The sequence below is a fragment of the Hyperoodon ampullatus genome, assembly GCF_949752795.1.
Source record: "Hyperoodon ampullatus genome assembly, chromosome: X".
Lineage (NCBI taxonomy): Eukaryota > Metazoa > Chordata > Mammalia > Artiodactyla > Ziphiidae > Hyperoodon > Hyperoodon ampullatus.
This window is the reverse complement of record NC_136913.1, coordinates 149,711,061-149,855,239: the sequence shown is the minus strand read 5'-3', so window position 1 is coordinate 149,855,239 and position 144,179 is coordinate 149,711,061.

Below are 144,179 nucleotides of genomic sequence, written 5' to 3'. Positions count from 1 at the left end.
TCAATGACCTCTGTCATCACAATGCACCAAACACTTCTGATCACAATGTTCCATAACACTTGTCATCACAAGGCCCCATGACGCTGCTCATCACAATTATCCATGGTATTCTCATCACAATGCTCCATGATCTTTGTCATCACAATGCTCAATACACTTATCATCACAATGCACCCTGACAGTTGTCATCAGTATGCTCCTTGAACCCTGTCATGACAAGGCCCCATGCATTTTTCATCAGAATGATCCATTCCCTTTTCATCACAATGCTACAAGTCCCCTGTAATCACAGTGCTCCATGTCCTTGTCATCACAAAGCTCCATGATGCATGTCATCAGAATGCTCCATTGCCTTCTCATCACAATGCTCCATGCCCTTGTAATCACATTGCTTCAAAACCCCTGTAATCTCAATGCTCCATGCACCTTTTCATCAGAATGCTCCATGACCCATTTCGTCCAAATGCTCCATGACCCCTGACATCAAAACGTTCCATAACCCCTGTCATCAAAATGTTCCATGACACTTTTCATCAATTTGCTCCATGACCCTGTCATCACAATGCTCCCTGCCCTTCTCATCACAATGCACCACGACCTTGTCATCAAAATGCTCCATGACCTTTGTCATCTCAAAGCTCCATGACACTTGGCATCACAATGCTCCATGCCATTTCATCACAATGCTACATGAAACCTCTCATCACATTGCTCCATGCCCTTGTCACCACAATGCTCCATGACGCTTGTTATCACAATGCTCGATACTCTTCTCATCACAATGTTCCATGCCCTTGTCATTACAATCCCCCATGACACATGTATCACAGTGTTCCGTGCCCTAGTCCTCACAATGCTCCATGCCGAATCTCATCACAATAATCCATGAAATTTTCAGAGCAATGTTCCATGCCCTTGTCATCACAATGCTCCTTTACCCCTGTCATAGAAATGCTCCATGACCCCTGCCATCACAATGTTCCACGGCCTTGTCATCCAAGGCTCCATTACCCTTGTCATCACAGTGCTGCAATACCCAGGTAATCACAATGCTCCATGCCTTGTTGTCAGAAAGATTCATGATGCATGTCATCAGAATGCTCCGTGACCTTCTCATCACAATGATCCATTCCCTTGTCATCACAATGCTCCAAGACCCCTGTAATCACAATGCTCCATGCCCCTTGTCATTATAGTGCTCCAAGACGCTCGTCATCACAATTATCCGTGATCTACACATCACAATGTTCCACGGTCTTGCCATTACAATGCTCCATGCCACGGGCATCACAATGCTCCATGTCCCATGTCATCACAATTCTCCACGTCCTTGTCATCACAATGCTCCTTGACACTTATTATCACAATGTTACATGATCTTTTCATTACAATTCTCCAGGCACTTGTCATCGCAATGCTCTATGACCCCTGTCATAGCAAGCTCCTTGCACTTGTCATCACAATGCTTCACGACGTTGTCATCAAAATTCTCAATGGCACTTGTCATCGCAATGCTCCATGACCCTTGTCATCACAACGTCCCAAGCCCTTGTCATCAAAATGCTCCATTACCTTTGTCATCACAATCCTCCATGACACTTGGTATCACAATGCTCCATGCCATTGTCATCACAATGCTCCGTGACTCCAGTCATCACAATGCTTCATGACCTTTGTCACCACAATGCTCCATGCCCTTGTCATCACAATGCTCCATGCCCACTGTCATTACAATATTCCATGAAACTTGTCAGACCAATGATCCATGCCCTCTTCACACAAGGCTCTGTAATCTTTGTGAACACAATGCTCCATGAATTTTTCATCACTATGCTCTTTGTCCCTAGTCATCACAATGCTCCATGCCTTTGTCAGCACAATGCTCCATGACACTTGTCATCAAAATGCTCCATGCGCTTGTCAGCACAATGCTCCTTGACCTATGTCATCACAATGTGCCATGCGCTTGTCATCACAATGCTCCACATTCTTTTAATCGCTATGCTCCATAAATCTTGTCATCACAATGCTCCATGCCCTTGTCATCACAATGCTCCATGACGCTTGTCATCACAATGTCCCAAGCCCTTGTCATCAAAATGCTCCATTACCTTTGTCATCACAATCCTCCATGATACTTGGTATTACAATGCTCCATGCCATTTTCATCACAATGGACAATGACATATGTCATCACAATGATCCCTGACACCTCTCTTCACAATACTCCATGACCTTGTCATCACAATGTTCCATGCCCTTGTCAGCACAATGCGCCATGCCCAATGTCATCGCAAGAATCCATGAAACTTGTCAGACCAATGTTCCATTCCCCTGTCATCGCAATGCTCCATGTCCTTGTCATCACCATGCTCCATGACCCATGTCATCACAATGCTCCGTGACACCAGTCTTCACAATGCTTCATGACCTTTGTCATCACAATGGTCCATGCCCTCGTCACCCAAGGCTCTGTGACCTTTGTCGCCACAATGCTCCATGTCCTTGTCATCACAAAGCTCCATGACGCATGTCATCAGAATGCTCCTTTGCCATCTCATCAAAATGCTCCTTGCCCTTGTCATCACAATTTTTCAAAACCCCTTTAATCACAATGCTCCATGAACCTTTTCATCAGAATGTTCCATGACCCTTTTCATCAAAATGCTCCATGTCCCATGACATCACAATGTTACATAACCCCTGTCATCAATATGTTCCATGACACTTTTCATCAATTTGTTCCATGACCCTGTCATCACAATGCTCCCTGCCCTTCTCATCAAAATGCACCACGACCTTGTCATCAAAATGCTCCATGACCTTTGTCATCACAAAGCTCCATGACCCTTGGCATCACAATGCTCCATGCCATTTCATCAAAAAGCTACATGAAACCTCTCATCACATTGCTCCATGCCCTTGTCAGCAGAATGCTCCATGACGCTTGTCATCACAATGCTCGATACTCTTCTCATCACAATGCCCCATGCCCTTGTCATTACAATCCCACTGACACATGTATCACAGTGTTCCGTGCCCTAGTCATCACAATGCTCCATGCCGAATTTCATCACAATAATCCATGAAATTTTCAGACTAATGTTCCATACCCTTGTCATCACAATGCTCCATTACCCCTGTCATGACAATGCTCCATGACCCCTGCCATCACAATATTCCATGGTCTTGCCATCACAATGCTCCATGCCCTGGTCATCACAATGCTCCATGTCCCATGTCATCACAATTCTCCACGTCCTTGTCATCACAATGCTCCTTGACACTTATTATCACAATGTTACATGATCTTTTCATTACAATTCTCGAGGCACTTGTCATCGCAATGCTCTATGACCCCTGTCATAGCAGGCTCCATGCGCTTGTCATGACAATGCTTCACGACGTTGTCATCAAAATTCTCAATGACCCTTGTCATCACAATGCTCCATGACCCTTGTCATCACAATGTCCCAAGCCCTTGTCATCAAAATGCTCCATTACCTTTGTCATCACAATCCTCCATTACACTTGGTATCACAATGCTCCATGCCATTGTCATCACAATGGACAATGACATATGTCATCACAATGCTCCCTGACACCTGTCTTCACAGTACACCATGACCTTGTCATCACAAAGTTCCATGCCCTTGTCATCACAATGTGCAATGCCCACTGTCAGCACAATAATCCATGTAACTATTCAGACCAGTGTTCCATGCCCCTGTCATCAAAATGCTATAAGCCCCTGTCATCACAATGCTCCATGCCCCTGTCATCACAAAGATCCATGACACATGTCATCAGAATGCTCCATGGCCTTCTCATCACTATGCTCCATGACCTTGTCATCACAATGCTCCAAGACCCCTGTAATCACAATGCTCCATGCCCCTGTTCATCAGAATGCTCCATTAGACTTGTCATCACAAGGATCCATGGTCTTCTCATCACACTGCTCCAGGACCTTGTCATCAAAATGCTCCATTCCCTTGTCATCACAATGCTCCTTGACCACTGTAATCACAATACTCCATGAACATTTTCAGGCCAATGCTCCATGACCATCTCATCACAATGCTCAATTACCCTTGTCATCATAATGCTCCATGACGCTTGTCATCACAATGTCCCAAGACCTTGTCATCAAAATGCTCCGTTACCTTTGTCATCACAATCCTCCATGACACTTGGTATCACAATGCTCCATTCCATTGTCATCACAATGGACAATGACATATGTCATCACAATGATCACTGACACCTGTCTTCACAGTACTCCATGACCTTGTCATCACAATGTTCCATGCCCTTGTCATCACTATGTAACATGCCCACTGTTATCACAATAATCCATGTAACTAGGCAGACCAATGTTCCATTCCCCTGTCATCAAAATGCTCCATGCCCCTGTCATCACAATGCTCCATGCCCCTGTCATCACAAAGATCCATGACACATGTCATCAGAATGCTCCATGGCCTTCTCATCACAGTGCTCCGTGACACCTGTCATCACAATGCTACATGCCCCTTGTCATTACAGTGATCCATGACGCTCTTCATCATAATTATCCATTGTCTTTTCATCACAATGCTCCACGGTCTTGCCATCACAATTCTCCATGCCCTGGTCATCACAGTGCTCCATGTCCCAAGTCATTACAATTCACCACGTCCTTGTCATCACTATTCTTCGTGACACTTCTCATCACAATGTTATATGATCTTGTCATCACAATTCTCCATGCACTTGTCATCGCAATGCTCTATGACCACTGTCATAGCAAGCTCCATGCGCTTGTCATCACAATGCTTCACGACCTTGTCATCAAAATTCTCAATGGCCCTTGTCATCACAATTCTCCATGCCCTTGTCATCACAATGCTCCATGACCCTTGTCATCACAATGTTCCAAGCCCTTGTCATCACAATGCTCCATGACGCTTCTCATCACAATGTCCCAAGCCCTTGTCATCAAAATGCTCCATTACCTTGGTCATCAAAATCCTCCATGACACTTGGTATCACGATGCTCCATGCCATTGTCATCACAATGGACAATGACATGTCATCACAGTGCTCCCTGACACCTGTCTTCACAATACTCCATGACCTTGTCATCACAATGCTCCATGCCCTTGTCATCACAATGGTCCAAGACACCTGTAATCACATTGCTCCATGCCCCTTTTCATCTCAATGCTCCATGAACCGTGTCATCACAATGCACCATGCCCATCATCATAATGCTTCATGTTATTGTCATCAAAATCAAATCAATATGCTCCATGACCTCTGTCATCACAATGCTCTAAACACTTGTGATCACAATGTTCCATAACACTTGTCATCACAACGCCCAATGATGCTCATCATCACAGTTATCCTTGGGCTTCTATTCACAGTACTCCATTACCTTTGTCATCACAATGCCTAATACACTTGTCATCACAATGCTCCATGAAGCCTCTCATCATATTGCTCCATGCCCTTGTCATCAAAAAGCTCCAAGACGCTTGTCATCACAATGCTCGATGCCCTTCTCATCACAATGCTCCATGCCCTTGTCATTACAAATCTCAATGACCCATGTATCTAAGTGTCCCTGCCCGTGTCATCATAATGCTCCATGCACACTCTCATCACAATAATCCATGAAACTTTTCAGACCAATGCTCCATGCCCTTGTCATCACAATGCTCCATTACTCCTGTCATAACAATGCTCCATGACCCCTGGCATCACAAGGTTCCACGGCCTTGTCATCACAAGACTCCATGACACTTGTCATCACAATGCTCCAAGACACTGTAATCACAATGCTCCATGCCCTTGTCATCACAAAGCTCCATGACACATGTCATCAGAATGCTTCATGGTCCTCTCATTCACAATGAACCATGCCCTTGTCATCACAATGCTCCATGACCCCTGTGATCACAATGCTCCATGACCACAGTCATCACAACGATCCATCACCCCTGACAACACAATGATCTGGGACCCTTGTCATCAAAATGCTCCATGACACTTGTCATCACAATGATCCATGCCCTTGTTATCCCAATGCTCCATGACCCCTGTAATCACAATGTTCAGTGACGCTTGTCATCACAGTGCTCCATAACCCTTGTCATCAAAATGTTCCATGCAATTGTCAGCAAAATGCTTCATGAACTTGTCATCACAATGCTCCATTCCCATTGTCATCAAAATCCTCGATGAATCTTGAGTTCACATTGCTTGATGCCCTTGTCATCACAATGCGCCATGGTCCTTGAAATGAAAATGATCCATGACCTCTGTCATCACAAAGCTCCATGCCCACTGTCATAGCAATAATCCATGAAACTTGTCAGACCAATGCTCCATGCCCCTGTCATCACAATGCTCCATGCCCTTGTAATCACAATGCTCCATTGCCCCTCACATCATAATGTTCCTTGACTCCAGTCATCACAATGCTTTATTACCTTTGTCAACACCATGGTCCATCCCCTCGTCATCACAATGCTCTGTAACACTTGTCATCACAATGCTCCATGCCTTTGTCAGCACAATGCTCCATGACCCTTGTCATCACAATGCTCCATGTGCTTCTCAACACAACACTCCGAGACACATGTCATCACAATGTGCCATGCACTTGTCATCACAATGCTCCACAACCTTGTCATCAAAATGCCCCATAAACATTTTTATCACAATGCTCCATGCACTTTTCATCTAAATGCTCTCTCACCACTGATATCACAATGTTCCATCACTAGACATCACAATACTCCCTCACCCCTCTCATAACAATGTTCCATGACCCCTGTCATCAAAAAGCTACATGACCACTGACATCACAATGTTCCATGACCCCTGTCATCAAAATGTTCCCTGACCCTTTTCATCAAATTGCTCCATGACCCTATCATCACACTGCTCCCTGCCCTTCTCATCACAATGCACCACGCACTTGTCATCAAAATGCTCCATGAGCTTTGTCATCACAAAGCTCCATGACCCTTTGCATCACAATACTCCATGCCATTGTCATCACAATGCTCCATGAACACTCTCATCAAATTGCTCCTTGCCCTTGTCATCACAATGCTCAATGGCCTTTTCATCAAAATGCTCCATGCAATTGTCATCATAATACTCCACAAGCTTGTCGTCCGAATGCTCCATGAACCTTGTCATCACAATGCTCCATGACCCCTCTCATCACAATGATCCATGACACCAGTTATCACAATGTTCCATGCCCCTTGTCACTACAGTGCTCCATGATGCCCGTCATCACAATTATCCATGGTCTACACATCACAATGCTCCCCAGTCTTGCCATCACAATGCTCCATGCCCTGGTCATCAGTATTCTCCACGTCCTTGTCATCACAATGCTCTTTGACACATCTCATCACAATTTTACATGCTCTTTTCATCAAAATTCTCCATGCCCTTGTCATCGCAATGCTCCATGACCCCTGTCATAGCAAGCTTCATGCGCTTGTCATCACAATGCTTCACGAATATGTCATCAAAATTGTCAATGGCCCTTATCATCACAAAGCTCCAAGCCCTTGTCATCACAATGCTCCATTACCTTTGTCATCACAATCCTCCATGACACTTGGCATCACAATGCTCCATGCCATTGTCATCACAATTGTCCATGACATAGGTCATCACAATGCTCCCTGACACAGGTCATCACAATGCTCCCTGACACCTGTCTTCACAATTCTGCATGATGTTGTCATCACCATGCTCCATGCCCTTGTCATCACAAGGAGCCATGCCCATTGCCATCACAATAATCCATGAAACATGTCAGACAAAAGCTCCATGCCCCTGTCATCACAATGCTCCATGCCATTGTCATCACAATGATCCATGACTTCAGTCATCAAAATGCTTCATGACCTTGGTCATCACAATGGTCCATGCCATAGTCATCACAAGGCTCTATGACATTTGTCACCACAATGCTCCATGAACTTTTCATCAAAATGCTTTGTGACACTTGTCATCACAATGCTCCATGCCTTTCTCAGCACAATGCTCCATGAACCTTGTCATCACAATGCTCCATGCCCTTGTCAGCACAGTGCTCCATGACCTTTGTCATCACAATGCTCCAAGCCCTTGTCATCACAATGCTCCATTACCTTTGTCATCACAATCCTCCATGACACTTGGAATCACAATGCTCCATGCCATTGTCATCACAATGGGCCATGACTTAGGTCTTCACAATGCTCCCTGACACCTGTCTTCATAATACTGCATAACATTTTCATCAAAATGCTCCGTGCCATTGTCATCACAATGCGCCATTCCCACTGTCATCACAATAATCCATGAAACTTGTAAGACCAGTGTTCCATGCACCTGTCATCACAATGCTCCATGCCCTTGTCATCACAATGCTCCATGACCCCTGTCATCACAATGCTCTGTGACTCCAGTCATCACAATGCTTCATGACCTTTCTCATCAAACTGCTCCATGCCCTCGTCATCACAAGTCTCTGTGACCTTTGTCACCACAATGCTCCATGAAATTTTCATCACAATGCTCTGTGACCCTTGTCATCACAATTCTCTATGCCTTTCTCAGCACAATGCTCCATGACCCTTGTCATCACAATGCTCCATGCGCTTCTCAGCACAATACTCCATTACCCACGTCATCACAACGCGCCATGTGCCTGTCATCACAGTGCTCCACATCCTTTTCATCACAATGCTGCTTAATCCTTGTCATTACAGCACTCCATGCACTTCTCATCAAAATGCTCTCTCACCACTGATATCACAATGTTCCATCACTATTCATTCCAATACTCCATCACCCCTGTCATCACAATGTTCCATGACCCCTGTCATTAAAATGCTACATGCACTTATCATCACAATGTTCGATGACCCCTGACATCACAATATTCCATAACCCCTGTCATCAAAATGCTCCATGACACTTTTCATCACAAAGCTCCATGACCCCTGAATTCACAATATTCCATAACCACTGTAATCAAAATGTTCCATGACCCTTTTCAGCAAATTATTCAATGACCCTGTCATCGCATTGCTCCCTGCCCTTCTCATCACAATGCACGTCACCCTTGTCATCAGAATGCTCCATGACATTTGTCATCACAAAGCTCCATAACTCTGGGCATCACAATGCTCCATGCCATTGTCATCACAATGCTCCATGAACCCTCTCATCACATTGCTCCATGCCGTTGTCATCACAAAGCTCCATGACGCTTTTCATCACAATGCTCCATGCCCACTCTCATCACAATAATCCATGAAACATTTCAGACCAATGCTCCATGCCCTTGTCATCACAATGCTCCATTCCCCCTGTCATAACAATGCTCCATGAAACCTGCCATCACAAGGATCCACAGCCTTGTCATCAAAAGACTCCATGACCCTTTTCATCACAATGCTCCAAGACCCTGTAATGACAATGCTCCATGCAATTGTCATCAGAAAGCTCCGTGACGCATGTCATCAGAATGCTCCGTGGACTTCTCATTCACTATGCTCCATGCCCTTGTCATCACAATGATCCAAGACCCATGTAATCACAATGCTCCATGCCCCTTTTAATCTCAATGCTCCAAGAACCCTGTCATCCCATGCACCATGTCCATCATCATAATGATTCATGCTATTGTCATCACAATGAAATCAATATGCTCCATGACTTCTCTCATCACAATGCTCCAAACACTTGTGATCACAATGTTCCATAACACTTGTCATCACAATGCCCCATGACGCTCCTCATCAGAGTTAACCATGGTCTTCTCATCACAATGCTCCATGAAATTTGTCATCAGAATGCTCAATACAATTGTCATCACAATGCTCCCTGACATTTGTCGAGAGTATGCTCCTTTAAACCTGCCCTGACAAGGCTCCATGCCTTTTTCATCACAATGATCCATGCCCTTTTCATCACAATGCTCAAAGACCCCTGTAATCACAATGCTCCATTCCCCTTTTCATCACAAACATCCATGACACATGTCATCAGAATGCTCCATGGCCTTCTCATCACAATGCTCCATGCCCTTGTTATCACAGTGCTCCAAGACCCCTGTCATCACAATACTCCATGAATATTTTCATCCCAATGCTCCATGATCTTCTCATCACAATGCTCCATGATCCCTGTCATCACAACGTTCCGTGCTCCTTGAAATCAAAATGATCCATGACCTCTGTCATCACAATGCTCCAAACCCTTGTGATCACATTGTTCCACAACACTTGTCATCACAACGCTCCATGATGCCTGTCATCACAATACTCCATGCCCGTGTCATCACAATGCTCCATGACCATTGTTATCACAATGCTCAATACACTTGTCATCACAATGCTCCCTGACACTTGGCTGCACAATGCTCCATGCCATTGTCATCACAATGCACCAAGACATATGTCATCACAATGCTCCCTGACACCTGTCTGCACAGTACTACATGACCTTCTCATAACAATGCTGCATGCCCTTGTCATCACAATGCGCCATATCCACTGTCATCTCAATAATCCATGAAACTTGTCAGACCAATGCTCCATGCCCCTGTCATCACAATGCTCCATGCCCTTGTCATCACAATGTTCCGTGATTCCAGTCATCACAATGCTTCATGACCTTTGGCATCAAAATTGTCCATGCCCTCGTCATCACAGGGCTCTGTGAAATTTGTTACCATAATGCTCCATGAACTTTTCATTCACAATGCTCTGTGACCCTTGCCATCACAATGCTCCATGCCTTTGTCAGCAGAGTGCTCCATGACCCTTGTTATCACAATGCTCCATGTGCTTGTTATCAAAATTTTCCACAAACTTGTCATCAGAATGCTCCATAAAACTTGTCATCACAATGCTCCATGTACTTCTCATCAAAATGCTCTCTCACCACTGATATCAAAATGTTCCATCACTAGTCATCACAATACTCCCTCACCCCTGTCATGACAATGTTCCACGGCCTTGTCATCACAAGGCTCCATGACCCTTGTCATCACAATGCTCCAAGACCCCTGTAATCACTATGCTCCGTGCTATTGTCATCACAAATCTCCATGACGCATGTCATCAATCTGCTCCACGGCCTTCTCATCACAATGCTCCATGCCCTTGTCATCACAATGCTCCAAGACAACTGTAATCAAAATGCTCCATGCCACTTTTCATTCAATGCTCCATGAACTCTGTAATCACAATGAACCATGCCCATCATCATGCAGACTTATCAATACATAGGTTTTAAGATTCCTACTAGTCAGATATATTCCTCTGCCAGAAATATGGGGTTTTGAGTCCATTTCACTGAGGAAAGTGTAGGTCTTGTCTATTCAGTATTTGGTTTTTGGAACGGTAACTGTACTAATATCAAACTCTGGTTTTATGCATCACCCCACCTCTCCTTCCCCGTTAAGCAGGCATAAGAGTGTTTTCTAAATGTGAGACTCTGTTCTCTTTCCTAACTCAGTTCATGTGTAGCCATGTTTACAGGACCTTCATAAGTGATATCTTATGATAAGTTTCTTTTTCTGTGTGACTTATTTCACTTAGAATCATCGTACCTGAATCCACTCATTTTGCTGCTACTGGCCTTATAACATTGATTTCATGGCTGAGGGATATTCCATCGTACGTAAGTAACACAATTTCTTGAACCATTTTTGTCTTTCCTAGGATATTAAAGGTGTACCCAATTTGAGGTTCTTGTAAGCAGTGCAGCACTAAATTTTGAGGTGGCTCTGTCTTATTGATTTTCAGTAATCCCAAGGTATATTCCCTAGACTGGAAGTGCCCTTGGTTCTGTTGTTCTGTTGTTTCCTTGTTTTAGGGAGCACAATGCACTCCTCCAGAGAGGCAGTTGGCAATTTACATCCTGCCCATCAGCATAACTAGGCTCCCTGTTCTCCAGGACCTGTCTTGCCTTTCTGGTTTTTACACATTTTGCGGATGTCCCTTTTGACTGGTGGGAAGTGATCCTTCATTGTAGTTCAGATTTGCGTTGCCCGCTTGCTTGCTTGGCCAAAAAGGACGTATGCGTTTTCTCCTTAATATATTCAGGAGAAAACACATACGCCCTTTCTGGCCAAGTGCATCATTGTCGAAGTTGTGCCCCTCTTCCTGTGCTTTAAAGGTGATTGCAATGTACCTCCTGATATATGTTTCCTGCTATTCTGGATCGCTTTCAAGTCCGCCTCGTTGCATTCCCTCCACAGATTTTTGGACGATTGTTGTCCTTTACTTCTCTGACAGTTTGTGCATTGCTGTGCCCCTAAGCTCCATTTTTCAACTCGTTTTTTGTGAATTGACCGCAAGTCCAAATTTTGGTTCAAGACCTATACTGGTTCCAGTCGGGTGGCTGAGACTTTGGTTAATTCTTCTTCCTTCCAGGAAATTAGAGTGACATGTGCCCGTCCAAATGCCTAACAGCTACTCTCTCATTGGTTCTCCCTCTTCCCTTTCATCCTCTGCCAAATTGGCAACGTGTGCGAACAAGGAGGTTAAAAGGGCTGTCTTTCCAAGTTGGGAGATTGGTAGTAAATCTGTTGGAAAGTCAAACCGGAGCACCAGGAGAGGGATTATTAGTTGAGTTTTAGAAATCTTTCATATTCAGAGTGGGTCCATTCTCTAGGGTTCCCGTACATGTAATTGCTGTAATAATATTCCCTTCAAGCTGGAGAATTGGGACCCTTGGAATGTGGGCCACTCGGTATTGCTTTAAAGGGTCTGCCTTTGCTCACCGAATATCACCAATCCTCTCATTCCCAAGTGTCCAGACTTTTGCCACATCCAGCTGTCGTTGTAGATATAGTCATTCCAGGTTGCATCAGAGTCCCTGAAGGAATTGTAAAGAATTTCCCTGTTTTTTTGTTTTGTTTTTGAAATTACTTTTTATAGTGGGTTTGAACTGATTCTCACTGCTATGTTTATGCCAGTCTAGACAAACTTCATTCCCTTACGGAGACATATCTAATACATAGGTTTTAAGATTCTTACCAGTCAGATATATTGCTCTGCGGGAAATATGGCGTTTTGAGTCCCTTTCACTGAGGAAAGTGCAGGTATTTTCTATTCCGTAGTTGGTTTTTGGAACGGTACGTGTACTAATATCAAACTCTGGTTTTATGCATCACCCTACCCCTCTTTCCCCGTTAAGCAGGCATAAGAGTGTTTTCTAAATGTGAGACTCTGTTCTCTTTCCTAACTCAGTTCATGTGTAGCCATGTTTACAGGACCTTCATAAGTGATATCTTATGATAAGTTTCTTTTAGTCTGTAACTTATTTCATTTAGAATCATCGTAACTGAATCCACTCATTTGGAAACTACTGGCCTTATGACATTGATTTCATGGCTGACTGATATTCCATCGTACATAAGTAACACAATTTCTTGAACCATTTTTGTCTTTCCTGGGATATTTAAGGTGTACCCAAGTTGAGGTTCCTGTAAGCAGTGCAGCCCTAAATTTTGGGGTAGCTCTGTCTTATTGATTTTCAGTTTTCCCAAGGTATATTCCCTAGACTATAATGGCGCTTGGCTCTGTAGCTCTGTTGTTTCCTTGTTTTAGGGAACACAATGCACTCCTCCAGAGAGGCAGTTGGCAATTTACATCCTTTCAGTCAGCATAACTAGGCTCCCTGTTCTCCAGGGCCTATATTGCCTTTCTGGTTTTCACACATTTTGCGGATGTCCCTTTTGACCGGTGGGATGTGATACTTCATTGTAGTGCAGATTTGCATTGCCCGCATTCTTGCTTGGCCAAAAAGGGCGTATGCATTTTCTCCTGAATATATTCAGGAGAAAACGCATACGTCCTTTTTAGCCAAGTGCATCATTGTCGAAGTTGTGCCCCTATTCCTGTGCTTTAAAGGCGATTCCAATGTACCTCTTGAAATCTCTCTCCTGCTATTCTGGCTCGCTTTCAAGTCTCCCTCCTTGCCTTCCCTCAACAGATTTTCAAAAGATTGTTGTCGTTTATTACTCTGCCAGTTTGTGCAATGCTGTGCCCCTGAGCTCCATTTTTCAACTCGTTTCTTGTGAGCTGAGCGCAAGTCCAAAATTTTGGTTAAGGACCTATACTGGTTCCCGGCGGGTGTCTGAGACTTTGGTTAACTCTACTTCCTGCCGGGAAATTAAATTGACATGTGCCGTCCAAATGTCTAACAGCTATTCTCTCATTGGTTTTCCCTCTTCCCTTTCATTATCTACCAAATTGGCCACCTGTGAGAACCAGGAGCTTAAAGGGGCTGTCTCTCCAAGTTGGGAGATTGATAGTAAAGCAGGTGCAAATTCAAACCGGAGCACCAGGAGAGGGATTATTAGTTGAGTTTTAGAAACCTTTCATATTCACAGTGTGTCCATTCTCTATGTCTCCCGTACCTGTTATAGCTGTAGTAATATTCCCTTCATTCTGGAGAGTTGGGACCCTTGGAATGTGTGCCTCGCATTGTTGCTTTAAAGGGTCTGCATTTGCTCACCGAATCTCACCAATCCTCTCAGTCCCAAGTGTCCAAACTTATGCCACATCCAGCTGTCGTAGTAGATAGGGTCATTCCAGGTTTCATCAGAGCCCCTGAAGGAAGTGTAAAGAATTTCACTGTTTTTTAGTTTTGTTTTTTAAATTCCTTTTTATAGTGGGTTTGAACTGATACTCACTGCCATGTTTATGCCAGTCTTGACAAACTTGATTCCCTTACGGAGACATATCAATACATAGATTTTAAGATTCTTACCAGTCAGATATATTCCTCTGCGGGAAAAATGGCGTTTTGAGTCCCTTTCACTGAGGAAAGTGTAGGTCATGTTTATTCCGTATTTGGTTTTTGGAACGGTACCTGTACTAATATCAAACTCTGGTTCTATGCATCAACCCACCTCTCCTTCCCCCTTAAACAGGCACAAGAGTGTTTTCTAAATGTGAGGCTCTGTTCTCTTCCCTAACTCAGTTCATGTGTAGCCTTGTTTAGAGAACCTTCATAAGTGATATCTTATGATAAATTTATTTTTCTCTGTGACTTATTTCACTTAGAATCATCGTACCTGAATACACTCATTTTGAAGCTACTGGTCTTATGACATTGATTTCATGATTAGGGATATTACATCGTATGTAAATACCACAATTTTTTGAACCATTTTTGTCTTTCCTGCATATTTATGGTGTACCCAAGTTGAGGTTCTTGTAACAAGTGCAGCCCTAAATTTTGAGGTGGCTCTATCTTATTGCTTTTCAGTTTTCCCAAGTTATATTCCCTAGACTGGAAGAGCCGTTGGCTCTGTAGCTCTGTTGTTTACTTGTTTTAGGGAACACAATGCACCCCTCCAGAGAGGCAGTTAGCAATTTATATCCTGCCCATCAGCATAACTAGGCTCCCTGTTCTCCATTGCCTGTCTTGCCTTTCTGGCTTTTACACATTTTGCGGATGTCCCATTGGACCGGTGGGAAATGATACTTCTTTGTAGTGCAGATTTGCATTGCCCGCCTGCTTGCTTGGCCAAAAAGGGCATAAGCGTTTTCTCCTGAATATATTCAGGTGAAAACGCATACACCCTTTTTGGCCAAGTGCATCATTGTAGAAGTTGTGCCCCTCTTCCTGTGCTTTAAATGTGATTCCAGTGTACCTCTTGAAATCTGTTTCCTGCTATTCTGCCTTGCTTTCAAGTCCGCCTCGTTGCCTTCCTTCAACAGATATGTGGACGATTGCAGTCCTTTATTACTCTGCCAGTTTGTGAATTGCTGTGTCCCTGAGCTCCATTTTTTAACTCGTTTTTTGTGAGCTGACCGCAAGTCCAAAATTTTGGTTCAGGACCTATACTGGTTCCCGGCGGGTGACTGAGACTTTGGTTAATTCTTCCTCCTTCTGGGAAATTAGAGTGGCATGTGCCCGTCCAAATGCCTAACAGCTACTCTCTCATTGGTTCTCCCTCTTACCTTTCATCCTCTGCCAAATTGGCAACTTCTGTGATCGAGAAGGTTAAAGGGGCTGTCTCTCCAATTTGGGAGATTGATAGTAAAGCAGTTGGAAAGTCAAACTGTTGCACCAGGAGAGGGACTATTATTTGAGATTTAGAAAGATTTCGTATTCACAGTGTGTCCTTTCTCTAGGTTTCCCGTACATGTTATAGATGTAGTAATATTCCCTTCAACCTGGAGAGTTGGGACCCTTGGAATGTGTGCCACACATTATTGCTTTAAATGGTCTGCATTTGCTCACCGAATCTCACCAATTCTCTCAGTCCCAAGTGTCCAGCATTATGCCAGAACCAGCTCACATTGTAGATAGGGTCATTCCAGGTTTCATCAGAGCCCCTGAAGGAATTATATAGAATTTCCCTATTTTTTTGTTTTGTTTTTGAAATTCCTTTTTATAGAGGGTTTGAGCTGATTCTCACTGCCATGTTTATGGCAGTCAAGACACACTTTATTCCCTTACGGAAACATATCAATACATAGGTTTTAAGTTTCTTTCTAGTCAGATATATACCTCTTCGGGAAATATGGAGTTTTGAGTCCTTTTCACTGAGGAACGTATAGGTATTTTCTATTCCATAGTTGGTTTTTGGAATGGAACATGTACTAATATCAAACTCTGGTTTTATGCATCACCCCACCTCTCCTTCCCCCTTAAGCAGGCATAAGATTGTTTTCTAAATGTGAGACTCTGTTCTCTTTCCTAAATCAGTTCATGTGTAGCCATGTTTACAGTACCTTCATAAGTGATATCTTATGATAAGTTTCTTTTTCTCTGTGACTTATTTCACTCAGAATCGTCATATCTGAATCCACTCATTTTGCTTCTACTGGCCTTATGACATTGATGTCATGGCTGACTGATATTCCATCGTACGTAAGTAACACAATTTCTTGAACCAGTTTTGTCTTTCCTGGGATATTTAATGTGTACCCAAGTTGAGATTCTTGTAAGCAGTGCAGCACTAAATTTTGCGGTGGCTCTGTCTTATTGATTTTCAGTTTTACCAAGGTATATTCCCTAGACTGGAAGTGTCCTTGGCTCTGTAGCTCTGTTGTTTACTTGTTTTAGGGAACACAATGCAGTCCTCCAGAGAGGCAGTTGGCAATTTACATCCTGCCCACCAGCATATCTAGGCTTCCTTTTCTCCAGGGCCTGTCTTGCCTTTCTGGTTTTTACACATTTTGCGGATGTCCCTTTTGACCGGTGGGAAGTGGTACTTCATTGTAGTGTAGATTTGCATTGCCCGCTTGCTTGCTTGGAAAAAAGGGCGTATGCGTTTTCTCCTGAATATATTCAGCAGAAAACACATACGCCCTTTCTGGCCAAGTACATCATTGTTAAAATTGTGCCCCTCTTCCTGTGCTTTAAAGGCGATTCCAATGTACCTCTTGAAATCTGTTTCCTGCTATTCGGGCTCGCTTTGACGTCTTCCTCGTTGCCTTCCCTCAACAGATTTTTGGACGATTTTTGTCCTTTATTCCTCTGACAGTTTGTGCTTTGCTGTGCCCCTAAGCTCCATTATTCAACTCGTTTTTTTGTGAGCTGACCGCAAGTCCAAAATTTTGGTTCAGGACCTATAATATTCCCGGCGGGTAGCTGAGGCTTTGGTTAATTATTCTTCCTGCCTGGAAATTAGAGTGACATGTGCCCGTCCAAATGCCTAACAGCTACTCTCTCATTGGTTCTACCTCTTCCCTTTCAGCCTCTGCTAAATTGGCAACATGTGCGTACCAGGAGGTTAAAGGGCCTATCTAAACAAGTTGGGAGATTGATAGTAAAGCAGTTGGAAAGTCACAACAGAGCACCAGGTGAGGGATTATTAGTTGAATTATAGAAACCTTTCGTATTCACAGTGTGTCCATTCTCTAGGTTTCCCATACATGTTATAGCTGTAGTAATATTCCCTTCAATCTGTAGAGTTGGGACCCTTTGAATGTGTGCAACACGTTATTGCTTTAAATGGTATGCATTTGCTCACCGAATCTCACCAATCCTCTCAGTCCCAAGTGTCCAGCCTTATGCAACATCCAGCTGTCGTTGTAGATAGGGTCATTCCAGTTTTCATCACAGCCCCTGAAGGAATTGTAGAGAATTTCCCAGTTTTTTTTTTTGTTTGTTTTTGAAATTCTTTTTATAGTGGTTTTGAGTTGATTCTCACTGCCATGTTTAAGCCAATCTAGACACACTTGATTCCCTTTCAGAGACATATCGATACATAGGTTTTAAGATTCTTACTACTTTGATATATTCCTCTGCGGGGAATATGGGTGTTCAGTCCCGTTCACTGAGGAAGGAGTAGGTCTTGTCTATTCTGTTTTTGGATTATGGAACGGTACCTGTGCTAATATCAAACTCTGGTTTTGTACATCTTCCCACCTCTCTTTCCCCTGAAGCAGGCATAAGTATGTTTTCTCCATGTGAGACACTGTTCTCTTTCCTAATTCAGTTCATATGTAGCCATGTTTACATTTCCTTCATAAGTGATATCTTATGTCAGAATGCTCCATGGCTCTTGTCATCATGATGATCTATGATGCTCTTCATCAGAATTATCCATGGTCTTCTCATCACAATGATCCACAGTCTTGCCATCACATTGCTCCATGCCCTGATCATCACAATGCTCCTTTACCTTTGTCATCACAATCGTCCATGACACGTGTCATCACAATGCTCCATGTTATTGGCATCACAATGGAACATGACATATGTCATCACAATGATCCCTGACACCTGTCTTCACTATAGTCCATGACGTTGTCATCACAATGTTCCATGCTCTTTTCATCACAATGCACCATGCCCACTCTCATCACAATAATCCATGAAATTTGTGAGACCAATGCTCCATGCCCCTGTCATCACAATGCTCCGTGACTCCATTCATCACAATGCTTCATGATATTTGTCATCACAATGGTCAATGCCCTCGTCATCACAAGGCTCTGTGACCTGTGTAACCACAATGCACCATGAACTTTTCATCACAATGCTCCATGCCTTTCTCAGCACAACACTCAATGACACTTGTCATCACAATGCTCCATGCGCTTGTCAGCAAAATGCTCCACCAGCTTGTCATCACAATGCTCCATGCACTTCTCATCAAAATGCTCTGTCACCACTGATATCACAATGTTCCATCACTGGTCATCACAATACGCCCTCATCCTTGTCATCACAATGTTCCATGACCGCTATCATCACAATACTACATGCCCTTATCATCACAGTGCTCCATGACCCATGACATCACAATTCTCCATAACCCATGTCATCAAAATGCTCCATGACCTTTTTCGTCACAATGCTCCAATACCCCTTACCTCACCATGCTCCATAATCCATATTATCAAAATGCTCCATGACCTTTGTCATCACAAATCTCCATGACGCTTGTCATCACAATGCTCGATTACCTTCTCATAACAATGCTCCATGCCCTTGTCATTACAGTCCTCCATGAACCCTGTACCACAGTGTTCTGGGCCCTTGTCATCACAAGGCGCCAGGCCCACTCTCATCACAATAATCCATGAAACATTTCAGACCAGTGCCCCATGGCCTTGTCATCACAATGCTCCATTACCCCTGTCATAACAATGCTCCATGACCCCTGTCATCACAATGCACCGTGCCCATCACCATAATATTTCATGCTATTGTCATCACAATGAAATCAAAATGCTCAATGACCTCTGTCATCAAAATGCTCCAAACCTTTCTGATCACAGTGTTCCATAACACTTGTCATCACAATGCCCCATGACGCTGGTCATCACAATTATCCATGGTCTTCTCATCACAATGCTCCCTGATCTTTGTCATCACAATGCTCAATACACTTATCATCTCAATGCTCCCTGACAGTTGTCATCAGTATGCTCCTTGAACCCTGTCATGACAAGGCTCCATGCATTTTTCATCACAATGATCCATTCCTTTTTCATCTCAATGCTCCAAGACCCCTGTAATCAAAATGAACCATGTCCTTGTGATCACAAAGCTCCATGACGCATGTCATCAAAATGCTCCATTGCTTCTCATCACAATGCTCCATGCCCTTGTCATCACAATTCTTCCAAACCCCTGTAATCACAATGCTCCATGCACCTTTTCCTCAGAATGCTCCATGACCCTTTTCATCAAAATGCTCCATTAACCCTGATATCACAATGTTCCATAACCCCTGTCATCAAAATGTTCCATTACACTTTTCATCAATTTGCTCCATGACCCTGTCATCACAATGCTCCCTGCCCTTCTCATCACAATGCACCACGACCTTGTCATCAAAATGCTCCATGACTTTTGTCATCACAAAGCTCCATGACCCTTGGCATCACAATGCTCCATGCCATTTCATCACAATGCTCCATGAAACCTCCCATCTCATTGCTCCATGCCCTTGTCACCACAATGCTCCATGACGCTTGTCATCACAATGCTCGATACTCTTCTCATCACAATGCTCCATAACCTTGTCATTATAATCCTCTAGGACACATGTATCACAGTGTTCCGTTCCCTAGTCATCACAATGCTCCATTACCCCTGTCATAATAATGCTCCATGACGCCTGCCATCACAATGTTCCACGGCCTTGTCATCCAAGTCTCCATGACCCCTGTCATCAAAATACTCAATGAATATTTTCAGCCCAATGCTCCATGACCTTCTCATCACAATGCTCATTGACCCTTGTCATCACAATGCTCCATGACCCCTCTCATCACAATGATCCATGACACCTGTCATCACAATGCTCCATGCCCTTTTTCATTACAGTGATCCATGACGCTCTTCATCATAATTATCCATGGTCTTTTCATCTCAATGCTCCACGGTCTTGCCATCACAATTCTCCATGCCCTGTTCATCACAATGCTCCATGTCCCATGTCATTACAATTCTCCAAATCCTTGTCATCACAATGCACCAGGACACTTCTCATCACAATATTATATGATATTTTCATCACAAATCTCCATGCATTTGTCATCGCAATGCTCTATGACCCCTGTCATAGCAAGCTCCATGCGTTTTTCATCACAATGCTTCATTACATTGTCATCAAAATTCTCAATGGCCCTTGTCATCACAATGCTCCATGCCCTGTCATCACAATGCCCCTTGACCCTTGACATCACAATGTTCCAAGCCCTTGTCTTCAAAATGCTCCATTACCTTTGTCATCACAATCCTCCATGACACTTGGTATCACAATGCTCGATGCCATTGTCATCACAATGGACAATGACATATGTCATCACAATGCTCCCTGACACCTGTCTTCACAATACTCCATGAGCTTGTTATCACAATGTTCCATGCAATTGTCATCACAATGCGCCATGCCCACTGTCATCAAAATAATCCATGAAAGTTGTCAGCCAAATGTTCCATGACCGTGTCATCACAAACTTCCATGCCCTTATCATCACAATGCTCTATGACCCCTGTCATCACAATGCTCCATGACTCCAGTCATCACAATGCTTCATGACCCTTGTCATCACAGTGGTCCATGCCCTCGTCACACAAGGCTCTGTGACCTTTGTCACCACAATGCTCCATGCCCTTGTCCTCACAATGCTCCATGCCCACTGTCATCACAATAATCCATGAAAGTTTTCAGCCCAATGTTCCATGCCCCTGTCATCACATTGCTCCATGCCCCTGTCATCACAATGCTCCCCAACCTTGTCATCACAATGCTCCGTGACTCCAGTCATCACAATGCTTCATGACCTTTGTCATCACAATGGTCCATGCCCTCATCATCACAAGGCTCTGTGATCTTTTTCACCACTATGCTCCATGAACATTTAATCCCAATGCTCTGTGAGCCATGTCATCACAATTCTCCATGCCTTTGTCAGGACAATGCTCCATGACAATTGTCATCACAATGCTACATGCCCTTGTCAGCACAATGCTCCATGACCCATGTCATCACAGTGTGCCATGCGCTTGTCATCACAGGGCTCCCCAACCTTGTCATCACAATGCCCCGTAAAACTTGTCATCACACAGCTCCATGCACTTCACATCAAAATGCTGTCTAACCACTAATATCATAATTTTCCAAAACTAGTCATCACAATATTCCCTCTCTCCTGTCATCACAATGTTTCACGGCATTGTCATCACAAGGCTCCATGACCCAAGTAATCACAATGCTCCATGCCAATTTTCATCTCAATGCTCCATGAACCTTGTCATCACAACGAACCATGCCCATCAGCATAATGCTTCACGCTATTGTCATCACAATGAAATCAAAATGCTACATGACATCTGTCATCAAAATGCTCCAAACCCTTGTGATCACAATGCTCCATAACACTTGTCATTACAACGCCCCATGACGATCGTTATCACAATTATCCACGCACTTCTCATCACAATGTTCCATGACCTTTTTCATCACAATGTTCAATACATTTGTCATCACAATGCTCCCTGACACTTGTCGTCAGTATGCTACTTGAACCCTGTCATGACAAGGCTCCATGCCTTTTTCATCTCAATGATCCATGTCCTTTTCTTCACAATGCTCTAAGACCCCTGTGATCACAATGCTGCATGCACCTTTTCATCAGAATGCTCCATGAGACTTCTCATCACAAGGCTCAGTGGGCTTCTCATCACAATGCTCCAGGACCTTCTCATCACAATGCTCCAGGACCTTGTCATCACAATGTTCCATTCCCTTGTCAACACAATGCTCCATGACCCCTGCCATCACAAAACTCCATGAACATTTTCAGCCCAATGATCTATGACCTTCTCATCACAATGTTCCATGACCACTGTCATCACAACGCTCCATGGCCACTGACAACACAATGAATCTGGACTCTTTTCATCAAACTGCTCCATGACCCTTGTCATCACAATGATCTATTCCCTTGCCATCCCAATGCTCCATGACACCTGTAATCACAATGCTCCGTGACGCTTTTCATCACAGTGCTCCATTACCCTTGTCATCAAAATGCTCCATGCATTTGTCAGCAAAATGCTACATGACCTTGTCATCACAATGCTCCATGCGCTTGTCATCAAAATACTCTATTCCCATTGTCATCAAAATCCTCCATGAACCTTGGGTTTACATTGCTTCATGCCATGTCATGACAATGCTCCATGCTACTTGAAATGAAAATGATCCATGACCTCTGTCATCACAATGCTCCAAACCCTTGTGATCACAATGTTCCATAACACTTGTCATCACAACGCTCCATGATGCCTGTCATCACAATGCTCCATGACCGTTGTCATCACAATGCTCAATACACTTGTCATGACAATGCTCCCTGACACTTGACGTCACAATGCTCATTGAAAGCTGTCATGAAAAGTTTCCATGACATTTTCATCACAATGCACCATGCCTTTTTCATCACAATGCTCCATGCTATTGTCATCACAATACTCCAGAAACTTGTCATCAGAATGCTCCATGACCCTTGTTATCACAATGATCCATGACACTTGTCATCACTATTCTCCATGCCCCGTGTCATTACAGTGCTCGATGACACTCGTCATCAAAATGCTCCATGGTCTTGCCATCACAATGCTCCACGGACATGCCATCACAATGTTCCATGCCCTGGACATCACAATGCTCCATGTCCCTTGTCATCACAATGTTCCATGACACTTCTGATCACCATGATACATGCTCTTGTCATCACAATCCTCCATGACACTTGGCATCACAATGCTCCATGCCATTGTCATCACAATGGACCATGACATATGCCATCACAATGCTCCCTGACACCTGTCTTCACAATAAGCAATGAATATGTCATAACAATGCTCCATGCCCTTGTCATCACAATGCTCCATGCCGTTGTCGTCACAATGCACCATGAACTGTGTCATCACGATGCTCCGTGACTCCAGTCATCACAATGCTTCATGACCTTTGTCATCACAATGGTCCATGCTCTCGTCATCACAAGTCTCTGTGACCTTTGTCACCACAATGCTCCATGAACTTTTCATCACAATGCTCCGTGACCCTTGTCATCGCAATGCTCCATGCCTTTGTCAGAACAGTGCTCCATGACCCTTGTCATCACAATGCTCCATGCGCTTCTCAGCACAATGCTCCATGACCCATGTCATCATAATGGGCCATGCGCTTGTCATCACAATGCTCCACAACTTTGTCATCACAATGCTCCATAAACCTTGTTATCACAATGCTCCTTGCACTTCTCATCAAAATGCTCTCTCACCACTAATATCACAATGTTCCATCACTAGTCATCACAATACTCCATCACCACTGTCATCACAATGTTCCATGACCCCAGTAATCACAGTGCTCCATGCCCTTGTCATCACAAAGCTCCATGATGCATGTCATCAGAATGCTCCATGGCCTTCTCATCACAATGCTCCATGACCTTGCCATTACAATGCTCCATTACCACTGTCATCACAATGCTCCATGACCACTGACGTCACAGCGCTCCATGACCCCTGACAACACAATGATCCGGGACTCTTGTCATCAAAATGCTCCATGATACTTGAAATCACAGTGATCCATGCGCTTGTCATCCCAATGCTCCATGACCCCTGTAATCAGAATGCTCCGTCACGCTTTACATCTCAGTGCTCCATGACCCTTGGCATCACAATGCTCCATGCCATTGTCATCACAATGCTCCATGAAACCTATCATTACATTGCTCCATGCCCTTGTCATCACAAAGCTCCATAACACTTGTCATCACAATGCTCGATGCCCTTCTCATCACAATGCTCCATTACCATTGTCATCACAATGCTCAATAAACTTGTCATCACAATGCTCACTGACACTTGTCGTCAGAATGCTCCTTGAACACTGTCATGAAAAGGCTCCATGCCTTTTTCATCACAATGCTCGATGCCCATTTCATCACAATGCTCCATGCCATTGTCATCACATTAATCCTCAAGCTTGTCATCAGAATGGTCCATAACCCTTGTCATCACAATGATCCATGACACCTGTAATCACAATTCTGCATGCCCCTTGTCATTACAGTGCTCCATGATGCTCATCATCACAATTATCCATGGTCTTCTTATCACAATGCTCCACATCCTAGTCATCACAATGCTCCATAAAAATTGTAATCACAATGCTCAATGCGCTTCTCATCAAAATGCTCTCTCACCATTGATTTCACAATGTTCCATCACTATTCATCACAATACTCCCTCAACCCTGTCATCACAATGTTCCATAACCCCAGTCATCACAATGCTTCATGCCCTTATCGTCACAATGTACCAATCCCTTGTAATCAAAATGCTCCATGACCACTGTCATCACAACGCTCCATGACCCGTGACAACACAATGATCCGGGACACTTGTCATCTGAATGCTCCATTACCCTTGTCATCAAAATGATCCATGACCTTGCCATCCCAATGCTCCATGACCCCTGTAATCACCATGCTCCATGACGCTTGTCATCACAGTGCTCCATGACCCTTGTCATCAAAATGTTCCGTGCATTTTTCAGCAAAATGCTACATGACCTTGTCATCACAATGCTCCATGTGCTTGTCATCACAGTACTCCATTCCGATTGTCATCAAAATCCTCGATGAAACTTGGGTTCACATTGCTTCATGCCCTTGTCATCACAATGCTCCATGGTCGTTGAAATGAAAATGTTCCATGCCCTCTCTCATCACAATGCTCCAAACCCTTGTGATCACAATGTTCCATAACCCTTGTCATCACAACGCTCCATGATGCCTGTCATCACAATGCTGCATGAACTTTGTCATCACAATGCTCAATGCACTTGTCATCACAAAGCTCCCTGACACTTGTCGTCAGAATGCTCCTTGAAACCTGTCATGAAAAGACTCCATGCCTTTTTCATCACAATGCTCCATGCCCTTTTCATTACAATGCTCCATGCCAGTGTCATCACAATACTCCACAAGCTGGTCATAAGAAGGCTCCATGACCCCTCTCATCAAAATGATCCATGACACCTGTCATCACAATGCTCCATTCCCCTTGTCATTACAGTGCTCCATGACGCTCGTCATCACAATTACCCATGATCTTCTCATCATAATGTTCCACGGTCTTGCCATCACAACGCTGAATGCCCTGGTCATCACAATTCTCCACAGCCCTCTCATCACAATGCGCCGTGACACTTCTCATCACAATGTTACATGCTCTTGTCATCACAATTATCCATGCATTGTCATCGCAATGCTCCATGACCCCTGCCATAGCAATCTCCATGTGTTTGTCATCGCAATGCTTCACGACGTTGTCATCAAAATTCTCAATGGCCGTTGTCATCACAATGCTCCATGCCCTTGTCATCACAATGTTCCATTACCTTTGTCATCACAATCCTCCATGACACTTGGCATCACAATGCTCCATGCCATTGTCATCACAATGCACCTTGACATATGTCATCACAATGCTCCCTGACACCTGTCTTCACAATAATCCATGACCTTGTCATCACAATGCTCCATTCCCTTGTTATCACAAGGCGCCATGCCCACTGTCATCACAGTAATCCATGAAACTTGTCAGACCAATGTTCCATGCCCCTGTCATCACAATGCTCCATGACCCTTGACAACACAATGATCCGGGACTCTTGTCATGAAAATGCTCCATGACCATTGCCATCACAATACTCCATGCCCTTGCCATCCCAATGCTACAAGACACCTGTAATCAAAATGCTCCATGCCCCTTTTCATCTCAATGCTCCTTGAACCCTCTCATCACAATGCACCATGCCCATCATCATAATGCTTCATGCTATTGTCATCACAATGAAATCAAAATGCTACATGACCTCTGTCATCACAATGCTCCAAACCCTTGTGATCACAATTTTCCATAACACTTGTCATCACAATGCCCCATAACGCTCGTCATCACAATTATCCATGGTCTTCTCATCACAATGCTCCATGAACTTCGTCATCACAATGCTCAATACACTTGTCATCACAATGCTCCCTGGCTCTTTCCATAAGTATGCTCCTTGAACCCTGTCATGACAAGGCTCCTTGCCTTTTTCATCACAATGATCCAGAGCCTTTTCATCATACTGCTCCAAGACCCCTGTAATCACAATGCTCTTTGCCCTGGTCATCACAAAGCTCCATGACGCATGTCATCAGAATGCTCCTTGGCCTTCTCTCACAATTCTCCATGCCGTTGTAATCACAATGCTCCAAGACCACTGTAATCACAATGCTCCATGCCCCTTTTCATCAGAATGCTCCATGAGAGTTGTCATCATAAGGCTCCATGGTCTTCTCATCACAATGCTCCATGAAGCCTCTCATCACATTGCTCCATGCCCTTGTCATAACAAAGGTCCATGATGCTTGTTACAATGCTAGATGCCCTTCTCATCACAATGCTCCATGCCCTTGTCATTACAATCCTCAATGACCCATGTATCACAGTGTTCCGTGCCCTTGTCATCACAATGCTCCATCACACTTCTCATCAAAATGTTACATGCTTTTGTCATCACAATTCTCCATACATCTGTCATCGCAATGCCCCATGACACCTGTCATAGCAAGCTCCATGCCTTTGTCATCAAAATGATTCATACCTTGTCATCAAAATTCCCGATGTCCGTTGTCATCACAATGCTCCATGACACTTCTCATCACAATGCTCCAAGCCCTTGTCATCACAATGCTCCATTAGCTTTGTCATCACAATCCTCCATGACACTTGGCATCACAATGCTCCATGCCATTGTCATCTCAATGGACCGTGACATATGTGATCACAACGCTCCCTGTAACCTGTCTTCACAATAATCCATGACCTTGTAATCACAATGCTCCATGCCCTTGTCATCTCAGTGCGCCATGCCCACTGTCATCACAATAATCCATGAAACTTCTTAGACAAATTTTCCATGCCACTGTCATCACAATGCTCCATGTCCTTGTCATCACAAAGCTCCATGATGCATGTCATCAGAATGCTCCATTGCCTTCTCATCACAATGCTCCATGCCATTGTCATGACAATGCTCCAAGACCACTTTAATCACAATGCTCCATGCCCCTTTTCATCTCAATGCTCCATGAACCCTGTCATCACAATGCACCATGCCCATCATCATAATGCTTCTTGCTATTGTCATCACAATGAAATCAAAATGCTCCATGACCTCTGTCATTACAATGCTCCAAACCGTTGTTATCACAATGTTCCATAACACTTGTCATCACAACGCCCCATGACGCTCGTCATCACAATTTTACAGGTGTTTCTCATCACAATGCTCCATGACCTTTGTCATCACAATGCTCAATACACTTGTCATCACAATGCTCCCTGACTCTTGTCGTCAGTATGCTACTTGAACCCTGTCATGACAAGGCTCCATGCCTTTTCCATCACAATGATTCATGCCCTTTTCATCACAATGCTCCAAGACCCCTGTAATCACAATGCTCCATGCCCTTTTCATCACAAAGCTCCATGATGCATGTCATCAGAACCCTCTATGGTCTTCTCATCCAAATGCTCCATGCACTTGTCATCCCAATACTCCAAGACCCTTGTAATCACAATGCTCCTTGCCCCTTTTCATCAGAATGCTCCATGAGACTTGTCATCACAAGACTCCATGGTCTTCTCATCACAGTGCTCCTGGACCCTGTCATCACAGTGCTCCATGACCCCTGTCTTCACAATACTCCATGAACATTTTCAGCCCAAAGATCCATGACCTTCTCATCTCACTTCTCCATGACCCTTGTCATCACAATGCTCCATGACCTCTGTCATCACAACCCTCCATGACCCCTGACAACACAGGGATCCGGGACTCTTGTCATCAAAATGCTCCATAACCCTTGTCATCACAATGATCCATGCCATTTCATCCCAATGCTCCATGATCCATGTAATCACAATGCTCCATGAGGATTGTCATCACAGTGCTCCGTGACCCTTTTTATCAAAATGCTCCATGCCTTTGTCAGCACAATGCTACATGGCCTTGTCATCACAATCCTCCATGACCCCTGGGATCACATTGCATCATGCTCTTGTCATCTCTGTCTTTATTTTCTGGATTTTACTGATTTTCGGATGTCCCTTTTGACCGGTGGGAAGTGACAATTCTTTGTAGTGTGGATTTGTATTGCGGGGTTGCTTGATTAGCCAGAAAGGGCGTATGCCTTTTCTCCTGAATATATTCAGCAGAAAATGCATACGCCCTTTTTGGCCAAGTGCATCATTGTCGAAGTTGTTACGCTTTTCCTGTGCTTTAAAGGCGATTCCAGTTTAACTCTTGAAATATGTTTTCTGCAATTCGGCCTCATTTTCAAGTCTGCTTCGTTGCCTTCCCTCAACAGATTTTTGGAAGAGAGTTGTCCTTTATAACTCTGCAGGTTTGTGAATTGCTGTGCCCCTGAGCTCCAATTTTCAACTCGTGTTTTTGTGAGCTGACCGCAAATCTACAACTTTGCTACATGACCTATACTGGTTCCGGGGGTGCAGGCTGATGCTTTGGTTAATTCTTCCTTCCGGACGGGAAATTAGAGTGACATGTGTCCGTCCAAATGCCTACAGCTACTCTCTGATTTGTTCTCCCTCTTTCCTTTCATCCACTGCACAATTTGCAATCTGTGCGAACCAGTAGCTTATAGGGGCTGACTCTCCAAGTTGGCAGATTGATAGTAAAGCAGTTGGAATGCCAAACTGGAGCACAAGGAGAGGAAAAATTAGGAGCCTTTTAGAAATCATTTGCCATCACAGGGTGTCCTTTCTCTAGGATTCCCATACATGTTATAACTGTATTGATATTCCCTTCTACCTGGAGAGTTGGGACCCATGGAATGGGTGGCATGCATTACTGCTTTAAAGGATCTGCATTTTCTCACCAAATCTCACAAGTCCTCTCAGCCCCAAGTGTCCAGCCTTATGTCTCATCTAGCTGTCTTTGCAGATAGGGTTGTTCCAGGTTTCATCAGAACCCCTGAAGGAATTGTGTAAAATTTCGCTGTTTTTATTTGTTTTGTTTTTGAAATTCATTTTTATAAGGGAGTTGAGCTGATTTTCACCAACGTGTTTATGCCTGTCTAGACACACTTGATTCCCTTATGGAGACATATGAATATATAGGTTTTAAGATTCTTACTAGTAAGATATATTCCTCTGTGTGGAATAGGGGTGTTGAGTCCCGTTCACAGAGGAAGGTGTAGGATTTGTCTATTCTGTATTTGCTTCATGGAATGGTTCCAGTGCTAATATCAAAGTCTGGTTTTATGCATCACCCCACCTCTCCTTTCCCCTTATCAGGCATAAGAGTGTTTTCTCAATGTGAGACTCTGTTCTCTTTCCTAACTCAGTTCATGTGTAGCCATGTTTACAGGACCTTCATAAGTGATACCTTATGATAAGTTTCTTTTTCTGTGTGACTTATTTCACTTAGAATCATCGTACCTAAATCCACTCATTATGCTGTTACTGGCTTTATGACATTGATTTCATGTCTGAGTGATATTCCGTTCTACAAAATTACCACAAGTTCTTTACGCACTTTTCTCTTTCCTGGAATACTTAAGTTGTACTGAAGTTGAGGTTCTTGTATGCAGAGCAGCCTTAAATTTTGGGGTGCCTGTGTCTTGTTGATATTTAGTCTTCCCAAGTTATATGCCCATGAGTGGAAGTGCCCTATGCTCGGTAGCTTTGTATTTTAGATGTTTTAGGAAACAGCATACACTTCTTCAGAGTGGGTCTTGGATATTTATACCACACCCATCAGCGTGACTAGCTCCCTGTTCTCCATGGCCTCTCCTGCATTTCTGGTTTGTACACATTTTTTTGGATGGCCTTTCTGAGCAGTGGAAATTGAGATTTCTTTGTTGTGCGGATTTGCATTTCCCGCTTGCTTGGTTGGCCAAAAACTCTGTATGTGTTTTTTTCCTGAAGATATTCATGAAAAAAACGCATACACCCTTTGCCCAACTGCATCATGTTAGAAATTCTGCTGCTTTTCATATGCTTTAAATGTGAGTCCAATCTACGTTTTGAAATCTGTTTCCTGCAATTCTGCCTCTCATTCAGATCCTCTTCGTTGCCTTACCTGAATATATTTTTGGACGTTGGTTATCATTTTTATCTTTGCAGGTCTTTGAATTGTTTGCTCCTGAGCCCCATTTTGCAACTCGCATTTTTTGTGAGCTGGTCGCCAAACCATTGTATTGCTTCCGGCCCTATTCTTGTTCTGGGGAGGCAGGCTGAGCCTTTGTTTAATTCTTCTTCCTAATGGGAAATTAGAGTGGCATGTGCCTGTCAAAACTCCTACAGCTAGTCTCTCATTGGTTCCCCCTCTTCCCGTTTATCCTCTGCACAAATTGCAAACTGTGTGAAACAGGAGGTTAAAGGTGCTGATTCTCCAAGTGGGGAGATTGTTAGTAATTTGGCTGGAATGGCGAACCCCAGCACCAGGAGATCAAAAATGAGGTGTATTTTAGACACCTTTCCTGGTCACACGGTGTACATTCGTCTCGGTTTCCCAGGCATGTTTTCGCTGTCGGAAGATTCCCTTGAACCTGCAGATTTGGGACCCAAGGAATGGGAATCAGGCAGTATTACTTTAAAAGGTCTGCCTTTACTCACCCAGCCTCTCTAACATCTCTTAGCGTGCATAGCTTCCTGCCTTATATATCATCCTGCTGTGGGTCTACATGTGTTCAATCCATGTTACATCGTAGCCCTTTAACAAAAGTTGTAAGAAGTTTTGTCTGTCTCACTGTTTTTATAAATAGTTTTAAATTTATTTTTATATTGGTTACAGCTGATTTTCAAAGCTCAGTTTTTTGCTGCTGTACATCCACTTGATTCATGTACTGTGAGACAACAATAAATTTTTTTCAGATGCTTACCAGTCATTTATATTATTTTCCAGTGACTTGAGTTCGCTGAGTGCAGTTCCTTGAGGTACCATGTAGGCCTTGTCAGTTATTCAATTTGGTACTTGGAATGGTGTCTTTGCTAATTTCAACATCCCGGATAATACCTCACCCTTCCCCACCTTTTCCATTTAGCAGCCTTATGTTTATTTTCTACATATTTGACTATGTTTCTATTTTGTAATTTATTTCATGTGTAGCCATTTTTGATTCCACCTTTAAGTGACATCTTATGATATGTGTCTTTTTCTTTCTGTCAAACGTCACTTAGAATGATTGTATGTAACTCCTCCAGAGTTGTTACAACTGGCCTTATTTCATTGATTTCTGGATGAGTAATATTCCACTCTACATAAGTACCCCAAGTCTTTTATCCATTTTATCCTTCCAGGGACATTTAGGTTATATCCAAGTTGAGGCCCTTTTTAACAGAGAGGTGGTAAACGTTGGGGTGCCTGTTTTCTGTCGATTTTTGTTTTTCCCAAGGTATACGCCCATGAGTGCAAGTGCCCTATGCTCTGTAGCTCATTTTTTCGATGTTTTAGCAAACACAATACACTTCTCTAGAGTGGACGTTGGCAAATTACATTTGCTCTATCAGCCTCACAGTGCTCCCTTTTCTCCTCACCCTGTCCTACATTTCTGGTGTTTACACTTTATGTGGATGGCCCTTCTGACTGATGTGAAGTGATACATTTTGTATTATAGATTTCCAGTGCCCACCTGTTTTGTTGGATAAAATGTGTGTATGGCCTTTACTTGAATATATTCAGAAAAAAATGCATACGCACTTTTTGGCCAACTGCATCATTGGCGATGTTCTGCTCCTTTTCTTTTGCTTTAATGGGGAGTCCTTTCCACCTCTTCAAATCTGTTTCCTGACAATCTCCCTTGCTTACAAGTCCTTTTCTGTGACTTACCTCAAGACATTTTTTGATGATAGATATTTTCAACTCTGCAGTTTCATGAATTTTAGTGCCCCTGAGTTCCATTTTTCAACTTCTGTTTTTGGAAACTGGACACAAAACAGCGGGATTTCCTCTAGCCCTATTCTGTTTCCGTGGGCAATTCTAGCCTTTGATGAATTTGTCTTCCGGATTGGAAATTAGATTGGCATGTGCCTGTCTGAACACCTAGGACTTGTCTCTAAATATTTCTCATCCTTCCGCTTCATCCTCCGGAGAAATTCCAAACTGTGTGCAACAGGATGTTGACGGTGCTGATATCCCCAAGTGAGGAAATTGTTAGGAAAGATGCTGGAGGGGTGAACCCGAGCACCAGGCGATGAGGAGATGAGCTGCCTTTTCCAAACTGTTTCTGATCAAACGGTGTACCATCCTCTAGGTGTGACAGGCATGTTTTAGCCGTAGGAATGGTCCCGTGCATGTACGGAGAACACCAGGAATTTTTCCAAATCAGTGCCTCCCCGAACCCCAAACTGGGGAATTTTTAAGCTACGGCTACACATATGTCCATTAAGGGCATTGGGAAATAGGCAGAGTCCAAACTTTAGATGATTGAAATCTTCAGGATCAGAAGTGCTCACCATCGGCCTTGCTTAGTTTACATTTTATCTGTCATTGATAGATGATGTCAATAAAAATATCTATTCTTTTTCAGATTATTTCCCCTTATAGGTTATTGCAAAATATTCAGTGTAGTTCCCTGTGCTATACAGTAGTTCCTTGTTGATGATCTGTTTTATACATAGCAGTGTGTATGTGTTAATCCCAAACTGTTAATTTATCCCTTCTCCTACCTTTCCCCTTTGGTAATAATAAATTATAAGATTTTATACTTCTCAGAAATGGGGAAGCTGAAAGAGAGGTATCATTTTCAATGGAAAAGCATTCAAAACAAGATTGAAGCTTCAGCCAAGAGTATTCGATGTACATCCTTGGGAATAAATCACTTCATTTCTCTAATGTTGACCTGACAAATAAGACAGACGTCTTCACTGAACTTGCTTATAATAAAGTGATGGAAATATCAAATGTAAGTCTTAGAAACATCTTATTTTACCCGAGCCTTATACACTGCTCTATGTTAACTACTGTTTGGCTCACACATCTGTTCATTGAAGTTACAATGTTCTCAATTTCTGTTACTGATCCTCCAGAGTGGACCCCAACAGGAGTCCCTGTGCCCAGTGTCATTGGAGCTAACAGATCAAGACTGAGTTTGGTTCAGAAGCAAAGGAAACTTTATATGTTGAAAACAGAATGGAGAGGTGAGAGCGTGCACTACCCCGCGGGCTGTGGGCTGGGCTGCTGTGAAGGGATCCCATCAGCGTCAGCAGGAGGGAGGGGATGGAGATCTCGAGGGCTGGGTTGCCTGCAGCTCAGGCTCTATGTCGCAGATTCTGCATGGGACCCCACTAGCTGAGGTGTCAGCCCAGCAATTCTGAACTAGGAAATCGGGTGTGAAGTGCCGGGTGTGGGACCTCTGCATGTGGAACCCTAGGAGCACATGAAATTAGACAAAGCACAAAGGAAAAACAGGTTAGACTTTATTTTATTGCCCAGATTCTCTTTTTATCTCCCAGGAATTTTTAATGAACGTTGCCGGTGATGAACACCTCCTCTGCTTTTTGTCCCGTTCCTCATTCTTGGGGTGCTGAGGGTGCAGACACCTCTTTTGTAACTGCTTCATGCTGAGGTGGGAGACCGCATACACAGGGGGAGGGGCAAAACTTCTCCCCAGCAGCCTCCAGGTGAGGTTGATTGTCCCAAGGCTTCCTGCATCACTGCTCGTCCACCTGAGCACCAGCATTGGAAGTGTTATAGATTCTAATGACCTTTAAGGGTCCAGGAAAGACATGCACAGAGATGCTGCGGTGGCAGGTTTCACCCCACCCCACATTTGTTCAGCGACCTTAGGCTGACGGTTTTTGCCAGCCTAGATGCTCTGACCAGTAGTCTGTGCTTTCTTTAATTAGGTCCCTGAATTAATGTATAAACAGCACCATGTGTCAGAGCCCTGCCCACATAACTCCCAGACAGTCCATGGTCAGTGGTGATCCAGGACCATAACGTCCACTGAGTCAACGGCCTTTTGAAGTAGCAAGCAGTCCAGCTGGTCATAATGGACACCATCACCGTGGTTTCTGTAGGGTTTTCTATGGTGAAAGCGTGATATACGTTTCCCCCGCCAAGCTTATTAGCTCCCGTCTGGGTGCAGTAAGTCCTGCAAGCAGTAGTCTGCTCTTTCGGGGCACAGACTTGTTTTCTGAGAGAAACTCCAGGTCAAGTGATGGTCACACGAGTCATCTTGGGGGCCCATTGCCCCCGTTTGTCTCTCTGGAGGTTGGAGTTGGAGGGCCTCCTCAGTCGAGGTCAGTGTGTCCACAGAGCAACCCCTGCAACTTCAGGGCATGATGGGTGGTTAGGATCACCACGTGGGGTCCTTTTCCCTTAGGAGGGAGCTGGCCTTGCAGGCTGCTGATTTCCAGCTTTTTAGATACCCCAGTATCCTGGCCTGATGGGGCGGTGGGCAAAGCCCTTGGTGACCATAGTTTATCATACATGAAGGGCATTCTTGTGTTGCTCCATTTCAAGTGGTCCCAGTTTTTGCACTAAGGCTCCAAGGGTGATTAATCTTTGACCGGGTATGTAAAGGTCAAAGGGTTTAGCTAAATTAGGGAGTTCCTGGGTAAGGGCCTGAATTGACTGCTCTTTCCATTCTTGAAAGGCTGCTTCTGGATTCTATTAAAAAGGATCATCATCTTTTCGTGTCAGTGTTTCATGTAGAGGCCCAGCTATTAGACTCTAGTTAGGGATCCAGATGCAGAAAACCTTGGCCTCCCCAGGAACCCCTAAGCTGTCTTCTAGTTTTAGAAGAAGTAAGGCTGCAAATGGCTTCTTCCCTATCCTGGGATGCGTTTCTCCGAATATCTGTGAGAATGATGCCCAGGCATGTCACCTTAGCCTGGGATATTTGAGCCTTTTTCTTGGACACCTTCTATCCTTTCTTGGCTAGGTAGTTCAGAGGCGTCTTTAGTAGGCCTGGCGATCAGAATGTCATCTGCATATTGAAGGAGGGTTCCCTTTTACAGAGGTAGAACTTTTAGGTCTTTAGAGGACACTTCCCCAATGATGGTGTGGGGATTTTTGAACCATTGGGGCAGGACGGCCCAGCATTATTGCTTTTGTTGCATGTTGTGTCCTGCCACTCACAAGCCATAAATTCTTGTGACTCTGAGATGAGTGGAATACAGAAGAAGGCATCATTGAAGTCTCATACAGAATGTCATGGCCTAGTGGATGGTAGACTGACCAGCAGGGTGTAGGAAATAGGAGCTACTTAATGTATATCCTCGGTGGCTTCACTGACTGTCCTGATATACTTTACCAGGTCTGCAGCAGCCCATGGGGCTCTCGTGGTCAGGCCAATCCCAGGATATGGAGCTCACCTGGGCTGCACCTCCACCCCCACAGCCCACGGGGCTCTCGTGTTCAAGTCCCTCCCAGGGTATGGAGCTCACCTGTGCAGCTACCCAGCAGCCCATGGGACTCTCATAGTCAGGCCCTTCCCAGGATATGGAGCTCCCTTTGGGCAGGTACCCCAAAACGGCTGGAAACACAGGTACCGTGCACATAGCCCACCTTGCAGAGAACCCCCAGCTCACCTGTCGCTCACAGCTGACACAGAACACCTCAGAGCAGGACTTGAACTAACAAACAGCAGCTCTGACAGGTCTGTGACCCCAGGTATCACTCTGTGCGGCCTCTCTCTGCCTGGTCTTCCAGACACTTCCACTGCAGCCAGGGCACCAGGCCTCTATCCCCACCCACCATCACTCCCCTCCCTGACTCCTGGGTTCCTCTCATTAGGATAGGGTCTTCTTGAAGTTGTTTTCCACTCATGGACAAGATAAAATGATAAGAAAACAAGCCGCAGCTGCAGCCCCTTGTCTAGCCTGACTCTCAAGAGCCCACACCTGTTCCTTGGGCCTGGCCCGTTTAGCAAGGCTCATTTTTTGCAACTGTGAGCCCCTGAGGAGTGAGGATTGGCTGATTTGGGCAGCCTGACACTGCCTGCCAGCCCTCCCCAGGTGTGCCTGGGTTGAGATCAATATAAGCACCTCTCCAGTCAGCAAGAGCTCCTGTAGCTGTGCCTGACGCCATATTCTCTGCCCCGTCAGCAGTGTCGGGGCTGGAGTGGTGGGAGGGAGTGAGGGGCCGTGGCTTTGTGGGTGGCCCATTGTGAGTGGGGCTCTGCTGGACTTTCTGCAGGAGTTGCCAGGCTGCCACCTGCTAAAGAAGAGGAGGTGTCACCCATACCTGCCACAGGAATTTCTCCCCAGGCAGAGGTGAGGAAGTAAAAAAGCAGTGGGGGCCGTGGCAGGAGGGGTATCTCAGGCAGGGAAATGGAAAGCTTCCAGAAGAGCATCTGGGGCCAGGACCATCCTGGCTGGCCTGCTGGCATCAAGTCGGCCTGCATGCTGTCGCTGGTGTGGCTCCACAGCCCTTCCTCTAGGCTTGCAAGTTCTTGTACATATTCAGGTGTTTTACCTGGAAAGGGTGGGAAGATTTCAGCTGCAGCAGGACTGGGGTACAGCTCACATTTACTCACAGAGGCCTCAACATAGTCCCCCAGCTTTGCAATGAGGATGTTCCTTGTGGGGGGGAGCGCTGCTGACTGCATGGGAGATGATTTCTCACTTCTGACCAACTTAAGAATTTGTTACCACTGGAACAAGTGCCCTGATACGATTTTCCTCTGTATAAATGGTGGGTTCTGTTTTTTTTTTTTTTTTTTTCCTTTTTTCTTTTTGGTTCAAGGTAGGTTTTATTTATTCCTCTTTTTTTTAATTTAGAGATATAAACATGGAAATAATGCATTTATATAAAGACGTCTATATGAAGGGAAAAACTTTTTTTCTGTTTTATTTTATTAAATGTTATTTATTTTTTAAAAAAAAATATTTATTTCTTTTATACAGCAGGTCCTTATTGGATATCTATGTTATACATATAAGTGTGCACATGTGAATCCCAGTCTCCCAATTCATCCCACCACCACCCTCCCATGGTGTTCCCCCCTTGGTGTCCATATGTTTGTTCTCTACATCTGTGTCTCTATCTCTGCCCTGCAAACCGGTTCATCTGTACCATTTTTCTAGGTTCCACATATATGCATTAATATACAATATTTGTTTTTCTCTTTCTGACTTACTTCACTCTGTATGACAGTCTCTAGATCCATCAAGGTCTCTACAAATGACCCAATTTCATTCCTATGTATGGCTGAGTAATATTCCATTGTATGTATGTACCACATCTTTATCCATTCGTCTGTCTGTGGGCACTTAGGTTGCTTTCATTACCTGGCTATTGTAAATAGTGCTGCAATGAACATTGTGGTGAATGTGTCTTTTTGATTTATGGTTTTCTCTGGGTATATGTCCAGTAGTGGGATTGCTGGAATATATGGTAATTCTATTTTTAGTTTTTTAAGGAACCTCCATTCTGTTCTCCATAGAGAGTGTATCGATTTACATTCCCAACAATAGTGGAAGAAGGTTCCTTTTCTCCACACCCTCTCCAGCATTTGTTGTTTGTAGATTTTCTGATGATGCCCATTCTAACAGGTGTGACGTGATACCTCATTGTAGTTTCGATTTCCATTTCTCTAATAATTATTGATGTTGAGCAGATTTTCATGTGCGTCTTGGCCATCTCTATGTCTTCTTGGAAGAAATGTCTATTTAGATATGCTTCCATTTTTGTATTGGGTTTTTTGTCTTATTAACGTTGAGCTGCATGAGCTGTTTATATATGTTGGAGATTAATCATTTGTCCATTGATTCGTTTGCAAATATATTCTGCCATTCTGAGTGTTGTCTTTTCATCTTGTTTGTAGTTTCCTTTGCTTTGCAAAAGCTTTTACATTTCATTACGTCCCATCTGTTTAGCTTCTTTTTTTATTTCATTACTATAGGAGATGGATCAAAAAAATATCTTGCTGTGATTTAAGTCAGAGTATTCATCGTAAGTTTTCCTCTCAGAGTTTTATACTGTCCGGTCTTACATTAAGGTCTCTAATCGATTTTGAATATATTTTTATGTATGGTGTTGGGGAGTGTTCTAATTTCATTCTTTTACATATAGCTGTCCATAATTCCCAGCACAACTGACTGAAGAAACTCTGTTTTCTCCATTGTAAAGTCTTGCCTCCTTTGTCATAGATTAGTTGATCATAGGTGTGTAGGTTTATCCCTGGGCTTTCTTTTTTTTTTTTTTCCTTTTCCACCTTTATTGGAGTATAATTGCTTTACAATGGAGTGTTAGTTTCTGCTGTATAACAAAGTGAATCAGCTATACATATACAAATATCAGCAGATCCCCTCCCTCTTGCATCTCCCTCCCACACTCCATATCCCACCCCTTTAGGTGGTCACAAAGCACCGAGCTGATATCCCTGTTCTATGTGGCTGCTTCCCAGTAGCTATCAGTATTACATGTGGTAATGTATTTATGTCCATGCCACTCTCTCACTTCGTCCCATCTTACCCATCCCCCTTCCGGTGTCCTCAAGTCCTTTCCCTATGCCTGTGTCCTTAATCCTGTCCTGCCACTAGGGTCTTCAAAATCTTTTTTGTTTCCTCATTAGATTCCGTATATCTCTGTTAACATACATTATTTGTTTTTCCCTTTCTGACTTACTTCACTGTGTAGGACAGATTCTAAGTCCATCCACCTCAGTGCAAATAACTCAGTTTTGCTTCCTTTTATGGCTGAGTAATATTCCATTGTATACATGTGCCATATCATGTTTATCCATTCATCTGTCGATGGACACTTAGGTTGCTTCCATGTCCTGGCTATTGTAAATAGAGTTGCAATGAACATTTTTGTACATAACTCTTTTTGAATTATGGTTTTCACAAGGTAAATGACCAGTAGTTGGATTGTTGTGTCGTATGGTACTTCTATTGTTAGTTATTTAAAGGAACCTCCTTACTGTTCTCCCTAGTGCCCATATCAATTTACATTCCCACCCACAGTGCAAGTGTGTTCCCTTTTCTCCAATAAAGGCCTTTCCAGCATTTATTGTTTTGTAGAATTTTTTGATGATTGCCACTCTGACTGCTGTGAGGTGATACCTCACGGTAGTTTTGATTTGCATTTCTCTAATGATTAGTGATGTTCAGCATCCTTTCATGTGTTTCTTGGTAATCTGTATATCTTCTTTGGAGAAATGTCTATTTAGGTCTTCTGCCCGTTTTTGGATTGGGTTGTTTGTTTTTGTGATATTGAGCTACATGAGGTGCTTGTAAAGTTTGGAGATTAATCCTTTGTCAATTGCTTCATTTGAAAATATTTTCTCCCATTCTGAGTGTTGTTTTTGCATCTTGTTTATGTTTTCCTGTACTGTGTAAAAGCTTTTAAGTTTCATTAGGTCCCATTTGTTGATTTCTGTTTTTATTTCCATTTCTCTAGGAGGTGGGTCAAAAAGGATCTTGCTGTGCTTTATGTCATAGAGTGTTCTGCCTATGGTTTCCTCTAAGTGTTTTATAGTGTCTGGTCTTATATTTAGATCTCTGATCAATTTAGAGTTTATTTTTGTGTATGGTGTTATGGAGTGTTCTAATTTCATTCTTTTATGTGTAGGGGTCCAGTTTTCCCAGCACCAATTACTGAAGAGACTGTCTTTTGTCCATTGTTTATCCTTAGCTCCTTTGTCATAGGTGAGATAGGCATAGGTATGTAGGTTTATCTCTGCACTTTCTGTCCTGTTCCATTGATCTGTGTTTATGCCAATCTGCATACACTTGATTCCATTATGGAGACATATAAATACATAGGTTTCAAGATTATTACCAGTCAGATATATTCCTCCTCAGTGAATAGGGTGTTTTGTGTCCAGTTCATTGAGAAAGGTGTAGGTCTTGTCTATTACATATTTGGTATATGGAATGGTATCTGTGCTAATTTCAAACTCTGCTTTTACACATCACCCCACATCACCTTTCCCCTTAAGGAGGCATAAGTGAGTTTTCTAAATGTGTAACTCTCTTCTCTTTTGAAATTCAGTTCATGTGTAGCCATGTTTACATTCCCTCTATAAGTGATATATTACAATAAGTTTCTTTTTCTTTGTGGCTCATTTCAATTAGCATCATCGTACCTAAAGCCACTCGTTATGCTGCTATTGGCCTTATGACATTGATTTTATGTCTGAGTTACATTCCTTTGTATATAAGTACCACAACAGATTTATCCATTTTTTTTCCCCTTTCCTGGGATATTTAAAGTGTACCGAAGTCGAGGTTCTTGTAAACAGAGCAGCCCTAAACTTTGGGCTGGCTGTGTGTTGTGGATTTTTAGTTTTCCCAAAATACACGCCCATGAGTGGAAGGGTGCTATGCTCTGTAGCTCTGTTTTAGAAAACAACATACAGTTCTCCAGAGAGGCTGTTGGCAATTTACATCCTGTCCATTGGCATAACCAGGCTCCCTTTTCTCCATGGCCTGTCCTGTATTTGTGGTTTTTACACAATTTGCGGATGGCCCTTTTGACCGGAGGTAAGTGACACTTCTATGTAGTGTGGATTTGCAATGCCTGATGGCTTGCTTGGCCAGAAAGGGCGTATGAGTTTTCTCCTGAATATATTCAGGAGAAAACGCATACGCCCTTTTAGGACAAGTGCATCATGGTCGAAGTTGTGCCCCTCTTCCTGTGCTTTAAAGGAGATTCCAATGTACCTCTTGAAATCTGTTTCCTGCTATTCTGTCTCGATTTCAAGTCCACCTCTTTGCCTTCCCTCAACAGATTTTTGGACGATAGTTGTCTTTTATGACTCTGCCAGTTTTTGAACTATTGTGCCCCTGAGCTCGATTTATCAACTCGTTTTTTGTGAGTTGACCCCAAGTCCAAAATTTTGGTTCAGGACCTATACTGTTTCCCGGCGGGTGGCTGAGACTTTGGGTAATTCTTATACCTGCTGGGAAATTAGAGAGACATGTGCCCTTCTAAATGCCTAACAGCTACTCTCTCATTGGTTCTCCCTCTTCCCTTTCATCCTCTGCCAAATTGGCAAGCTGGGCGAACCAGGAGGTTAAAGGGGATGTCTCTCCAAGTTGGGAGATTGAGAGTAAAGCAGTTGGAAAGTCAAACAGGAGCACCAGGAGAGGGACTGTTTGTTGAGTTTTAGAAACTTTTTGTATTCAGAATGTGTCCATTGTCTTGGTTTCCCATACATGTTATAGCTGTAGTAATATTCCCTTCAACCTGGAGAGTTGGGACCCTTGGAATGTGTGCCACGCATTATTGCTTTAAATGGTCTGCATTTGCTCACTGAATGTCACCAATACTCTCAGTCCCAAGTGTCCAGCCTTATGCCACATCCAGCTGTCGTTGTAGATAGGGTCATTCCAGGTTTCATCAGAGCCCCTAAAGGAATTATAAAGAATTTCCCTGTTTTTTTGTTTTGTTTTAGAAATTCCTTTTTATAGTGGGTTTGAGCTGATTCTCACTGCCATGTTTATGTCAGTCAAGTCACACATGATTCCCTTATGGAGACTTATCAATACATAGGTTTTAAGATTCTTACTAATCAGATATATTCCTGTGCCGGAAATATGGGGTTTTGAGTCCCTTTCCCTGAGGAAGGTGCAGGTCTTGACTATTCCATAGTTGGTTTTTGGAACGGTAACTGTACTTATATCAAACTCTGGTTTTATGCATCACCCCACCTCTCTTTCTACCTTGAGCGGGCATAAGAGTTTTTTCTACATGTGAGACTCTGCTCTCTTTCCTAACTCAGTTCATGTGTAGCCATGTTAACAGGACCTTCATAAGTGATATCTTATGATAAGTTTCTTTTTCTCTGTCACTTATTTCACTTAGGATCATCGTAAATGAATCCACTCATTTTGCCGCTACTGGCCTTATGACATTGATTTCATGGCTGAGGGCTATTCCATTGTACGTAATTAACACAATTTCTTGAACCATTTTTGTCTTTCCTGGGATATTTAAGGTGTACCCAAGTTAAGATTCTTGTAAACAGTGCAGCCATAAATTTTGGGTAGCTCTGTCTTATTGATTTTCATTTTTACCAAGGTATATTCCCTAGACTGGAAGTGCCCTTGCCTCTGTAGCTCTGCTGTTTACTTGTTTTAGGGAACACAATGCACTCCTCCAGAGAGGCAGTTGCCAATTTACATCCTGCCCATCAGCATAACTAGGCTCCCTGTTCTCCAGGGCCTGTCTTGCCTTTCTGGTTTTTACACATTTTGCGGATGTTCTTTTTGACAAGTGGGAAGTGATACTTCTTTGTAGTGCTGATTTGCATTGACCGCTTGCTTGCTTGGCCAAAAAGGGCGTATGCCTTTTCTCCTGAATATATTCAGGAGAAAACGCATACGCCCTTTTTGGCCAAGTGCATCATTGTCGAAGTTGTGCCACTCTTCCTGGGCTTTAAAGGTGATTCCAATGTACCTCTTGAAATCTGTTTCTTGCTATTCTGGCTCGCTTTTAAGTCTGCCTCGTTGCCTTTCCTCAACAGACTTTTGGACGATAGTTGTCCTTTATTACTCTGCCAGTTTGTGAATTGCTGAGCCCCTGAGCTCCATTTTTCAACTCATTTTTTTGTGAGCTGACCCCAAGTCCAAAATTTTGGTTCAGGAACTATACTGGTTCCCGGCGGGTGGCTGAGACTTTGGTTAATACTTCTTCCTGCTGGGAAATTATAGTGACATTTGCCCGTCCAAATGCCTAACAGCTACTCTCTCATTGGTTCTCCCTCTTCCCTTTCATCCTCTGCCAAATTGGCAACCTGTGCAAACCAGGAGGTTAAAGAGGCTGTCTCTCCAAGTTGGGAGATTGATAGTAAAGCAGTTGGAAATTCTAGCTGGAGAACCAGGAGTGGGACTATTAGTTGAGTTCTAGAAACCTTTCGTATTCACAGTGTGTCCATTCTCTAGGTTTCCCATACATGTTAGAGCTGTAGTAATATTCCCTTCAACCTGGAGAGTTGGGACCCTTGGAATGTGTGCCACGCATTATTGCTTTAAAAGTTCTGCATTTGCTTACCCAATCTCACCAATCCTCTCAGTCCCAAGTGTCCAGCCTTATGCCACATCCAGCTCTCATTGTAGATAGCGTCATTCCAGGTTTCATCAGAGACCCTGAAGGAATTGTAAAGAGTTTCCCGTTTTTTTTTTTTTTTTGGTTGTTTTTGAAATTCCTTTTTATAGTGGGTTTGAGCTGATTCTCACTTCCATGTTAATGCGAGTCTAGACACACTTGTTTCCCTTATGGAGACATATAAATATATAGTTTTTAAGATTATTACTAGTCAGATATATTCCTCTGCGGGAAATATGGGGTTTTGAGTCCCTTTCACTGAGGAAGGCGTAGGTCTTGTCTATTCCATATTTGGTTTTTGGAATGGTACCTGTACTAATATCAAACTCTGGTTTTATGCATCACCCCTCGTTTCCTTTCCCCTTAAGCAGGCATAAGAGTGTTTTCTACATGAGAGGCTCTTTTCTCTTTCTTAACTCTGTTCATGTGTAGCCATGTTTACAGGACCTTCATAAGTGATATCTTATGATATGTTTCTTTTTCTCTGTGACTGATTTCACTTAGAATCATCGTACATGAATCGACTCATTTTGCTGATACTGTCCTTATGACATTGATTTCATGGCTGAGGGACAATCAATCGTACGTAAGTATCAAAATTTCTTGAACCAATTTTGTCTTTCCTTGGATATTTAAGGTGTACCCAAGTTGAGGTTCTTGTAAAGAGTGCAGCCCTACATTTTGGGGTGGCTGTGTCTTATTGATTTTCAGTTTTCCCAAGGTATATTCCCTAGACTGGAAGTGCCCTTCGCTCTGTAGCTCTGTTGTTTAATTTTTTTAGGGAGCACATTTCACTCCTCCAGAGAGGCGGTTTGCAATTTACATCCTGACAATCAACATAACTAGGCTCCCTGTTCTCCAAGGCCTGTCTTGCCTTTCTGATTTTTACACATTTTGCAGATGTCCCTTTTGACCGCTGGGAAGTGATACTTCTTTGTACTGCAGAATTTCATTACCCGCTTGCTTGCTTGGCCAAAAAGGGCGTATGCGTTTCCTCCTTGTTATATTCAGGAGGAAACGCATACGCCCTTTTTGGGCAAGTGCATCATGGTCGAAATTGTGCCCCTCTTCCTGGGCTTTAAAAGTGATTCCAATGTACCTCTTGAAATCTGTATCCTGCTATTCTGGCTCCCTTTCAAATTCACCTCGTTGCCTTCCCTCAACAGATTTTTGGACGATAGTTTCCCTTTTATACTCTGCCAATTTGTGAATTGCTCTGCCCCTGAGCTCCATTTTTCAACTCTTTTTTTTGTGAGCTGACGGCAGGTCTAAAACTTTGGTTCTGGAACTATACTGGTTCCCGGCGGGTGGCTGAGACTTTGGCTAATTCTTCTACCTGCTGGGAAATTAGGGTAACATGTGCCCGTCCAAATGCCTAACAGCTACTCTCTCATTGGTTCTCCCTCTTCCCTTTCATCCTCTGCCAAATTGTCAACCTGTGCGAACCAGGATGTTAAAGGGGCTGTTTTTCCAAGTTGGGAGATTGATAGTAAAGCAGTTGGAAAGTCAAACCGGAGCACCAGGAGAGGGACTATTAGTTGAGTTTTAGAAACCTTTCATATTCACAGTGTGTCCATTCTCTAGGTTTCCCATACATGTTATAGCTGTAGTAATATTCCCTATAACCTGGAGATTTGGGACACTTGGAATGTGTGCCACGCATTATTGCATTAAATGGTCTGCATTTGCTCACCGAATCTCCCCAATCCTCTCAGTCCCAAGTGTCCGGCCTTATGCCACTTCCAAGTGTCGTTGTAGATATGGTCATTCCAGGTTTCATCAGAGCCCCTGAAGGAATTGTAAAGAATTTCCCTGTTTTTTTTGTTTTGTTATTGAAATTCCTTTTTATAGTGGGTTTGAACTGATTCTCACGGCCATGTTTATGCGATTCTAGACACACTTGATTCCCTTATGGAGACTTATCAGTACATTGGTTTTAAGATTCTTACTAGTCAGATATATTCCTCTGCGGGAAATATGGGTTTTTGAGTCCCTTTCAATGAGGAAGGTGTAGGACTTGTCTATTCCGTAGTTGGTTTTTGGAACGGTACTTGTACTAATATCAAACTCTGGTTTTATGCATCACCCCACCTCTCCTTCCCCCTTAAGCAGGCATAAGTGTGTTTTCTAAATGTGAGACTCTGTTCTCTTTCCTAACTCATTTCATGTGTATCCAGCCATGTTTACAGGACTTTCATCAGTGATATCTTATGATAAGTTTCTTTTTTTGTGTTACTTATTTCACTTAGAATCATCGTACCTGAATCCACTCATTTTGGTGCTACTGGACTTATGACATTGATTTCATGGCTGAGGGATATTCCATCGTACGTAAGTAACACAATTTCTTGAACCATTTTTGTCTTTCCTGGAATATTTTAGGTGGACACAAGTTGAGGTTCCTGTAAGCACTGCTGCCGTAAATTTTGGGGTGGCTCTGTCTTATGGATTTTCAGTTTTACGAAGGTATATTCCCTAGACTGGAAGCGCCCTTGGCTCTGTAGCTCTGTTGTTTACTTTTTTTAGGGAACACAATGTACTCCTCCGGAGAGGCAGTTGGCAATTTACATCCCGCCCATCAGCATAACTAGGCTCCCTGTTCTCCAGGGCCTGTCTTGCTTTTCTGGTTTTTACACATTTTGCGGATGTCCCTGTTGACCAGTGAGAAGTGATACTTCTTTGTAGTGCAGATTTGCATTGCCCACTTGCTTGCTTGGGCAAAAATGTCATTTGCGTTTTCTCCTGAATATATTCAGGAGAAAACGCATACGCCCTTCTTGGCCAAGTGCATCATTGTCGAAGTTGTGCCCCTCTTTCTGTGCTTTAAAGGCGATTCCAATGTACCTCTTGAAATCTGTTTCCTGCTATTCTGGCTCACTTTCAAGTCTGCCTCGATGCCTTCCCTCAACAGATTTTTGGACGATAGTTGTCCTTTAATACTCTGCCAGTTTTTGAAATGCTATGCCTCTGAGCTCCATTTTTCAACCCGTTTTTTGTGAGCTGACCACAAGTCCAAAATTTTTGTTCAGGAACTATACTGGTTCTCGGCGGGTGGCTGAGACTTTGGTTGATTCTTCCTGCCGGGAAACCAGAGTGACATATGCCCGTCCAAATGCCTAGCAGCTACTCTCTCATTGGTTCTCTCGTTTTCCTTTCATCCTCTTCCAAATTGGTAACCTCTGCGAACCAGGAGATTAAAGGGGCTGTCTCACCAAGGTCGGAGATTGATAGTAAAGCAGTTGAAAATTCAAACCGGTGCACCAGGAGATGGACTATTAGTTGAGTTTTAGAAACCTTTCATATTCAGAGTGTGTCCATTCTCTATGTTTTCCGTACATGTTATAGCTGTAGTAATATTCCATTCAACCTGGAGAGTTGGGACCCTTGGAATGTGTGCCATGCATTATTGCTTTATATGGTCTGCATTTGGTGACCCAATCTCACCAATCCTCTCAGTCCCAAGTTTCCAGGCTTATGCCACATCCAGCTGTCGTTGTAGGTAGGGTCATTCCAGGTTTCATCACAGCCCCTGAAGAAATGTAAAGAATTTCCCTGTTTTTCTGTTTTGTTTTTGAAATTCCTTTTTGTAGTGGGTTTGATCTGATTCTCACTGCCATGTTTATGCCAGTCTAGACACACTGGATTCCCTTACGGAGACATATCAATACATAGGTTTTAAGATTCTTAATAGTCAGATATATTACTCTGCGGGAAATATGGGATTTTGAGTCCCTTTCACTGAGGAAGGTGTAGGTCTTGTCTATTCCTTATTTGGTTTTTGGAACGGTACCTGTACTAATATCAAACTCTGGTTTTATGCATCACCCCACCTCTCCTTCCCCCTTAAGCAGGCATGAGAATGTTTTCTCAATGTGAGACTCTGTTCTCTTTCCTATCTCAGTGAATGAGGAGCCATGTTTACAGGACCTTCATAAGTGATATCTTATGATAAGTTTCTTTTTCTCTGTGACTTATTTCACTTAGAATCATCGTACCTGAATCCACTCATTTTGCGGCTACTGGCTTTATGACTTTGATTTCATGGCTGAGGGATATTCCGTCGTATGTAACTACAACAATTTCTTCAACCACTTTTCTCTTTCCTGTTATATTTAAGGTGTACCCAAGTTAAGATTCTTGTAAGCAGTGCAGCCCTATATTTTGGGGTGGCTCTGTCTTATTGATTTTCAGTTTTACCAAGGTATATTCCCTAGACGGGAAGTGCCCTTGGCTCTGTAGCTCTGGTGTTTACTTGTTTTAGGGAACACAATGCACTCCTCCAGAGAGGCATTTGGCAATTTACATCCCGCCCATCAGCATAACTAGGCTCCCTGTTCTACAGGGCCTGTCTTGCCTTTCTGGTTTTACACATTTTGTGGATGTCCCTGTTCACCTGTGGGAAATGATACTTCTTAGTAGTGCAGATTTGCATTGCCCGCTTGGTTGCTTGGCCAAATGGGCCTATGCGTTTTCTCCTGAATATAATCAGGTGAAAACGCATATGCACTTTTTGGCCAAGTGCATCATTGTCGAAGTTGTGCCCCTCTTCCTGTGCTTAAAAGGCGATTCCAATGTACCTCTTGAAATCTGTTTCCTGCTATTCTGCCTTGTTTTCAAGTCCGCCTCATTGTCTTCCCTCAACAGTTTTTTGGACGATAGTTGTCCTTTATTACTCTGCCAGTTTTTGAAATACTGTGCCCTGGAGCTCCATTGTTCAACTCGATTTTTGTGAGCAGACCGCAAATCCACAATTCTGGTTCAGGACATATACTGGTTCCTGGCGGGTGGCTGAGACTTTGTTTAATTTTTCTTCCTTAACGGAATTTAGAGTGACAAATGCCGGTCCAAATGCCTAAGAGCTACTCTCTCATTGGTTCTCCCTCTTCCCTTTCATCCTCTGCCAAATTGGCAACTTCTGCGAACCAGGATGTTAAAGGGGCTGTCTCTCCAAGTTGGGACATTGATAGTAAAGCAGTTGGAAAGTCAAACCGGAGCACCAGGAGAGGGACTATTAGTTGAGTTTTAGAAACCTTTCATATTCACCATGCGTCCATTTTCTAGGTTTCCCATACATGTTATAGCTGTAGTAATATTCCCTTCAACCTGGAGATTTGGGACCCTTGGAATGTGTGAGACGCATTATTGCTTTAAATGGTCTGCATTTGCTCACCGAATCTCACCAATCCTCTCAGTCCCAAGTGTCCGGCCTTATGCCACTTCCAAGTGTCGTTGTAGATAGGGTCATTCCAGGTTTCATCAGAGCCCCTGAAGGAATTGTAAAGAATTTCCCTGTTTTTTTGTTTTGTTATTGAAATTCCTTTTTATAGTGGGTTTTAGCTGATTCTCACTGCCATGTTTATGCCAGTCTAGACACACTTGATTCCCTTACAGAGACATATCAATACATAGGTTTTAAGATTCTTACTAGTCAGATATATTCCTCTGCAGGAAATATGGTGTTTTGAGTCCCTTTCACTGAGGAAAGTGTAGGTCTTGTCTTTTCCGTAGTTGGTATTTGGAACGGTACCTGTACTAATATCACACTCTGGTTTTATGCATCACCCCACCTCTCCTTCCCCCTTAAGCAGGCATAAGAGTGCTTTGTAAATGTGAGATTCTGTTCTCTTTCGTAACTCAGTTCATGTGTAGCCATGTTTACAGGACCTTCATAAGTGATATCTTATGATAAGTTTCTTCTTCTCTCTGACTTATTTCACTTAGAATCATCGTACCTGAATCCACTCATTTTGCTGCTACTGGCCTTATGACATTGATTTCATGGCTGAGGGGTATTCCATTGTACATAAGTAACACAATTTCTTGATCCATTTTTGCCTTTCCTGGGATATTTATGGTGTACCCAAGAGGAGGTTCTTGTAAGCAGTGCAGCCCTCAATTTTGTGTTTGCTCTGTCTTATTGATTTTCAGGTTTCCCAAGGTTTATTCCCTAGACTGGAATTGCCCTTTGCTCCATAGCTCTGTTTTTTGCTTGTTTTAGGGAACACAGTTCATTCCTCCAGAGAGGCAGTGGTCAATTTACATCCTGCCCATCAGCATAACTAGGCTCCCTGTTCTCGAGGGCCTTTCTTGCCTTTCTGGTTTTTACACATTTCATGGATGTCCCTTTGACCGGTGGGAAGTGATACTTCTTTGTAGTGCAGATTTGCATTGCCCGCTTGCTTGCTTGGCCAAAAAGGGCGTATTCGTTTTCTCCTGAATATATTCAGGAGAAAACGCATACGCCCTTTTTGGCCAAGTGCATCATTGTCGAAGTTGTGCCCCTCTTCCTGTGCTTTAAATGTGATTCCAATGAACCTCTTGAAATCTGTTTCCTGCTATTCTGGCTCGCTTTCAAGTCCACCTTGTTGCCTTCCCTCAACAGATTTTTGAACGATAGTTGTCATTTATTACTCTGCCAGTTTGTGAATTGCTGTGCCACTGAGCTCCATTTTTCAACTCGTTTTTTGTGAGCTGACGGCAGGTCCAAAATTTTGGTTCAGAACCTATACTGGTTCCCGGCAGTTGGCTGAGACTTTGGTTAATTCTTCTTCCTGCCAGGAAATTAGGGTGATATGTGCCAGTCCAAATGCCTTCCAGCTACTCTCTCATTAGGGCTACCTCTTCCATTTCATCCTCTGCCAAATTTGCAACCTGTGCGAACCAGGAGGTTAAAGGGGCTATCTCTCCATGTTGGGAGATTGATAGTAAAGCAGTTGGAAATTCAAACCTGAGCACCAGGAGAGGGACTATTATTTGAGTTTTAGAAACCTTTCGTATTCACTGTGTGTCCATTCTCTATGTTTCCCGTACCTGTTATAGCTGTAGTCATATTCCCTTCAACCTAGAGAGTTGGGAACCTTAGAATGTGTGCCACGCATTATTGCTTTAAAGGGTCTGCATTTGCCCACCGAATCTCACCAATCCTCTCTGTCCCAAATGTCCAGCCTTATGCCACATCCAGCTCACGTTTTAGATAGGGTCATTCCAGGTTTCATCAGAGCCCCTGAAGGAATTGTAAAGAATTTCCCTGTTTTTTTGTTTTGTGCTTGAAATTCCTTTTTATAGTGGGTTTGAGCTGATTCTCACTTACATGTTTATGCGAGTCTAGACACACTTGATTCCCTTACGGACACTTATATGTACATTGGTTTTAAGATTCTTACTAGTCAGATATATTCCTCTGCGGGAAATATATGTTTTTGAGTCCCTTTCAATGAGGAAGGTGTAGGCCTTGTCTATTCCGTAGTTGGTTTTTGGAACGGTACCTGTACTAATATCAAACTCTGGTTTTATGCATCACCCCACCTCTCCTTCCCCCTTAAGCAGGCATAAGAGTGTTTTCTAAATGTGAGACTCTGTTCTCTTTCCTAACTCAGTTCATGTGTATCCAGCCATGTTTACAGGACCTTCATCAGTGATATCTTATGATAAGTTTCTTTTTTTGTGTTACTTATTTCACTTAGAATCAACGTACCTGAATCCACTCATTTTGGTGCTACTGGCCTTATGACATTGATTTCATGGCTGAGGGATATTCCATCGTACGTAAGTAACACAATTTCTTGAACCATTTTTGTCTTTCCTGGGATATTTTAGGTGGACCCAAGTTGAGGTTCTTGTATGCAGTGCAGCCGTAAATTTTGGGGTGGCACTGTCTTATTGATTTTCAGTTTTCGCAAGGTATATTCCCTAGACTGGAAGTTCCCTTCGCTCTGTAGCTCTGTTGTTTACTTCTTTTAGGGAACACAATGCAATCCTCCAGAGAGGCAGTTGTCAATTTACATCCTGCCCATAAGCATAACTAGGCTCCGTGTTCTCGAGGGCCTGTCTTGCCTTTCTGTTTTTTTACACATATTCTGGCTGTCCCTTTTGACCGGTGGGATGTGATACTACTTTGTAGTGCAGATTTGCATTGCACGCTTGCTTGCTTGGCCAAAAATGGCTTATGCGTTTTCTCCTGAATATATTCAGGAGAAAACGCATAAGCCCTTTTTTGCCAAGTGCATCATTGTCGAAGTTGTGCCCCTATTCCTGTGCTTTAAAGGCGATTCCAATGTACCTCTTGAAATCTGTTTCCTGCTATTCTGGCTCACTTTCAAGTCCGCCTCATTGCCGTCCCTCAACAGATTTTCGGACGATAGTTGTCCATTATTACTCTGCCAGTTTGTGAATTGCTGTGTCCCTGAGCTCCATTTTTAAACTTGTTTTTTGTGAGCTGACCACAAGTCCAAAATTTTGGTTCAGGACCTATATTTGTTCCCGGAGCATGCCTGAGACTTTGGTTAATTCTCCTTCCTGTCGGGAAATTAGAGTGACATGTGCCCGTCCAAATGCCTAACAGCTACTCTCTCATTGGTTCTCCCTCTTCCCTTACATCCTCTGCCAAATTGGCAACCTGTGCGAACCAGGAGGTTAAAGGGGCTCTCTCTCCAAGTTGGGAGATTGATAGTAAAGCAGTTGGAAAGTCAAACTGGAGCACCAGGAGAGGGACAATTAGTTGAGTTTTAGAAACCTTTTGTATTCACAGTGTGTCCATTCTCTAGGTCTCCCGTACATGTTATAGCTGTAGTAATATTCCCTTCAACCTGGAGAGCTGGGACCCTCGGAATGTGTGCCACGCATTATTGCTTTAAATGGTCTGCATTGGCTCACCGAATCTCAGCAATACTCTCATTCCCAAGTGTCCAGCCAAATGCCAATCCAGCTGTCATTGTAGATAGGGTCATTCCAGGTTTCATCAGAGCCCCTGTAGGAATTGTAAAGAATTTCCCTGTTTTTTTTTTTGTTTTTGAAATTCCTTTTTATAGTGGGTTTGAGCTGATTCTCTGTACCATTTTTTATGCCAGTCTAGACACACTTGATTCCCTTACAGAGACATATCAATAGATTGGCTTTAAGATACTTACTAGTCAGATATATTCCTCTGTGGGAAATATGGGGTTTTGAGTCCCTTTCACTAAGGAAAGTGTAGGTCTTGTCTATTCCATAGTTGGTTTTTCGAACGGTACATGTACTGATATCAAACTCTGGTTTTATGCATCACCCCACCTATTCTTCACCCTTAAGCAGGCACAAGAGTGTTTTCTAAATGTGAGACTCTGTTCTCTTTCCTAACTCAGTCCATGTGTATCCAGTCATGTTTACAGCACCTTCATAAGTGATATCTTATAAGTTTCTTTTTCTCTTTGACTTATTTCCCTTAGAATCATCGTACCTGAATCCACTCATTTTGCTGCTTCTGGCCTTATGACATTGATTTCATGGCTGAGGGATATTCCATCTTACATAAGTAACACAATTTCTTGAACCATTTTTGTCTTTCCTGGGATATTTAAGGTGTACCCAAGTTGAGGTTCTTTTAAGCAGTGCAGCCCTAAATTTTAGGGTGGATGGATCATATTGATTTTCAGTTTTCCCAAAGTATATTCCCTACACAGGAAGAGTCCTTGGCTCTGTAGCTCTGTTTTTAACTTGTTTTAGGGAACACAATGCACTCCTCCAGAGAGGCAGTTGGCAATTAACATCCTGCCCATCAGCATAACTATGTTCCCTGTTCTCCAGTGCCTGTCTTGCGTTTCTGGTTTTTACACATTTTGTGGATGTCCCTTTTGACCGGTGGGAAGCGATACTTCATTGTAGTGCAGATTTGCATTGCCTGCTTCCTTGCTTGGCCAAAAAGGGTGTATGCGTTTTCTCCTGAATATAATCTGGAGAAAACGCATACGCCTTTATTGGCCAAGTACATCATTGGCGAAGTTGTGCCCCTCTTCCTGTGCTTTAAATGTGATTCCAATGTACCTCTAGAAATTTATTTCCTGCTATTCTGGCTCGCTTTCAAGTCCGTCTTGTTGCCTTCCCTCAACAGATTTTTGAAAGATAGTTGTCCTTTATTACGCTGCCTGTTTGTGAATTGCTGTGCCCCTGAGCTCCATTTTTCATCTCGTTGTTTGTCAGCTGAACGCAAGTCCAAAATTTTGGTTCAGGACCTATACTGGTTCCCGGCAGGTTGCTGAGACTTTGGTTAATTCTTCTTCTTGCCGGGAAACCAGAGTGACATATGCCCGTCCAAATGCCTAACAGCTACTCTCTCATTGGTTCTCTCTTTTTCCTTTCATCCTATGCCAAATTGGCAACCTCCGCGAACCAGGAGGTTAAAGGGGCTGTCTCACCAAGTTCGGAGATTGATAGTAAAAAGTTGAAAATTCAAACCTGAGCACCAGGAGAAGGACAATTAGCTGAGTTTTAGAAACCTTTCGTTTTCACAGTGTGTCCATTCTCTATGTTTCCCGTACATGTTATAACTGTAGTAATATCCCCTTCAACCTGGAGAGTTGGGACCCTTGGAATGTGTGCCACACATTATTGCTTTAAATGCTCTGCATTTGGTGACCCAATCTCACCAATCTTCTCAGTCCCAAGTGTCCAGGCTTATGCCACATCCAGCTGTCATTGTAGGTAGGGTCATTCCAGGTTTCATCAGAGACCCTGAAGAAATGTAAAGAATTTCCCTGTTTTTCTGTTTTGTTTTTGAAATTCCTTTTTATAGTGGGTTTGAGCTGATTCTCACTGCCATGTTTATGCCAGTTTAGACACACTTGATTCCCTTATGGAGACCTATCAATACAAAGGTTTTAAGATTCTTACTAGTCAGATATATTCCTCTGCAGGAATAAGGGGTTTTGAATCCTTTCACTGACGAAAGTGTAGGTCTTGTCTATTCAGTATTTGGTTTTTGGAACGGTACCTGTACTAATATCAAACTCTGGTTTTATGCATCACCCCACTTCTCCTTCCCCCTTAAGCAGGCATAAGAGTGTTTTCTAAATGTGAGACTCTGTTCTCTTCCCTAACTCAGTTCATGTGTAACCATGTGTATGGGATATTCATAAGTATATCTTATGAAAAGTTTCTTTTTCTGTGTGACTTATTTCACTTAGAATCATCGTACCTGAATCCACTCATTTTGCTGCTCCTGCCCTTATGACATGGATTTCATGCCTGAGAGATATTCCATCGTACATAAGTAACACAATTTCTTGAACCATTTTTGTCTTTCCTGGGATATTTAAGGTGTACCCAAGTTGAGGTTCTTGTAAACAGTGCAGCCCTAAATTTTGGGGTGGCTCTGTCTTTTTGATTTTCAGTTTTACCAAGGTATATTCCCTAGCCTGGAAGTGCCCTTGGCTCTGTAGCTCTGTTGTTTACTTGTTTTAGGGAACACAATGCACTCCTCCGGAGAGGCAGTTGGCAATGTACATCCCGCCCATCAGCATAACTAGTCTCCCTGTTCTCCAGGGCCTGTCTTGCCTTTCTGGTTTTTACACATTTTGCGGATGTCCCTTTTGACCAGTGGGAAGTGATACTTCTTTGTAGTGCAGATTTGCATTGCCCACTTGCTTGCTTGGGCAAAAATGTCACTTGCGTTTTATCCTGACTATATTCAGGAGAAAACGCATATGCCCTTCTTGGCCAAGTGCATCATTGTCCAAGTTCTGCTCCTCTTTCTGTGCCTTAAAGGCGATTCCAATGTACCTCTTGAAATCTGTTTCCTGCTATTCTGGCTCACTTTCATATCAGCCTCGTTGCCTTCCCTCAACAGATTTTTGGACGATAGTTGTCCTTTATTACTCTTCCAGTTTGTGAATTGCTATGCCTCTGATCTCCATTTTTCAACTCGTTTTTTGTGAGCTGACCACATGTCCAAAATTTTGGTTCAGGAACTATACTGGTTCTCAGCGGGTGGCTGAGACTTTGGTTAATTCTTCTTCCTGCTGGGAAACCAGAGTGACATATGCCCGTCCAAATGCCTAACAGCTACTCTCTCATTGGTTCTCTCTTTTTCCTTTCATCCTCTGCCAAATTGGCAACCTCTGCGAACCAGGAGGTTAAAGGGGCTGTCTCACCAAGTTCGGAGATTGATAGTAAAGCAGTTGAAAATTCAAACCGGAGCACCAGGAGATGGACTATTAGTTGAGTTTTAGAAACCTTTCATTTTCACAGTGTGTCCATTCTCTGTGTTTCCGGTACATGTTATAGCTGTAGTAATATTCCCTTCAACCAGGGGAGTTGGGACCCTTGGAATGTGTGCCACGCATTATTGCTTTAAATGGTCTGCATTTGGTGACCCAGTCTCACCAATCCTCTCAGTCCCTAGTGTCCGGCCTTATGCCACATCCAGCTGTCATTGTAGGTAGGGTCATTCCAGGTTTCATCATATCCCCTGAAGAAATGTAAAGAATTTCCCTGTTTTTTTTTTTTTTTTTGAAATTCCTTTTTATAGTGGGTTTGAGCTGATTCTCACTGCCATTTTTATGCCAGTGTAGACACACTTGATTCCCTTAAGGAGACATATCAATACAAAGGTTTTAATATTCTTACTAGTCAGATATATTCCTCTGCAGGAATATGGGGTTTTGAATCCTTTCACTGACGAAAGTGTAGGTCTTGTCTATTCCGTAGTTGGTTTCTGGATACGGTACCTGTACTAATATCAAACTCTGGTTATATGCATCCCCCCACCTCTCCTTCCCCCTTAAGCAGGCATAAGAGTGTTTTCTAAATGTGAGACTCTGTTCTCTTCCCTAACTCAGTTCATGTGTAGCCATGTGTGCGGGATAGTCATAAGTGATATCTTATGAAAAGTTTCTTTTTCTGTGTGACTTATTTCACTTAGAATCATCGTACCTGAATCCACTCATTTTGCTGCTCCTGCCCTTATGACATGGATTTCATGGCTGAGAGATATTCCATCGTATGTAAGTAAGACAATTACTTGAACCATTTTTGTCTTTCCTGGGATATTTAATGTGTACCCAATTTGAGGTTCTTGTAAGCAGTGCAGCCCTAAATTTTGGGGTGGCTCGGGCTTATTGATTTTCACTTTTCCCAAGGTATATTCCCTACACTGGAAGTGCCCTTGGCTCTGTAGCTCTGTTGTTTACCTGTTTTAGGGAAGACAGTGCACTCCTCCAGAGAGGAAGTTGGTAGTTTACATACCGCCCATCAGCATAACAATGCTTCCTGTTCTCCAGAGCCTGTCTTGCCTTTCTGGTTTTTGCACATTTTGCGGATGTCCCTTTCGACCAGTGGGAAGTGATACTTCTTTGTAGTGCAGATTTGCATTGCCCGCTTGCTTGCTTTGCCATAAAGGGTGTATGCGTTTTCTCCTGAATATATTCAGGAGAAAACGCATACACTCTTTTTGGCCAAGTGCATCATTGTCGAAGTTGTGCCCCTCCTCCTGTGCTTTAAAGGCGATTCCAATGTACCTCTTGATATCTGTTTCCTGCTATTCTACCTTGATTTCAAGTCCGCCTCATTGCTTTCCCTCAAGAGATTTTTGGACGATAGTTCTCCTTTATTAATCTGCCAGTTTGTGAATTGCTGTGACCCGGAGCTCGATTTTTCAACACATTTTATGTGAGCTGACCGCAATTAACAATTTTGCTTCAGGACCTATACTGTTTCCTAGTGGGTGGCTGAGACTTTGTTTAATTCTTCTTCCTGCTGGGAAATTAGAGTGACATGTGCCCGTCCAAATACCTAAGAGCTACTCTCTCATTGGTTCTCCCTCTTCCCTTTCATCCTCTGCCAGATTGGCAACCTGTGCGAACCAGGAGGTTAAAGTGGCTGTCTCTCCAATTTGGGAGATTGATAGTAAAGCAGTTGGAAATTCAAACCAGAGCACCAGGAGAGGGACAATTAGTTGAGTTTTAGAAACCTTTTGTATTCACATTGTGTCCATTCTCTAGGTTTCCCGTACATGTTATAGCTAGGTAATATTCCCTTCAACCTGGAGAGTTGGGACCCTTGGAATGTGTGCCACGCATTATTGCTTTAAATGGTCTGCATTTGTTCACCGAATCTCACAAATCCTCTCAGTTCCATGTGTCCAGCCTTATGCCACATCCAGCTGTCGTTGTAGATAGGGTCATTCCAGGTTTCATCAGAGCCCCTGAAGGAATTGAAAACAATTTCCCTGTTTTTTTTGTTTTGTTTTTGAAATTCCTTTTTGTAGTGGGTTTGAGCTAATTCTCACTGCCATGTTTATGCCAGTCTAGACACACTGGATTTCCTTATGGAGACATATCGATACATAGGTTTTAAGATTCTTAATAGTCAGATATATTCCTCTGCGGGAAATATGGTATTTTGAGTCCCTTTCACTGAGGAAGGTGTAGGTCTTGTCTATTCCTTATTTGGTTTTTGGAACGGTACCTGTACTAATATCAAACTCTGGTTTTATGCATCACCCCACCTCTCCTTCCCCCTTAAGCAGGCGTAAGAATGTTTTCTAAATGTGAGACTCTGTTCTCTTTCCTATCTCAGTGAATGAGTAGCCATGTTTACAGGACCTTCCTAAGTGATATCTTATGATAAGTTTCTTTTTCTCTGTGACTTATTTCACTTAGAATCATCGTACCTGAATCCACTTATTTTGCTGCTACTGGCCTTATGACTTTGATATCATGGCTGAGGGATACTCCATCGTATGTAACTACCACAATTTCTTCAACCGCTTTTCTCTTTCCTGGGATATTTAAGGTGTACCCATGTTAACATTCTTGTAAGCAGTGCAGCCCTATATTTTGGGGTGGCTCTGTCTTATTGATTTTCAGTTTTCCCAAGGTATATTCCCTAGACTGGAAGTGCCCTTGGCTCTGTAGCCCTGGTTTTTACTTGTTTTAGGGAACACAATGCACTCCTCCAGAGAGGCAGTTGGCAATTTCCATCCTGCCCATCAGCATAACTAGGCTCCCTGTTCTACAGGGCCTCTCTTGCCTTTCTGGTTTTACACATTTTGTGGATGTCCCTGTTCACCTGTGGGAAATGATACTTCTTAGTAATGCAGATTTGCATTGCCCGCTTGGTTGCTTGGCCAAATGGGCCTATGCGTTTTCTCCTGAATATATTCAGGTGAAAACGCATATGCACTTTTTGGCCAAGTGCATCATTGTCGAAGTTGTGCCCCTCTTCCTGTGCTTTAAAGGCGAATCCAATGTACCTCTTGAAATCTGTTTCCTGCTACTCTGCCTTGTTTTCATGTCTGCCTCATTGTCTTCCCTCAACAGATTTTTGGACGATAGTTGTCCTTTATTACTCTGCCAGTTTTTGAAATGCTGTGCTCTGGAGCTCCATTGTTCAACTCGTTTTTTGTGAGCAAACCGCAAATCCACAATTCTGGTTCAGGACATATACTGGTTCCTGGCGGGTGGCTGAGACTTTGGTTAATTTTTCTTCCTTAACATAATTTAGAGTGACAAATGTCGGTCCAAATGCCTAACAGCTACTCTCTCATTGGTTCTCCCTCTTCCCTTTCATCCTCTGCGAAATTGGCAACTTCTGCGAACCAGGAGGTTAAAGGGGCTGTCTCTGCAAGTAGGGAGATTGATAGTAAAGCAGTTGGAAATTCAAACCGGAGCACCAGGAGAGGTACTATTTGTTGAGTTTTAGAAACCTTTAGTATTCACAGTGTGTCCATTCTCTATGTTTCCCATACATGTTATAGCTGTAGTAATATTCCCTTCAACCTGGAGAGATGGGACGCTTGGAATGTGTGCCACTCATTATTGCTTTAAATGGTCTGCATTTGCTCACTGAATCTCACCAAACAGCTCAGTCCCAAGTGTTCAGGCTTATGCCACATCCAGCTGTCCTTGTATACAGGGCCATTCCAGGTTTCATCAGAGCCTCTGTAGGAATTATAAAGAATTTCCCCGTTATTTTCTTTTTTTTTTAAATTAATTTATTTATTTTTGGCTGTGTTGGGTCTTTTTTTCTGTGCAAGGGCTTTCTCCAGTTGCGGCGAGCGGGGGCCACTCTTCATCGCGGTGCGCGGGCCTCTCACTATCGCGGCCTCTCATTGCGGAGCACAGACTCCAGACGCGGAGGCTCAGTAGTTGTGGCTAACTGGCCCAGTTGCTCCGCGGTATGTGGGATCTTCCCAGACAAGGGCTTGAACCCGTGTCCCCTGCATTGGCAGGCAGACTCTCAACCATTGCGCCACCAGGGAAGCCCTTTTCTTTTGTTTTTGAAATTCCTTCTTATAGTGGGTTTGAGCTGATTCTCACTGCCATGTTTATGCCAGTCTAGACCCACTTGATTCCCTTATGGAGACATATCAATACATAGGTTTTAATATTCTTACTAGTCAGATATATTCCTCTGCGGGAAATATGGGCTTTTGAGTCCCTTTCACTGTGGAAGGTGTAGGTCTTGTGTATTCCATATTTGGTTTTTGGAACGGTAGCTGTATGAATATCAAACTCTGGTTTTATTCATCACACCTCCTCTCCTTTCCCCTTAAGTAGGCATAAGAGTGTTTTCTAAATGTGAGACTCTGTTGTCTTTCCTAACTCAGTTCATGTGTAGCCATGTTTACAGGACCATCATAAGTGATATCTTATGAAAAGTTTCTTTTTCTGTGTGACTTATTTCATTTAGAATCATCGTACATGAATCCACTCATTTTGCTGCTACTGGCCTTATGACATTGATTTCATGCCTGAGGGATATTCCGTTGTACGTAAGTACCACAATTTCTTGAACCAATTTTGTCTTTCCTGGGATATTTAAGGTGTACCCAAGTTGAAAGTTATTGTAAGCAGTGCAGCCCTAAATTTTGGGGTGGCTGTGTCTTCTTGATTTTCAGTTTTCCCAAGGTATATTCCCTAGACTGGAAGTGCCCTTGGCTCTGTAGCTCTGTTGTTATTTGTTTTAGGGAACACATTGTACTCCTCCAGAGACGCGGTTGGCCATTTATATGCTGCCCATGAGCATAACTAGGCTCGCTCTTCTCCAGGACCTGTCTTGCTTTTCTGCTTTTTACATATTTTGCGGATGTCCCTTTTGACCGCTGGGAAGTGATACTCCTCTGTACTGCAGAATTGCATTGCTCGCTTGCTTGCTTGGCCAAAAAGGGCGTATGCGTTTTCTCCTGAATATATTCAGGAGGAAACACATATGCCCTTTTTGGGCAAGTGCATCATTTTCAAAATTGTGCCCCCTTCCTGTGCTTTAAATGCGATTCCAATGTACCTCTTGAAACCTGGCTCCTGATATTCTGGCTCACTTTCAAGTCCACCTCGTTGCGAGCCTCAACAGATTTTTGGACGAGAGTTGCCCTTTATTTCTCTGCCAGTTTGTGAATTGCCGTGCCCCTGAGCTCCATTTTTCAAGTCGTTTTTTGTGAGCTGACCGCAAGTCCAAAATTTTGGTTCAGGATCTATACTGGTTCCTGGCGGGTGGCTGAGACTTTGGTAAATTCTTCTTTCTGCCGTGAAATTAGAGTGACATGTGCTCGTCCAAATGCCTAACAGCTACTCTCTCATTGGTTCTCCATCTTTCCTTTCATCCTCTGCCTAATTTGCAACCTGTGAGAACCAGGAGTTCAAAGGGGCTGTCTCTCCAAGTTGGGAGATTGATAGTAAAGGAGTTGGATATTCAAACCGCAGCACCAGGAGAAGGAGTATTAGTTCAGTATTAGAAACCTTTCGTATTCACAGTGTGTCCATTATCTTGGTTTCCCGTACATGTTATAGCTGTAGTAATATTCCCTTCAACCTGGAGAGTTGGGATCCTTGGAATGTGTGCCACGCATTATTGCTTTAAGTTGTCTGCATTTGCTGACCCAATCTCACCAATCCTCTCAGTACCAAGTGTCCAGCCTTATGCCACATCCATCTGTCGTTGTAGATAGGGTCATTCCAGGTTTCATCAGAGCCCCTGAAGGAATTGTAAAGAATTTCCCTATTTTTTGTTTTGTTTTTGAAATTCCTTTTTATAGTGTGTTTGAGATGATTCTCACTGCCATGTTTATGCCTGTCTAGACACACTTGATTCCCTTACAGTGACATATCACTAAATAGGTTTTAAGATTCTTACTAGTCAGATATATTCCTCTGCGGGAAATATGGGGTTTTCAGTCCCTTTCACTGAGGAAGGTTTAGGACTTGTATAATCCGTAGTTGGTTTTTGGAACGGTACCTGTACTAATATCAAACTCTGGTTTTATGCATCACCCCACCTCTCCTTTCCCCTTAAGCAGGCATAAGAATGTTTTCTAAATGTGAGACTGTTCTCTTTCCTAACTCAGTTCATGTGTAGCCATGTTTACAGGACTTCATAAGTGATATCTTCTGATAAGATTCTTTTTCTCTGTTACTTATTTCACTTAGAATCATCGTACCTGAATCCACTCATTTTGCTGCTACTGGCCTTATGACATTGATTTCATGGCTGAGGGATATTCCATCATACCTAAGTACCACAATTTCTTGAACCATTTTTGTCTTTCCTGGGATATTTAAGGTGTACCCAAGTTGAAGTTCTTGTAAGCAGTGCAGTCCTAAATTTTGGGGTGGCTCTGTCTTATTGATTTTCAGTTTTCCCAAGGTATATTCCCTAGACTGGAAGTGCCCTTGTATCTGTAGCTCTGTTGTTTACTTGTTTTAGGGAACACAATGCACTCCTCCAGAGAGGAAGTTGGCAGTTTACATCCTTCCCATCAGCATAACTATTCTCCCTGTTCTTCAGGGCCTTTCTTTTTTTTTTAATTAATTAATTTATTTATTTTGGCTGCATTGGGTCTTCGTTGCTTCGTGCGGGCTTTCTCCAGTTGTGGCAAGCAGGGCTGCTCTTTATTGCGGTGCACCTGCTTCTCATTGCGGTGGCCTCTCCTGCCGCGGAACACAGGTTCTAGGCACGCGGGCCTTAGCAGCTGTGGGACACGGGCTCAGTAGTTATGGCTCGCGGGCTCTAGAGCACAGGCTCAGCAGTTGTGGTGCACGGGATTAGTTGCTCTGCAGCATGTGGGATCTTCCTGGACCAGGGCTCGAACCTGTGTCCCCTGCACTGGCAGGCAGACTCCCAACCACCGTGCCACCAGGAAAGACCCCAGGGCCTTTGTTGCCTTTCAGGTTTTTACACATTTTGCGGATGTCCCTTTTGACCGGTGGGAAGTGATACTTCTTTTTACTGCAGATATGCATTGCCCACTTGCTTGCTTGGCCACAAAGGGCGTATGCATTTTCTCCTGAATATATTCAGGAGAAAATGCATACGCCCTTTTTGGCCAAGTGCATCATTGTCGAAGTTGTGCCCCTCTTCTTGTTCTTTAAAGGGGATTCCAATGTACCTCTTGAAATCTGTTTCCTGCTATTCTGGCTCGCTTTCAGTTCCGGCTCGTTGCCTTCCCTCAACAGATTTTTGGATGATAGTTGTCCTTTATTACTCTGCCAGTTTGTGAATTGCTGTGCCCCTGAGCTCCATTTTTCAACTCGTTTTTTGTGAGATGACGGCAGGTCCAAAAGTTTGGTTCAGGAACTCTACTGGATCCTGGCGTGTGGCTGATACTTTGGCTAATTCTTCTACCTGCCGGGAAATTAGAGTGACTTGTGCCCGTCCAAATGCCTAACAGCTACTCTCTCATTGGTTCTTCCTCTTCCCTTACATCCTCTGCCAAATTTGCAACCTGTGCGAACCAGGAGGTTAAAGGGGCTGTCTCTCCAAGTTTGGAGATTGATAGTAAAGCAGTTGGAAAGTCAAACCGGAGCACCAGGAATGGGAATATTAGTTGAGTTTTAGAAACTTTTCGTATTCACAGTGTGTCCATTCTCTAGGTTTCCCATACATGTTATAGCAGTAGTAATATTCCCTTCAACCTGGAGAGTTGGGACCCTTGGAATGTGTGCCACACATTATTGCTTTAAATGGTCTGCATTTGCTCACCGAATCTCACCAATCCTCTTCGTCCCAAGTGTCCAGCCTTATGCCACATCCAGCCGTCTTTGTAGATAGGGTCATTCCAGGTTTCATCAGAGCCCGTGAAGGAATTGTAAAGAATTTACCTGTTTTTTTGTTGTTGTTTTTGAAATTCCTTTTTATAGTGGGTTTGAGTTGATTCTCTTTGCCATGTTGATACTAATGTAGACACACTTGATTCCCTTATGGAGACCTATGAATACATTGGTTTTAAGATTCTTACTAGTCAGATATATTCCTCTGCGGGAAATACGGGGTTTTGAGTCCCTTTCAATGAGGAAGGTGTAGGTCTTGTCTATTCCGTAGTTGATTTTTGGAACGGTACCTGTACTAATATGAAACTCTGGTTTTATGCATCACCCCACCTCTCCTTCCCCCTTAAGCAGGCATAAGAGTTTTTTCTCAATGTGAGACTCTGTTCTCTTTCGTAACTCAGTTCATGTGTAGCCATGTTAACAGGAACTTCATAAGTGATATCTTATGATAAGTTTCTTCTTCTCTGTGACTTATTTCACTTAGAATCATCGTACCTGAATCCACTCATTTTGCTGCTTCTGGCCTTATGACATTGATTTCATGGCTGAGGGGTATTCCATTGTACATAAGTAACACAATTTGTTGAACCATTTTTATCTTTCCTGGGATATTTAAAGTGTACCCAAGTTGAGGTTCTTGTAAGCAGTGCAGCCCTCAATTTTTTGTTTGCTCTGACTTATTGATTTTCAGTTTTCACAAGGTATCTTTCCTAGACTGGAAGCACCCTTGGCTCTGTAGCTCTGTCGTTTACTTGTTTTAGGGAACACAATGCACTCCTACAGAGAGGCAGTTGTCAATTTACATCTTGCCCATCAGCATAACTAGGCTCCCTGTTCTCCAGGGCCTTTCTTGCCTTTCTGGTTTTTACACATTTTGCGGATATCCCTTTTTACAGGTGGGAAGGGGTACTTCTTTATAGTGCAGGTTTGCATTGCCCGCGTGCTTGCTTGGCTAAAATGTGCGTATGCCTTTTCTCCTGAATATATTCAGGAGAAAACGCATACGCCCTTTTTGGCCAAGTGCATCATTGTCGAAGTTGTGCCCCTCTTCCTGTGCTTTAAATGTGATTCCAATGAACCTCTTGAAATCTGTTTCCTGCTATTCTGGCTCACTTTCAAGTCCGCCTCGTTGTCTTCCCTCAACAGATTTTTGGACGATAGTTGTCTTTTATTACTGTGCCAGTTTGTGAATTGCTGTGCCCCTGAGCTCCATATTTGAACTCGTTTTTTGTGAGCTGATGGTAGGTCCAAAATTTTGGTTCAGAACCTATCCTGGTTCCCGGGAGTTGGCTGAGACTTTGGTTATTTCTTCTTCCTGCCAGGAAATTAGAGTGACATGTGCCAGTCCAAATGCCTAACAGCTACGCTCTCATTAGGGCTACCTCTTCCCTTTCATCCTCTGCCAAATTCGCAACCTGTGCGAACCAGGAGGTTAAAGGGGCTATCTCTCCAATTTGGGAGATTGATAGTAAAGCATTTGGAAATTCAAACGGGAGCACCAGGACAGGGACTATTAGTTGAGTTTTAGAAACCTTTCGTTTTCACTGTGGGTCCATTCTCTATGTTTCCCGTACATGTTATAGCTGTAGTAATATTCCCTTCAACCTGGAGAGTTGGGACCCTTGGAATGTGTTCCACGCATTATTGATTTAAATGGTCTGCATTTGCTCACCGAATCTCACCAATCCTCTCAGTCCCAAGTGTCCAGCCTTATGCCACATCCAGCTCTCGTTGTAGATAGTGTCATTCCAGGTTTCATCAGAGCCCCTGAAGGAATTGTAAAGAATTTCCCTGTTTTTTTTTTGTGCTTGAAATTCCTTTTTATAGTGGGTTTCAGCTGATTCTCACTGCCATGTTTATGCGAGTCTAGACACACTTGATTCCCTTACGGAGACTTATCAGTACATTGGTTTTAAGATTCTTACTAGTCAGATATATTCCTCTGTGGGAAATATGGGTTTTTGAGTCCCTTTCACTGAGGAAGGTGTAGGCCTTGTCTATCCCGTACTTGGTTTTTGGAACGGTACCTGTACTAATATCAAACTCTCGTTTTATGCATCACCCCACCTCTCCTTCCCCCTTAAGCAGGCATAAGTGGGTTTTCTAAATGTGAGACTCTGTTCTCTTTCCTAACTCAGTTCATGTGTATCCAGCCATGTTTACAGGAAATTCATCAGTGATATCTTATGATAAGTTTCTTTTTTTGTGTTACTTTTTTCACTTAGAATCATCGTACCTGAATCCACTCATTTTGCTGCTACTGGCCTTATGACATTGATTTCATAGCTGAGGGATATTCAATCATGTGTAAGTAACACAATTTCTTGAACCATTTTTGTCTTTCCTGGGATATTTAAGGTGTACCCAAGTTGAGGTTCTTGGAAGCAGTGCAGCCCTAAATTTTGGGGTGGCTCTGTCTTATTGATTTTCAGTTTTCCCAAGGTATATTCCCTAGACTGGAAGTGCCCTTAGATCTGTAGCTCTGTTGTTTACTTGTTTTAGGGAATACAATGCATTCCTCCAGAGAGGCAGTTGTCAATTTACATCCTGCCCATAAGCATAACTAGGTTCCCTGTTCTCCAGTGCCTGTCTTGCCTTTCTGGTTTTTACACATTTTGTGGATGTCCCTTTTGACCGGTGGGAAGTGATACTTCTTTGTAGTGCATATTTGCATTGCCCGATTGCTTGCTTGGCAAAAAAGGGTGTATGCGTTTTCTCTTGAATATATTCTGGAGAAAACGCAAACGCGTTTATTGGCCAAGTGCATCATTGGCGAAGTTGTGCCCCTCTTCCTGTGCTTTAAAGGTGATTCCAATGTACCTCTAGAAATCTATTTCCTGCTATTCTGGCTCGCTTTCAAGTCCGTCTCGTTGCCTTCCCTCAACAGATTTTTGAACGATAGTTGTCCTTTATTACGCTGCCAGTTTGTGAATTGCTGTGCCCCTGAGCTCCATTATTCATCTCGTTTTTGTGAGCTGACCGCAAGCCCAAAATTTTGGTTCAGGACCTATACTGGTTCCTGGCAGGTTGCTGAGACTTTGGTTAATACTTCTTCCTGATAGGAAATTAGAGTCACATGTGCCCGTCCAAATGCCTAACAGCTACTCTCTCATTGTTTCTCCCTCATCCCTTTCATCCTCTGCCCAATTGGCAAACTGTGCGAACCCGGAAGTTAAAGGGGCTGTCTCTCCAAGTTGGGAGATTGATAGTAAAGCAGTTTGAAAATCAATCCGGAGCACCAGCAGAGAGACTATTAGTTGAGTTTTAGAAACCTTTCATATTGACAGTGTGTCCATTCTCTAGGTTTCCCGTACATATTATAGCTGTAGTAATATTCCCTTCAACCTGGAGAGTTGGGACCCTTGGAATGTGTGACACGCATTATTGCTTTAAATGGTCTGCATTTGCTCACCGAATCTCACCAATCCTCTCAGTCGCAAGTGTCCAGCCTTATGCCACATCCAGCTGTCATTGTAGATAGGGTCATTCCAGGTTTCATCAGAGCCCCTTTAGTAATTGTAAAGAATTTCCCTGTTTTTTTGTTTTGTTTTTGAATCTCCTTTTTATAGTGGATTTGAGCTGATTCTCACTGCCACGTTTTTGCCAGTCTATAAACACATGCTTCCCTTATGGAGACATATCAATACATACGTTTTAAGATTCTTACTAGTCAGATATATTCCTCTGAGGGAAATATGGGGTTTTAAGTCCCTTTTACTGAGGAAGGTGTAGGTCTTGTCTATTCCGTAGTTGGTTTTTGGAACGGTACCTGTACAAATATCACACTCTGCTTTTATGAAGCAACCCACCTCTCCTTCCCTCTTAAGCAGGCATAAGAGTGTTTTCTAAATGTAAGACTCTGTTCTCTTTCCTAACTCAGTTCATGTGTAGCCATGTTTACAGTACCTTCATAAGTGATATCTTATGTTAAGTTTCTTTTTCTCTGTGATGTATTTCACTTAGAATCATCGTACCTGAACCCAATCCTTTTGCTGCTACTGGCCTTATGACATTGATTTCATAGCTGAGGGATAATCCATCGTACGTAAGTAACACAATTTATTGAACCATTTTTGTCTTTCCTAGGATATTTTAGGTGGACCCAAGTTGTGGTTATTGTAAGCAGTGCAGCCCTAAATTTTGGGGTGGTTCTGTCTTATTGATTTTCAATTTTCCCAAGGTATATTCCCTCGACTGGAAGTGCCCTTGACTCTGTAGCTCTGCTGTTTACTTCTTTTAGGGAACACAGTGCACTCCTCCAGAGAGGCAGTTGGCAATTTACATCCTGCCTATCAGCATAAGTAGGCTCGCTGTTCTCCAGGCCCTGTCTTGCCTTTCTGGTTTTTAAACATTTTGTGGCTGTCCCTTTTGACCGGTGGGAAGTGATACTTCTTTGTAGTGCAGATTTGCATTGCCCGCTTGCTTGCTTGGCCAAAAAGGGCGTATGCGTTTTCTCCTGAATATATTCAGGAGAAAACGCATACACCCTTTTTAGCCAAGTGCCTCACTGTCGAAGTTGTGCCCCTCTTCCTGTGCTTTAAAGATGATTCAAATGTACCTATTGAAATCTGTTTCCTGCATTTCTGGCTCGCTTTCAAGTCCGCCTCGTTGCCTTCCCTCAACTGATATTTGAATGATAGATATCAATTATTACTCTGCCAGTTTGTGAGTTGCTGTTCCCCTGAGCTCCATTTTTCAACTCGTTTTTTTGTGAGCTAGACCGCAAGTCCAAAATTTTGGTTCAGGACCTCTATTGGTTCCCGGAGGGTGGCTGAGACTTTGATTAATTCTCCTTCCTGCAGGGAAATTAGGGTGACATGTGCCCGTCCAAATGCATAAAAGCTACTCTCTCATTGGTTCTCCCTCTTCCCTTTCATCCTCTGCCAAATTGGCAACCAGTGTGAAAAAGGAGGTTAAATGTGCTGTCTCTCCAAGTTGCTAGATTGATTGTAAAGCAGTTGGAAATTCAAACCGGAGCACCAGGAGAGGGACTATTAGTTGAGTTTTAGAAACATTTCATATTCACAGTGTGTCCATTCTTTAGGTTTCCCGTCAGTGTTATAGCTGTAGTAATATTCCGTTCTACCTGGATAGTTGGGACCCTTGGAATGTGTGCCACACATTATTGCTTTAAATGGTCTGCATATGCTCAACGAATCTCACCAATCCTCTCAGTCCCAAGTGTCCAGCCTTATGCCACATCCAGCTCTCGTTGTAGATATGGTCATTCCAGGTTTCATCAGAGCCCCTGAAGGAAGTGTAAATAATTTCCCTGTTTTTTTGTTTTGTTTTCGAAATTCCTTTTTATAGTGGGTTTCAGCTGATTCTCCCTGCCATGTTTATGCCAGTCTAGACACACTTGATTCCCTTACGGAGACATATCAATACATTGGTTTTAAGATTCTTTCTAGTCAGATATATTCCTCTGTGGGAAATATGGGGTTTTGAGTCCCTTTCACTGAGGAAAGTGTAGGTCTTGTCTATTCCGTAGTTTGTTTTTGGAATGTTACCTGTACTAATATCAAACTTTGGTTTTATGCATCACCCCACCTTTCCTTCACCCTTAAGCAAGCACAAGAGTGTTTTCTAAATGTGAGACTCTGTTCTCTTTCTAACTCAGTTCATGTGTATCCAGCCATGTTTACAGGACCTTCATAAGTGATATCTTATGATAAGTTTCTTTTTCTCTGTGACTTATTTCACTTAGAATCATTGTACCTGAATCCACTCATTTTGCTGCTCCTGGCCTTATGACATTGATTTCATGGCTGTGGGATATTCCATCTTACGTTAGTAACACACTTTCTTGAACCATTTTTGTCTTTCCTGGGATATTTAAGGTTTTACAAAAGTTGAGGTTCTTGTAAGCAGTGCAGCCCTAAATTTTTGGGTGGCGCTGTCTTATTGATTTTCAGTTTTCCCACGGTATATTCCCCAGACTGGAAGTTCACTTGGCTCTGTAGCTCAGTTGTTAACTTGTTTAAGGGAACACAATGCACTCATCCAGAGAGGCAGTTGGCAATTTACATCCTGTCCATCAGCATAACTAGGCTCCCTGTTCTCCAGGGCCTGTCTTGCCTTTCTGGTTTTTACACATTTTACGGATGTCCCATTTCACCGGTTGCAAGTGATACTTCTTTGTAGTGCAGATTTGCATTGCCAGCTTGCTTGCTTGGCCAAAAAGGGCGTATGCGTTTTCTCCTGAATATATCGAGGAGAAAATGCGTACGCACTTTTTGGCCAAGTGCATCATTGTCGAAGTTGTGCCCCTCTTCCTGTGTCTTAAAGGTGATTCCAATGTACCTCTTGAAATCTGTTTCCTACTATTCTGGCTCGCTTTCAAGTCCACCTCGTTGCCTTCCCTCAACAGATTTTTGGAAGATTGTTGTCCTTTATTACTCTGCCCGTTTGTGAATTGCTGTGCCCCTGAGCTCCATTTTTCAACTCGTTTTTTGTGTGCTGACCGCAAGTCCCAAATGTTTGTTCAGGAGCTATACTGGTTCCCGGCGTTTGGCTGAGACTTTGGTTTGTTCTTTTTCGTGCTGGGAAATTAGAGTGACATGTGCCCGTCCAAATGCCTAACAGCTACTCTCTCAATGGTACTCCCTCTTCCCTTTCATCCTTTGCCAATTTGGCAACCTGTGCGAACCAGGAGGTTAAAGGGGCTGTCTCTACAAGTTGGGAGATTGATAGTAAAGCAGTTGGAAAGTGAAACTGGAGCACGAGTTGAGGGACTATTAGTTGAGTTTTAGAAACCTTTCGTATTCACAGTGGGTCCATTCTCTAGGATCCCCGCACATGTTTTAGCTGTAGTAATATTCCCTTTTATTTGGAGAGTTCGGACCCAAGGAATGGGTGCCATGCATTATTGCTTTAAAGGGTCTGCATTTGCTCACCCAATCTGACCAATCGTATCAGTCTCAAATTTCCAGCCTTATGCCACACCCAGCTGTCGTTGTAGAAATGGTCATTCCAGGTTACATCAGAGCCCATGAAGGAATTGTAAAGAATTTCCCTGTTTTATTGTTTTGTTTTAAATTCCTTTTTATCGTGGGTTTCCGCTGATTTTCACTGCCATGTTTATGCCAGTCTAGACACACTTGATTCCCTTATGGAGACATATCAATACATAGGTTTTAAGATTCTTACTAGTCAGATATATTCCTCTGCAGAGAATAGGTGTGTTGAGTCCCGTTCGCTGAGGAAGGAGTTGGTCTTGTCTATTCTGTATTTGGATTATGGAATGGTACTGGTGCTAATATCAAACTCTGGATTTATGCATCTCTCCACATCTCCTTTCCCCGTAAGCAGGCATAAGTATGTTTTGTATATGTGAGACTCTGTTCTCTTTACTAATTCAGTTCATGTGCACCCATGTTAACATTTCCTTCATAAGTGATATCTTATGTCAGAATGCTCCATAGATCTTGTCATCATAATGCTCCATGATGCTTGTCACCACGATTATCCATGGTCTTCTCATCACAATGCTCCACGGTCTTGCCATCACATTGCTCCATGTCCCTTGTCATCACAATTCTCCACCTCTTTGTCACCACAATATTCCATGACATTTTTCATCAAAACGTTACATGCTCTGGTCATCACAATTCTCCGTGCACTTGTCATCGCAATGCTCCCTGAACCCTGTCATAGCAAGCTCCATATGCTTGTCATCACAATGCTTCATGACATTGTTATAAAAATTATCAATGTCCCTTGACATCACAATGCTCCCTGCCATTGTCAACACAATTCTCCATGTCCCCTGTCATCACAATCCTCCATGACACTTTTTATCACATTGCTCCATGCCCTTGTCATCACAGTGGTCCAGGCCCTCTTCACACAAGACTCTGTGACCTTTGTCACCACACTGCTCCATGAAATTTTCATCACAATGCTCTGTGTCCCTTGTCATCACAATGCTCCTTGCCTTTGTCAGCACAATGCTCCATGACACTTGTCATCAAAATGCTCCATGCGCTTCTCAGCACAATGCTCCATGACACATGTCATCACAATGTACCATGCTCTTTTCATCACAATGCTCCACATCCTTTTCATCTCTATGCTCCATAAAACTTGTCATCACAATGCTCCATTCACTTCTCATCAAAATGCTCTCTCACCACATATATCACAATGTTCCATCACTAGTCATCACAATACTCTCTCACCCCTGTCATCACAATGTTCCATGACCACTGTCATCACAGTGCAACATGCCCTTATCATCACAATGCTCCTTGACCCCTGACATCACAATGTTCCATAACACCTGTCACAAAATGCTCCATGACCCATTTCATCACAATGCTTCATGACCCCTGACATCACAATGTTCCATAACCACTGTCATCAAAATATTCCATGACCCTTTTATTCAAATTGCTCCATGACCCTGTCATCACAATGCTCCCTGCCCTTCTCATCACAATGCACCACGCCCTTGTCATCAAAATGCCCCATGACATTTGTCATCACAAAGCTCCATGACCCTTGGCATCACAATGCTCCATGCCATTGTCATCACAATGCTCAATGAAACCTCTCATCACATTGCTCAATGCCCTTGTCATCACAGTGCTCCATTACACCTGTCATAACAATGCTTCATGACCCCTGCCATCACAATGTTCCACGGACTTGTCATCACAAGGCTCCATGACTCTTGTCATCACAATGCTCCAAGACCTCTGTAATCACAATTCTCCATGCCACTTTTCATCTCAATGCTCCATGAACACTGTCGTCACAATGCACCATGCCCTTCATCATAATGATTCATGCTATTGTCACCACAATGAAAACAAAATGCTCCATGTCCTCTGTCATCACAATGCTCCAAACTCTTCTGATCACAATGTTCCATAACACTTGTCATCACATGCCCCAAGACGCTCGTCATCACAATTATGCAAGGTCTTCTCATCACAATACTCCATGATATTTTTCACCACAATGCTCAATACAATTGGGACCACAATGCTCGCTGACACTTGTCATCAATATGCTCCTTGAACCCTGTCATGACAAGGCTCCATGCCTTTTTCATCACAATGATCCATTCCCTTTTCATCACAATGCTCCAAGACCCCCGTTATCAAAATGCTCCGTGACTCCAGTCATCACAATACTTCATGACATTTGTCATCACAATGGTCCATGACCTCATCACACTAAGCTCTGTGAGCTTTGTCACCACAATGCTCCATGAAATATTTATCACAATGCTCTGTGACCCTTGTCATCACAAAGCTCCATGCCTTTGTCAGCACAATGCTCCATGACCCTTGTCATCACAATGCTCAATGCGCGTGTCAGCACAATGCTCCATAACCCATGTCATGACAATGCACCATGCACTTGTCATCACAGTGCTCCACATCCTTGTCATCAAAATGCTCCATAAACCTTTTCATCACAATGCTCCATGCACTTATCCTCAAAATGCCTTCTCACCACTGATATCACAATGTTCCATCACTAGTCATCACAATACTCGCTCACCCCTGTCATCACAATATTCCATGACCCTTGTAATCACAATTCTCCATGCCCTTGTCATCACAAAGCTCCATGACGCATGTCATCAGAATGCTCCATGCCCTTGTCATCACAATGCTCCTTGACACATGTCATCAGAATACTCCATTGCCTTCTCATCACAATGTTCCATGCCCTTGTAATCACTTTGCTTCAAAACCCGTGTAATCTCAATGATCCATGCACCTTTTCATCAGAATGCTCCATGGCTCTTTTCATCAAAATGCTCCATTAACCCTGACATCACAAGTTTCCATAACCCCTCTCATCAAATTGTTCCATGACACTTTTCATCAATTTGCGCCATGACCCTGTCATCACAATGCTCCCTGCCCTTATCATCACAATGCACCACGACCTTGTCATTAAAATGCTCCATGACCTTTGTCATCACAATGCTCCATGACCCTTGGCATCACAGTGCTCCATGCCATTTTATCACAATGCTACATAAAACCTCTTATCACATTGCTCCATGCCCTTGTCACCACAATGCTCCATGACGCTTGTCATCACAATGCTCGATACCCTTCTCATCACAATGTTCCATGCCCTTGTCATTACAATCCTCCATAACACATGTATCACAGTGTTCCGTGCCCTAGTCATCACAATGTTCCATGCCAAATCTCATCACAATAATCCACGAAATTTTCAGACAAATGTTCCATGCCCTTGTCATCACAATGCTCCAAGACCCCTGTAATCACAATGCTCCATGTCCCTATTCATTAGAATGCTCCATGAGACTTGTCATCACAAGGCTCCATGGTCTTCTCATCACACTGCTCAAGGACCTTGTCATCACAATGCTCCATTCCCCTGTCATCACAATGCTCCTTGACCACTATCATCACAATACTCCATGAACATTTTCAGGCCAATGCTCCATGACCTTCTCATCACAGTGCTCCATGACCCTTGTCATCACAATGCTCCATGAGCCCTCTCATCACAATGCTCCATGACACCTGTCATCACAATGCTCCATGCTCCTTGTCATTACAGTGATCCATGACGCTCTTCATCATAAATATCCATGGTCTTTTCATCACAATGCTCCACGGTCTTGCTATCACAATTCTCCATGCCCTGTTCATCACAATGCTCCATGTCCCATGTCATTACAATTCTCCCCGTCCTTGTCATCACAATGCTTCGTGACACTTCTCATCACAATGTTACATGATCTTGTCATCACAATTCTCCATGCACTTGTCATCGCAATGCTCTATGACCCCTGTCATAGCAAGCTCCATGTGCTTGTCATCACAATGCTTCACGACGATGTCATCAAAATTATCAATGGCCCTTGTCATCAGAATGCTCCATGCCCTTGTCATCACAATGCTCCATGACCCTTGTCATCACAATGTTCCAAGCCCTTGTCATCAAAATGCTCCATTACCTTTGTCATCACAATCCTCCATGACACTTGGAATCACAATGCTCCATGCCATTGTCATCACAATGGACAATGACATATGTCATCACAATGCTCCCTGACACCTGTCTTCACAATACTCCATGACCTTTTCATCACAATGTTCCATGCCCTTGTCATCACAATGCGCCATGCCCACTCTCATCAAAATAATCCATAAATCTTGTCAGACCAATGCTCCATGACACCTGTCAACACAATGCTCCGTGATTCCAGTCATCACAATGTTTCATGACCTTTTTCATCACAAAAGTCCATGACCTCGTCACACAAAGCTCTGTGTCCTTTGTCACCACAATGCTCCAAGAAATTTTTATCACAATGCTCTATGACCCTTCTCATCACAAAGCTCCATGCTTTTTTCAGCACAATGCTCCATGACCCTTGTCATCACAATGCTCGATGCACGTGTCAACACAATGCTCCATAACCCATGTCATCACAATGATCCATGCACTTCTCCTCAAAATGCTTTCTCACCACTGATATCACAATGTTCCATCACTAGTAATCACAATACTCCCTCACACCTGTCATCACAGTATTCCATGACCCCTGTAATCAAATTTCTCCATGCCCTTGTCGTCACAAAGCTCCATGACGTATGTCATCGAAATGCTCCATGGCCTTCTCATCACAATGCTCCATGACCCTTTCATCACAATGCTCCAACACCACTGTAATCACAATGCTCCATGCCACTTTTCTTCTCAATGCTCCATGAACCCTGTCATCACAATGCACCGTGCCCATCGCCATAATATTTCATGCTATTGTCATCACAATGAAATCAAAATGCTCAATGACCTCTGTCATCACAATGCACCAAGCCCTTCTGATCACAATGTTCCATAACACTTGTCATCACAGTGCCCTATGACGCAGGTCATCACAATTATCCATGGTCTTCTCATAACAATGCTCCATGATCATTGTCATCACAATGCTCAATACACTTATCATCACAATGATCCCTGACAGTTGTCATCACCATGCTCCTTGAACCCTGTCATGACAAGGATCCATGCATTTTTCATCACAATGATCCATTCCATTTTCATCACAATGCTCCAAGACCCCTGTAATCACAATGCTCCATGTCCTTGTCATCACAAAGCTCCATGACGCATGTCATCAGAATGCTCCATTGCCTTCTCATCACAATGCTCCATGCCCTTGTCATCACATTGCTTCAAAACCCCTGTAATCTCAATGCTCCATGCACCTTTTCATCAGAATGCTCCATGCCCTTGTCATCAAAATGCTCCATGACCCTTGTCATCGCAATGTTCCAAGCCCTTGTCATCAAAATGCTCCATTACCTTTGTCATCACAATCCTCCATGACACTTGGTATCACAATGCTCCATGCCATTGTCATCACAATGGACAATGACATATGTCATCACAATGCTCCCTGACAACTGTCTTCACAATACTCCATGACCTTGTCATCACAATGTTCATTGCCCTTCTCATCACAATGCGCCATGCCCACTGTCATCACAATAATCCATGAAACATGTCAGACCAATGTTCCATGACCCTGTCATCACAATGCTCCATGCCCTTGTCATCAAAATGCTCCATGACCCCTGTCATCACAATGCTCCGTGACTCCAGTCATCACAATGCTTCATGACATTTGTCCTCACAATGGTCCATGCCCTCGTCACACAAGGCTCTGTGACCTTTGTCACCACAATGATCCATGCCCTTGTCATCTCAATGCTCCATGCCCACTGTCATCAAAATAATCCATGAAACTTGTCAGAACAATGTTCCATGCCCTTGTCATCACATTGCTCCATGCCCTTGTCAGCACAATGCTCCATGACACTTGTCATCACAATGCTCGATACTCTTCTCATCACAATGCTCCATGCCCTTGTCATTACGATCCTCCATGACACAGGTATCACAGTGTTCCGTTGCCTAATCATCACAATGCTCCATTACTTATCTCATCACAATAATCCATGAAATTTTTAGACCAATGTTCCATGCCATTGGCATCAAAATGCTCCATTACCCCTGTCATAACAATGCTCCATGACCCCTGCCAACACAATGTTCCACGGCCATGTCATCCAAGGCTCCATGGCCCTTGTCATCACAATGATCCAACACCCCTGTAATAACAATGCTCCATGCCCTTGTCATCACAAAGATCCATGACGCATGTCATCAGAATGCTCCATTGCCTTCTCATCAAAATGCTCCATGCCCTTGTCATCACAATGCTTCAAAACTCCTGTAATCACAATGCTCCATGGACCTTTTCGTCAGAATACTCCATGCCCCTTTTCCTCAAAATGCTCCATGACCCCTGACATCACAATGTTTCATAACCCCTGTCATTACAATGTTCCATGACACTTTTCATCAATTTTCTCCATGACCCTCTCATCACAATGCTCCCTGCCTTTCTCATCACAGTGCACCACAATTTTGTCATCAAAATGCCCCATGACCTTTGTCATCACAAAGCTCTATGACCCTTGGCATCACAATGCTCCATGCCATTTCATCACAATGCTACATGTAACCTCTCATCACATTGCTCCATGCCCTTGTCAGCAGAATGCTCCAGGACACTTGTCATCACAAAGCTCGATACCCTTCTCATCACATAGCTCCATGCCCTTGTCATTACAATCCTCCATGACACATGTATCACAGTGTTCCATTCCCTAGTCATCACAATGCTCCATGCCGAATCTCATCACAATAATCCATGAAATTTTCAGACCAATGATCCATGCCCTTGTCATCACAATGCTCCATTACACCTGTCGTAACAATGCTCCATGCCACCTGCCAACACAGTGTTCCACGGCCATGTCATCCAAGGCTCCCTGGCCCTTGTCATCACAATGCTCCAAGACCACTGTAATCACTATGCTCCATGCCCTTGTCGTCACAAAGATCCATGACACATGTCATCAGAATGCTCCATGGACATCTCATCACAATGATCCATGCCCTTGTAATCACAATGCTCCAAGACAACTGTAATCACAATGCTCCATGCCCCTATTCATCAGAATGCTCGATGAGACTTGTCATCACATGACTCCATGGTTTTCTCATCACACTGCTCCAGAAACTTGTCATCGCAATGCTCCATTCCCTTGTCATCACAATGCTCCTTTACCCCTGTCATCACAATACTCCATGAACATTTTCAGCCCAATGCTCCATGACCTTCCAATCACAATGCTCCATGACCCTTGTCAGCACATTGCTCCATGACCCCTCTCATCAGAATGCTCCATGTCCCATGTAATCAAAATTCTCCACGTCTTTGTCATCACAATGCACCATGACACTTCTTATCACAATGTTACATGATCTTCTCATCACTATTCTCCATGAACTTGTCACTGCAATGCTCGATGACCCCTCTTATAGCAAGCTCTATGCGTTTGTCATCACAATGCTTCACGACGTTGTCATCAAAATTGTGAATGGCCCTTGTCATCACAATGCTCCATGCCCTTGTCATCACAATGCTCCATGACCATTGTCATCACAATGTCCCAAGCCCTTGTCATCAAAATGCTCCATTACTTTTGTCATCTCAATCCTCCATGACGCTTGGTATCACAATGCTCCATGCCATTGTCATCACAATGGACAATGACATATGTCATCACAATGCTCCCTGACACCTGTCTTCACAATACTCCATGACCTTGTCATCACCATGTTCCATGCCCTTGTCATCACAATGCACCATGCCAATTGTCATCACAATAATCCATGAAACTTGTCAGACCAATGTTCCATGCCCCTGTCATCACAATGCTCCATGCCCTTTTCATCACAATGCTCCATGACCCCTGTCATCACAATGCACCGTGACTTCAGTCATCACAATGCTTCATGACCTTTGTCATCACAATGGTCCATGCCTTCGTCACACATGGCACTGTGACCTTTGTCACCACAATGCTCCATGCACTTGTCATCACAAAGCTCCATGACGCATGTCATCAGAATGCTTCATTGCATTCTCATCTCAATGCTCCTTGCCCTTGACATCATAATGCTTCAAAACACCTGTAATCACAATGCTCCATGCACCTTTTCATCAGAATGCTCCATGACCCTGTTCATCAAAATGCTCCATGACCCCTGACATCACAGTGTTCCATAACCCCTGTCATCAAAATGTTCCATGACAGTTTTCATCAATTTGCTCCATGACCCTGTCATCACAATGCTCCATGCACTTCTCATCACAATGCACCATGATACTGTCATCAAAATGCTCCATGACCTTTGTCATCACAAAGCTCCATGACCCTTTGCATCACAATGCTCCATGCCATTTCATCACAATGCTACATGAAACCTCTCATCGCATTGCTCCATGCTCTTGTCATCACAATGATCAATGACGCTTGTCATCACAATGCTCGATACTCTTCCCATCACAATTCTCCATGCCCTTTTCATTACAATCTCCCATGACACATGTATCACAGTGTTCCATGCCCTAGTCATCACAATGCTTCATGCCGAATCTCATCAAAATAATCCATGAAATTTTCAGACTAATGTTCCATTCCCTTGTCATCACAATGCTCCATTACCCCTGTCATAACAATGCTCCATGACCCCTGCCATCACAGTATTCCACGGCCTTGTCATCCAAGGCTCCATGACCCTGGTCATCACAGTGCTCCAAGACCCCTGTAATCACAATTTTCCATGCCCTTGTCATCAAAAATATTCATGACGCATGTTATCAGAATATTGCATGGCCTTCTCATCACAAAGCTCCATGCCCTTGTCATCACAATGCTCCAAGACCCCTGTAATCACAATGCTCCATGCCCCTTGTCATTACAGTGCTCCATGACGCTCGTTATCACAATTATCCGTGATCTTCTCATCACAATGCTCCACGGTCTTGCCATCACAATGCTCCATGCCCTGGTCATCACAATGCTCCATGTCCCATGTCATCACAATTCTCCAGGTCCTTGTCATCACAATGCTCCATGACACTTCTTATCACAATGTTACATGATCTTTTCATCACAATTTTCCATGCACTTGTCATCACAATGCTCTATGACCCCTGTCATAGCAGGCTCCATGCGCTTGTTATCAAAATGCTTCACGATGTTGTCATCAAAATTCTCAAAGGCCCTTGTCATCACAATGCTCCATGACCCTTGTCATCACAATGTCCCAAGCCATTGTCATCAAAATGCTCCATTACCTTTGTCATCACAATCCTCCATGACACTTGGTATCACAATGCTCCATGCCATTGTCATCACAATGGACAATGACATATGTCATCACAATGCTCCCTGACACCTGTCTTCACAGTACTCCATGACCTTGTCATCACAATGTTCCATGCCCTTGTCATCACAATGCGCCATGCCCACTGTCATCACAATAATCCATGAAACATGTCAGACCAATGTTCCATGCCCCTGTCATCACCATGCTCCATGCCCTTGTCATCACAATGCTCCATGACCCCTGTCATCACAATGCTCCGTGACTCCAGTCATCACAATGCTTCATGACCTTTGTAATCACAATGGTCCATGCCCTCGTCACACAACGCTCTGTGATCTTTGTCACCACAATGTTCCATGCCCTTGTCATCACAATGCTCCATGCCCACTGTCATCACAATAATCCATGAAACTTGTTAGACCAATGATCCATGACCTCTTCACACAAGGCTCTGTGATCTTTGTCACCACAATGCTCCATGAACTTTTCATCACAATGATCTTTGTTCCTTGTCATCACGATGCTCCATGCCTTTGTCAGCACAATGCTCCATGACCCTTGTCATCACAATGCTCCAAGTCCCCTGTAACCACAATGATCTATGCATTTGTCATCACAAGGCTCCATGACGCATGTCATCAGAATGCTCCATGGCCTTCTCATCACAGTGCTCCATGCCATTGTCGTCACAGTTCCCCAACACCCCTGTAATCACAATGCTCCATGCCCATTTTCATCTCAATGCTCCGTGAATCCCGTCATCACAATGCACCGTGCCCATCACCATAATATTTCTTGCTATTGTCATCACAATGAAATCAAACTGCTCAATGAACTCTGTCATCATAATGCACCAAACCCTTCTGATCACAATGTTCCATAACACTTGTGATCACAATGCCCCATGACGCTGGTAATCACAATTATCAATGGTCTTCTCATCACAATGCTCCATGACATTTGTCATCTCAATGCTCAATACACTTATCATCACAATGCTCCCGGGCACTTATCATGAGTATGCTCCTTGAACAGTGTCATGACAAGGCTCCATGCATTTTTCATCATACTGATCCATTCCCTTTTCATCACAGTGCTCCAAGACTCCTGTAATCACAATGCTCCATGTCCTTGTCATCACAAAGCTCCATGACGCATGTCATCAGAATGCTCCATTGCCTTCTCATCACAATGCTCCATGCCCTTGTCATCACATTGCTTCAAAACCCCTGTAATCTCAATGCTCCATGCACCTTTTCATCAGAATGCTCCATGCCCTTGTCATCACAATGCTCCATGACCCTTGTCATCGCAATGTTCCAAGCCCTTGTAATCAAAATGCTCCATTACCTTTGTCATCACAAAGCTCCATGACACTTGGCATCACAAAGCTCCTTGCCATTTCATCACAATGCTACATGAAACCTCTCATCACATTGCACCATGCCCTTGTCAGCACAATGCTCCATGACGCTTGTCATCACAATGCTCGATACTGTTCTCATCACAATGCACCATGCCCTTGTCATTACAATACTGCATGACACATGTATCACAGTGTTCCGTGCCCTAGTCATCACAATGCTCCATGAAGCCTCTCATCACATTGCTCCATGCCCTTGTCATTACAATACTCCATGACACATGTATCACAGTCTTCCGTGCCCTAGTCATCACAATGCTCCATGCCAAAACTCATCACAATAATCCATGAAATTTTCAGACCAATGTTCCATGCCCTTGTCATCACAATGCTCCCTTACCCCTGTCATAACAATGCTTCATGACCCCTGCCATCACAATGTTCTACGGCCTTGTCATCCTAGGCTCCATGACCCTTGTCATCACAGTGCTCCAAGACGTCTGTAATCACAATGATCTATGCCCTTGTGGTCACAATGATTCATGACGCATGTCATCAGAATGCTCTATGGCCTTCTCATCAAAATGCTCCATTCCCTTGATACCACAATGCTCCAAGACCCCTGTAATCACAATGCACCATCCCCCTTGTCATTACAGTGCTCCATGACGCTCGTCATCACAATTATCCGTGATCTTCTCATCACAATGCTCCACGGTCTTGCCATCACAATGCTCCATGCCCTGGTCATCACAATGCTCCATGTCCAATGTCATCACAATTCTCCACGTCCTTGTCATCACAATGCTCCATGACACTTCTTATCACAATGTTACATGATCTTGTGATCACAATTCTCCATGCACTTGTCATCGGAATGCTCTATGATCCCTGTCATAGCAAGCTCCATGAGCTTGTCATCACAATGCTTCACGACATTGTCATCAAAATTCTCAATGGCACTTGTCATCACAATGCTCCAGCCCTTGTAATCACAATGCTGCATGACCCTTATCATCACAATGTTCCAAGCCCTTGTCATCAAAATGCTCCATTACCTTTGTCATCACAATCCTCCATGACACTTGGTATCACAATGCTCCATGCCATTGTCATCACAGTGTACAATGACATATGTCATCACAATGCTCCCTGACACCTGTCTTCACAATACTCCATAACCTTGTCATAACAATGTTCCATGACCTTGTCATCACAATGCACCATTCCCACTGTCATCATAATAATCCATGAAACATGTCAGACCAATGGTCCATGCGCCTGTCATCACAATGTGCCATGCCCTTGTCATCACAATGCTCCATGACCCCGGTCATCACAATGCTCCGTGACTCCAGTCATCACAATGCTTCATGACCTTTGTCATCACAATGTTCCATGCCCTCGTCACACAAGGCTCTGTGACCTTTGTCACCACAATGCTCCATGTCCTTGTCATCACAAACTCCATGACGCATGTCATCAGAATGCTCCATTGCTTTCTCATCACAATGCTCCTTGCCCTTGTCATCACAATGCTTCAAAACCCCTGTAATCACAATGCTCCATGCACCATTTCATCAGAATGCTCCATGGCCCTTTTCATCAAAATGCTCCATGACCAATGACATCACAGTGTTCCATAACCCCTGTCATCAAAATGATCCATGACACTTTTCATCAATTTGCTCCATGACCCTGTCATCACAATGCTCCCTGCCCTTCTTATCACAATGCACCACGACCTTGTCATCAAAATGCTCCATGACCTTTGTCATCACAAAGCTCAATGACCCTTGGCATCACAATGCTCCATGCCATTTCATCACAATGCTCCATGAAACTTCTCATCACATTGCTCCATGCCGTTGTCAGCACAATGCTCCATGACGCTTGTCATCACAATGCTCGATACTCTTCTCATCACAATGCTCAATGCCCTTGTCACTACAATCCCACATGACACAGGTATCACAGTGTTCCGTGCCCTAGTCATCACAATGTTCCATGCCGAATCTCATCACAATAATCCATGAAATTTTCAGACAAATGTTCCATGCTCTTGTCATCACAATGCTCCATTACCCATGTCATAACAATGTTCCATGACCCCTGATATCACAATGTTCCACCGCCTTGGCATCCAAGGCTCCATGACCCTTGTCATCACAATGCTCCAAGACCCCTGTAATCACAATGCTCCTTGCCCTTGTCATCACAAAGATCCATGACACATGTCATCAGAATGCTCCATGGCCTTCTCATCACAATGCTCCATGCCCTTGCCATCACAATGCTCCAAGACCCCTGTAATCACAATGCTCCATGCCCCTATTCACCAGAATGCTACATGAGACGTGTCATCAAAAGGCTCCATGGTCTTCTCATCACACTGCTCCAGGACCTTGTCATCACAATGCTCCATTCCCTTGTCATCACAATGCTCCTTGACCACTGTCATCACAATACTCCATGAATATTTTCAGGCCAATGCTCCATGACCTTCTCATCACAATGCTCCATGATACTTCTCATCACAATGTTACATGAACTTTTCATCACAGTTATCCATGCACTTGTCATCGCAATGCTCTATGACCCCTGTTATAGCAAGCTCCATGCGCTTGTCATCACAATGCTTCACAACGTTGTCATCAAAATTCTCGATGGCACTTGTCATCACAATGCTCCATGACCCTTGTCATCACAATGTTCCAAGCCCTTGTCATCAAAATGCTCCATTACCTTTGTCATCACAATCCTCCATCACACTTTGTATCACAATGCTCCATGCCTTTGTCATCACAATGGACAATGACATATGTCATCACAATGCTCCATGACTCCAGTCATCACAATGCTTCATGACATTTGTCATCACAATTGTCCATGCCCTCGTCACACAAGGCTATGTGACCTTTGTCACCACAATGCTCCATACCCTTGTCATCACAATGCTCCATGCCCACTGTCATCACAATAATCCATGAAACTTGTCCGACCAATGATCCATGCCCTCTTCACAGAAGGCTCGGTGATCTTTGTCACCACAATGCTCCATGAACTTTTCATCACGATGCTCTTTTTCCCTTGTCATCACAATGCTCCATGCCTTTGTCAGCACAATGCTCCCTGACCCATGTAATCACAATGCGCTATGTGCTTGTCATCACAATGCTCCACATCCTTTTCATCGCTATGCTCCATAAAACTTGTCATCACAATGCTCCATGCACTTCTCATCAAAATGTTCTCTCAACACATATATCACAATGTTCCATCACTAGTAATCACAATACTCCCTCACCGCTGTCATCACAATTTTCCATGACCCCTGTCATCATAGTGTTACATACCCTTATCATCACAATGCTCCATGACCCCTGACATCACAATGTTCCATAACCCCTGTCATCAAAATATTCCATGACCCTTTTCATCAAATTGCTCCATGACGCTGTCATCACAATGCTCCCTGCCCTTCTCATCACAATGCACCTCGCCCTTGTCATCAAAATGCCCCATGACCTTTGTCATCACAAAGCTCCATTACCCCTGTCATAACAATGATCCATGACCCCTGCCATCACAAGGTTCCGCGGCCTTGTCATCACAAGCCTCCATGACCCTTCTCATCACAATGCTCCAAGACCCCTGTAATCACAATGCTCCATGCCCTTGTCATCACAAAGCTCCATGACGCCTGTCATCTGAATGCTCCATGGCCTTCTCATCACAATGCTCCATGCCCTTGTCATCACAATGCTCCAACAGCCCTGTAATCACAATGCTCCATGCCCCTTTTAATCTCAATGCCCCATGAACCCCGTCATCACAATGCACCGTGTCCATCACCATAATATTTCATGCTATTGTCATCAAAATGAAATCTAACTGCTCAATGACCTTTGTCACCACAATGCTCCATGAAATTTTTATCACAATGCTCTGTGACACTTGTCATCACAAAGCTCCATGCCTTTGTCAGCTCAATGCTGCATGACCCCTTTCATCAAAATGCTCCATGAACCCTGACATCACAATGTTCCATAACCCCTGTCATCACAATGTTCCATGACACTTTTCATTAAATTGCTCCATGACCCTCTCATCACAATGCTCCCTTCCCTTCACAACATAAAGCAACACGCCCTTGTCATCAAAATGCCTCATGACCTTTGTCATCACACATCCCCATGACACTTGGCATCACAATGCTACATACCATTGTCATCACAATTCTCCATGAACCCTCTCATCATATTGTTCCATGTCCTTGTCATCACAAATCTCTATGACGCTTGTCATCACAATGCTCCAGGCCCTTGTCATTACAATCCTCCATGACCCATGTATCACAGTGTTCCTTGCCCTTGTCATCACAATGCTCCATGCCCACTCTCATCACAATAATCCATGAAAATTTTCAGACCAATTCTCCATGCCCTTGTCATCACAATGCTCCATTACACTTGTCATAACAATACTCCATGACCCCTGCAATCACAATATTGCACGGCCTTGTCATCACAAGGCTCAATGACCCTTGTCATCACAATGCTCCCAGACCCCTGTAATCACAAGGCTCCATGCCCTTGTCATCACAAAGCTCCATGACGCATGTCATCAGAATGCTCCTCGGCCTTCTCATCACATTTCTCCATGCCCTTGTCATCACAATGCTCCAAGAACCCTGTCATCACAATGCATCATGAGCATCATCATAATTCTTCACGCCATTGTCATCACAATGCACCATGACATATGTCATCACAATGCTCCCTGACACCTGTCTTCACAATACTACATGACCTGGTCATAATAATGTTCCATTCCTTTGTTATCACAATGTGTCATGCCCACCCTCATAGCAATAATCCATGAAACTTTTCAGACCAATTCTCCATGCCCCTGTCATCACAATGCTCCCTGCCCTTGTAATCACAATGCACCACGCCCTTGTCATCAAAATGCCCCATGACATTTGTCATCACAATGCTCCATGACCCTTGGCATCACAATGCTCTATGACATTGTCATCACAATGCTCAATGAAACCTCTCATCACATTGCTCCATGCTCTTGTCATCACAATGCTCCATGAACCCTGTCATCCCAATGAACCGTGCCCATTACCATAATATTTCATGCTATTGTCATCACAATGAAATCAAAATGCTCAATGACCTCTGTCATCACAATGCACCAAACCCTTCTGATCACAATGTTCCATAACACTTGTCATCACAATGCCCCATGATGCTGGTCATCACAATTATCCATGGTCTTCTCATCACAATGCTCCATGATCTTTGTCGTCACAATGCCCAATACACTTATCATCACAATGCTCCCTGACAGTTGTCATCAGTATGCTCCTTGAACCCTGTCATGACAAGGCTCCATGCATTTTTCATCACAATGATCCATTCCCTTTTCATCACAATGCTCCAAGACCCCTGTAATCACAATGCTCCATGTCCTTGTCATCACAAAGCTCCATGACGCATGTCATCAGAATGCTCCATTGCCTTCTCATCACAATTCTCCATGCCCTTGTAATCACATTGCTTCAAAACCCCTGTAATCTCAATGCTCCATGCACCTTTTCATCAGAATGTTCCATGACCCTTTTCATCAAAATGCTCCATGACCCCTGACATCACAATGTTCCATAACCCCTCTCATCAAATTGTTCCATGACACTTTTCATCAGTTTGCTCCATGACCTTGTCATCACAATGCTCCTTGACCCTTGTCATCGCAATGTTCCAAGCCCTTGTCATCAAAATGCTCCATTACCTTTGTCATCACAATCCTCCATGACACTTTGTATCACAATGTTCCATGCCATTGTCATCACAGTGGACAATGACATATGTCATCACAATGCTCCCTGACACCTATCATCACAGTACTCCATGACCTTGTCATCACAATGTCCCATGCCCTTGTCATCAAATGTGCCATGCCCACTGTCATCACAATAATCCATGAAGCTTGTCAGACCAATGTTCCATGCACCTGTCATCACATTGCTCCATGCCCTTGTCATTACAATGCTCCATGACACTTATCATCACAGTGCTCCGTGACTCCATTCATCACAATGGTCCATGCCCTCCTCACACAGGGCTCTGTGATCTTTGTCATCACAATGCTCCATGAAATTTTCATCACAATGCTCTCTGTCCCTTGTCATCACAATGCTCCACGCCTTTGTCAGCACAATGCTCCATGACACTTGTCATCAAAATGCTCCATGTGCCTGTCAGCACAATGCTCCATGAAACATGTCATCAAAATATGCCATGCTCTTTTCATCACAATGCTCCACATCCTTTTCATCCCTATGCTCCATAAAACTTGTCATCACAATGCTCCATGAACTTCTCATCAAAATGCTCTCTCACCACATATATCACAATGTTCCATCACTAGTCATCACAATACTCACTCACCGCTGTCATCACAATGTTCCATGACCACTGTCATCACAGTGCTACATGCTCTTATCATCACAATGCTCCATGACCCCTGACATCACAGTGTTCCCTAACACCTGTTATAAAAATGTTCCATGATACATTTCATCAATTTTCTCCATGACCCTGTCATCACAATGCTCCATGCCCTTCTCATCACAATGCACCACGACCTTGTCATCAAAATGCTCCTTGACCTTTGTCATCACAAAGATCCATGACACTTGGCATCACAATGCTCCTTGCCATTTCATCACAATGCTACATGTAACCTCTCATCACATTGCTCCATGCCCTTGTCAGCACAATGCTCCATGAAACATGTCATCACAATGTTCCATGCTCTTTTCATCACAATGCTCCACATCCTTTTCATCACTATGCTCCATAAAACTTGTCATCACAATGCTCCATGAACTTCTCATCAAAATGCTCTCTCACCACATATATCACAATGTTCCATCACTAGTCATCACAATACTCGCTCACCCCTGTCATCACAATGTTCCATGACCACTGTCATCACAGTGCTACATGCCCTTATCATCACAATGCTCCATGACCCCTGACATCACAATGTTCCATAACCCCTGTCATCAAAATGTTCCATGACACTTTTCATCAATTTGCTCCATGACCCTGTCATTACAATGCTCGCTGCCCTTCTCATCACAATGCACCACGAACTTGTCATCAAAATGCTCCATGATTTTTTCATCACAAAGCTCCATGACCCTTGGCATCACAATGCTCCATGCCATTTCATCACAATGCTACATGAAAGCTCTCATCACCTTGCTCCATGCCCTTTTCAGCACAATGCTCCATGACCCCTGTCATCACAATGCTAGATACACTTCTCATCACAATGCTCCATGCCCTTGTCATTACAATCCTCCATGACACGTGTATCACAGTGTTCCGTGCCCTAGTCATCACAATGTTCCATGCCGAATCTCATCACAATAATCCATGAAATTTTCAGACCAATGTTCCATGCCCTTGTCATCACAATGCTCCATTACCCCTGTCATAACAATGCTCCATGACCCCTGCCATCACAATGTTCCACCGCCTTGTCATCCAAGCCTCCATGACCCTTGTCATCACAATGCTCCAAGACCCCTGTAATCACAATGCTCCTTGCCCTTGTCGTCACAAAGATCCATGACCCATGTCATCAGAATGCTCCATGGAATTCTCATCACAATGCTCCATGCCCTTGTAATCACAATGCTCCAAGACCCCTGTAATCACAATGCTCCATGCACCTATTCATCAGAATGCTCCATTTGACTTGTCATCAAAGGCTCCATGGTCTTCTCATCACACTGCTCCAGGACCTTGTCATCACAAGGCTCCATTCCCTTGTCATCACAATGCTCCTTGACCACTGTCATCACAATACTCCATGAATATTTTCAGGCCAATGCTCCATGACCTTCTCATCACAATGCTCCATGACCCTTGTCATCACAATGCTCCAAGAACCCTGTAATCACAATGCTCCATATCCTTGTCATCACAAAGCTCCATGACGCATGTCATCAGAATGCTCCATTGCCTTCTCATCACAATGCTCCATGCCCTTGTCATCACATTGCTTCAAAACCCCTGTAATCTCAATGCTCCATGCAACTTTTCATCATAAAGCTCCATGCCCTTGTCATCACAATGCTCCATGACCCTTGTCATAGCAATGTTCCAAGCCCTTGTCATCAAAATGCTCCATTACATTTGTCATCACAATCCTCAATGACACTTGGTATCACAATGCTCCATGCCATTGTCATCACAATGGACAATGACATATGTCATCACAATGCTCCCTGACAGCTGTCTTCACAATACTCCATGTCCCTGTCATCACAATGCTCCATGTCCTTGTCATCACAATGCTCCATGACCCCTGTCATCACAGTGCTCCGTGACTCCATTCATCACAATGCTTCATGACTTTGTCCTCACAATGGTCCATGCCCTCGTCACACAAGGCTCTGTGAACTTTGTCACTACAATGATCCATGCCCTTGTCATCTCAATTCTCCATGCCCACTGTTCTCACAGTAATCGATGAAACTTGTCAGACCAATGTTCCATGCCCCTGTCATCACATTGCTCCATGCCCTTGTCATCACAATGCTCCATGACCCCTGTCATCACAGTGCTCCGTTACTCCAGTCATCACAATGATTCATGACCTTTCTCATCTCAATGGTCCATGTCCTCGTCACACAAGGATCTGTGATCTTTGTCACCACAATGCTCCATGAAATTTTCATCACAATGCTCTGTGTCCCTTGTCATCACAATGCTCCATGCCTTTGTCAGCACAATGCTCCATGACACTTGTCATCAAAATGCTCCATGTGCTTCTCAGCACAATGATCCCTGACAAATGTCATCACAATGTGCCATGCTCTTTTCATCACAATGCTCCACATCCTTTTCATCACTATGCTCCATAAAACTTGTCATCACAATGTTCCATGCACTTCTCATCAAAATGCTCTCTCACCACATATATCACAATGTTCCATCACTAGTCATCACAATACACGCTCACCCCTGTCATCACAATGTTCCATGACCACTGTCATCACAGTGCTACATGCTCTTATCATCACAATGCTCCATGACCGCTGACATCACAATGTTCCATAACCCCTGTCATCAAAACGTTCCATGATACATTTCATCAATTTTCTCCATGACCCTGTCATCACAATGCTCCATGCCCTTCTCATCACAATGCACCACGACCTTGTCATCAAAATGCTCCTTGACCTTTGTCATCACAAAGATCCATGACACTTGGCATCACAATGCTCCTTGCCATTTCATCACAATGCTACATGTAACCTCCCATCACATTGCTCCATGCCCTTGTCAGCACAATGCTCCATGAAACATGTCATCACAATGTGCCATGCTCTTTTCATCACAATGCTCCACATCCTTTTCATCACTATGCTCCATAAAATTTGTCATCACAATGCTCCATGAACTTCTCATCAAAATGCTCTCTCACAATATATATCACAATGTTCCATCACTAGTCATCACAATACTCGCTCACCACTGTCATCACAATGTTCCATGACCACTGTCATCACAGTGCTACATGCCCTTATCATCACAATGCTCCATGACCCCTGACATCACAATGTTCCATAACCCCTGTCATCAAAATGTTCCATGACACTTTTCATCAATTTGCTCCATGACCCTGTCATCACAATGCTCGCTGCCCTTCTCATCACAATGCACCACGAACTTGTCATCAAAATGCTCCATGACCTTTTTCATCACAAAGCTCCATGACCCTTGGCATCACAATGCTCCATGCCATTTCATCACAATGCTACATGAAAGCTCTCATCACATTGCTCCATGCCCTTGTCAGCACAATGCTCCATGACCCCTGACATCACAATGCTCGATACACTTCTCATCACAATGCTCCATGCCCTTGTCATTACAATCCTCCATGACACATGTATCACAGTGTTCCGTGCCCTAGTCATCACAATGTTCCATGCCGAATCTCATCACAATAATCCATGATATTTTCAGACCAATGTTCCATGCCCTTGTCATCACAATGCTCCATTACCCCTGTCATAACAATGCTCCATGACCCCTGCCATCACAATGTTCCACCGCCTTGTCAACCAAGGCTCCATGACCATTGTCATCACAATGCTCCAAGACCCCTGTAATCAAAATGCTCCTTGCCCTGTCGTCACAAAGATCCATGCCCCATGTCATCAGAATGCTCCATGGACTTCTCATCACAATGCTCCATGCCCTTGTAATCAAAATGCTCCAAGACCCCTGTAATCACAATGCTCCATGCACCTATTCATCAGAATGCTCCATGAGACTTGTCATCACAAGGCTCCATGGTCTTCTCATCACACTGCTCCAGGACCTTGTCATCACAAGGCTCCATTCCCTTGTCATCACAATGCTCCTTGACCACTGTCATCACAATACTCCATGAACATTTTCAGGCCAATGTTCCATGACCTTCTCATCACAATGCTCCATGACCCTTGTCATCACAATGCTCCAAGAACCCTGTAATCGCATTGCTCCATGTCATTGTCATCACAAAGCTCCATGACGCATGTCATCAGAATGCTCCATTGCCTTCTCATCACAATGCTCCATGCCGTTGTAATTACATTGCTTCAAAACCCCTGTAATCTCAATGCTCCATGCACCATTTCATCAGAATGCTCCATGCCCTTGTCATCGCAATGTTCCAAGCACTTGTCATCAAAATGCTCCATTACCTTTGTCATCACAATCCTCCATGATACTTGGTATCACAATGCTCCATGCCATTGTCATCACAATGGACAATGACATATGTCATCAAAACGCTCCCTGACACCTGTCTTCACAATAATCCATGACCATGTCATCACAATGTTCCATGCCCTTGTCATCACAATGCTCCATGACCCCTCTCATCACAATGCTCCATGACACCTGTCATCACAATGCTCCATGCCCCTTGTCATTACAGTGATCCATGACGCTCTTCATCATAATTATCCATGGTCTTTTCATCACAATGCTCCACGGTCTTGCTATCACAATTCTCCATGCCCTGTTCATCACAATGCTCCATGTCCCATGTCATTACAATTCTCCACGTCCTTGTCATCACAATGCTTCGTGACACTTCTCATCACAATGTTACATGATCTTGTCATCACAATTCTCCATGCACTTGTCATCGCAATTCTCTATGACCCCTGTCATAGCAAGCTCCATGCGCTTGTCATCACAATACTTCACGACGTTGTCATCAAGATTCTCAATGGCACTTGTCATCAAAATGCTCCATGCCATTGTCATCACAATGCTCCATGACACTTGTCATCACAATATTCCAAGCCCTTGTCATCAAAATGCTCCATTACCTTTGTCATCACAATACTCCATGACACTTGGTATCACAATGCTCCATGCCATTGTCATCACAATGGACAATGACATATGTCATCACAATGCTCCTTGACACCTGTCTTCACAATACTCAATGACCTGGTCATCACAATGTTCCATGCCCTTGTCATCACAATGCGCCATGCCCACTCTCATCAAAATAATCCATAAATCTTTTCAGAGCAATGCTCCATGACCCCTGTCATCACAATGCTCCGTGACCACAGTCATCACAATGCTTCATGACATTTGTCATCACAATAGTCCATGACCTCGTCACACAATCCTCTGTGACTTTGTCACCACAATGCTCCATGAAATTTTTATCACAATGCTCTGTGACCCTTGTCATCACAAAGCTCCATGCCTTTATCAGCACAATGCTCCATGACCCTTGTCATCACAATGCTCGATGCACGTGTCAGCACAATTCTCCATAACTCATGTCATCACAATGCACCATGCACTTGTCATCACTTTGCTCCACATCCTTGTCATCAAAATGCTCCATAAACCTTGTCATCACAATGCTCCATGCACTTCTCCTCAAAATGCTTTCTCACCACTGATATCACAATGTTCCATCACTAGTCATCACAACACTCCCTCACCCCTGTCATCACAATATTCCATGACCTCTGTAATCACAATTCTCCATGCCCTTGTCATCACAAAGCTACATGACACATGTCATCAGAATGCTCCATGGCCTTCTCATCACAATGCTCCATGCCCTTGTCATCACAATGTTCCAACACCCCTGTAATCACAATGCTCCATGCCCCTTTTCATCTCAATGTTCCATGAACCCTGTCATCACAATGCACCGTGCCCATCACCATAATATTTCATGCTATTGTCATCACAATGAAATCAAAATGCTCAATGACCTCTGTCATCACAATGCACCAAAACCTTCTGATCACAATGTTCCATAACACTTGTCATCACAATGCCCCATGACGCTGGTCATCACAATTATCCATGGTCTTCTCATCACAATGCCCCATGATCTTTGTCATCACAATGCTCAATACACTTATCATCACAATGCTCCCTGACAGTTGTCATCAGTATGCTCCTTGAACACTGTCATGACAAGGCTCCATGCATTTTTCATCACAATGATCCATTCCCTTTTCATCAAAATGCTCCAAGACCCCTGTAATGACAATGCTCCATGTTCTTGTCATCACAAAGCTCCATGACGCATGTCATCAGAATGCTCCATTGACTTCTCATCACAATGTTCCATGCCCTTGTAATCACATTGCTTCAAAACCCCTGTAATCTCAATGCTCCATGCACCTTTTCATCAGAATGCTCCATGACCCTTTTCATCAAAATGCTCCATGACCCCTGACATCACAATGTTCCATAACCCCTGTCATCAAATTGTTCCATGACACTTTTCATCAATTTGCTCCATGACCTTGTCATCACAATGCTCGCTGCCCTTCTCATCACAATGCACCACGACCTTGTCATCAAAATGCTCCATGACGTTTGTCATCACAAAGCTCAATGACCCTTGTCATCACAATGCTCCATGCAATTTCATCACAATGCTACATGAAACCTCTCATCCCATTGCTCCATGCCCTTGTCACCACAATGCTCCATGACGCTTGTCATCACAATGCTCGATACTCTTCTCATCACAATGCTCCATGCCCTTGTCATCACAAGCCTCCATGACCCTTGTCATCACAGTGCTCAAAGACACCTGTAATCACAATGCTCCATGCCCTTGTCATCACAAAGCTCCATGACGCATGTCATCTAAATGCTCCATGGCCTTATCATCACAATGTTCCATGCACTTGACATCACAATGCTCCAACAGCCCTGTAATAACAATGCCCCATGTCTTTTTTATCTCAATGCTCCATGAACCCTTTCATCACAATGCACCGTGTCCATCACCATAATATTTCATGCTATTGTCATCACAATGAAATCAAACTGCTCAATGATCTCTGTCATCACAATGCACCAAACCCTTCTGATCACAATGTTCCATAACACTTGTCATCACAATGCCCCATGAGGCTTGTCATCACAGTTATCCAAGGACTTCTCATCACAATGCTCCATGATGTTTGTTATCACAATGCTCAATACACTTACCATCACAATGCTCCCTGACAGTTGTCATCAGTATGCTACTTGATCTCTGTCATGACAAGGCTCCATGCATTTTTCATCACAATGATCCATTCCCTTTTCATCACAATGCTCCAAGACCCCTGCAATCACAATGCTCCATGTACTTGTCATCACAAAGCTCCATGACGCATGTCATCAGAATTCTCCATTGCATTCTCATCACAATACTCCATGCCATTGTCATCACAATGCTTCAAAACCCCTGTAATCACAATGCTCCATGCACCTTTTCATCAGCATACTCCATGACCCTTTTCATCAAAATGCTCCATGACCCCTGACATCACAATGTTCCATATCCCCTCTCATCAAAATGTTCCATGACACTTTTCATCAGTTTGCTCCATGACCCTGTCATCACAATGCTCCCTGCCCTTCTCATCACAATGCACCACGAACTTGTCATCAAAATGCTCCATGACCTTTGAAATCACAAAGCTCCATGAACCTTGGCAGCACAATACTCCATGCCATTTTATCACAATGCTACATGAAACCTCTCATCACATTGCTGTTTGACCCTTTGCATCACAATACTCCATGCCATTTTATCACAATGCTACATAAAACCTCTCATCACATTGCTCCATGCCCTTGTCAGCACAATGCTCCATGACGCTTGTCATCACAGTGCTTCAAAACACCTGTAATCTCAATGCTCCTTGCACCTTTTCATCAGATTGCTCCATGACACTTGTCATCACAAGGCTCCATGGCCCTCTCATCACAATGCTCCAGGACATTCTCATCACATTGCTCCATTCCCTTCTCATCACATTGCTCCATTCCCTTCTCATCACAATGCTACATGACCACAGTCATCAAAATGATCCATGCCACTTGTCATCAGAATGTTCCATGTGCTTCTCATCCCAATGCTCCATGACCCCTGTAATCACAATGCTCCTTGACGCTTGTCGTCTCAGATCTCCATGACACTTGTCATCACAATTCTCCATGCCTTTGTCAGCAAAATGCTACATGACCTTGTCATCACAATGCTCCATGGAATTGTCATCACAATTCTCCATTACCAGTGTCTTCACAATCCTCCGTGAACCTTGGGATCACATTGTTTCATGCCCTTGTCATCACAATGCTTCGTGATTCTTGAAATCAAAATGTATCCATGACCTGTGTCATCAAAATGCTCCAAACACTTGTGATCACAATGTTCCATAACAGTTGTCATCACAACGCTCCATGATGCCTGTCATCACAATACTCCATGCCCTTGTCAACACAATGCTACATGAACTTTGTCATCACAATGCTCAATACACTTGTCATCACAATGCTCCCTGACACTTTTCGTCAGAATGCTCCTTGAAACCTGTCATGAAAAGGCTCCATGACTTTTTCATCACAATGCTCCATGCCCTTTTCATCACATTGCTCCATGCCATTGTCATCACAATACTCCACAAGCTTGTCATCAGAATGCTCCATGACCCTTGTCATCACAATGCTCCATGACCCATGTAATCACAATGCTCCATGACACCTGTCATCACAATGCTCCATGCCCCTTGTCATTACAGTCCTCCATGACGCTCGTCATCAAAATTATCCATGGTCTTCTCATCACAATGCTCCACGGTCTTGCCATCACAATGCTCCATGACACTACTCATCACAATGTTACATGCTCTTGTCATCACAGTTCTCCATGCACTTGTCATCGCAATGCTCCATGACCCCTGTCATACCAAGCTCCATGTGCTTTTCATAACAATGCTTCAGGAACTTGTCATCAAAATTCTCAATGGCCCTTGTCATCACAATCCTCCATGCCCTTGTCATCAAAATGCTCCATGACCCTTTTCATCACAGAGCTCCAAACCCCTGTCATCACAATGCTCTATTAACTTTGTCATCACATTCCTCCATGACACTTGGCATCACATTACACCAGGCCATTGTCATCACAATGGACCATGACATATGTCATCACAATGACCCCAGACACCTGTCTTCACAGTACTCCATGACCTTCTCATCACAATGCTCCATGCTCTTCTCATCAGAATGCGCCTTGCCCTCTGTCATCACAATAAACCATGAAAATTTTCAGACCAATGCACCATGCCCCTGTCATCAGAATGCTCCATACCCTTGTCATCACAATGTTCCGTGACTCCAGTCATCACAATGCTTCATGACCTTTGTCATCACAATGGTCCTTGGCCTCGTCATCACAAGACTCTGTGACCATTGTCACCACAATGCTCCATGAACTTTTCATCACAATGCTCTGTGACCATTGTCGTCACAATGTTCCATGCCTTTGTCATCACAATGCTCCATGCGCTTCTAGCACAATGCTCCAAGACCCATGTCATCAAAATGCGCCATGCAATTGTCATCACAATGCTCCACAGCCTTGTCATCACAATGCTCCATAAACCTTGTCATCACAATGCTCCATAAAACTTGTCATCACAATGCTCCATGCACTTCTCATCAAAATGCTTTCTCACCACTGATATCACAATGTTCCATCAGTAGTCATCAAAATACTCCCTCACCACTGTCATCACAATTTTCCATGACCTCTGTCATCACAATGGCACATGCCATATCATCACAATGCTCCATGACCCCTGACATCAAAATGTTCCATATCCTCTGTCATCAGAATGCTCCATCACCCATTTCATCACAATGCTACAAGACCCCTGACATCACAGTGTTCCATAACCACTGTCATCAAAATGTTCCATGACACTTTTCATCAAATTGCTCCGTGACCCTGTCATCACAATGAACCATGTCCATCATCATAATGCTTCATGCTATTGTCATCACAGTGAAATAAATATGCTCCATGACCTCTGTCATCAAAATGCTCCAAACCCTTGTGTTCACAACGTTCCATAACCATTGTCATCACAATGCACCATGAGGTTCATCCTCACAATTATCCATTGTCTTCTCATCACAGTGCTCCATGACCTTTGTCATCACAATGGTCAATACACTTGTCATCACAATGCTCCCTGACACTTGTCATCAGTATGCTCCTTGAACCCTGTCATGACAAGGCTCCATTCCTTTTTCATCTCAATGATCCATACCATTTTCATCACAATGCTCGAAGACCCCTGTAATCACAATGCTCCATGACCTTTAATCACAAAGCTCCATGATGCATGTCATCAGAATGCTCCATGGCCTTCTTATCACAATGCTCCATGTCCTTGTCATCACAGTGCTCCAAGACCCCAGTCATCTCAATGCTCTGTTACTCCAGTCATCACAAGGCTTCATGATATTTGTCATCACAATGGTCCATGTCCTCGTCACACAAGGCTCTGTGACCTTTCTCACCACAATGCTCCATGAACTTTTCATCACAATGCTCTCTGATTCTTGTCATCACCATGCTGCATGCCTTTGTCAGCACAATGCTCCATGACCCTTGTCATCACAATGCTCCATGTGCTTGTGAGCACAATGCTCCATAACCCATGTCATCACATTGAGCCATGCGCTTGTCATCACAATGCTCCACATCCTTGTCATTACAGTGCTCCAAAAAGCTTATCATCACAATGCTCCATGCACTTCTCATCAAAATGCTCTCTCCCCCCTGTCATCACAATGTTCCATCATCCCTGTCATGACAATGCTGCATGACCTTATCATCACAATGCTCCATGAACCCTGACACCAAAATGTTCCATAACCCCTGTCATCAAAATGATCCATGACCCTATTCATAACAATGCTCCATGACCCCTGACATAACAGTGTTCCGTAATCACTGTCATCAAAATATTCCATGATACTTTTCATCAAATTGCTTCATGAACCTGTCATCAAAATGCCCCCTGCCCTTCTCATCACAATGCACCACGACCTTGTCATCAAAATCCTCCACGAACTTTGTCATCACAAAGCTCCATGACCCTTGGCATCACAATGCTCCATGCCATTTTCATCACAATGCTTCATGACCCCTGTAATCACAATGCTCCATGCACCTTTTCATCAGAATGCTCCATGAGACTTGTCACCACATGGCTCCATGGTCCTCTCATCACAATGCTCCAGTACCTTGTTATCACACTTGTCCATGCCCACTTCATCAAAAGGCTCTGTGAAATTTGTCACCACAATGCTCCATGAAATTTTCATCACAATGCTCTTTTACCCATGTCTTCACCATGCTCCATGCCTTTGTCAGCACAATGTTCCATGACGCTTGTCAACACAATGCTCGATACACTTTTTATCACAATGCTCCATGCCCTTGTCATTACAATCCCCCATGACACATGTATCAAGTGTTCCATGCCCTAGTCATCACAATGCTCCATGCCGAATCTCATCACAATAATCCATGAAATTTTCAGACCAATGTTCCATGCCCTTGTCATCACAATGCTCCATTACCCCTGTCATAACAATTCTCCATGACCCCTGCCATCACAATGTTCCACGGCCTTGTCATCCAAAGCCCCATGACCCTTGTCATCACAGTGCTCCAAGATCCCTGTAATCACAATGCTCCATGCCCTTGTCATCACAAAGATTCATGACGCATGTCATCAGAATGCTCCGTGGCCTTCTCATCAAAATGCTCCATGCCCTTGTCATCACAATGCTCCAAGAGCCCTGTAATCACAATGCTCCATGCCCCTTGTCATCACAGTGTTCCATGACGCTCTTCATCACAATTATCCGTGATCTCCTCATCACAATGCTCCACGGTCTTGCCATCACAATGCTCCATGCCCTGGTCATCACAATGCTCCAGGTCCCGTGTCATCACAATTCTCCACGTCCTTGTCATCACAACTCTCCATGACACTTCTCATCACAATGTTACATGATCTTGTCATCACAATTCTCCATGCACTTGTCATCACAATGCTCTATGACCACTGTCATAGCAAGCTCCATGCGCTTGTCATCACAATGCTTCACGACGTTGTCATCAAAATTCTCAATGGCACTTGTCATCACAATGCTCCATGACCCTTCTCATCACAATGTCCCAAGCCCTTGTCATCAAAATTCTCCATTACCCTTGTCATCACAATCCTCCATGACACTTGGTATCACAATGCTCCATGCCATTGTCATCACAATGGACAATGAAATATGTCATCACAATGCTCCCTGACACCTGTCTTCACAATACTCCATGACCTTGTCATCACAATGTTCCATGCCCTTGTCATCACAATGTGCCATGCCCACTGTCATCACAATAATCCATGAAACTTGTCAGACCAATGTTCCATGCCCCTGTCATCACAATGCTCCGTGACTCCAGTCATCACATTGCTTCATGACATTTGTCATCACAATGGTCCATGCCCTTGTCATCACAATGCTCCATGCCCACTGTCATCACAATAATCCATGAAACTTGTCAGACCAATGATCCATGCCCTCTTCACACAAGGCTCGGTGATCTTTGTCACCACAATGCTCCATGAAATATTCATCACAATGCTCTGTGTCCCTTGTCATCACAATGCTCCATGCCTTTGTCAGCACAATGCTCCAGGACACTTGTCATCAAAATGCTCCATGCGCTTCTAAGCACAATGCTCCATAACCCATGTCATCACAATGCGCTATGCGCTTGTCATCACAATGCTCCACATCTTTTTCAACGCTATGCTCCATTAAACTTGTCATCACAATGCTCCATGCACTGCTCATCAAAATGCTCTCTCACCACATATATCACAATGTTCAATCACTAGTCATCACAATACTCCCTCACCCCTGTCATCACAATGTTCCATGACCCCAGTCATCACAGTGCTACATGCCCTTAACATCACAATGCTCCATGACCCCTGACATCACAATGTTCCATAACCCCTGTCACAAAATTCTCCATGAGCCATTTCATCACAATGCTTCATGACTCCTGACATCACAATGTTCAATAATCCCTGTCATCAAAATGTTCCATGACCCTTTTCATCAAATTGCTCCATGACGCTGTCATCACAATGCTCCCTGCCCTTCTCATCACAATGCACCACGCCCTTGTCATCAAAATGCCCCATGACCTTTGTCATCACAAAGCTCCATTATCCCTGTCATAACAATGATCCATGACCCCTGCCATCACAAGGTTCCATGGCCTTGTCATCACAAGCCTCCATGACCCTTGTCATCACAATGCTACAAGACACCTGTAATCACAATGCTGCATGCCCTTGTCAGCACAATGCTCCATGACGCTTGTCATCACAATGCTAGATCCTCTTCTCATCACAATGCTCCATGCTCTTGTCATTACAATCCTCAATGACACATGTATCACAGTGTTCCATGCCCTAGTCATCACAATGCTCCATGCCGAAACTCATCACAATAATCCATGAAATTTTCAGACCAATGATCCATGCCCTTGTCATCACAATGCTCCATTACCCCTGTCATAACATTGCTCCATGACCCCTGCCATCACAAGGTTCCACGGCCTTGTCATCCAAGGCTCCATGACCCTTGTAATCACAATTCTCCAAGACCCCTGTAATCACAATGCTCCATGCACTTGTCGTCACAAAGATCCATGATGCATGTCATCAGAATGCTCCATGGCCTTCGAATCACAATGCTCCATTCCCTTCTCATCACAATGCTCCAAGACCCCTCTAATCACAGTGCTCCATACCACTTTCATCTCAATGCTCCATGAACACTGTCATCACAATGCACCATGCCCATCATCATAATGCTTCATGCTATTCTCATCACAATGAAATCAATATGCTCCATTACCTCTGTCATCACAATGTTCTAATCCCTTGTGATCACAATGTTCCATAACACTTGTCATCACAATGCCCCTTGACGCTGGTAATCACAATTATCCATGGTCTTCTCATCACAATGCTCCATGACCTTTTTCATCACAATGCTCAATACACTTATCATCACAATGCTCCCGGACACTTATCACCAGTATGCTCCTTGAACACTGTCATGACAACGCTCCATGCATTTTTAATCACAATGATCCATTCCCTTTTCATCACAATCCTCCAAGACCCCTCTAATCACAATGCTCCATGTCCCTGTCATCACAAAGCTCCAAGACGCATGTCATCAGAATGTTCCATGGCCTTCTCATCACAATGCTCCATGCCCTGGTCTTCACAATGCTACAAAACCCCTGTAATCACAATGCTCCATGAACCTTTTTATCAGTATGCTCCATGACACTTGTCATCACAAGGTGCCATGGCCCTCTCATCACAATGCTCCAGGACCTTCTCATCGCATTGCTCCATTAGCTTCTCATCACAATGCTCCAGGACCCCTGTCATCACAGTACTCCATGAACATTTTCAGCCCAATGCTCCATGACCTTCTCATCAAAAAGCTCCATGACCCATGTCATCACAATGCTCCATGACCTTTAATCACAAAGCTCCATGATGCATGTCATCAGAATGCTCCATGGCCTTCTTATCACAATGCTCCATGTCCTTGTCATCACAGTGCTCCAAGACCCCAGTCATCTCAATGCTCTGTTACTCCAGTCATCACAAGGCTTCATGATATTTGTCATCACAATGGTCCATGTCCTCATCACACAAGGCTCTGTGACCTTTCTCACCACAATGCTCCATGAACTTTTCATCACAATGCTCTCTGATCCTTGTCATCACCATGCTGCATGCCTTTGTCAGCACAATGCTCCATGACCCTTGTCATCACAGTGCTCCATGTGCTTGTGAGCACAATGCTCCATAACCCATGTCATCACATTGAGCCATGTGCTTGTCATCACAATGCTCCACATCCTTGTCATTACAGTGCTCCAAAAAGCTTATCATCACAATGCTCCATGCACTTCTCATCAAAATGCTCTCTCCCCCCTGTCATCACAATGTTCCATCATCCCTGTCATGACAATGCTGCATGACCTTATCATCACAATGCTCCATGAACCCTGACACCACAATGTTCCATAACCCCTGTCATCAAAATGATCCATGACCCTATTCATCACAATGCTCCATGACCCCTGACATAACAGTGTTCCGTAACCACTGTCATCAAAATATTCCATGATACTTTTCATCAAATTGCTCCATGAACCTGTCATCAAAATGCTCCCTGCCCTTCTCATCAAAATGCACCACGACCCTGTCATCAAAACGCTCCACGAACTTTGTCATCACCAAGCTCCATGACCCTTGGCATCACAATGCTCCATGCCATTTTCATCACAATGCTTCATGACCCCTGTAATCACAATGCTCCATGCACCTTTTCATCAGAATGCTCCATGAGACTTGTCATCACAAGGCTCCATGGTTTTCTCATTACAATGCCCCAGGACCTTGTCATCACAATGCTCCATTCCCTTCTCATCACAATGCCCCATTATACCTGTCATCACAATACTCCATGAACGTTTTCAGCCCAGTGCTCCATGACCTTCTTATCACAAAGCTCCATGACCCTGTCATCACAATGCTCCATGACCACTGTCATCACAGAGCTCCATGACCCCTGACAACACGAAGATATGAGAATCTTGTCATCAAAATGCTCCATGACCCTTGTCATCACAATGCTCCATGCCCTTGTCATCACAATGCTCCATGAAGCCTCTCATCACATTTCTCCACGCCATTGTAATTACAGTTCTCCATGATCCATGTATCACAGTGTTCCGTGCCCTGGTCATCACAATGCTCTATGCCCACTCTCATCACAATAATCCATGAAACTTTTCAGACCAATGCTCGATGCCCTTGTCATCACAATGCTCCATTGCCCATGTCATAACCATGCTCCATGAACCCTGCCATCAAAATATTCTACAGCCTTGTCATCACAAGGATCCAATACACCTGTAATCACAATGCTCCATGCCCCTTTCCATCAGAATGCTCCATGAGAATTGTCACCACATGGCTCCATGGTCCTCTCATCACAATGCTCCAGTACCTTGTTATCACACTTGTCCATGCCCACTTCATCAAAAGGCTCTGTGAAATTTGTCACCACAATGCTCCATGAAATTTTCATCACAATGTTCTTTTACCCATGTCTTCACCATGCTCCATGCCTTTGTCAGCACAATGTTCCATGACGCTTGTCAACACAATGCTCGATACACTTTTTATCACAATGCTCCATGCCCTTGTCATTACAATCCCCCATGACACATGTATCAAGTGTTCCATGCCCTAGTCATCACAATGCTCCATGCCGAATCTCATCACAATAATCCATGAAATTTTCAGACCAATGTTCCATGCCCTTGTCATCACAATGCTCCATTACCCCTGTCATAACAATTCTCCATGACCCCTGCCATCACAATGTTCCACGGTCTTGTCATCCAAAGCCCCATGACCCTTGTCATCACAGTGCTCCAAGACCCCTGTAATCACAATGCTCCATGCCCTTGTCATCACAAAGATTCATGACGCATGTCATCAGAATGCTCCGTGGCCTTCTCATCAAAATGCTCCATGCCCTTGTCATCACAATGCTCCAAGACCCCTGTAATCACAATGCTCCATGTCCCTTGTCATCACAGTGTTCCATGACGCTCTTCATCACAATTATCCGTGATCTCCTCTCACAATGCTCCACGGTCTTGCCATCACAATGCTCCATGCCCTGGTCATCACAATGCTCCACGTCCCGTGTCATCACAATTCTCCAAGTCCTTGTCATCACAACTCTCCATGACACTTCTCATCACAATGTTACATGATCTTGTCATCACAATTCTCCATGCACTTGTCATCGCAATGCTCTATGACCACTGTCATAGCAAGCTCCATGCGCTTGTCATCACAATGCTTCACGACGTTGTCATCAAAATTCTCAATGGCACTTGTCATCACAATGCTCAATGACCCTTATCATCACAATGTCCCAAGCCCTTGTCATCAAAATTCTCCATTACCCTTGTCATTACAATCCTCCATGACACTTGGTATCACAATGCTCCATGCCATTGTCATCACAATGGACAATGACATATGTCATCACAATGCTCCCTGACACCTGTCTTCACAATACTCCCTGACCTTGTCATCACAATGTTCCATGCCCTTGTCATCACAATGTGCCATGCCCACTGTCATCACAATAATCCATGAAACTTGTCAGACCAATGTTCCATGCCCCTGTCATCACAATGCTCTGTGACTCCAGTCATCACATTGCTTCATGACATTTGTCATCACAATGGTCCATGCCCTTGTCATCACAATGCTCCATGCCCACTGTCATCACAATAATCCATGAAACTTGTCAGACCAATGATCCATGCCCTCTTCACACAAGGCTCGGTGATCTTTGTCACCACAATGCTCCATGAAATATTCATCACAATGCTCTGTGTCCCTTGTCATCACAATGCTCCATGCCTTTGTCAGCACAATGCTCCAGGACACTTGTCATCAAAATGCTCCATGCGCTTCTAAGCACAATGCTCCATAACCCATGTCATCACAATGTGCTATGCGCTTGCCATCACAATGCTCCACATCTTTTTCAACGCTATGCTCCATTAAACTTGTCATCACAATGCTCCATGCACTGCTCATCAAAATGCTCTCTCACCACATATATCACAATGTTCAATCACTAGTCATCACAATACTCCCTCACCCCTGTCATCACAATGTTCCATGACCCCAGTCATCACAGTGCTACATGCCCTTAACATCACAATGCTCCATGACCCCTGACATCACAATGTTCCATAACCCCTGTCACAAAATTCTCCATGAGCCATTTCATCACAATGCTTCATGACTCCTGACATCACAATGTTCAATAATCCCTGTCATCAAAATGTTCCATGACCCTTTTCATCAAATTGCTCCATGACGCTGTCATCACAATGCTCCCTGCCCTTCTCATCACAATGCACCACGCCCTTGTCATCAAAATGCCCCATGACCTTTGTCATCACAAAGCTCCATTATCCCTGTCATAACAATGATCCATGACCCCTGCCATCACAAGGTTCCATGGCCTTGTCATCACAAGCCTCCATGACCCTTGTCATCACAATGCTACAAGACACCTGTAATCACAATGCTGCATGCCCTTGTCAGCACAATGCTCCATGACGCTTGTCATCACAATGCTAGATCCTCTTCTCATCACAATGCTCCATGCTCTTGTCATTACAATCCTCAATGACACATGTATCACAGTGTTCCATGCCCTAGTCATCACAATGCTCCATGCCGAAACTCATCACAATAATCCATGAAATTTTCAGACCAATGATCCATGCGCTTGTCATCACAATGCTCCACAACCTTGTCATCACAGTGCTCCATAAACCTTGTCATCACCATGCTCCATGCACTTCACATCAAAATGCTCTCCCCCCACTGATATCATAATGTTCCATCAGTAGTCATCACAATACTCCCTCACCCCTGTCATCACAATGATCCAGGACCCCTGTCATCAAAATGTTCCATGACCCTTTTCATCATAATCCTCCATGACCCCTGACATCACAATGTTCCATAACCACTGTCATCAAAATGTCCCATGACAATTTTCATCAAATTGCTCCATGACCCTTTCATCACAATGATCCCTGTCCTTCTCAACACAGTTCACCACGTGCTTGTCATCACAATGCTCCCTGACCTTTGTCCTCACAAAGCTACATGACCCTTGGCATCACAATGCTCCATGCCATTGTCATCAAAATGCTCCATGAACACTCTCATCACATTGTTCCATGCCCTTGTCATCACAGGCTCCGTGATGCTTTTCATCACAATGCTCGATGCTCTTCTTAACACAATGCTCCGTGCCCTTATCATTACAATCCGCCATGACCCATGTATCACAGTGTTCCGTGCCCTTGTCATCACAATGCTCCATGTCCCCTCTCATCACAATAGTCCATGAAGCTTTTCAGACCAATGCTCCATGCCCTTGTCATCAAAATGCTCCATTACCCCTGTTATAACAATGCTCCATGACACCTGCCATTACAATATTCCACGGCATTGTCATCACAAGGCTGCATAACCCTTGTCTTTACAATGCTCCATGTGCTTGTCATCAAAAAGCTCCATGACACATGTCATCAGAATGCTCCATGGCCTTCTCATTCACGATGCTCCATGCCCTTGTCATCACAATTATCCTAGACCTCTGTAATCACAATGCTCAATGCCCCTTTTCATCTCCAATCTCCATGAACCGTGTCATCACAATGAACCATGCCCATCATCATAATGCTTCATGCTATTGTCATCAAAATGAAATCAAAATGCTCCATGACCTCTGTCATCACAATGCTCCAAACCCTTGTGATCACAATGTTCCATAACACTTGTCATAACAACGCCCCATGATGCTCATCATCACAATTATCCATGGCCTTCTATTCACAATACTCCATGAACTTTGTCATCACAATGCTCAATACACTTGTCATCACAATGCTCGCTGACACTTGTCATCAGTATGCTCCTTGAACCATGTCATGACAAGGCTCCATGAATTTTGCATCACAATGATCAATGTCCTTTTCATAACAATGCCCTGTGACCCTTGTCATCACAATGCACCATGCCTTTGTCAGCACAATGATCCATGACACTTGTCATCACAATGCTCCATGTGCTTTTCAGCACAATGCTCCTTGAAACATGTCATCACAATGCACCATGCGCTTGTCATCACAATGCTCCACATCCTTGTCATCACAATGCTCCATAAACCTTGTCATCACAATGCTCCATGCACTTCTCATCAAAATGCTCTCTCACCACTGATATCACAATGTTCCATCACTAGTCTTCACAATACTCCATCAACCCTGTCATCACAATGTTCCATGAGCCCTATCATCACTATGCTACATGCACTTATCATCAAAATGCTCCATGACCAATGACATTACAATGCTCCATAATCCCTGTCATCAAAATGCTCCATTACCATTTTCATCACAGTGCTCCATGACCCCTGACATCACAATTTTCAATAACCACTCTCATCAAAATATTCCATGACTTTTTCACCAAATTGCTCCATGACCCTGTTAGCACAATGTTCCCTGCCCTTCTCATCACAACACACCACGACCTTGTCATCAAAATGTTCCATGACCTTTGTCATCACAAAACTCCAAGACACTTGGCATCACAATGCTCCATGCCATTGTCATCACAATGCTCCATGAGGCCACTCATCACATTGCTCCATGCCCTTGTCATCACAAACCTCCATGTCGCTTGTCATCACAATGCTCGATGCCCTTCTCATCACAATGCTCCATGTCCTTGTCATTACAATCCTCCATGACCCATGTATCAAAGAGTTCTGTGCCCTTGTCATCACAATGCTCCATGCCCACTCTCATCACAATAATCGATGAAACATTTCAGAACAATGCTCCATGCCCTTTTCATCACAATGCCCCATTACCCCTGTCATAACAATGCTCCATGACACCTGCCTTCAAAAGTTTCCACGGCCTTGTCATCACAAGACTCCATGACACTTGTCATCACAATGCTCCAAACACTGTAATCACAATTCTGCATACACTTGTCATCACAAAGCTCCATGACGCATGTCATCAGAATGCTCCATGGCCTTCTCATTCACCATGATCCATGCCCTTGTCATCACAATGGTCCAAAACACCTGTAATCACAATGCTCCATGCCACTTTTAATCTCAATGCTCCATGAACCGTGTCATCACAATGCACCATGCACATCATCATAATGTTTCATGCTATTGTCATCAAAATGAAATCAATATGCTCCATGACCTCTGTCATCACAATGATCCAAACACTTGTGATCACAATGTTCCATAACACTTGTCATCACAACGCCCAATGACGCTCACCATCACAGTTATCCATGGGCTTCTATTCACAGTACTCCATTACCTTTGTCATCACAATGCTCAATACACTTGTCATCACAATGCTCCATGACACTTGTCGTCAGTATGCTCCTTGAACCCTGTCATGACAAAGCTCCATGCATTTTTCAACACAATGATCCATGCCCTTTTCCTCACAATGCTCCAAGACCCCTGGAATCACAATGCTCCATGCCATTGTCATCACAAAGCTTCATGACTCATGTCTTCAGAATGCTCCATGGCCTTCTCATCACAATGTTCCATGCCCTTTTAATCACAATGCTCCATTCCCATGTCATCAAAATACCCCATGACCCCTGTCATCACAATACTCCATGAACATTTTCAGCCCAATGCTCCATGACCATCTAATCACAATGCCCCATGAAACCTGTCATCACAATGCTCCATGACCCCTGTCATCACAATACTCCGTGACTCCAGTCATCACAAAACTTCATGACATTTGTCATCTCAATGGTCCATGCCATAGTCACACAAGGCTCTGTGACCTTTGTCACCACAATGCTCAATGAACTTTTCATCACAATACTCTGTGACCCTTGTCATCAAAATGCACCATGCCTTTGTCAGCACAGTGCTCCATGACCCATGTCATCACAATGCGCCATGCACTTGTCATCACAAATCTCCATGAGGCTTGTCATCACAATGATCGATGCACTTCTCATCACAATGCTCCATACCCTTGTCATTACAATCCTGCATGATCTATGTATCACAGTGTTCAGTGCCGTTGTCATCACAATGCTCCATACCCTTGTCATCACAATGCTCCATGACCCTTGTCATCACGATGCTCCAAACCCTTGTCATCAAAATGCTCCATTACCTTTGTCACCACTATCCTCCATGACACTTGGCATCACAATGCTCCATGCTATTGTCATCACAATGGAACATGACATATGTCATCACTATGCTCACAGTCACCTGTCTTCACAATACTCCATGACCTTGTCATCACAATGCTCCATGCCCTTGTCATCACAATGAGACATGCCCACTGTCATCACAATAATCCATGAAACTTGTCAGACCAATGTTCCATTTCCCTGTCATCACAATGCTCCATGCACTTGTCATCACAATGCTCCATGACCCCTGTCATCACAATGCTCCGTGACTCCAGTCATCACAATGCTTTATGACATTTGTCATCACAATGATCCATGCCTTCGTCACACAAGGCTCTGTGACGTTTGTCACCACAATGCTCCATGCTCTTGTCATCACAATGTGCCATGCCCCTGTCATCACAATGCTCCATGCCTTTGTCATCACAATGCTCCATGACCCTTGTCATCACGATGTTCTAAGCCCTTGTCATCAAAATGCTCTATTACGTTTGTCATCACAATCCTCCATGACACTTGGCATCACAATTCTCCATGCAATTGTCATCGCAATGGACCATGACATATTTCATCAAAATGCTCCCTGACACCTGTCTTCACAATACTCCCTGACCTTGTCATCACAATGCGTCATGCCCACTGTCATCACAATAATCCATGAAACTTGTCAGACCAACGTTCCATGCCCCTGTCATCAAAATGCTCCATGCCTTTGTCATCACAATGCTCCATGACCCCTGTCATAACAATGCCCCATGATCCCTGCCATCACAATGTTCCACGGCCTTGTTATCCAAGGCTCCATGACACTTGTCATCACAATGCTCCAAGACCCCTGTAATCACAATGCTCCATGCCCTTGTCATCACAAAGCTCCATGACGCAAATCATCAGAATGCTCCATGGCTTTCTCATCACAATGCTCCATGCCCTTGTCATCACAATGCTGCAAGACCCCTGTAATCACAGTGCTCCATGCCCCTTTTCATCTCAATGCTCCATGAACTCTGTCATCACAATGCACCATGCCCATCACCATAATATTTCTTGCTGTTGTCATCACAATGAAATCAAAATGCTCAATGGCCTCTGTCATCACAATGCTCCAAACCCTTCTGATCCCGATGTTCCATAACTCTTGTCATCACAATGCCCCATGAGGCTGGTCATCACAATTATCAGTGGTCTTCTCATCACAATGCTCCATGACCTTTGTCATCACAATGCTCAATACACTTATCTTCACAATGCCCCTTGAATCTTCTCATCAGTATGCTACTTGAAACCTGTCATGACAAGGCTCCATGCAATTTTCATCACAATGATCCATGTCCTTGTCATCACAAAGCTCCATGATGCATGTCATCAGAATGCTCCATGGCCTTCACATCACAATGTTCCATGCCCTTGTCATCACAATGCTACAAAACCCCTGTAATCACAATGCTCCATGCACCTTTTCATCAGAATGCTCCATGACACTTGTCATCACAAGGCTCCATGGTCCTCTCATCACAATGCTCCAGGACCTTGTCATCACAGTGCTCCATTCCCTTGTCATCACAATGCTCGATGACCCCTGTCATCACAATACTCTATGTACATTTTCAGCCCAATGCTCAATGACCATCTCATTACAATGCTCCATGACCCATGTCATCACAAGGCTCCATGACCACAGTCATCAAAATGCTCCATGACCCCTGTCATCACAATGGTGCATGCCCTCATCATCAAAACGCTCTGTGACATTTGTCACCACAATGCTCCATGAAATTTTCATGACAATGTTCTCTTACTCATGTCATCACTATGCTCCATGCCTTTGTCAGCACAATGCTCCATGACCCTTGTCATCACAATGCTCCATGTGCTTGTCCGCACAATGCCCCATGACCTGTGTCATCATAATGCGACATGCGCTTGTCATCACAATGCTCTACAACCTTGTCATCACAGTGCTCCATAAACCTTGTCGTCACAATGCTCCATGCACTTCCCATCAAAATGCTCTCCCATCACTAATATCATAATGTTCCATCTCTAGTCATCACAATACTCCCTCACCCCTGTCATCACAATGTTCCATGACCCCTGTCATCACAATGCTCAATGACACTTTTCATCACAAGGCTCCCTGACCCCTGTAGTCACAATGCTCCATGCTATTGTCATCACAAAGCACCATGACGCATGTCATCAATCTGCTCCATGGCCTTCTCATCACAATGCTCCATGCCCTTGTCATCACAATGCTCCAAGACACCTGTAATCAAAATACTCCATGCCACTTTTCATCTCAATGATCCATGAACTCTGTAATCACAATGAACAATGCCCATCATCAAAATGCTTCATGCTTTTGTCATCAAAATGAAATCAAAATGCTAAATAACCTCTGTCAACACAATGCTCCAAACCCTTGTGATCACAATGTTCCATAACACTTGTCATCACAACGTCCCATGATGCTCATTATCACAATTATCCATGGTCTTCTCATCACAATTCTCCATGTCCTTTGTCATCACAATGCTCAATACACTTGTCATTACAATGCTCCCTGACACTTGTCGTCAGTATGCTCCTTGAACCCTGTCATGACAAGGCTCCATGCCTTTTGCATCAAAATCACCCATGCCATTTTCATCACAATGCTCCAAGACCCATAAAATCACAATGCTCCACACCCCTTTTCATCAGAATGCTCCATGACACTTGTCATAACAAGGCTCCATGGTCTTCTCCTCTCAATGCTCCAGGACCTTGTCATCACAATGCTCCATTCCATTGTCATCGCAATGCTTCATGACCACTGCCATCGCAATACTCAATGAATATTGTCAGCCCAATGCTCCATGAACTTCTCATCACAGTGCTCCCTGACCCCTGTCATCACAATGCTCCATGACCACTGTCATCACAGTGCTCCATGACACCGGACAACACAATGATCCATGACTCTTGTCATCAAAATGCTCCATGACACTTGTCATCACAATGATCCATGCCCTTGCCATCCCAATGCTCCGTGACCCCTGTAATCACAGTGCTCCATGACACTTGTCATCACAGTGTTCCATGACACTTGTCATCAAAATGCTCCATGCATTTGTCAGCAAAGTGCTACATGACATTGTCATCACAATGCTCCATGCGCTTGTCATCACAATACTCCATTCCCATTGTCGTCAAAACCCTCCATGAACCTTGGGTTCACAATGCTTCATGCCCTTGTCATCACAATGCTCCATGCACCTTGAAATGAAAATGATACATGACTTCTGTCATCACAATGCTCAAAACCCTTGTGATCACAATGTTCCATAACATTTGTCATCACAACGCTCCATGATGCCTGTCATCACAATGCTCCATGATCTTTGTCATCACAATGCTCAATACACTTGTCATCACAATGCTCCCTGACACTTGTCGTAAGAATGCTCCTTGAACCCTGTCATGAAAAGGCTCCAAGCCTTTTTCATCACAATTCTCCATGCCTTTTTCATCACAATGCTCCATGCCATTGTCATCACATTACTCCACAAGCTTGTCATCAGAATGGTCCATGACCCTTGTCATCACAATGATCCATGACACCTGTCATCACAATGCTCTATGCCCCTTGTCATTACAGTGCTCCATGACGCTCATCATCACAATTACCCATGGTCTTCTCATCAAAGTGCTCCACGGTCTTTCCATCACAATGCTCCATGCACTGGTCATCACAATTCTACATGTCCTTATCATCAAAATGCTCCATGACACTTCTCATCACAATGTTACATGATCTTGTCAATACAATTCTCCATGCACTTGTACATCACAATGCTCCATGACCCCTGTCATAGCAAGCTCAGTCCACTTTTCATCACAATGCTTCACGACCTTCTCATCAAAATTCTCAATGGCCCTTCTCCTCACAATGCTCCAAGATCTTGTCATCACAGTGTTCCATGACCCTTGTCATCACGATGCTCCAAGCCCGTGTCATCACAATGCTCCATTACTTTGTCATCACAATCCTCCATGACACTTGGCATCACAATGCTCCATGCCATTGTCATCATAATGGACCATGACATATGTCATCACAATGCTCCTTGACACCTGTCTTCACAATATTCCTTGACCTTGTCGTCACAATGCTCCATGCGCCTGTCATCACAATGTGCCATGCCCACTGTCATCACAATAATCCATAAAAACTGTCAGAGCAATGCTCTATGCCCCTGTCATCACAATGCTCCATGCCCTTGTCATCACAATGCTCCATGACCCCTGTCATCACAATGCTCCGTGACTCCAGCAACCTCAATAATTCATGATTTTGTCATCAAAATGGTCCATGCCCACATCATCACACTGTTCCGTGACCTTTGTCATCACAATGCTACATGCAATTCTCATCACAATGCTCCATGACGCCTGATATCACAATGTTCCATAACCCCAGCATCAAAAAGCTCCATGACACTTTTCATCACAAAGCTCCATGACCCCTGACATCACAATGTTCCATATCCCCTGTCATCAAAATGTTCCATGACAGTTTTCATCAAATTGCTCTATGACCCTCTCATCACAATGCTCCCTGCCCTTCTCATCACAATGCACAATGCCCTTGTAATCAAAATGCTCCATGACCTTTGTCATCACAATGCTCCATGACCCTTGGCATCACAATGCTCCATACCATTGTCATCACAATGCTCCATGAACCCTTTCATCACATTGTTTCATGCCCTTGTCATCACAAAGCTCCATGACGCTTGTCATCACAATGCTCGATGACCTTCTATTCACAATGCTCCATGCTCTTGTCATTACAATCCTCCATGACCCATGTATCACAGTGTTCCTTGCCCTTGTCATCACAATGCTCCAAGACCCCTGTAATCACAATGCTCCATGCACTGGTCATCACAAAGCTTCATGACGCATGTCATAAGTATGCTCCATGGCATTCTCATCACAATGCTCCATGCCCTGGTCATCACAATGCTCGAAGGCTCCTGTAATCAAAATGCTCCATGCCCCATTTCATCAGAATGCTCCATGAGACTTGTCATCACAAGGCTCCATGGACTTCTCATCACAATGCTCCAGGACCTTGTCATCACGATGCTCCATTCACTTGTCATCACAATACTCCATGAACATTTTCATCCAATGCTCCATGATCTTCTCATCACATTGCTCCATGACCCCTGTCATCACAATGCTCCATGACCACTGTCATCACAATGCTCAATACACTTGTCATCACAATGCTCCCTGACACTTGTTGTCAGAATGCTCCTTGAAACCTATCATTAAAAGGCTCCATGCATTTTTCATCACAGTGATCCATGCCCTTTTCATCACAATGATCCATGCCATTTTCATCACAGTACTCCACAAGCTTATCATCAGAATGCTTCATGACCCTTGTCATCACAATGCTCCATGACCTGTCTTCACAATGTTCCATGACCCATGTCATCACAATGCTCCATGAGGCCTGTCATCAGAATGCTCCTTGCCCCTTGTCACTACAGTCCTCCATGACGCTCGTCATCACAGTTATCCATGGTCTTCTCATCACAGTGCTCCACGGTCTTGCCATCACAATGCTCCATTCCCAGTTCATATCAGTGCTCCATGACACTTGTCATCACAATGCTCCATGTGCTTGTCCGCACAATGCCCCATGACCTGTGTCATCACAATGCGACATGCGCTTGTCATCACAATGCTCCACAACCTTGTCATCACAGTGCTCCATAAACCTGGTCGTCACAATTCTCCATGCACTTCCCATCAAAAGGCTCTCCCATCACTGATATCATAATATTCCATCACTAGTCATCACAATACTTCCTCACACCTCTCAACACAATGTTCCATGACCCCTGTCATCACAATGCTCAATGACAGTTTTCATCACAATGCTCCCTGACCCCTGACATCACAATTTTCCATAACCCCTGTCATCAAAATGTCCCGTGATACTTTTCATCAAATTGCTCCATGACCCTTTCATCACAATGCTCACTGCCCTTCTCATCACAGTGCACCACGCCCTTGTCATCAAAACCCTCCATGACCTTTGTCATCACAAAGCTCCGTGACCCTTGGCATCACAATGCTCCATGCCATTGTCATCAAAATGCTCCATGAACCCTCTCAACACATTGTTATATGTCCTTGTCATCACAGGCTCCATGATGCTTTTCATCACAATGCTCGATGCTCTTCTTAACACAAAGCTCCAAGGCTTGTCATTACAATCCTCCATGACCCATGTATCACAGTGTTCCGTGCCCTTGTCATCACAATGCTCCATGCCCCCTCTCATCACAATAATCCATGAAAATTTTCAGACCAATGCTCCATGCCCTTGTCATGAAAATGCTCCATTACCACTGTTATAACAATGCTCCATGAAAACTGCCATTACAATGTTCCACGGCCTTCTCATCACAAGGCTCCATGACCCTTGTCATCACAATGCTCCAAGACACCTGTAATCACAATGCTCCATGGCCTTGTCATCACAAAGCTCCATGACGCATGTCATCAGAATGCGCCTTCGCCTTGTCATCACAATGCTCCATGACCTGGTCATTGCAATGCTCCAAGACCCCTGTAATCACAATGCTCCATGCCGCTTTTCATCTCAATGCTCCATGAACCCTGTCATCACAATGCACCATGCCCATCATCATAATGCTTCATGCTATTGTCATCACAATGAAATCAAAATGCTCCATGACCTCTGTCATCACAATGCTCCAAACCCTTGTGATCACAATGTTCCATAACACTTGTCATCACAACGCCCCATGACGCTCATCATCACAATTATCCATGGTCTTCTATTCACAATACTCCATGACCTTTTTCATCACAATTCTCAATAAACTTGTCATCACAATGCTCCCTGACAATGGTCATGAATATGCTCCTTGAAACCTGTCATGACAAGGCTCCATGCATTTTTCATCACAATGATCCATGCACTTTTCTTCACAATACTCCAAGACTGCTGTAATCACAATGCTCCATGCCATTGTCATCACAAAGCTTCATGAAGCATGTCTTCATAATGCTCCATGGCCTTCTCATCACCATGCTCCATGACCTTGTCATCACAATGATCCATTCCCTTGTTATCACAATGCTCCATGACCCCTGTAATCATAATGTTCAGTGACGCTTGTCATCACAGTGCTCCATGACCCTTGTCATCAAAATGTTCCATGCATTTGTCAGCAAAATGCTTCATGAACTTGTCATCACAATGCTCCATTCCCATTGTCATCAAAATCCTCGATGAAACTTGGGTTCACATTGCTTGATGACCTTGTCATCACAATGCGCCATGGTCCTTGAAATGAAAATGATCCATGACCTCTGTCATCACAATGCTCCATGCCCACTGTCATAGCAATAATCCATGAAACTTGTCAGACCAATGCTCCATGCCGCTGTCATCACAATGCTCCATGCCCTTTTAATCACAATGCTCCATTACCCCTCACATCATAATGTTCCTTGACTCCAGTCATCACAATGCTTTATGACCTTTGTCATCACAATGGTCCATTCCCTCGTCATCACAATGCTCTGTAACACTTCTCATCACAATGCTCCATGCCTTTGTCAGCACAATGCTCCATGACCCTTGTAATCACAATGCTCCATGTACATCTCAGCACAATGCTCCAAGACACATGTCATCACAATGTGCCATGCACTTGTCATCACAATGCTCCACAACCTTGTCATCACAATGCTCCATAAACCTTTTTGTCACAATGCTCCATGCACTTTTCATCTAAATGCTCTCTCACCACTGATATCACAATGTTCCATCACTAGTCATCACCATACTCCCTCACCCCTGTCATCACAATGTTCCATGACACCTGTCATCAAAATGCTACATGCCCTTATCATCACAATGCTCCATGACCACTGACATCACAATGTTCCATGACCCCTGTCATCAAAATGTTCCCTGACCCTTTTCATCAAATTGCTCCATGACCCTGTCATCACAATGCTCCCTGCCCTTCTCATCACAATGCACCACGCACTTGTCATCAAAATGCTCCATGACCTTTGTCATCACAAAGCTCCATGACCCTTGGCATCACAATGCTCCATGCCCTTGTCATCACAATGCTCAAAGACCTCGGTAATCACAATTCTCCATTCCACTTTTCATCTCAATGCTCCATGAACACAGTCGTCACAATCCACCATGCCCATCATCATAATGATTCATGCTATTGTAATCACAATGAAATCAAAATGCTCCATGTCTTCTGTCATCACAGTGCTTCAAACCCTTGTGATCCCAATGTTCCATAACACTTGTCATCACATGCCCCATGACGCTCGTCATCACAATTATGCAAGGTCTTCTCATCACAATGCTCCATGACCATTCTCACCACAATGCTCAATACACTTGCCATCACAATCCTCGCTGACACTTGTCATCAGTATGCTCCTTGAACACTGTCTTGACAAGGCTCCATGCAATTTTCATCACAATGATCCATGCCCCTTTCATCACAATGCTCCAAGACCACTGTTATCACAATGCTCCGTGACTCCAGTCATCACAATGCTTCATGACATTTGTCATCACAATGGTCCATGACCTGGTCACACAAAACTCTGTGACCTTTGTCACCACAATGCTCCATGAAATTTTTATCACAATGCTCTGAGACACTTGTCATCACAAAGCTCCATGCCTTTGTCAGCACAATGCTCCATGAAATTTTTATCACGATACTCTGTGACCCTTTTCATCACAAAGCTCCAGGCCTTTGTCAGCACAATGCTCCATAAACCATGTCATCACAATGCACCATGCACTTGTCATCACAATGCTCCACATCCTTGTCATCAAAATGCTCCATAAACCTTGTCATCACAATGCTCCATGCACGTCTCCTCAAAATGCCTTCTCACCACTGATATCACAATGTTCCATCACTAGTCATCACAATACTCCCTCACCCCTGTCATCACAATATTCCATGACCCCTGTAATCACAATTCTCCATGACATTGTCATAACAAAGCTCCATGACGCATGTCATCAGAATGCTCCATGGCCTTCTCATCACAATGCTCCATGACCTTGTCATCACAATGCTCCAACACCCCTGTTATCACAATGCTCCATGCCCCTTTTCATCTCAATGCACCATGAACCCTGTCATCACAATGCACTGTGCCCATCACCATAATATTTCATGCTATTGTCATCACAATGAAATCAAAATGCTCAATGACCTCTGTCATCACAATGCACCAAACCCTTCTGATCACAATGTTCCATAACACTTGTCACCACAATGCCCCATGACGCTGGTCATCACAATTATCCATGGTCTTCTCATCACAATGCTCCATGACCTTCATCATAACAATGCTCCCTGACACTTGCCATCAGTATTCTCCTTGAAGCCTGTCATGACAAGGCTCCATGCATTTTTCATCACAATGATCCATTCCCTTTTCATCACAATGCTCCAAGACCCCTTTAATCACAATGCTCCATGTCCTTCTCATCACAAAGCTCCATGACGCATGCCATCAGAATGCTCCATTGCCTTCTCATCACAATGCTCCATGCCCTTGTAATCACATTGCTTCTCAACCCCTGTAATCTCAATGCTCCATGCACCTTTTCATCAGAATGCTCCATGACTTTGTCATCACAATGCTCCATGACCCTTGTCATCGCAATGTTCCAAGCCCTTGTCATCAAAATGCTCCATTACCTTTGTCATCACAATCCTCCATGACACTTGGTATCACAATGCTCCATGCCATTGTCATCACAATGGACAATGACATATGTCATCACAATGCTCCCTGAACCGTGTCTTCACAATATTCCCTGACCTTGTCATCACAATGTTCCATGCCCTTGTCATCACAATGCGGCATGCCCACTGTCATCACAATAATCCATGAAACTTGTCAAACCAATGTTCCATGCCCCTGTCATCACATTGCTCCATGCCCTTGTCATCACAATGCTCCTTTACCCCTGTCCTCACAATGCACCGTGACTCCAGTCATCACAATGATTCATGACATTTCTCATCACAATGGTCCATGTCCTCGTCACACAAGGCTCTGTGTCCCTTGTCATCACAATGCTCCATGCCTTTGTCAGCACAATGCTCCATGACACTTGTCATCAAAATGCTCCATGCTCTTGTCAGCAAAATGCTCCATGACACATGTCATCACAAGGCTCCATGACATTTTTCATCACAATGCTCCACATACTTTTCATCGCTATGCTCCATAAAACATGTCATCACAATGCTCCATGCACTTCTCTTCAAAATGCTCTCTCACCACATATATCACAATGTTCCATCACTAGTCATCACAATACTCGCTCACCCCTGTCATCACAATGTTCCATAACCACTGTCATCACAGTGCTACATGCCCTTATCATTACAATGCTCCATGACCCCTGACATGACAATGTTCCATAAACCCTGTCACAAAATGCTCCATGACCCATTTCATCACAATGCTTCATGACACCTGACATCACAATGTTCAATAACCCCTCTCGTCAAAATATTCCATGACACTTTTCATCAAATTGCTACATGACCCTGTCATCACAATGCACCCTGTCCTTCTCATCTCAATGCACCATGCTCTTGTCGTCAAAATGCTCCATGACATTTGTCATCACAAAACTCCATGACCCTTGGCATCACAATGCTCCATGCCATTGTCATCACAATGCTCAATGAAATCTCTCATCACATTGCTCCATGCCTTTGTCATCACAATGCTCCATTACACCTGTCATAACAATGCTCCATGACCCCTGCCATCACAATGTTCCACGGCCTTTGTCATCACAAGGCTCCATGACCCTTGTCATCACAATGCACCAAGAACTCTGTAATCACAATTCTCCATGCCACTTTTCATCTCAATGCTCCATGAACACTGTCATCGCAATGCAACATGCCCATCATCATAATGATTCATGCTATTGTCATCACAATGAAATCAAAATGCCCCTTGTCCTCTGTCATCACAATGCTCCAAACCCTTCTGATCACAATGTTCCATAACAATTGTCATCACATTCCCCATGACGCTCGTCATCACAATTATGCAAGGTCTTCTTATCACAATGCTCCATGATCTTTGTCACCGCAATGATCAATACAATTGGCATCACAGTGCTCGCTCACACTTGTCATCAGTATGGTCCTTGAACACTGTCATGACAAGGCTCCATGCCTTTTTCATCACAATGATCCATTCCCTTTTCATCACAATTCTCCAAGACCCCTGTTGTCACAATGCTCAGTGGCTCCAGTCATCACAATGCTTCATGACATTTGTCCTCACAATGGTCCATGACCTCGTCACACAAAGCTCTGTGACATTTTTCACCACAATGCTCCGTGAAATTTTTATCACAATACTCTGTGATCCTTGTCATCACAAAGCTCCATGACTTTGTCAGCACAATGCTCCATGACCCTTGTCATCACAATGCTCAATGTGCGTGTCAGCACAATGCTCCATAACCCATGTCATCACAATGCACCATGCACTTGTCATCACAATGCTCCACATCCTTGTCATCAAAATGCTCCATAAACCTTGTCATCACAATGCTCCATGCACTTCTCCTCAAAATGCCTTCTCACCACTGATATCACAATGTTCCATCACTAGTCATCACAATACTCCCTCACCCCTTTCATCACAATATTCCATGACCCCTGTAATCACAATTCTCCATGCCCTTGTCATCACAAAGCTCCATGACACATGTCATTAGAATGCTCCATGGCCTTCTCATCACAATGCTCCATGCCCTTGTCATCACAATGCTCCAACACCCCTGTAATCACAATGATCCATGCCCCTTTTCATCTCAATGCTCCATGAACCCTGTCATCACAATGCACCGTGCCCATCACCATAATATTTTATGCTATTGTCATCACAATGAAACCAAAATGCTCAATGACCTCTGTCATCACAATGCACCAAACCCTTCTGATCACAATGTTCCATAACACTTGTCATCACAATGCCCCATGACGCTGGTCATCACAATTATCCATGGTCTTCTCATCACAAGCCTCCATGATATTGGTCATCACAATGCACAATACACTTATCATCACAATGCTCCCTGACAGTTGTCATCAGTATGCTCCTTGAACCCTGTCATGACAAGGCTACATGCATTTTTCATCACAATGATCCATTCCATTTTCATCTCAATGCTCCAAGACCCCTGTAATCACAATGCTCCATGTCCTTGTCATCAGCAAGCTCCATGACACATGTCATCAGAATGCTCCCTTGCCTTCTCATCACAATACTCCATGCCCTTGTAATCACATTGCTTCAAAACCCCTGTAATCACAATTCTCCATGCACATTTTCATCAGAATGCTCCATGCCCTTTTCATCACAATGATCCATGACCCTTGTCATCACAATGTTCCAAGCCCTTGTCATAAAAATGCTCCATTACCTTTGTCATCACAATCCTCCATGACACTTGGTATCACAATGCTCCATGTCATTGTCATCACAGTGGTCAATGACATATGTCATCACAATGCTCCCTGACACCTGTCTTCACAATATTCCATGACCTTGTAATCACAATGTTCCATGCCCTTGTCATCACAATGTGCCATGCCCACTCTCATCACAATAATCCATGAAACATGTCAGACCAATGTTCCATGTGCCTGTCATCACAATGCTCCATGCCCTTGTCATGCAAATGCTCCATGACCGCTGTCATCACAATGCTCCGTGACTCTAGTCATCACAATGATTCATGACCTTTCTCATCACAATGGTCCATGCCCTCGTCACACAAGGCTCTGTGATCTTTGTCACCACAATGCTCCATGAATTTTTTATCACAATGCTCTGTGTCCCTTTTCATCACAAAGCTCCATGCCTTTGTCAGCACAATGCTCCATGACACTTGTCATCAAAATGCTCCATGTGCTTGTCAGCACAATGCTCCATGACTCATGTCATCACAATGTGCCATGCCCTTTTCATCACAATGCTCCATGACCCCTGACATCACAATGTACCATAACCCCTGTCACAAAATGCTCCATGACCCATTTCATCCGAATGCTTCATGACCCCTGACATCACAATGTTCCATAACCACTCTCATCAAAATATTCCATGACTCTTTTATTCAAATTGCTCCATGACCCTGTCATCACAATGCTCCCTGCCCTTCTCATCACAATGCACCACGCCCTTGTCATCAAAATGCCCCATGACATTTGTCATCACAAAGCTCCATGACCCTTGGCATCACAATGCTCCATGCCATTGTCATCACAATGCTCAATGAAATCTCTCATCACATTGCTCCATGCCCTTATCATCACAATGCTGCATTACACCTGTCATAACAATGCTCCATGACCCCGGCCATCACAATGTTCCACCGATTTGGCATCCAAGGCTCCATGTCCCTTGTCATCACAATGCTCCAAGTCCCCTGTAATCACAATGTTCCATGCCCCTGTCATCACAAAGATCCATGACACATGTCATCAGAATGTTCCATGGCCTTCTCATCACTATGCTCCATGACCTTGTCATCACAATGTTCCAAGACCCCTGTAATCACAATGCTCTGTGCCCCTATTCACCAGAGTGCTCCATTAGACTTGTCATCACAAGGCTCCATGGTCTTCTCATCACACTGCTCTAGGACCTTGTCATCAAAATGCTCAATTCCCTTGTTATCACAATGCTCCTTGACCACTCTAATCACAATACTCCATGAACATTTTCAGGCCAATGCTCTATGACCTTCTCATCACAATGCTCCATTACCCTTGTCATCACAATGCTCCATGACCCCTCTCATCACAATGCTCCATGACACCTGTCATCACAATGCTCCATGCCCCTTGTCATTACAGTGATCCATGACGCTCTTCATCATAATTATTCATGGTCTTTTCATCACAATGCTCCACGGTCTTGCTATCACAATTCTCCATGCCCTGTTCATCACAATGCTCCATGTCCCATGTCATTACAATTCTCCACGTCCTTGTCATCACAATGCTTCGTGACACTTCTCATCACAATGTTACCTGATCTTGTCATCACAATTCTCCATGCACTTGTCATAGCAATGCTCTATGACCACTGTCATAGCAAGCTCCATGCGCTTGTCATCACAATGCTTCACGACGTTGTCATCAAAATTCTCAATGGCACTTGTCATCAAAATGCTCCATGCCCTTGTCATCACAATGCTCCATGACCCTTGTCATTGCAATGTTCCAAGCCCTTGTCATCAAAATGCTCCATTTCCTTTGTCATCACAATCCTCCATGACACTTGGTATCACAATGCTCCATGCCATTGTCATCACAATGGACAATGACTTATGTCATCACAATGCTCCCTGACACTTGTCTTCAAAATATTCCATGACCTTGTCATCACAATGTTCCATGCCCTTGTCATCACAATGCGCCATGCCCACTGTCATCACAATAATCCATAATCTTGTCAGAGCAATGCTTCATGACCCCTGTCATCACAATGCTCCGTGACTCGTCATCTCAATGCTTCATGACCTTTGTCATCACAGTGGTCCATCCCCTCTTCAAACAAGACTCTGTGATCTTTTACACCACAATGCTCCATGAATATTTCATCACAATGTTCTGTGTCCCTTGTCATCAAAATGCTCCATGACTTTGTCACCACAATGCTCCATGCCCTTGTCATCCCAATGCTCCATGCTCACTGTCATCACAATAATCCATGAAACTTGTCAGACCAATGATCCATGTCCCTGTCTTCACATTGCTCCATGCCCTTGTCATCACAATGCTCCATGACCCCTTTCATCACAATGCTCCGTGACTCCCGTCATCACAATGCTTCATGACCTATCTCATCACTATGGTCCATGCCCTCGTCACACAAGGCTCTGTGATCTTTTTCACTACAATGCTCCATGAATATTTCATCACAATGCTCTGTGTCCCTTGTCATCAAAATGCTCCATGCCTTTCTCAGAACCATGCTCCATGACACTTGTCATCAAAATGCTCCATTACACATGTCATAACAATGCTCCATGACCCCTGACATCACAATGTTCTACGGCCTTTGTCATCACAAGCCTCCATGACCTTTGTCATCACAATGCACCAAGAACTCTGTAATCACAATTCTCCATGCCACTTTTCATCTCAATGCTCCATGAACACTGTCATCGCAATGCAACATGTCCATCATCATAATGATTCATGCTATTGTCATCACAATGAAATCAAAATGCTCCATGTCCTCTGTCATCACAATGCTCCAAACCATTCTGATAACAATGTTCCATAACCCCTGTCATCAAAATATTCCATGACCCTTTTATTCAAATTGCTCCATGACCCTGTGATCACAATTCTCCCTGCCCTTCTCATCACAATGCACCACGCCCTTGTCATCAAAATGCCCCATGACATTTGTCATCACAATGCTCCATGACCCTTGGCATCACAATGCTCCATGCCATTGTCATCACAATGCTCAATGAAATCCCTCATCACATTGCTCCATGCCCTTGTCATCACAATGCTCCATTACTCCTGTCATAACAATGCTCCATGACCCCTGCCATCACAATGTTCCACGGCCTTGTCATCACAAGGCTCCATGACCCTTGTCATCACAATGCTCCAAGACCTCTGTAATCACAATTCTCCATGCCACTTTTCATCTCAATGCGCCATGAACACTGTCATCACAATGCACCATGCCCATCATCATAATGATTCATGCTATTGTCATCACAATGAAATCAAAATGCTCAATGACCTCTGTCATCACAATGCACCAAACCCTTCTGATCACAATGTTCCATAACACTTGTCTTCACAATGCCCCATGATGCTGATCATCACAGTGATCCATGACCTTTTCATAACAATGATCCAAGACCCCTGTAATCACAATGCTCCATGTACTTATCATCAAAAAACTCCATGACGCATGTCATCAGAATGCTCCATTGTCTTCTCATCACAATGCTCCTTGCCCTTGTCATCGCAATGCTTCAAAACCCCTGTAATCACAATGCTCCATGGAACTTTTCATCAGAATGCTCCATGACCCTTTTCATCAAAATTCTCCATGACCCCTGACATCACAATGTTCCATAACCTCTGTCATAAAAATGTTCCATGACACTTTTCATCAGTTTGCTCCATGAACCTGTCAACACAATGCTCCCTGCCCTTCTCATCATAATGCACCACGACCTTGTCATCAAAACGCTCCATGACCTTTGTCATCACAAAGCTCCATGACCCTTGGCATCACAATGCTCCATGCCATTTCATCACAATGCTACATCAAACCTCTCATCACATTGCTCCATGCCCTTGTCAGCACAATGCTCCATGACGTTTGTCATCACAAAGCTCGATACTCTTCTCATCATAATGGTCCATGCCCTTGTCACTACAATCCCCCATGACACAGGTATCACAGTGTTCCGTCCCCTAGTCATCAAAATGCTCCATGCCGAATCTCATCACAATAATCCATGAAATTTTCAGACGAATGTTCCATGCCCTTGTCATCACAATGCTCCATTACCCCTGTCATAACAATGCTCCATGACACCTGCCATCACAATGTTCCACGGCCTTGTTATCCAAGGCTCCATGACCCTTGTCATCACAATGCTCCAAGACCCCTGTAATCACAATGCTCCATGCCCTTGTCGTCACAAATATCCATGACCCATGTCATCAGAATGCTCCATGGCCTTCTCATCACAATGCTCCATGCCCTTTTAATCACAATGCTCCAAGACCTCTGTAATCACAATGCTCCATGCCCCTCTTCATCAGAATGCTCCATGAGAGTTGTCATCACAAGACTCCATGGTTTTCTCATCACACTGCTCCAGGACCTTTTCATCACTATGCTCCTTTCCCTTGTCATCACAATGCTCCTTTACCCCTGTCATCACAATACTCCATGAAAATTTTCAGCCCAATGCTCCATGACCTTCTCATCACAATGCTCCATTACCTTTGTCATCACAATCCTCCATGACATTTGGTATCACAATGCTCCATGCCATTGTCATCACAATGGACAATGACATATGTCATCACAATGCTCCCTGACACCTGTCTTCACAATATTCCATGACCTTGTCATCACAATGTTCCATGCCCTTGTCATCACAATGTGTCATGCCCACTGTCATCACAATAATCCAGGAAACTTGTCAGATCAATGTTCCATGCCTCTGTCAGCAAAATGCTCCATGCCCTTGTCATCACAATGCTCCATGACCCCTGTCATCAAAATGCTCCGTGACTCCAGTCATCACAATGCTTCTTGACCTTTGTCATCACAATGGTCCATGACCTCGTCACACAAGGCTCTGTGACATTTGTCAACACAATGCTCCACGCGCTTGTCATCACAATGCTCCATGCCCAATGTCATCAAAATAATCCATGAAATTTGTCAGATCAATGGTCCAGGCCCTCGTCACACAAGGCTCTGTGATATTTGTCACCACAATGCTCCATTAACTTTACATGACAGTGCTCTGTGTGCCTTATCATCACAATGCTCCATGCCTTTGTCAGCACAATGCTCCATGAAACTTGTCATCACAATGCTCCATGCGCTTTTCAGCACAGTGCTCCATGACCCCTGTCAACACAGTGCTCCTTTACTCAGTCATCACAATGCTCCATGACATTTGTCATCACAGTGGTCCATGCACTCTTCACACAAGGCTCTGTGACCTTTGTCACCACAATGCTCCATGCCCTTGTCATCACAATGCTCCATGCCAACGGTCATCACAATAATCCATGAAACTTGTCAGACCAATGTTCCATGCCCCTGTCATCACATTGCTCCTTGCCCTTGTCATCACAATGCTCCATGACCCCTTTCATCACAATGCTCCGTGACTCCAGTCATCAAAATTCTTCATGACCTATCTCATCACTATGGTCCATGCCCTCATCACACAAGGCTCTGCGATCTTTTTCTCCACAATGCTCCATGAATATTTCATCACAATGCTCTGTGTCCCTTGTCATCAAAATGCTCCATGCATTTGTCAGCACAATGCTCCATGACACTTGTCATCAAAATGCTCCATGCACTTGTCAGCACAATGCTCCATGACCCATGTCATCACAATATGCCATGCGCTTGTCATCACAATACTCCACATTATTATCATTGCTATGCTCCATAACACTTGTCATCACAATGCTCCATGCACTTCTCATCAAAATGCTCTCTCACCACATATATCACAATGTTCCATCACTAGTCATCACAATACTCCCTCACCCCTGTCATAACAATGCTCCATGACCCCTGTAATCACAATGTTCCACGGCCTTGTCATCACAAGGCTCCATGACCCTTGTCATCACAATGCTCCAAGACCTCTGTAATCACAATTCTCCATGTCACTTTTCATCTCAATGCTCCATTAACCCTGTCATCACAATGCACCATGCCCATTATCATAATGATTCATGCTATTGTCATCAAAATGAAATTAAAATGCTCCATGACCTCTCTCATCACAATGTTCCAAACCCTTCTGATCACAATGTTCCATAACACTTGTCATCACAATACCCCATGACGCTCGTCATCACAATTATGCAAGGTCGTCTCATCACAATGCTCCATGACCTTTGTCACCACAATGCTCAATACACTTGTCATCACAATGCTCCCTGACACTTGTCATCTGTATGCTCCTTGAACACTGTCATGACAAGGATCCATGCCTATTTCATCACAATGATCCATTTCCATTTCCTCACAATGCTCCAAGACCCCTGTTACCACAATGCTCTATGACTTCAGACATCACAATCCTTCATGAAATTTGTCATCACAATGGTCCATGACCTTTTCACACATGCTCTGTGACCTTTGTCACCACAATGCTCTATGAAATTTTAATCACAATGCTCTCTGATCCTTGTCATCACAAAGCTCCATGCATTTGTCAGCACAGTGCTCCATGACCCTTGTCATCACAATGCGCCATGCACTTGTCATCACAATGCTCCACATCCTTGTCATCAAAATGCTCCATAAACCTTGTCATCACAATGCTCCATGCACTTCTCCTCAAAATGCTCTCTCACCACTGATATCACAATGTTCCATCACTAGTCATCACAATACTCCCTCACCCCTGTCATTACAATGTTTCATGACCACTGTCATCACAATGCTACATGCCCTTATCATCACAATGCTCCATGACACCTGACATCACAATGTTCCATAACCCCTGTAATAAAAATTCTCCATGACCCTTTTCATCACAAAGCTCCATGACCACTGACATCACAATGTTCTATATCCCCTGTCATCAAAATATTCCATGACCCTTTTTATCAAATTGCTCCATGACCCTGTCCTCACAATGCTCCGTGCCCTTCTCATCACAATGCACCACGCCCTTGTCATCAAAATGCTCCATGACATTTGTCATCACAAAGATCCATGACTCTTGGCATCACAATGATCCATTCCATTGTCATCACAATGCTCCATGCACCCTCTCATCACATTGCTCCATGCAATTGTCATTACAATCCTGCATGATCTATGTATCACAGTGTTCTGTGCCCTTGTCATCACAATGCTCCATGCACACTCTCATCACAATAATCCGTGAAAATTTTCAGACAAATGCCCCATTCCCTTGTCATCACAAAGCTCCATTACCCCTGTCATAACAATGCTCCATTACCCCTTCCATCACAAGGTTCCACGGCCTTGTCATCACTAGCCTCGATGACCCTTGTCATCAAAATGCTCCATGCCCTTGTCATCACAGAGCTCCATGACGCATGTCATCAGAATGCTCCATGGCCTTCTCATCACAATGCTCCATGCCCCTGTAATCACAATGTTCCAACACCCCTGTAATCACAATGCTCCATGACCCCTGACATCACAATGTTCCATAACCCCTGTAATCAAAATGTTCCATGACACTTTTCATCAATTTGTTCCATGACCCTGTCATCACAATGCTCCGGGCACTTCTCATCACAATGCACCACGAACTTGTCATCAAAATGCTCCATAACCTTTGTCATCACAAAGCTCCATGACCCTTGGCATCACAGTGCTCCATGCCATTTCATCACAATGCTACATGAAACCTCTCATCCCATTGCTCCATGCCCTTGTCAGCACAATGATCAATGACGCTTGTCATCACAATGTCCGATACTCTTCTCATCACAATGCTCCATGCCCTTGTCAATACAATCTCCCATGACACATGTATCACAGTGTTCCATGCCCTAGTCATCACAATGCTCCATGCTGAATCTCATCACAATAATCCATGAAATTTTCAGACTAATGTTCCATGACCTTGTCATCACAATGCTCCACTACCCCTGTCATAACAATGCTCCATGACCCCTGCCATCACAATGTTCCACGGCCTTGTCATCCAAGGTTCCATGTCCCTTGTCATCACAGTGCTCCAAGACCCCTGTAATCACAATGCTCCTTGCCCTTGTCGTCACAAAGATCCATGACCCATGTCATCAGAATGCTCCATGGCCTTCTCATCACAATGCTCCACATCCTTTTCATCGCTATGCTCCATAAACCTTGTCATCAAAATGCTCCATGCACTTCTCATCTAAATGCTCTCTCACCACTGATATCACAATGTTCCATCACTAGTCATCACAATACTCCCTCACCCCTTTCATCACAATGTTCCATGACCACTGTCATCAAAATGCTACATGCCCTTATCATCACAATGCTCCATGACCACTGACATCACAATGTTCAATAACACCTGTCATCAAAATGTTCCCGGACACTTTTCAACAAATTGCTCCATGACCCTGTCATCACAATGCTCCCTGCCTTTCTCATCACAATGCACAAAGCTCTTGTCATCAAAATGCTCCATGACCTTTGTCATCACAAAGCTCCATGACCCTTGGCATCACAATGCTCCATGCCATTGTCTTCACAATGCTCCATGAAACCTATCATCACATTGCTCCTTGCCCTTGTCATCACAAAGCTCTGTGACGCTTGTCATCACAATGCTCAAAGACTTTCTCATCACAATGAGCCATGCCCATGTCATTACAATCCTCCATGACCCATGAATCACCGTGTTCTGTGACCTTGTCATCACAATGCTGCATGCCCACTCTCATCACAATAATCCATGAAACATTTCAAACCAATGCTCCATGCCCTTGTCATCACAGTGCTCCATTACACCTGTCATAGCAATGCTCCATGACCACTGCCATCACAATATTGCATGGCGTTGTCATCACAAGGGTCCATGGCCCTTGTCATAACAATGCTCCATGACCCCTGTAATTACAAGGCTCCATGCCCCTTTTCACCTCAATTCTCCATGAACACTGTCATCACAATGCACCATGCCCATCATCAAAAAGCTTCATGCTATTGTCATCACAATGAAATCAAAATGCTCCATGACCTCTGTCATCACAATGCTCCAAACCATTGTGATCACAACGTTCCATAACACTTGTCATCACAATGCCCCATGACGCTCCTCATCACAATTATCCATGGTCTTCACATCACAATGCTCCATGTCCTTTGTCACCACAATGCTCCTTGACATTTGTCATCAGTATGCACCTTGAACCCTGTCATGACAAGGCTCCATGCCTTTTTTATCACAGTGATCCATAGATTTTCATCACAATGCTCCAAACCCCTGTAATAACAATGCTCCATGCCCTTGTCATCACAAAGCTTCATGACGCATGTCATCAGCATGCTCCATGGCTTTCTCAGCAAAATGCTCCATGCCCTTGTCATCACAATGCTCCAAGGCTCCTGTAATCACAATGCTCCATGCCCCTTTTCATCAGAATGCTCCATGACACTTGTCATCACAAGGTTCTATTGTCTTCTCATCACAATGCTCCATTGCTTTTGTCATCACAATCCTCTATGACACTTGGCATCACAATGCTCCATGCCGTTGTCATCAAAATGCACCACGTCATAAGTCATCACAATGCTCCCTGACACCTGTCTTTACAATACAACATAACCTTGTCATAAAAATTCACCATGCCCTAGTCATCACAAAGATCCATGACCCTTGTCATTGCAATGTTGCAAGCCCTTGTCATCAAAATGCTCCATTACCTTTGTCATCACAATCCTCCATGACACTTGGTATCACAATGCTCCATGCCATTGACATCACAATGGACAATGACATATGTCATCACAATGCTCCCTGACACCTGTCTTCTCAATATTCCATGACCTTGTCATCACAATGTTCCATTCCCTTGTCATCAAAATGCGCCATGCCCACTGTCATCACAATATTCATTGAAACATGTCAGACCAATGTTCCATGCCCCTCTCATCACAATGCTCCATGCCCTTGTCATCACAATGCTCCATGACCCCTGTCATCACAATGCTCCGTGACTCCAGTCATCACAATGCTTCATGACCTTTGTCCTCACAATGGTCCATGCCCTCGTCACACAAGGTTCTGTGACCTTTGTCACCACAATGCTCCCTGCCCTAGTCATCTCAATGTTCCATGCCCACTCTCATCACAATAATCCATGAAACTTGTCAGACCAATGTTCCATGCCCCTGTCATCACATTGCTCCATGCCCTTGTCATCACAATGCTCCATGACCCCTGTCAAAACAATGCTCCTTGAACCCAGTCATCACAATGATTCATGACATTTGTCCTCACAATGGTCCATGCCCTCGTCACACAAGGCTCTGTCACCTTTTCACCACAGTGCTCCATGAATATTTCATCACAATGCTCTGTGTCCCTTGTCATCACAATGCTCCATGCCTTTTTCAGCACAATGATCCATGACCCATGACATCACAATATTCCATAACCACTGTCATCAAAATGTTCCATGACACTTTTCATCAATTTGCTCCATGACCCTGTCATCACAATGCAACCTGCCCTTCTCATCACAATGCACCACGACCTTGTCATCAAAATGCTCCATAACCTTTGTCATCACAAAGCTCCATGACCCTTGGCATCACAATGCTCCTGGCCATTTCATCACAATGCTACATGAAAGCTCTCATCACATTGCTCCATGCCCTTGTCAGCACAATGCTCCATGACGCTGTCATCACAATGCTTGATACACTTCTCATCACAATGCTCCATGCCCTTGTCATTACAATCCTCCATGACACATGTATCACAGTGTTCCGTGCCCTAGTCATCACAATGTTCCATGCCGAATCTCATCACAATAATCCATGAAATTTTCAGACCAATGTTCCATGCCCTTGTCTTCACAATGCTCCATTACCCCTGTCATAACAATGCTCCATGACCCCTGCCATCACAATGTTCCACCGCCTTGTCAACCAAGGCTCCATGACCCTTGTCATCACGATGTTCCAAGACCCCTGTAATCACAATGCTCCATGCCCTTGTCATCACAAACATCCATGACTCATGTAATCAGAATGCTCCATGGCCTTCTCATCACAATGCTCCATGCCCTTGTCATCACAATGCTCGAAGACCCCTGTAATCACAATGCTCCATGCCCCAATTCATCAAAATGCTCTATGAGACTTGTCATCACAAGGCTCCATGGTCTTCTCATCACACTGCTACAGGACCTTGTCATCACGATGCTCCACTCCCTTGTCATCACATGCTCCTTGACCACTGTCATCAAAATACTCCATGAACATTTTCAGGCCAATGCTCCATGACCTTCTCATCACAATGCTCCATGACCCTTGTCATCACAATTCTCCAAGAATCCTGTAATCACAATGCTCCATGTCTTTGTCATCACAAAGCTCCATGACGCATGTCATCAGAATGCTCCATTGTCTTCTCATTACAATGCTCCATGCCCTTGTCATCACATTGCTTCAAAACCCCTGTAATCTCAAAGCTCCATGCACCTTTTCATCAGAATGCTCCATGACCTTGTCATCACAATGCTCCATGACCCTTGTCATCGCAATGTTCCAAGCCCTTGTCATCAAAATGCTCCATTACATTTGTCATCACAATCCTCAATGACACTTGGTATCACAATGCTCCATGCCATTGTCATCACAATGGACAATGACATATGTCATCACAATGCTCCCTGACACCTGTCTTCACAATAATCCATGACATTGTCATCACAATGTTCCATGACCCCTGTCATCACAGTGCTCCATGCCCTTATCATCACAATGACCCATGACCCCTGACATCACAATGTTCCATAATCCTTGTCACAAAATTCTCCATGACCCATTTCATCACAATGCTTCATGACCCCTGACATCACCATATTCCATAATCACTGTCATCAAAATATTCCATGACAGTTTTATTCAAATTGCTCCATGACCCTGTCATCAAAATGCTCCCAGCCCTTCTCATCACAATGCACCACCCTCTTGTCATCAAAATGCCCCATGACATTTGTCATCACAAAGCTCCATGACCCTTGGCATCACAATGTTCCATACCATTGTCATCACAATGCTCAATGAAATCTCTCATCACATTGCTCCATGCCTTTGTCATCACAATGCTCCATTACACCTGTCATAACAATGCTCCATGACCCCTGCCATCACAATGTTCCACGGCCTTGTCATCACAAGGCTCCATGACCCTTGTCATCACAATGCTCCAAGACCTCTGTAATCACAATTCTCCATGCCCCTTTTCATCTCAATGCTCCATGAACACTGTCATCACAATGCACCATGCCCATCATCATAATGATTCATGCTATTGTCATCACAATGAAATCAAAATGCTCCATGTCCTCTGTCATCACAATGCTCCAAACCCTTTTGATCACAATTTTCCATAACACTTGTCATTACTTGCCCCATGACCCTCGACATCACAGTTATTCAAGGTCTTCTCATCACAATGCTCCATGACCTTTGTCACCACACTGCTCAATACACTTGTCATCACAATGCTTGCTGACACTTGTCATCAGTATGCTCCTTGAACACTGTCATGACAAGGCTCCATGCCTTTTTCATCACAATGATCCATTCCCTTTTCATCACAATGCTCCAAGACCCATGTAATCACAATGCTCCGTGACTCCAGTCATCACAATGCTTCATGACATTTGTCATCACAATGGTCCATGCCTTTCTCAGCACAATGCTCCATGACACATGTCATCAAAATGCTCCATTCGCTTGTCTGCACAATGCTCCATGACACATGTCATGACAATGTGCCATGCTCTTTTCATCACAATGCTCCACATCCTTTTCATCCCTATGCTCCATAAAACTTGTCATCACAATGCTCCATGCACTTCTCATCAAAATGCTCTTTCACCACATATATCACTATATTCTATCACTAGTCATCACAATACTCGCTCACCCCTGTCATCACAATGTTCCATAACCACTGTCATCACAGTGCTACATGCCCTTATCATCACAAGGCTCCATGACCCCTGACATCACAATGTTCCATAACCACTGTCACCAAAATGTTCCATGACAATTTTCATCAATTTGCTCCATGACCCTGTCATCACAATGCAACCTGCCCTTCTCATCACAATGCACCACGACCTTGTCATCAAAATGCTCCATGACTTTTGTCATCACAAAGCTCCATGACCCTTGGCATCACAATGCTCCATGCCATTTCATCACAATGCTACATGAAACCTCTCATCATATTGCTCCATGCCCTTGTCACCACAATGCTCCATGACACTTGTCATCACAATGCTCCATACTTTTCTCATCACAATGCTCCATGCCCTTTTCATTACAATCCTCCATGACACATGTATCACAGTGTTCCGTGCCCTAGTAATCACAATGTTCCATGCCGAATCTCACCACAATAAACCATGAAATTTTCAGACCAATGTTCCATGCCCTTGTCATCACAATGCTCCATTAACCCTGTCATAACAATGCTCCATGACCCCTGCCATCACAATGTTCCACCGCCTTGGCATCCAAGGTTCCATGACCCTTGTCATAACAATGCTCCAAGACCCCTGTAATCACAATGCTCCATGCCCCTGTCATCACAAAGATCCATGACACATGTCATCAGAATGATCCATGGCCTTCTCATCACTATGCTCCATGACCTTGTCATCACAATGCTCCAAGACCCCTGTAATCAAAATGCTCCATGCCCCTATTCATCAGAATTCCCCATGAGACTTGTCATCACAAGGCTCCATGATCTTCTCATCACACTGCTCCAGGACCTTGTCACCAAAATGCTCCATTCCCTTGTCATCACAATGCTCCTTGACCACTGTAATCACAATACTCCATGAACATTTTCAGGCAAATGCTCCATGACCCAAGTCATTACAATTCTCCACGTCCTTGTCATCACAATGCTTCGTGACACTTCTCATCACAATGTTACATGATCTTGTAATCACAATTCTCCATGCACTTGTGATCGCAATGCTCTATGACCACTGTCATAGCCAGCTCCATGCGCTTGTCATCACAATGCTTCACGACGTTGTCATCAAAATTCTCAATGGCCCTTGTCATCACAATTCTCCATGCGCTTGTCATCACAATGCTCCATGACCATTGTCATCACAATGTTCCAAGCCCTTGTCATCAAAATGCTCCATTACCTTTGTTATCACAATCCTCCATGACACTTGGTATCACAATGCTCCATGCCATTTTCATCACAATGGACAATGACATATGTCATCACAATGCTCCCTGACACCTGTCTTCACAATACTCCATGACCTTTCATCACTATGTTCCATGCCCTGGTCATCACAATGCGACATGCCCACTCTCATCACAATAATCCATAATCTTGTCAGAGCAATGCTCCATGACCCCTTTCATCACAATGCTCCGTGACTCCAGTCATCACAATGTTTCATGACCTTTGTCATCACAGTGGTACTTGTCCTCTTCAAACAAGGCTCTGTTATCTTTTACACCACAATGCTCCATGAATATTGCATCACAATGCTCTGTGTCCGTTGTCATCAAAATGCTCCATGCCTTTGTCACCACAATGATCCATGCCCTTCTCATCACAATGCTCCATGCCCACTGTCATCACAAAAATCCATGAAATTTGTCAGACCAATGTTCCATGCCCCTGTCATCAAATTGCTCCGTGTCCTTGTCATCACAATGCTCCATGACCCCTTTTATCACAATGCTCTGTGAGTCCAGTCATCACAATGCTTCATGACCTATCTCATCACTATGGTCCATGACCTCGTCACACAAGGCTCTGTGATCTTTTTCACCACAATGCTTCATGAATATTTCATCACAATGCACTGTGTCCCTTGTCATCAAAATGCTCCATGGCTTTGTCAGCACAATGCTCCATGACCCATGTCATCACAATGTGCCATGCGCTTGTCATCACAATACTCCACATCCTTATCATTGCTATGCTCCATAACACTTGTCATCACAATGCTCCATGAACTTCTCATCAAAATGCTCTCTCACCACATATATAACAATGTTACATCACTAGTCATCACAATACTCCCTCACCCCTGTCATCACAGTGCTACATGCCCTTATCATCACAATGCTCCATGACCCCTGACATCTCAATGTTCCATAACTCCTGTCACAAAATGCTCCATGACCCATTTCATCACAATGCTTCATGACCCCTGACATCACAATGTTCCATAACACCTGTCTTCAAAATATTCCATGACCATTTTCATCAAATTGCTCCATGACCCTGTCATCACAATGCTCCCTGTCCTTCTCATTTCAATGCACCATGCCCTTGTCGTCAAAATGCCCCATGACCTTTGTAATCAAAAAGCTCCATGACACTTGGCATCACAATGCTCCATGCCATTGTCATCACAATGCTCAATGAAATCTCTCATCACATTGCTCCATGCCCTTGTCATCACAATGCTCCATTACACCTGTCATAACAATGCTCCATGACCCCTGCCATCACAATGTTCCACGGCCGTTTCATCACATGGCTCCATGACCCTTGTCATCAGAATGCACCAAGACCTCTGTCATCACAATTCTCCATGCCCCTTTTCATATCAATGTTCCTTGAACCCTGTCATCACAATGCACCCTGCCAATCACCATAATGATTCATGCTATTGTCATCACAATGAAATTAAAATGCTCCATGACCTCTGTCATCACAATGCTCCAAACCCTTCTGATCACAATGTTCCATAACACTTCTCATCACATGCCCCATGACGCTCGTCATCAAAATTATGCAAGGTCTTCTCATCACAATGCTCCATGACCTTTGTCAACACAATGCTCAATACACTTGGCATCACAATGCTCGCTGACACTTGTCATCAGTATGCTCCTTGATCACTGTCATGACAAGGCTCCATGTCTTTTTCATCACAATGATCCATTCCCTTTTCATCACAATGCTCCAAGACCCCTGTTATCACAGATCTCCGTGACTCCAGTCATCACGATGCTTCATGACATTTGTCATCACAATTGTCCATGACCTCGTCACACAAAGCTCTGTGACCTTTGTCACCACAATGCTCCATGAAATTTTTATCACAATGCTCTGTGACCCTTGTCATCACAAAGCTCCATACATTTGTCAGCACAATGCTCCATGAGCCTTGTCATCACAATGCTCGATGCGTGTGTCAGCACAATGCTCCATAACCCATGTCATCACAATGCACCATGCACTTGTCATCACAATGCTCCAAATCCTTGTCATCAAAATGCTCCATAAACCTTGTCATCACAATGCTCCATGCACTTCTCCTCAAAATGCCTTCTCACCACTGATATCACAATGTTCCATCACTATTCATCAAAATACTCCCTCACCCCTGTCATCACAATATTCCATGACCCCTGTAATCACAATTCTCCATCCCCTTGTCATCACAAAGCTCCATGACGCATGTCATCAGAATGCTCCATGGCCTTTTCGTCACAATGCTCCATGCCCTTGTCATCACAATGCTCCAACACCCCTGTAATCACAATGATCCATGCCCCTTTTCATCTCAATGCTCCATGAACCCTGTCATCACAATGTACCGTGCCCATCACCATAATATTTCATACTATTGTCATCAAAATGAAATCAAAATGCTCAATGACCTCTGTCATCACAATGCACCAAACCCTTTTGATCACAATGTTCCATAACACTTGTCATCACAACGCCCAATGATGCTCATCATCACAGTTATCCTTGGGCTTCTATTCACAGTACTCCATTACCTTTGTCATCACAATGCTCAATACACTTGTCATCAGTATGCTCCTTGAACCCTGTCATGACAAGGCTCCATGCATTTTTCAACACAGTGATCCATGCCCTTTTCCTCACAATGCTCCAAGACCCCTGGAATCACAGTGCTCCATGCCATTGTCATCACAAAGCTTCATGACACATGTCTTCAGAATGCTCCATGGCCTTCTCATCACCATGCTCCTTGCCCTTTTCATCACAATGCTCCATTCCCATGTCATCAAAATACCCCATGACCCCAGTCATCACAATACTCCATGAACATTTTCAGCCCAATGCTCCATGACTATCTCATTACAATGCCCCATGAACCCTGTCATCACAGTGCTCCATGAACCCTCTCATCACAATGCTCAGTGACTGCAGTCATCACAATGCTTCATGACCTTTGTCATCTCAATGGTCCATGCCATTGTCACACATGGCTCTCTGACATTTGTCACCACAATGCTCCATGAACTTTTCATCACAATACTCTGTGACCCTTGTCTTCAAAATGCACCATGCCTTTGTCAGCACAGTGCTCCATGACACATGTCATCACAATGCGCCATGCGCTTGTCATCACAAATCTCCATGAGGCTTGTCATCACAACGCTCGATGCACTTCTCATCACAATGCTCCATGACCTTTTCATTACAATCCTGCATGATCTATGTATCACAGTGTTCCGTGCCCTTTTCATTACAATGCTCCATGCCCTTGTCATCACAATGCTCCGTGACTCCAGTCATCACAATGCTTTATGACATTGGTCATCACAATGTTCCATGCCCACGTCACACAAGGCTCTGTGACGTTTGTCACCACAATGCTCCATGTTCTTGTCATCTCAATGTTCCATGCCCACTGTCATCACAATAATCCATGAACCTTGTCAGACCAAAGTTCCATGCCCCTCTCATCACAATGCTCCATGCCCTTGTCATCACAATGCTCCAAGACCCTTGTCATCACGATGCTCTAAACCCTTGTCATCAAAATGCTCCATTACGTTTGTCATCACAATCCTCCATAACACTTGGCATCACAATGCTCCATGCAATTGTCATCGCAATGGACCACGACATATTTCATCAAAATGCTCCCTGACACCTGTCTTCACAATACTCCCTGACCTTGTCATCACAATGCTCCATGCCCTTGTCATCACAATGTGTCATGCCCACTGTCATCACAATTATCCAAGAAACATGTCAGACCAAAGTTCCATGCCCCTGTCATCACAATGCTCCATGCCTTTGTCATTACAATGCTCCATAACCCCTGTTATAACAATGCTCCACGATCCCTGCCATCACAATGTTCCACGGCCTTGTCATCCAAGGCTCCATGAACCTTGTCATAACAATGCTCCAAGACCCCTGTAATCACAATGCTCCTTGCCCGTGTCATCACAAAGATCTATGACGCATGTCATCAGAATGCTCCATGAACTTCTCATCACAATGCTCCATGCCCTTGTCATCACAATGCTCCAAGACCCCTGTAATCACAGTGCTCCTTGCCCGTTTTTATCTCAATGCTCCATGAACCCTGTCATCACAATGCACCATGCACATCATCATAATGCTTCATGCTATTGCCATCACAATGAAATCAAAATGCTCCATGACATCTGTCATCACAATGCTAAAAACCCTTGTGATCACAATGTTCCATAGAACTTGTCATCACAATGCCCCATGACGCTCGTCATCACAATTATGAATGGTTTAATCATCACAATGTTCCATGACCTTTGTCACCACAATCCTCAATACACTTATCACCACAATGCTCCCTGACACTTGTCATCAGTATGCTCCATGAACCCTGTCATGACAAGGCTCCATGCCTTTTTCATCACAATGATCCTTTCCCTTTTCATCACAATGCTGCAAGACCCCTGTAATCACAAGGCTCCCTGCTCTTGTCATCACAAAGCTCCATGACACATGCCATCTGAATGCTCCATGGCCTTCTCATCACAATGCTCCATGCCCTTGGCATCACAATGCTCCAACTACACTGTCATCACAATGCTCCTTGACTACAGTCATCACATTGCTTCATGACATTTGTCATCACAATGTTCCATCACCTCGTCACACAAGGATTTGTGACCTTTGTCACCACAATGCTCCATGAACTATTCATCACAGTGCTCTGTGACCCTTGTCATAACAAAGCTCCATGCAATTGTCAGCACAATGCTCCATGACCGTTGTCAGCACAATGCTCGATGCACGGGTAAGGACAGTGCTGCATAACCCATGTCATCACAATGCTCCCTGCACTTCTCATCACAATGCACCACACACTTGTTATCAAAATGCTCCATGACCATTGTCATAACAAAGTTCCATGACACTTGGCATCACAATGCTCCATTCCATTGTCATCACAATGCTCCATGAACACTCTCATCACATTGCTCCATGCACTTGTCATCACAAATCTCCATGAGGCTTGTCATCACAACGCTCGATGCCCTTCTCATCAAAATGCTACATGTCCTTGTCATTACAATCCTGCATGATCTATGTATCACCGTGTTCCGTGCCCTTGTCATAACAATGCTCCATGACCCCTGCCATCACAAAGTTCCACGGCCTTGTAATCACAAACCCCCATGAACCTTGTCATCACAATGCTCCAAGACCCCTCTAATCAAATGCTCCATGCCCTTGTCATCACAAAGCTCCATGACGCAAGTCATCAGAATGCTCCATGGCCTTCTCATCACAATGCTCCATGCCCTTGTGATCACAATGCTCCAAGACCACTGTAATCACAGTGCTCCATGCTCCTTTTCATCTCAATGCTCCATGAACCCTGTCATCACAATGCACCATGCCCATCACCATAATATTTCATGCTATTGTCATCACAATGAAATCAAAATGCTCAATGACCTCTGTCATCACAATGATCCAAACCCTTCTGATCACAATGTTCCATAACACTTGTCATCACAATGCCCCATGAGGCTGATCATCACAGTTATCAATCGTCTTCCCATCACAATGCTACTTGATCTTTGTCATCACAATGCTCAATACACTTATCATCACAATGCTCCCTGACTCTTCTCATCAGTATGCTCCTTGAACCCTCTCATGACAAGGCTCCATGCAATTTTCATCACAATGATCCATGCACTTTTCATCACAATGCTCCAAGACTCCTGTAATCACAATGCTCCATGTACTTGTCATCACAAAGCTCCATGACGCATGTCATCAGAATGCTCCATGGCCTTCGCATCACAATGCTCCATGCCCTTGTCATCACAATGCTACAAAACCCCTGTAATCACAATGCTCCATGCACCTTTTCATCAGAATGCTCCATGACACTTGTCATCACAAGGCTCCATGGTCCTCTCATCACAATGCTCCAGGACCTTGTCATCACAGTGCTCCATTACCTTGTCATCACAATGCTCCATGACCCCTGTCATCACAATACTACATGTACATTTTCAGCCCTATGCTCTATGACCGTCTCATTACAATGCTCCATGACCCATGTCTTCACAATGCTCCATGACCACAGTCATCAAAATGCTCCATGACCCCTGTCATCACAATGGTCCATGCCCTCGTCATCAAAAGGCTCTGTGACGTTTGTCACCACAATTCTCCATGAAATTTTCATCACAATGTTCTCTTACTCATGTCATAACTATGCTCCATGCCTTTGTCAGCACAATGATCCACGATACTTGTCATCACAATGCTCCATGCGCTTGTCCGCAAAATGCCCCATGACCTGTGTCATCACAATGCGACATGTGCTTGTCATCACAATGCTCCACAACCCTGTCATCACAGTTCTCGATAAACCTTGTTGTCACAATGCTCCATGCACTTCCCATCAAAATGCTCTCCCATCACTGATATCATAATGATCCATCACTTGTCATCACAATACTCCATCACCCCCGTCATCACAATGTTCCATGACCCCTGTCTTCACAATGCTCCATGACCCTTTTCATCACAATACTCCCTGACCCCTGACATCACAATGTTCCATAACCCCTGTCATCACAATGTCCCATGACACTTTTCAACAAATTGCTCCATGACACTTTCATCACAATGCTCACTGCCCTTCTCATCACAGTACACCACGCCCTTGTCATCAAAACCCTCCATGACCTTTGTCATCACAAAGCTCCGTGACCCTTGGCATCACAATGCTCCATGCCATTGTCATCAAAATGCTCCATGAACCCTCTCATCACATTGTTACATGTCCTTGTCATCACAGGCTCCATGATGCTTTTCATCACAATGCTCGATGCTCTTCTTAACACAAAGCTCCAAGGCTTGTCATTACAATCCTCCATGACCCATGTATCACATTGTTCCATGCCCTTGTCATTACAATGCTCCATGCCCTCTCTCATCACAATAATCCATGAAAATTTTCAGACCAATGCTCCATGCCCTTGTCATGAAAATGCTCCATTACCCCTGTTATAACAATGCTCCATAAAAACTGCCATTACAATGTTCCACGGCCTTCTCATCACAAGGCTCCATGACCCTTGTCATCACAATGCTCCAAGACACCTGTAATCACAATGCTCCATGCCTTTGTCTTCACAAAGCTCCATGACGCATGTCATCAGAATGCGCCTTCGCCTTCTCATCACAATGCTCCATGACCTGGTCATCGCAATGCTCCAAGACACTTGTAATCACAATGCTCCATGCCCCTTTTCATCTCAATGCTCCATGAACCCTGTCATCAGAGTGCACCATGCCCATCATCATAATGCTTCATGCTATTGTCATCACAATGAAATCAAAATGCTCCATGACCTCTGTCATCACAATGCTCTAAACCGTTGTGA